Here is a 144,179-nt window from a genome sequence, read left to right on the forward strand (position 1 = left end):
AAGTAAAACGCAGAGCCACAGCCAGCCTTGGGTGTAAGAAAGGAGGGCCACAACCTGATAAAGAAGCTCAGAGAGGTAGCATTAATCAGGAACCATGCCTAGCTGCCCACTTGCCTTCAATAACAGCAGACTCGCCCCAGGGCCATTCTGCTTCACCACTTTGGGAGGTGTGCATAAATTAATGTCTCAGTATAACAAGAACCACCTCACTCACCGTGTGCCATCCACCATGCCAAGTGCTTTGCGTGTATTCTCTCATTTCATTATCCCAGGGGCCCAATAAGGCAGATCTCACCAATCCCACTTCACAGATGCAAAACCTGGAGATCAGGAGAGTTTAGTCACATGTTTAAGATCACATAGTTGGTAAAGCCAGGGTTTGAACTCAGATATTTCCAACTCCAAAGCTTATGCTTTTATCCCTAATACTGCTGTTCTCAGCTCTTGCAGCATCCCAAGGAACCTGGGTCCTTCTAGCCATCACTCTTCATGGTATCCAGGCAGGAACAGCACACAGGCTGCTGCTCCCCTCCTGTGCTCGTTAGTCAGGACTTCATGGCCATGCATCCTGCTGGGCTCAGCCTCCACTGCAGAACTCTGCTGAAAGCCATGCTTGTAAGCAGCTGCTGCCAGCCCATCTGAGGGCTGCATGAGCAAACATAACGGACACACTTGGTTAGTAGTGAGTGAAGTGGAAGTAGAGGCCAGCAAATGCGATTTTTCTCATAGTGGGGAAGAGAGTATCTCTGAGAAAAAGATACTCCTAACCCCTTTTGCCATGTGTGTCCCTCTCTCCATTCCCACAGCTGTCAGCCTGGCTCATGGGCTCTTTGTCTCCTTGGACCACACTGTGGCCATGTAAGTCCTAGCATAAATCCAAGCACACCTCTCTCCAGCTCATCCTTCAGGGGGTCTCCAGTGCTCCAGGGTGAAGGGAATCCTCCTTAGCTAGAAACCTCCTCCCAGGAAAGGCCCTTGGCTGCCTTGGCCACCTGGAGAAGGCCCTCTCCGCTTACAAGATTCAGCAAGATTCAGCTCAAGGATATGGACAGACATACACCAAGTTATTGATATTGATGACCTCCCAAATTGAGATTAGAAGAGGCTAGAGGGAAATTGTCAACACTGCAATTATTCAGCTCTGTATTGTTTAAATATTTATCATGGTTTAAAAAGTCATGACAGAATCAAAAAGTAAAAAACATATAAAGGTGGAAAAATGATATACATTCCCAGATGCCTCCCCGCTCCGCACCTGGGTGTATAAGACTCAGTATCCAGAATTTTTGACTGCACTTTGGCTGCCCCAGTTAGATTTCTCACTCCTTGAAAGCAAGAACTCTCTTTCACATCATCAAATCTGTAGCACAACTGTCACTTATTAAAACCATTTGTTTTCTTAGAATCACGTTAACCACGTGGCTGATGTCCTCTCTCATGATAGTCAGGAGCCTTTGCAAAGGACTACCCAAAGCCACCACAGAATCCTCCAAAATAGAGCTAGTAACCTAGACAAGAAAGATCAGACCAGTGTGATCCATGAAACTGTACAGGACACATGATCCATTTCTTCAATAAACAGCACAGGAGAGAAAAAGATTCTTGGCCGGGCGCAGTGGCTCACGCTTGTAATCCCAGCACTTTGGGAGGCCGAGGCAGGCGGATCACGAGGTCAGGAGATCGAGACCACGGTGAAACCCCATCTCTACTAAAAATACAAAAAATTAGCCGGGCGTGGGGGTGGGCGCCTGTAGTCCCAGCTACTCTGAGAGGCTGAGGCAGGAGAATGGCGTGAACCCGGGAGGCGGAGCTTGCAGTGAGCCGAGATTGCGCCACTGCACTACAGCCTGGGCGACAGAGCGAGACTCCGTCTCAAAAAAAAAAAAAAAAAAAAAAAAAAGAAAAAGATTCTTAAAAGAGACTTAAGAACTTTAACAACCAAATTCAGCATGTGCATATTTTTAGATCTTAACAAAACAACTCCAAAGAGACATTTGAGACAATTAGGGGAATTTGAACAATGATGGGGTAGTGGAGGGTGTGAAGAATCATTGTTAATTTTGTTAGGTGTGATAAATAGTGATTATGCTTTAAAAAAAAAAAAAAGTCCATACTGACATCTGTAATTCCAGCACTTTGGGAGGCCGAGGAAGGCAGATCACTTGAGGTCAGGAGTTCGTAACCAGCCTGGCCAACATGGTGAAGCCCCATCTCTACTAAAAACACAAAAATTAGCTGGGCATGGTGGCACGTGCCTGTAATTCCAGCTACTTGGGAGGCCAAGGCAGGAGAACCACTTGAACCTGAGGTGGAGGTTGCAGTGAGCCGAGGTCGCGCCACTGCACTCCAGCCTGGGCGACAGAGACAGAGTAAAAAAAAAAAAAAAACAGTCTATATTGGATATGGGTAAAATCATGTCTAAAAATTGCTTTAAAATACTCCAGTATTTAAAAAAAAAAAGAGTACCAGGATAAGCAGATGAAACAAGATTAGGAAAATGTGTTGCTAATTGCTGAAGCTGAATGAGCAGTTATGGGGTCTTGATTCTGCTCTCTTTTTATGTCTTTTGAAAGATTTTCATACTGAAAAGTTTTAAAAGTAAACTTAAATGAGCTTCTAATTTAACACTGTGTGTGCGTGTGTGTGTGTACACACACAGAGACACACAGTCCATGAACTGTCTGCCTCAGAATCACCTGGTATGCTTGTTAAAATGCAGATTCTCCAGGTCTCTCTGACACCCCCACCCACTCCCAGGCTCTAATACACCCATGTTTCTGGTAGGAGGATTCCGCTAAGAATATCCATAAAGCCTACTTGCCAGGAGCAGCCTCAGTATACACCCAGTGCCCTGTGTTATTACTGACACTGCCCTTTACCCTCAAGAGTGTCCCAGTCCAGACAACATTGTAGCTAGTCACCCAAGTCAGAGTGAGCCATGCTGTTTCATGTTCTCCTCTCTTGCTGCCCCCACCTGCATCTGCTGAACCCCACTTACCTACCAAAGCCCAGCTCAAGCACAGCCCCCAAGACCTTCTCTAATGGCTCCAAGTGAGATCATTCCTCCACCCTTTAACCACTGACCTGCAGCCTGAGGGCACATAGTGCTGTCCTCTAGCATACCCGCCTGGATGGCCATGCCATGCTTGCGTGTCACTAGCCAGGGAACTCTTTAAAGGCAAGGACCAGGCCAGGTGCGTTGGCTCACGCCTGCAATCCTAGCACTTTGGGAGGCCAAGGCGGGTGGATTACCTGGGGTCAGGAGTTCAAGACCACCCTGGACAACATGGCGAAGCCTTGTCTCTACTAAAAATACAAAAATTAGCCAGGCATGGTGGCAGGTGTCTATAATCCCAGCTACTTGGGAGGCTGAGGCAGGAGAATTGCTTTAACCGGGAGTGTGGGTGGGTGGGAGGCGGGTGGGGGTGTGGAGGTTGCAATGAGCCGAGATCACACCACTGCACTCCAGCCTGGGTAAAAAAGTGAAACTCCATCTCAAAAAAAAAAAAAAAAAAAGTACCATGCCTTATGTACCTCCTTCTCCCCAGTGCCTGGCACAGAATGGATGTTTAGGAAAATGTTTATCCAGTGAATTATTAAGCAAAGGAATTAATAAATAGAGTCATTGTGCTGGGCATCTCATAGAAACGTCTATGTTTATTTATTTTGAGAGTGATTTTGTCTTTGTCACCCAGGTGAGTCATGGCACAGTCGGCCCCTGCAACTCTGCCTCCAAGTTCAAAAATCTGCTGCCGATTACAGGTGCCCGCCACCACGCCTGACTAATTTTTGTATTTTTGGTAGAGACGGGGTGTTACCATGTTGGTCAGACTGGTCTCGAACTCCTGACCTCAGGCGATCTGCCTGCCTTGGCCTCCCAAAGTGCTGGAATTACAGGGCTGAGCCACTGTACCCAGCTAAATTCTTATGTATCATCATGATTAATGGCCCCAACCTTTTTGGCACCAGGGACTAGTTTCATGGAAGACAGTTTTTCCATGGTCTGGGGGTTGGGGGTGATGGTTTGGGATGATTCAAGCACATTGCATTTATTGTGCACTTTATTTCTATTATTATTACATTGTAATATATAATGAAATAATTATACAACTCACCATAATGTAGTCAGCGAGAGCCCTCAGCTTGTTTTCCTCCATCTAGATGGTCTCATCTAGGGGTGATGGGAGACAGTGACAGATCATCAGGCATTAGATTCTTATAAGGAGCATGCAACCTAGATCCTTCACATGCACAGTTCACAATAAGGTTTATGCTCCTATAACAATCTGATGCCATTGCTGATCTGAAAAGAAGTGGAGCTCAGGCGCTAAAGTGAGCAATGGGGAGTGGCTGTAAATACAGATGAAGTTTCTTTCACTCCTCTGCTGCTCACCTCCTGCTATATGGCCTAGTTCCTAACGGGCCACAGACCTGTACCCGTTCATGGCCCAGGGGCTGGGGACCTCCAGTCGTGATTAAATGTTAGGCTGTCTTAATTTAAAATTTCTAGTGTAAAATCTGGGCAAAGCATTGGGGAAATTTGATACATTATCAGGCAGAAAGAAATTAGAATTCCAAAAATCATGTGTACACTAATTGTAACTATAAAAACATATCTTATTATTATTTTCATAAGAACAAAACCCAAAAGGTAACATGCAAAAAAAAAAAAAAAAAAAGTAGTAGGGATCTAGGAGGCTGCAGTTCTGCTTTCCAAATATTCTTTGCTTGTTTGTGTTCCTTAATAAGGAAGAAGAAGAAAGAGGAGGACAAAATGGAGATTCCAGACTGTTTTGGTCTGGTCGTAGTTAACCTGCATGACTAATTCTAGCACCACAGATCCTTGCCAAGGCCTCCATCCACCAGCCCAATGGGGAAAGTCTCCATTTCCTGTCCCTGGGGTGAGGGGGCATGGCCGGGAATGGAAATGGGTTCGTTTTCCACATAGCACACAGGGCTTCCCCCAGCTTGATCAAGTCTGGCAAGACCTGCCACCTGGAAGACAGGGAAGTCTTAATAAATGTACATATTCTGCTCTCCCTATGCAGGCGAGTGCACACCAGGTATTTAAAAGAACAAAGAGCTTAAACAGTCACTTTGTTTCGACTGAACTGGAGAATTCGGGGCTTTCTATTCATCCTGCAAGGAGCCTGCTCAAGTATTAACAGATACCAATCTAGTAAACTGTGCAGCAAGCACCATTATTTTCTTCTCAATCTATTTTACCTGCCACATTTCCCAGGGGCAGATTGGAAAATATGTGGTAATTATATATTGATATAGTGTGGGAACAGGTTATATACGGACCTTTTGTACCTAGCTTCCTTATTAACCAGCTAAAATGTGCTCTGTGGGATCCTTCTTTGCTCTTTAAGAAATCTCCTGAGCTGAGCTCTTATTTTGCTGTTTACGATTTTCTCCTAAACTGTGAGCTTTATGAGGACCTCACATGAACCACACCGAGATGGGACTTTGAGGCACAGCCCTGGTGTCCTCCTTGCTGGGCAAGGATTCAATCCAAAGCCAGCCTCCACCTTCAGTGGACAGGTGACTTCCACACAAAGACACAAGAACAGCTTCACCAGGCTGGCTGCCTGCTTCCTGCACCACCTAATTAAGGAAGAGTTAGTCAGCATGAAAAGTACTTATTAGGAAACAGTACACTGGATCATACTTGTGGGCTTTCAGAAGAAATAAATTACCTTTTTTTTTTTTTTTAGAGGAACATAGCAACAAGTTTCACGGTAGGCTTTCCTCACCAACACTAATGATAATAGCACCCAGTGAAGAAGCTACCGGAGACAGTGAACAGCCACCTCTGGGAACTTCAATGGTCTTTACTCGGATGAGTCTCTAGAATGTTTAAGCAGAAGGAGGGAGAGGCAGCTAGCCTCATGTCAAAGACGTTCATGGTGAGGGGCAAGGAGGAGAGCAAGTGGTGAGCCATGAGCACTTTGGGCCTGCTCCCCGGGATCAAGTGATCTCTGTGAATCTCAGCGCTAAGAGAAAGTGAAGAAGTCATGTAACCCACGTACCAAGGGCCTGCTAGCCTGTTCCAAGGTTGTCCTGTCACTCAGCATTCCCTGTGGGCATGATGACGCCAAATTCCAGCCGGGCCAACTCTTCCCAGCTTCCCTGACCTCAGGGCCACCCATCAAAGGTGGCAAACGACAGGTCACTGAATGGGGCGTCATCTGACCTGTGCTCTCCCAAGAGCTCTGATGCTCCACTAGCAAGCTGGCCTCCTGCCGGGCTTCTGTCTTTGTGCCCTTTCTGATCGGAATATGAGAAAGGAGGGACACAGTGCGAGATCATTTAGGTCCCATCCAGCTGTAACCAGGGACCGCATACAGGAAAACCCACTGAAATCAGCTGCCTTTTGCTAGCCTAGTCTCGTCTGTCTATATGGCTCTCTTGTCAAAAGATATCCCGAGGAGGCTGAGCTGAATGACTGCGCAGGGAGTAGAGCTGACTTCTGTCAGGTAGATCTGAAAAGGGCACAAAGGAAAGGCAACTTGCCCGTGGACGTGGGACTCTGCCAACTAAAAATTCAAGTCCAGAATTCATCATCTAACTTACTAAATACAACCTTTTCCAACACCACCCCATGCCACCCTCAAAAAATAAAAACCAAGCAGTATAACTGTAGCAATAAAGTAATTAGGGAAGCACACTCTCTCTAAAATGAAACCACCAATACTGTAACTTCCAGCTAAATTTAATTACCATCTAATTTCCTTTACAATAGATGACCTAGTTTTTGGACAATATTCTCAGAAAAGAGATTATATGTGGGTGTAAAAATCTGTCCTATCTTGGGAAAGCAGAGAGACCATTTACTGGCCTCACCGAATCCATCCAGATATAAATATGTGCAAGGCGAATGGATAAGATGCAGCCCCGCTGAAGGAACACACTCTGTTCTTACACAAAGGCTAAAACAGCATGTGGTCCAACGATTATGCCTCTAACAAAAAGCAATTCCACAGAGACCCAAGAGCTATTTGTCAGACTTGCCGACTGACTTCCAGAGGCCAGCCCTGAACATCTTGTAGGAAGAGCCAGGCTGTGTCTCTGCCCGTCACCTCCTGCATGTGCAGACCCCACCCGTGCACCCCAATTCCCAGGTTCCAGGTCAAGGCACTGGCACAGAGTAGCCCCACATAATGGGATCTGCAGAGGCCTCTCACGCCTCAGAAAGTCCCCTACCTGAAAGGAAAGCAGGGATGCATGCCCAAGGATGCATCCGTCTCACCCTCCCTTCTCACCAAACTTGTCCCGAGCTCAGCACAGTGAATGGTGATACATGAATGACAATGAATGGTGAGATGCTCAGTGAATGAGTAACAAAGCGAAACTGGAGCATCCCAATCCCAGGCAGCCAGAACAACCCTGAGGACACTATCAGCTGCCCCTCCATTTATTATTTCCCATAATTAAAAGTTGGGGAGAAATGAACATCCTGCCCTCAAGGAGTTCAGAGCCTAGATGGGAAATAAATATGTAAACAAGTAATCGCAGAAGCATAATAAGTTCTGTGGCAGGAGAGTCCAGGGTGTTATAGGGGGACTAGGTAGGAGGGAGAGGAGTCAGAGAAGGGGAGTCAGGGTGGCTCCCCAGAGCCCAGCGCCTTGATGCCCAGATCTAGGTGCACAGGGATGGGGAGGGATGGGAGAGATAGAACACTCCAGGCAAAGATATCCGCAAGTGCAAAGGCTGCAGACAGAGAGGGGATGGCAGTGTGAGAAGCAAAGGGTTCCATGGCCTGGGTGTGGGAGAGATAAGAAGAGGTAGACCAGGCTGCTGTGAAGCCAATGTTGGGAGGTGCAGGCAATGGTATTGATATCTGATCTCGTGACTTTGGAGGGACATTGAGAGGTTTTAGGCAGGCCAGTGACAAGTTCAGTTTTGTGTTTAAGAACGATGGCACTGAAATGACATGATGTCTGGGTATTGCAAAATATAAAAACGTGTTACTCAAGCAAAATATAAAAACCAAAAGGGAGACTGATTTTTTAAAATGATGAACTGTTGATAATGAAGACAAGTGATGGGTATGTGAGGGTTCATGATATTATTCATTCTATTTTTGTGTAAGTTTAAACTTTTCATAGTAGATATATTTGTAATCACATGAATTATTAAAAAAATGAGATCTGAAGAAGTCCTATTAAATTCATACTTTTTTTTCAATGTTAAATATCCTAATTTAGTAGCCAAAAACTAATGGGAGAGTATTTGGGTATTTTTTTTCCACATTTAAAAAATATCACTGTGCTGCAGGATGGAGACTAAATTGGGAGAAAGAAGAGAGAAGACAGGAGCCATTAGGGGGCCTCGGTAGGGCCACAGGTGAGGAATGGCGGTGCTTATACCAACCCAGTGGCAGAGCAGATGAAGGAACGGAGCTAAAACGCTCAGAAGGTGAAATGGCCAGAACTCAGTGACTGACTTCGACATGAACGAATCGTGCATTCAATCACTCTCTCCGCAAAGATTTAGGGCCACCTGCTTTGCCAGGGACTGTGGAAGAATAAAAAGGCAGGACCAAGAGGCAAGACATCAGCATAGCTCTCTGTGACAGTAACAAGATGAAATAAGCTAAAAGGATAAAAACAGTTTTGCAAAGGAGTAAAAAGTAAAAAGCTGTAAGTAAACATTAGCTTAAAACACACTGGAATGAAAACCAATAACATCAAAAAATGCTGGAAAATAAATTTGATGAGTTGAACAGTGCACTTAAAATGTTAGAACTGTAAGAGAGCCAAGATAAAATAAACACTAAGATCACATCATAAAAGACAAATAATACAATAAAAACTACAGATAAAAAGGCAAAAGTAAATAATATTAGCTAATGGAACATATTAAAAAGATTAAATAGTGAAATAAAATCATTTAGGATGCATAAATTTTGCTAAAAGCACATTCTAACCAAAAGGTAATACTGGAAATACAGGCTGCAATACAGAAACCAGCACAGAGGTGAGCAGCCCGGGCCATCTGATCAACCTCACCACCCATCACCACTGTGGAGCTCTCTGAGCCCAGCCTGTACTTGCAAGTCCCCAAATCTACCACAATTTCCTTAAAGGACACTGCCTGGGGGAACTGGGGATTATACCACACAAGCCACAGAAAACCCTCATAAAAATCCTCTTTGGATATCTGTTCCTCTCCTCAAAGCTTCCCACCCACAGCACCTGCCAAAAATCTCTCCTTCTCTCATCCTCCCTCTCCGCTATACTATTCACTCCCATGCACACTAGCCTCTCTGCTCCAGCACCCTTGCTTCTGATGAGAGAACCTCCTGGCCTCACCTCTTAGGGAAGGACAGCTCAATGTGAGCCTCCGAATTCTCATCTTGCCAGAAAGTGCCCCCTGGAATGGAATGGATGAAATTCTCCACTTCATTACACACACATATGGCAAGATTCCCTCAACACTGGGTTCTTGGAGGAACAAGTACTACCACTCTTCCCAATGTGGCTCAGGGCCTATCCCTGAGCCCGGCACACAGTCCGTGCTCAGTTAACACCTGTGGTAGGTTAAAAAAAGAAAGAAAAAAGAATCTGTAAACTTCAAGCTGGGTAGGGCTCAAATATCTAACGAACTGAATCCCACAGCAGAGGGTCCCAGCTTCCAACTGATTTCTAATCAGAGCCCCCCAGGGCTCTTATCTATCACATGGGCACCTCCAGCTCCTCCCAGAAGGCACATAAGGTAACAGCAGAGATGCCCTTACTCAAGGGCCACAGCAACAACGAAAGAAGTAAATAACAATGCTGCTGTGTGACCTCAAGGGGAGAGGGCTTCCAGGTAGTGATCAAGGAGGGCTTAATGGAGGAGGAGGAATTGAGCCGAAGACTTGGAAAATGGTTAGGCTGTGTGGATAGAGGGAGAACATGTCAGGATTCCTGGGAATGAACAGGATATGAGCTCACACGCAGAGAGACCACTTCAGCCCTCTACCCCAAAGGCAGCCCCCCTTGCTCCAGGTTTCTGGCAGAAAGCCAGCCAGAGTCCTGCAGGCAGCATTCTGTCCAAGTTGGAGGAAGTTCCCCAAACTGAACAGTAGAAACTGCAGGAGCTGCTGAACTGCCATAAGGCAGGGCCACTGATCTTCTGGCCAAATCACACCTTCCTTTATGATGCAGAAATCCACTCCTGGGCTTTCAGCACACCCTCCAACACGAGGCTATGCAGGCAGCTGCTGCATTTGCATTTGGACAACCATAAGTGTAAGAAGCCATCACACTCTATTGCCTGAAGAAAGAACACAGTAATTCCAGTTGCCTCTTCCATAAGGCACTTCCTGTGACGTTTGAATAGACAACGACAGTTTGCAGCATTATCCTCCTTAGCAAGGATTTGCCTAACCTCTTGTATGAGCTGGATTTCAGTTCTCACTGCCATTTGGATTAAGTAAATCATTACACATACTTATTACCACCAGGACAATTGCTGGCTTTTTATTTTTTCAATTCCAGGGAGAGTGGGAACCTTCTTGGTCTGAGCTTTAGAGAAGACTTGAGGGGGGGTTATCTTATTTCATTCAGGCTGCTATAATAGAATACCAAAAGAATGGGTGTGCCAGGCACGGTGGCTTATGCCTGTAATCCCAGCACTTTGAGAGGCCGAGGCAGGTGGTTCACAAGGTCAGGAGATTGAGATCACCCTGGCTAACACGGTGAAACCCCGTCTCTGCTAAAAATACAAAAAATTAGCCGGGCATGGTGGTGGGTACCTGTACTCCCAGCTACTCGGGAGGCTGAGGCAGGAGAATGGCATGAACCCAGGAAAGGCAGAGCTTGCAGTGAGCCGAGATTGCGCCACTGCACTCCAGTCTGGGCAAAAGAGCAAGACTCCATCTCAAAAAAAAAAAAAGAATGGGTGCCTTATGAGTAACAAACATTTATTTCTTACAGTTCTAGAGGCTGAGAAGTCCAAGATCAAGGCACCACTAGATTCAGTGTCTGGTGAAAGACCATGTCCTGGTTTTTGGATGACTGTCTTCTCATTGTGTCCCCATGTGGTGGACAAGGGAACACTTTCGGGTCTCTTTTATAAGAGCAGTCATTTCATTCATGAGGGCTCTGCACTTATGACCTAAACACCTCCCAAAAGCCTCACCACTTAACACCATCCCCTTGAGGATTAGGTTTCAACACATGAGTTTGGGGGTACACAAGCATTCCATCCCTAGCAGGGGTTCCTCATGTCTATAGCCTTGCATTCCTCTAGAAGAAGATGCTACTCTGAAATTCTTCCTGTTTGCTCCAACCGAAATGCCAATATCACAGATATCTGATAGCAAAGTGAATATGGAACAGCCTCCAATACAGAATTTTCAGGAAATGGTTGAGAACCAGTTTTGTAACTCTCGAGGCCATTACTCAGTGGCCTTTATTTGCTTTGGGAATATAAAATTCTGAGAGTGGAGGAAGGGGAAATGTGTGAAGCAGTTGCTTTGAAGAGAACTATCATGATGCTGGGAGTCCCACCCTAACCCTTCCATGCAGAGGAAGCAGGACTTGCTTTCTGGAGAAGGTGCTTCTGTTGATCCATTCAAAGACCATGAAGAGCATCCCTGTGGTGAGGGAACACTGTGCCCTGGACAGAAAACTGAGCAGGCAGCCGCTGCATTTGGCTTGTGGCAGCTGGAAAGACCACACAGCTGGGCTTGGTCTGAACCTCTAGGGTTTACTGGGACAGGATGCAGACCCTGAGGGAAAGCTAGCCTGGAGCCATTTTAAATCCTGCCCAAAGGCTGCCCAGGAGCGTATGGAGAGTGTGAGATGCTGTGTGGAGGAATGTCAGAGAACAGGGATGAGGGCAGCATGGCAGGAAGGAATTGCACAGCCTGTATCAAGGTAGTGTCAGTGGGCTTCCCAGGCAGAGGGGTTTCCAGCAAACTCCAGGTCAGGAGTTCAAGACCAGCCTGGCCAACATAGTGAAACCCTGTCTCTACTAAAAACAAAAATTAGCTGGGCGAGGTGGTGCACGCCGGTAGTCTCAGCTACTCGGGAGGCTGAGGCAGGAGAATCGCTTGAACCAGGGAGGCAGAGGTTGCAGTGAGCCGAGATCAAGCTACTGCACTCAAGTCTGGCGACAGAGCGAGACTCTGTCTCAATCAGTCAATCAATCAATAAAATTACTTCTCGAAGTTGATGCAGCTACAATGGCTAGAACTGCAGCCCCCCATATTCACATCCGCGGGAGTGAGAGTCAGCTCAAAATATCTGCCAGGCCTGGGAGTGCGACACAGATGGCAGTTCAGCAAGGAGATTTGCTGTCCCTCCTTCCCCTCCTCCCTCCCCTTCTTCCTCCCCCAGTGATTGGGAACAGCAGTTATCCGGTACAGAGAGAAGAGCAGACGAAGCAAGAAGGACATGGCTCTGCTCTTACAAAGGGTCAGCCACAGTGGGGGTCCAGCCACAGGAGGCACAAAATCTCATGCTAATTATATTCAGAGATTTGATTATTGTTGAGGTCTGGAGATTCTATTTTCTGAACTGTGTTTGCAATTAGTATAACTATTGGTTTGCTACCTAAGAGTGAGCAGAAAAGCCACAGACCTGCCCAAATTTTTATCATAGGCAAGAGAAATTTACTCCCCACCCCAGCCTACCTGGTGAAATTTAAAAGGGCAATGAGATATATTTGGTTATATCCCCAAAGTCAAGTTTGTTTGACATGCAATAAAAACCATGATTCACTATTGCTATCAACACAGTCCAAAACTAATTCTTTAAAGCTTTTTTTAAATGTCATACATCTTTTGACCCACAAATTCATGTCTAGGGCCGGGTGCAGTGGCTCACGCCTATAATCTCAACACTTTGGAAGGCCGAGACGGGTGGATCACTTGAGGTCAGGAGTTCAGGACCAGCCTGGCCAACATGATGAAACCCCTCTCTACTAAAAATACAAAAATCAGCCAGGCGTGGTGGCGGGCGCCTGTAATTTCAGCTACTTGTGAGGCTGAGGTAGGAAAATCACTTGAACCCGTGAGGCGGAGGTTGCAGTGAGCCAAGATAGTGCCACTGCACTCCAGCCAGGGCAACAGTGAGACTCTGTCTCAAAAAAAAAAAAAAAAAAAGAATCATGTCTAGAATTTATCCTATGATAATTCTACAATCCAGACTATACAAAAATATTTAGCAAGAAGGGTATTAAATGCAGCATTGTCCATGTGGCAGATATTGTAGTTCAATACAGCCAGCACCAATTTCAGGCCTTTTGTCTGCTGTACAGTAAAGGTATAAAAGCTAAATGTTCATTTCACAGCCTCACTTGCAGCTAAGACTGGTCCTATGACAGACTTCTAACCAACGAAAGAGAGACAAGTCTGCAGATGCTGTCTTTCTGCCTTCTTCTCGAAGCTGATGCAGCTACAATGGCTAGAACTGCAGCCCCCATCTTCAGCTCTTGAGTAAATGGCAAGGGAACTGCAGAGAATTCAGCACTGACGTGATGAGCCACTAAACCTGCCAACTCTCACTCTCTTCAGATCTCTTGTTAGATGAGAATTAACTTCTATTTGCTTAAGACACTGTAGTTGGGTTTTCTGTCACTTGAAGCCAAATGCAACCCATGGTAGCACATGCACATTCGCAGGCACACACTCACACACATACATCACAAGACACGCACATACATGCTATGAAAGAAAGGGTGTAGGGGGATATACCAAAATGTATAGTGGTGAAATTGTATGTCATTTTTGTATTCTTCTTTTTTCCTATTGGTATTTTGTAAATTATCTAAAGTGAACATGTATTGTTTTCACGGAAATAAAGTTATAAAAACCATTTTTTGATAGTGAGGCCCTGCCTGTGCTCACTGAAATGTAGACCTGGTTCTTGGTCCTCAGAGAGCTTTGTTCTATGTTCTTTGCTCTAGACTGGTTCAGCATACGCCTACTCTAAACCATGGCTATGAAATGGAACCAGGTGAGACTACTTAAAACACTACTAAAAAAAGGCTGAGATGAACCAGGCGCCGTGGCTCATGCCTGTGATCTCGGCACTTTGGGAGGCCGAGGCAGGAGGATCACAAGGTCAAGAGATGGAGACCAGCCTGGCCAACATGGTGAAACCCCGTCTCTACTAAAAATACAAAAATTAGCTGGGCGTGGTGGCACACGCCAGTAGTTCCAGCTATTCGGGAGGCTGAGGCAGGAGAATTGCTTGAACCAGGGAGGCAGAGGTCGCAGTGAGCCGAAAACGAACCACTGCACTCCAGCCTGAGAGAGACTAGAGTACAGAGTGAGACTCCGTCTAAATAAATAAATAAACAAATAAATAAAAGCTGAGATGAAATGATAAGGGCAAGGTTCATCAGAGAGAAAGGGCCACATATTTATCATATCTTAGGTGAAATGTGCAAGGCCTTGGAATTAACAAGTGTTATGGCAGAAAGGAGAGACAAATTAAGGATGGTGGAGCCTCTGGGCTGCAGTGACTCAACAGCAGTTGACAGAACTAGGGAGCTGGGGACGGGAGCCAGTTTTGAGGTGGGCAGAACTCAGGAGCTCAACTGCGAACATGCTGTGCTTAAGGTAGATGGTGGGGCCTCCCAGGGGTGAAATGGAGCTGTCTAATGATAGTCCCTTCACCCAGTAAACCCTTCCTGAGCAACGAATACATGTGCTCATACATGTATTCATAGCATAATACAGAATTATGTATACATAATATGTTTACATAGCATAATACAGAATTATGCTAATCATGAGGCTACACACAAAGACAAATAAAAGATGGCAATTGATGTACTCAACAGCTTGCAGTCTAGAAAGAAAGAGAAAATGTGAACACCAATTGTACATCAGTATATAAAGAAGAGCTACAGTTTATAGTAAGGAAGCACAGTTTATACTGACTAGATACCAAGACTTCACAATGATGGTGGACCTTGAACTGAAGCCTGTTGGGTAACACAGTATTTCGAGAGGCAAGGAAGGCAGGGAAGAGATTGACAGGTTAAAGAAATCACATGATCCAAGGCACGAAGATGCAAAGAGCCGTGCATGCTCCAACTGACAACAGCATAGACTTTGTGAAGAGGTGTGGTGGAAGATGGAGATGGGGCCAGCTGGGGAATGATGCAACCTCCAAGCCAAAGAATCCAAACTGTAGCCAGCAGGAAGCCACTGATAAGACTCCAACAGGGTAGAGGCATGACTATAACTGTTGTTGAGAAAGATAACCCCAGTTGTGGAGGGTGAACCTAAGAGACAAGCTGTTAGGGGCAGAGAAACCAGTTATAAAGCCATTGTAATCATCCAGGCAAGAGATAAGAAAACCTTGAACTTGGAGTGTTCAAGGGAAGAGAAAGGAGAAATTGGGAAGACACAGAATGATAGGAGCTTGTGGCTCACTGAGGGGAGAGGAGGGATTTTTGAGTGAAAAAGAAAGATGAGTAGAAAATGCTTAGGGTGTCTAGCCTGAGAGCCTGAGAGGGTGAAGCAGTTTCACTAATAAAATCTTTGCACATTTAATCCTGTCTTGGTGTCTGCTTCCAGAAGTCCTGGACCAACACAGGCTTTTTGGAAGAAGGGCCTACATATTAGCTCAATTCCTGGTATCCAACAGATGTTCAATAAATGAATAAATACAGAAATGAGGGAATCAATGAATAGAAACAAAGTTCCAATAAAGACTTTCAAGACAATAAAAAGAACACAGAAATCACAAAAGAAAACTTCTCTTCCTAATCTGGCTTCTAGAATCAACCCACCTGCTTCCCCTGATTTATCTAAATCCTTCGTTTTTCAACCAGTTCCTCCGGCAAAAAACTGACACAGCCTTTGCAACCCCACGGAGTGCTTCACTGATACTCCCCTGTTCATTACTCAGTGCTCTGAAAAGCCCTTCACTATCAAATTAGTCTCCCCGTGCCCCTGAAAGGAGCCCCTGTTGTTAGATTGGCAGACGGATGGTTTTCCCTACTTGACAGACAGACCAAGTTCACACACCGCAAGTCAGTCCAGGCATCTGTTGGGTTAAAGCCTCTGGAGGACCATGAGACTTTCTCCTATGTACTTAACCAACTATTTCAGCACCTTTGTCTTATTTCAGAAGCCAAGCTGAATCTTCCTGAGCAAGGAGTTGCAGATTTGGTGGATTTATGCTCAGCATGTCAAGGCCCAGAAACTCATTATGTCACAGAAAATCATTTGTTCAGTAAAACCACAAAAGCATAAACAAAAAAAGAAACCAATGAGCCACATGGCAAGAAAAGTATATAAAACAGCAGGAATCACACACACTCCAATCCCATTAGGAAAATAGGAGGTGATTACAAGCAAAAAAAGAAACAAATGGCTTTAATGCTCTTCTGTGGAATGGTTGCAGTTCTTCCCTGAGCCATTGCTTATGAAAATAAATTTACTGATTTCTGGCAAGCTAGGCTACATATATATATATATACACATATTTTATATATATATACATATTATATATATATACATATATACACACATATTATATATATACATATTATATATACATATTATATATACATATTATATATATACATATTATATATACATATTATATATACATATTATATATATACATATTATATATACATATTATATATACATATTATATATATACATATTATATATACATATTATATATACATATTATATATACATATTATATATATACATATTATATATATACATATTATATATATGCATATTATATATATACATATTATATATATGCATATTATATATATATACATATTATATATATATATATATGACTTAATTTAGTCTAAACAGGCCCATCTAAACATCTAAAATATGATGCTTCGACTATGATATTAATCAAGTCCAGGCCATTGCTTCAATCACTATGTGGCCTGGGAAGTTTCATGAGAAAAAAGCTACTCCATACACAACCCTAAACCATTCTGCTGGCCAAGGCCAGTCTTCCTACCAAGCCCATGTGTGCCATACACAATTGTCAGTGGACAATTTTCCCAACTTGGAAAACCAATACAAAAACTTTTATGCTTTAAATATGGTTAATCATTATGCATCAAAACCATTTTTTAATTTATGCCATGTCATGACTGAGTTATGTCTCTCTCAAGATTCGTATGTTGAAGTCCTAACCCCCCAGTACCTCAGAATATGACTGTATTTAGAGATAGGGTCTTTAAAGAGGTAATTAAGTGAAAATGGTCATTAGGGTGAGCCCTAATTCAATATGACTGGTGTCCTTATAAGAGAAAACTTGGGCACAGACATGAACAAAGGAAGATCATGTGAAGACATAAGGAGAAGATGGCCTTCTACAAGCCAAGGAGAGAGGCCTCAAAACATACCAATCCTGCTGACACCTTGATCTTGGACTTCAAGCCTCCAGGACTGTGAGACAATACATGTCTGTTGCTTAAGCTACAGCCTGTAGTACTTTGTTATTTCAGCCATGGCAACCTAACACATGCCACATTTCCTTTTAGTAACTTTGCAACTCCAATAGAACATAAGCCCAGGAGCACGGGGATTTTTGTAGGATTGGATTACTGCAGTCTTCCCAGCATGTAAAATAATGCCTGGGACAGAATTGACACTTGAAATGGTTAATTTTAGGTGTCAGCTCAACTGGATTAAGATATATCTAGATAACTGGTAAAGTATTTCTGGGCATGACAATGAGGGTGTTTCCTGAGAAGACTGGCATATAAGTTGGTAGACTGAGTAGAGAAGATCCACCCTCAACATGGTGGGAACCATCCAATTGGCTGGGGGCCTGGATAGAACAAAAAGGCAGAGAAAAGGTGAATTTGTGCTCTCGCTCGCTGTCTCTCTCTCCCTGCCCTCCTGCCCACACCCACCCCACCCCTGCTCAGGGCTGGGACACCCTTCTTTCTCCTGTCCTTTGACATCAGAACTTTAGGTCGTCCAGCCTTTAGACTCCAGGACTTGCAACGGCAGCAATTTTCTCACCCCCCTGCCCCCACTCCAGGTTCACAAACCTTTGGCCTTTTACTGAGAGTTAAACTATTAGCTTCCAGGTTCTGAGGCTTTGGAACTTGGACTGAGTCATGTCACCAGCTTCCTCAAGTCTCCAGCTTGCAGAAAGCCTATCATGGAACTTCTGAGTCTCCATAATCACATGAGCTAATTCCCCTAATAAATTCCGTCTCATATATATGCATGGCATATATATATATATATATATATGTATATATATGTATATATATATACACACACACACACATATATAATATATATGGTCATTAGGATGAGCCCTAATTCATATATATATGCCATATGGCATATATATTCTATTGGTTCTGTCTCCCTGACACAACACTCAATAAATATCTGTTGAAAAAATGGATATAAGAAACTTGAAGCTTTGCTAATAAGATTGGGAACAAGGCAAAAATGTCCCCCCTCACCACTGCTTTTCAATATTATTCTGAAAGTCCTAGCTGAGGCAATAAGACAATAAACGGAAATGAAAGGCATATAGAATGAGAAAGAAGAAATAAAATGTTGTATGCAGATGACATAATTTTCTATGTAGAAAAATCTGAAAGAATTGACAAAAAACCTCCTGAAACTAATAAGCAATTATGGCAAGGTTGCACAATACAAGGTTAATATTCAAAGGTTAATCATTTTCCTATATCCCAGCAATGAACAAGTGGACTTAAAAACAATACATTTATATTAGCACACAAAAATATGAAATACTTAGGTACAAATCCAGCAAAATATATACAAGATCTACATGAGGAAAACTACAAAACTCTGATAAAGACATCAAAGAAAAACTAAGTAAATGGAGAGTTATTTCATGTTCATGGATAGAAAGACTCAATATTGTCAAAATATCAATTATTTTCAACTGATCTACAGATTCAAGGCAATCTCAATCAAAATCTCGGCAGACTATTTTGAAGATATTAACAATTCCACAATTCCACAATTGTGCTTGGTATTTACCCAAAGGAGTTGAAACTTATGCTCATATAAAAACCTGCACATAGATGTGTATAACAGTTTTATTCATAATTGCCAAAACCCAGAAGCAACCAAGATGTCCTTCAGCAGGGGAATGGATACACAGTGGTATACCTAGACAATGAAATATTATTTGGTACTAATTCTAAAGTTTATACAAAAAGACAAAAGATCCAAAATAGTCAAAATCATACTGAAGAAGATCAAAGTTGGAGGAATGACACTGCTCGGCTTCAAGAATTACAGTACTAAAAGTAAACTAAAACAAGTCAACTTGATGACAAAGCCTACACTAATCAAAACAGTGTGGTATGGGCCAAAAAAAAATAGACAAATAGATAAATGGAACAGAATAGAGAGCTCAGAAATAGACCTACATATATATAGTCACTGGTTTATGGCAAAATCAAAGGCAACACATGGAGAAAAGATAGTATTTTCAACAAATGTTTATAGAAAAACCAACACCCGCATGAAAAACAAAAAAGAATTTAGACACAGACGTTACAACCTTCACAAAAACTAACTTGAATAGATCAAAGACCTAAATATAAAATGCAAAACTGTAAAACTCTCAGAAGATGACATAGGAGAAAATCGAGATGACCTGGGTTTGGCAAAGACTTTTTAGATACAACATCAAAGGAACGATCCATGAAAGAAAAGGCTGATAAGCTGGATTTCAGTAAAATTCAAATTTTCTGCTCTGTGAAAGTCACCATCAAGAGAGCAAGAAGAGCCACAGACTGGGAGAAAATATTTGTCAAACACATGTCTCTTAAAGGACTAATATCCAAAATATACAAAGAACTCTTAAAACTCAACACTAAGAAAACAAAACAAGCTAATTTTTTAAATGGCCTGAAGACCTAACCAGATACCTCACCAAAGAAGATATACAGATTGCAGATAAGCATATGAAAAGATGTATCCATCATTTGTTATCAGGGAAATATAAGCTAAGACAATAATAAAATACCACAGCACACCTATTAGAAGGGCCTAAATCCAAAACACTGAGAACACCAAATGCTGGCGAGGATGTGAAGCAACAGAAACTCTCATTCATTCCTAGGTGGGAATGCAAAATAGTAGTCACTTTGGAAAACAGTTTAGCAGTTTCTTACAAAACTAAATATACCCTTAATATAAAATTATGCAATTGTGCTTAGTATTTACCCAAAGGAGTTGAAACTTATGCTTATACAAAAACCTGTACATAGATGTGTATAACACTTTTATTCATAATTGCCAAAACCTGGAAGCAACCAAGATGTCCTTCAGTGGGGGAATGGATACACAGTGGTATATCTAGACAATGAAATATTATTCGGTACTAAAATGAAATGGGTTATCAAGCCTTGAAAAGAATAGAGGGAACTTTTATGCATATTATCACTCAGTGAAAGACGCCAGTCTTAAAAGGCTACATACTGAATCATTCCAACTATATGACGTTCCGGGAAAGATAAAACTATGGACACAGTAAAAAACAAGACCAGTGGTTGTCAGGAATTAAAGGGAGAAGGAGGAATGAATAAGCAGAACACAGAGGATTTTTAGGGCAGAAAAATTTTATGTATGATTCCATAATGGTGGATACCTGTCATTATAAATTCGTCCAAACTCATAAAATGTGCAAAACCAGGAGTGAGTCTTAAGGTGAATTATTGACTTTGTGTGATAATGATTTGTCAATGTCAGTTCATCAGTTGTAACATATGTGCCACTCTGGTAGGGAATGTTGACAATGGGAGAGGCTATGCATGTATGGGGCAGGAGGTATATGGAAAATCTCTAATTTCTTCTCAATTTTGCTGTCAACCTAAAATAGCTCTACAAAATAGTATATTTAAAAAATAAAAGAATGGAGACTTACATACCATCCATCTAAAATATTAGTTCTGAACTCCTTTTCCTCTCCTATTCCACTCAAGTCAAATCCTGGTTATATTGTTGAAAAACTGGTTTAGAGAATCCAAACCACCAATCACTGCAATGGGCTGTATTCATTTCTGCCCGGCAAATATACAGTCCAGTCAGATGTGTTCTCTAAATCTGCTTCCTCTTGGATACAAGAGGCATGAACCATCAGTGCGGAAATCCCTAAGATTATTTATATACCCAAAGGACTATAAATCATGCTGCTATAAAGACACATGCACACGTACGTTTATTGTGGCACTATTCACAATAGCAAAGACTTGGAACCAACCCAAATGTCCAACAATGATAGACTGGATTAAGAAAATGTGGCACATGTACACCATGGAATACTATGCAGCCATAAAAAATGATGAGTTCATGTCCTTTGTAGGGACATGGATGAAACTGGAAAACATCATTCTCAGTAAACTATTGCAAGGACAAAAAACCAAACACTGCATGTTCTCACTCATAGGTGGGAATCGAACAATGAGAACTCATGGACACAGGAAGGGGAACATCACACTCCGGGGACTGTTGTGGGGTGGGGGGGTGGGGGGAGGGCGGAGGGACAGCATTAGGAGATATATCTAATGCTAAATGACGAGTTAATGGGTGCAGCAAAACAACATGGCACATGGATACATATGTAACAAACCTGCACATTGTGTACATGTACCCTAAAACCTAAAGTATAATAATAAAAAAAAAAAAAGATTATTTACGGAAGTGGGACCTACTGTTATTTCTGTTCCCATCTCCAGAAGGTTTAAGTCAGATACCTTCCAGAACAGTCTAAATGTGGAGGCAGGAAGAGGGGTGGGGAAGATAAAAGACTTTTGGATTAAAAGTGAGGAGTTGGCCAGGCGCAGTAGCTGACGCCTGTAATCCCAGCACTTTGGGAGGCCAAGGCGGGTGGATCACCCTCATAAGGTCAGGAGTTCAAGACCAGCCTGGCCAACATGGTGAAACCCTGTCTCTACTAAAAATACAAAAAAATTAGCCAGGCATGGTGGTGCACACCTATAGTCCCAGCTACTCAGGAGGCTGAGGCAGAAAAAATCACTTGAACCCAGGAGGCCGAGGTTGCGGTGAGCTGAGATGGCACCACTGCACTCCAGCCTGGGCAACAGAGTGAGACTCCGTCTCAAAAAACAAACAAAAAAAAAAAGTGAGGAGTTCTGGGCCACTGATGAAAAACTATTTAACCTTTCCGGACCTTGATTTATCATTTGTAAAATTAGAATAATATTTTCCTTACATCCTTTACAAGATTATAATGAGAAAAAAAGGAGAAAACAGAACAAAAATTGCTAATGAAAGCACAAAGTTCTAAGAATATTTAAATAACACTAACTCTAATTAAATCAGAGTACACAGTCCATATTTAGGCATAGGAGAAAAGAAAGACTAGAAGGAAATACACCCAGTCAGTTATCTCTGGCAGATAATTGTCGTTATCTCTGAATGGTAACATAAGGGTGATTTTCATTTCCTCATTTCTTCTTTCCATATTTTTCTAATTTTTAAATAATAAACATAGTAGTGTGTTAAGCAGAAAAAATAGTCTAAAAGGAAAATGTGTGGGTCAGTGAGATCCCACTTTCTCCCTTGGTTACATTGGTTGCCTTCTGGACATTTTATTGCTCTGTTTCTAAGTGTTACACTTAGAAGCTGGGTAAAAGAAATAAAAGAAGGTCAGCTTCAAACCAATCAATTTCTGTTGCATGTTAGCACTCCTTTGAAAGGATTTGATAGAAAGAGGCGGCTGAAACCTCGTGGCTGGAATAAGGCTTAGACAGCATGTTTGCATTTCAACCATTCAGGCTGCCCTCACTCCCTGCTACTATAATTTAACTCTACCATGCTGTTTCATCTCATTTGGGAACCACATATGAAGTTGTTATGGAAATTACTTAATGGAAAAAAATGTTCATAGATTCTCAGGTAAAGAGGTACAATGTAGAAGTTCCAGAGGTAAAGAGGTACGATGTAGAAGTTTTGTGCATATGTGATTTATAAAGTGGTACTGCATACTCAGACTCAATACATCAGCAATGGATTGGCTGCTGACCATAATGGTAACAAAAACATATACTTTTATGGGAACAAAACATATACTTTTATCACTGAACTAAATACTTCTTGAGCCCCCACAATATGCTAAACAGAATGATGACAAAGACAGACTCAATCCCCTGGCACCTAACACAGTGTCTGAATATATAGAGGCTCCCAATCAACGATTGCTGAATGACTGTACAAACCTCTTGTGCCTGACTGTCCTCACAAATGTGGGCAGGACTGTCCCTGAAGGGACTGGAACCCCCAGTCACCCTAAGGAAAAGAGGCAGGTTATCATGGGTGAGCCAGTTGTATGTCCCTTTCACCAACACCACTACCTCCGAAATAAGGGGGAAACTTTATCCCTTCAGAATGAAATTAAAATCAAAGATAAAGGAGAGGAATAAATGTCTCAAAAGCTAAACTGAGCATCACAGGCAAAATATTAGATGATCCTAAGGAATACTGTTAATTTTGTGGAGGGGGGAGTGATAATGTTGGTTTACACTTTTTAAAAAGTGTTTTTGTATTGAAGCATGTAAGAATGAAGTAACATGAAGCCTGGTATTGTTTCTGAAGAATCTGGGAAGGAGGGTGGGCAGTGGGAAAATTAGGGACCTAGGACACAAAAGCTGTGGGATCAGCGAGACTGGCCACATGTTGGTTATGAGGGAAGCTGGGTGATAGGAACAGGCAGGAACGCCAGTGGTTCCTACACTTGTCTGTGCATCAAAACCAGCCAGGGAGTGTCAAATACGCTGATACCTGCGTTCCACCCACAGAGACAGTGATTTACATGGTCTGGGAAAGTGACTCGGCTTTGGAATTTTTAAAAGATCCCCCAAGTGATTCTAATATGCAGGAAACACTATTCTCTATACTTCTGAGATTCAGTAAATTGCAGAACAAAAGTGTCTTTTAATGTAACAGGCACAAAAGGGTAGTTAAGCATAAGAAGAGGGGCAAGGGGCAGCCCCTGCCTCCCACATTGTCTGAGGATGAAGGGCTCGCTTGTCTCCCCTCTAAGTCCTTTGGTCCCAGCCTCCTCTGCCAGCAGCTGTCTCCCCATCTCTTTGTTTCTGACTCGGGGTACAGTCCACATTCAATGGCACAACCACAACAACCCACTGTCCCCTACAAATGGCACCACCCTCAAGCCCACAGAAGGACCCCTTGATTGTAGCTATTCCCCCTGACACTTCCAGTGAGCCTGGACTCCACAATGAAGCCATCTTTCCTCCCTCCCTCTTCCACTTTACCACCCTCACCCCATTCTCACTCCTCTCTTTCTTTTGTGACAGTGAATTATCCACTTTTGCCTCCCACTAGGAAGGTGAGACCAGGGCTTCCTAACAGCCTCATGATTGAGTTTAATCATCCTTGGATGGAAGGATGTTTTTTTACCAACTCATTTCCAGCAGGACCTGCAAACCCCTCTCACCTGGTTTTCCAAAGACTCCCACAGGCAGACCCATCTTATGGGATAATGCTTTATTTTAAGCAGAATGTCTCAATAATAGGTTCCATGTTCTCAGCTGTGCTCATGGTGGGGCTGTGATTTTCCTTCATGAAAATGCTATTATTACAGAACTACAGGGTCTCCATCCTCCCAACAAGTCTTCTATTATTTGTGGGGAAATGCTGCTTTAGAGAGGGATTTGCATGTGGTTCTCTCAAGTGAGCCAAGCATGGCTGATAAAAAATGCCCTACAAACCATAACTTCAGCAAGCCTCCCTGACATTCACCAAACACCTAGCTGTGTGGCCAGAAGTTCACCGCAAAGGTGAAAAGACCCCCCAAGTGAAAGAGAAGACCCAGAGAATGGAATTCTGACTACACCTGTGGCTCCTTTATTCTTCTAAGCCACCTGTGAGGCCATCTGGGCCCTCAAGAAGGGCAGGGAAACAACAGGTATTAAGGACCTACTGTGTGCAGCTGCTCTGCACAGAAGCAAGGACTAAAAGTCAGCAAGGGAAGCAGGTAGAGTTGGGTGTGCAATACGGTGTGGTGGGGACTGCAGCCTACACGCTGTAGAAAGAAGGCAACCACTACATAGTTTCAGACCACTGTTTGATGTGGAAATATTGATTCAGTGTAGCCATGTCTATTTTTTTCCAGAGAAGTTGGAGGCCTGGAATTTCAAGGGAAATCTCTCCATTTTTTAAAATCATGGTAAATAATTCTATTTCTGATGGCAAACAGTGTACGCTCCAAACCCCCTGGTCTCCAATCTGCTACCTTGGCTTGATCTATGTTTCTCTCCGCTCCTTCCCTGAACATCCACACCCTCTAATCCTCCCTGCCTTTGTCCTGCTGCCTCCCCTGCCAGTCCCCAGCCCGGGGCACCCCATGCAGACTCCTGTCTCTCTTGCTGAACTGAAAACACCCCTCAGCATATCTGCCTGAGAGGCATCCCATGCCTGATCGCCTTAGCATCCTCAGAACCTTCTTGTGCCTGGCACACAGGCGGTGAAGTTGTGTGTGCTAAATGAGGGAACAGACGAACTGCATTTCCTTTACTCCTCACCCCACCCCAGGATTCTCATCCCCATCTCACAGAAGAGGAAACTCAGGCTCAGCCAGGATGAGGTACCAGTCTCAAACCCCACAGCTGGTGGAAGGCTGAGCTGGAGGTGCAGCCCGCGCCCGTCTAACCCCAAGCCTCTGCTCTTTGGGCTGCCTCCTCGTGTGTCATTTTTCTCCTCCCAGTCTTCAGGAGCCCTGAACCACGTGCAAGCATTTTGTACCTACGGGAAACCACTGTCCTAGCTTGAGGCAGGAACAAACAGCATATTAAAAGCATATAAAAATTCCCCCTCCACTTTTCATCCTAACGTGTCACCAGGCCACTCGCTGACTTATTTACTGTTATAGACTGCGTCCCCTTGCTGGGTCAAGGCCTGAAGTGGGTGAGCAAGTCCATATATTTTAAATGCCCATAAAATATCCAACAGCAAGTGCATGTTAACTGGAGTCCTCTGCCCTCCAGTTAGGAGTTTTCAAACCACACAAAACATCTATTCTGCCTTTGACCTTTTAGTATTTAAAACTATCACCAAAACATTGCCCTCCAAAAACAACAACAACAAAACAACAACAACAACAACAAAAAACAGAACAGCTTGTTCACATTATCCCTGAACACTTGTGCACACGCTGGAGGTCCTGCGTCCCTCTGGGATGCTCTTACGGCCTCCAGGGCGTACGTGGGAGTCGGCTCAAACCCTTCTCTGAGAACAGATGCACCCCTGCTCCCAGGAAACTGACCTGCCGGCTTCAGCTCTAAGCCCCCAAATCACACAAAAGCAAAAGCGCGGGGTCCCTCAACACCCCGTCTGCGATCTGCCGGGGCGCTTCCGGCTGCGGGCTGCGAACGCCCTCGGCTGCTCAAATCCAAGTGCCTGGCCTGCCACCTTGTGGACACCAGCAGTAAAACCTCCGGCGGGCTGGCTCCAGTGCCCTCTGCCCACCTTATCTCTGTGCACCTGAAAGAAGGGCGGCGACAGACGCGAATGCAGGCGAGAAGCGGATTCGTTCGGCAAAATTAGCCCGTGAGGAGGATTTGGGGAGCATTTTTTTCTCCGTATAATTAAGACTTTTTATGTCAGGGGTGATGCAAGTTTTAAATGCCCCAAATCCAAACCACAGACTCACCTTTAACTTTGGGGTTAAGGCTAGTGTTAACTAAGAGTTTTTTTCCTTTTTCTTTGAGAGGGAGTTTTCGCTCTTGTCGCCCAGGCTGGAGTGCAATGGCGCGATCTTGGCTCACTTCAACCTCCGCTTCCCGGGTTCAAGCAATTTTCCTGCCTCAGCCTCTCGACTAGCTGGGATTACAGGCACATGCCACCATGCCTGGGTAATTTTTGTATTTGTAGTAGAGATGGGGTTTCAACATGTTGGCAAGGCTGAACTCCTGACCTGAAGTGATCTCCTGACCTCAAGTGATCCGCCCACCTCGGCCTCCCAAAGTGCTGGGATTACAGGCGTGAGCCACCGCACCCGGCCAAGAGTTTCTTAAACTTTAAGCAGTGTCAAAATCTCCCAGGGAGGTTTTGAAAATGTCAATGCCCCACTCACTCCAATCTATTTACTCAGAATCTAGGTGCCGCATCTTTATTTTTTTAACTTAATCTACCTTTATTGTAATTTTTAAAAATAACATGAAATTTACCATCTTAACTAGTTTCAAGCATACAGTTCAGTAGCGTTAAGTATTTTCACATTATCAAGAAAATACTTTTTCTTCCTGCAAAACTGAAACTCTTTTAAACAACTCCTCCCCTTCCACCTTCCCCAGGCCCCTAATTACCACCATTCCACTTTCTGTTTCTGTGAATTTGACTGTTCTAGGTACCTCATATAATCATACAATAGTCTTTGTGTGACTGGCTTATTTCACTTAGCATAATGTCCTCAAATCTCATCCATGTTGTAGCATGAGACAGTATTTCCTTCCTTTTTATGGTTGAACAATAGTTATCTGTGTTACATACCACATTTTTTTTATTCATCTGTCAATGGACACTTGGGTTATTTCTGCCTCTCAGCTTTTTTTTCCTATGAACATGGATTTACTGTAAATATCTCCTTGAGGTCCTGCTTCAATTCTTTTGAATATATACCTAGAAGCGGGATTGCTGGATCGTCTGGTAATTCTATTTGGTACCTTTAGTTTTAACAGGCCCCAGGGTGATTCTGTTACACAGAACCACCGGTGTGGCCCATTCCTTCACCACTCAGGTGGGGAATCCAGGGTCCAGGATGACATATGAGGATGCATTTGTGAGGTTTTGCTCCATCACTGCCTGCCTAATGAATAAACTTTGGGTTCTATGTAGTTCAAATTACTCAACCTGCTAATAGCCTAGAGGAGACAGACAACAAATCAGCAAACAAAATAATTTCAAAGAGTGATTAGTGCTATAACAAAAGCAAGCCAGAACACAGTAACCATATGATAACAAGGCTAACGTGATTCTCATTTACAGCTCAGCAAAATGAGGCACAGAGCAGTTAAGGGCTAGCTGAATACGGCACAGCCAGCCTATGGTAGAGCCAAGAATGGAAGCCAGGCAGTTGAGCCCGCTTAAGGCAGGCAACATCTCAACTGAGACCAGAATGGCAAGGAGGACTCAGCCAAACAACGGTTCTGGGGCAGACCATTCCCTGGCACCAAATGCAAAGAGGTTGCAGAAACTGAAAGAAGACCAAAGTGGCTGCAGCAGCAGGGAAGTCAGAGGGAAAGAGGGGAGCACATGGAAAGGCAACAGGTCGTGAAAGATCTCACTGGGGCAGGCACCGTGGCTCATGCCTGTAATCCCAGCACTTTGGGAGGCCAAGGCCTCCCAAATCACAAGGTCAGGTGATGGAGACCATCCTGGCTAACACGGTGAAACCCCGTCTCTACTAAAAATTCAAAAACTTAGCAGGGCATGGTGGCACGTGCCTATAATCCCAGATACTCAGGAGGCTGAGGCAGGAGAATCTCTTGAACCTGAGAGGCAGAGGTTGCAGTAAACCAAGATCATGCCACTGCACTCCAGCCTGGGTAACAGAGCGAGACTCCGTCTCAAAAAAATAAAAAAGATATTGGCCAGAATGAGGAGACTGGGTTTTATTCTGCTGTCTCTGGGAAGCCAGTGGAGCATATCAGCAGGGTAGAGACTTCGGCCTTTGCTTTCCTGTCAATACCCATCCCCAGTGCTGCATTTGAGACATGGCTGCAACAAGAAACTGAGGTCTGGTGGGGACCCTAAGAGTCTAAGTTTCCAAGTTTTTGCATTCCTTATTTCACTAATATTTCACGACAACCTAGACTTTCTGAGGCTAGACAGTCACATTCATTTCTCTACTCATGAGCCTCTTCACGCCGAGGTCTGCTCTCTTCAGCAGCCGCACTTAACTGACAACCTACAGCCACCTTAGCCACAGACTCGGTAATTCGCTTTCACCTCCCCACCCCACCCTCATACCTGTGGCACTAGGGACAGCACTTGATCTTTCTGGAGCCCTGGTTTCCCAACACAGAAGAACAAGACTACTTGCCCCCACTTAGGGAGATCCATGAAGACCTATAATTGTTGCAGGCAGGTTCATGAGTGTGAATTAGAAACTGCCACCAGTTAAAGGAAGAAAAAGAGGCAACCAAGGAAATAGATGTGTTAGTATTTTTACCATGAAATATTGATTACATCTACATCAGCCGGAGAAGATTAAAAGAATTATTTTGCATGAAGCATTTGCCCTCCTCAAAGGCACTGCTATTATCAGGTCTGTAAGAAACTGCTCATCCCTGAAGCCTTCACGGTGTAACAATCTTTGCCTTTTATCTTGACCAATTCACCTCATCAAAAGTGCCAAATCTGCTATAATGAATCTTGTTTAATGGTGGGAGGCACTTCCCAACCATGCTCTGATTTCCTTGTAGGGAATCACCTTGGCCCTCACTGTGTGCAGTCTTTGTGGGACAATAAAACCATGTGCCTGCCCTCCCAGAGTGGAAGCTGGAGGGGCCCCACGAGGCTCCTTCTGCTCTGTCCTTCCTCTTGCCAGCTTGATACAGGGCAGTCCTATGACCTTGGCTCAGCCAATAGAATACTTGCTTCCCTGAGATGTTGAATCTTGACAGTGGCACAAAGATGGACAAGAAATTAGGATCCATTGATTCCTATGGAGCCCTGGAGAGAACAATGAGCAGAGCCCACTATAAGATGTTCTGGAACAATCTGGTGCCCACCTGCTCCAAGTTCTTCAGCCATCACTTCCATTATTTGACCCTGTAAACCTTCTTAAAAGTTCATTAGTCCTTTTTTTACTAAAGGCTGCCAAACTTTGTATTACTTGCAACTAAGAAACTCGACTGGATACAATGAACATTCAGGGATCACAGTTAGGTATCAGTAAGCATCCACTATCTGTTAAAAATGAACATTCACCTGCTACCCAAAAATACAGTGGCAAAAAAAAAAAAAATGGAGGCATCATTTTTCACTCACAGAAGAAATCCAAAAGTGGGTTTTCTCCAGGGCTGGCGTGGTGCCCTACGGTGTTAGCGATGACCCAGGCTTCTTCTCACTTTCTGCTCCACCGTCTTCCACTCAGATTCCATTCACGAGGCCTCCTCACCATCCCAGGACTGTCACTGGGACTCGTTATCCTAGCCATGTTCCAGGCAGGGAGGAGGGAGAGGGGAAAAGGAATGGGTCTCCTGCCAGCCAGGTGAATCCCCTTGAAGGAACTTTGCTGGAAGTGACTTCCACTCACACTTCATTGACCACCCCAACCTCAAGGAAAGCTAACAAATGTGTTTCTTTTTTTAAGCAGGGCATCTTGAAAAATGCAAAAAGAGATTTTAAATGTTCTCACCACAAAAAGATAAGTACGTGAGACAATACATATGTTAATTAGCTTCATTTAGCCATTCCATGATGGACATGTATTTCAAAACCCACTCTACATGATAAACATATACAATTTTTATTTTTCAATTAAAAACAAATTAAAATGTTTAAAATTAGAAATTTTAAAATTAAAAATTAAATAAGTTGGACGAATTGCCATACTCAAATATACAGGGAACTTATCCTAAAAAAACAAGAGAGCATGGATACTGGGTAGGCAACTGGCAATCTCTTTCACACACTGCTTTCTGGACAACTGCTAAGGAAAGATATTCTGAGGACCATCACCCATCTTTCATCTTATTTTCCCCTCAAACTTTCTTGGTCGATCCTGTCTAAAAAGATTCCCTAGTCAAAATTCTGGTTTTGAGGAAAATGACAGGAAATTTTCCATTTCCGTGGACCTCACTTGGAATCATGGTTCCACTAGTTCTTTATTAAATGACTTTGAAGAAGATACTTAATTCTTCCGAACCTTAGTTGCCCAAAATGTAAAGTCTGCCTCAGTCAAGGACTGACCCAGGCAACAACCTGCAGTCCCTTCGAGGTTAAAGATGATGTGAAATTAGCATTTCTTTTTTTTTTTATTATTGTACTTTAAGTTTTAGGGTACATATGCACAATGTGCAGGTTTGTTACATATATATCCATGTGACATGTTGGTGTGCTGCACCCATTAACTTGTCATTTAGCATTAGGTGTATCTCCCAATGCTATCCCTTCCCCCTCCCCCCACCCCACAACAGTCCCCAGAGTGTGATGTTCCCCTTCCTGTGTCCATGTGTTCTCATTGTTCAATTCCCACCTATGAGTGAGAACATGTGGCGTTTGGTTTTTTGTCCTTGCGATAGTTTACTGAGAATGACTTCCAGTTTCTTCCGTGTCCCTACGAAGGACAGGAACTCATCATTTTTTATGGCTGCATAGTATTCCATGGTATATATGTGCCACATTTTCTTAATCCAGTCTATCGTTGTTGGACATTTGGGTTGGTTCCAACTCTTTACTATTGTGAATAGTGCCGCAATAAACATACGTGTGCATGTGTCTTTGTAGCAGCATGATTTATAGTCCTTTGGGTATATACCCAGTAATGGGATGGCTGGGTCAAATGGTATTTCTAGTTCTAGATCCCTGAGGAATTGCCACACTGGAATCGCCACACTGACTTTGGCAACAAAAGCCAAAATTGATGAATGGGATCTAATTAAACTAAAGAGCTTCTGCACAGCAAAAGAAACTACCATCAGAGTGAACAGGCAACCTACAAAATGGGAGAAAATTTTCGCAACCTACTCATCTGACAAAAGGCTAATATCCAGAGTCTACAATGAACTCAAACAAATTTACAAGAAAAAAACAAACAACCCCATCAAAAAGTGGGCAGAGGACATGAACAGACACTTCTCAAATGAAGACATTTATGCAGCCAAAAAACACATGCAAAAATGCTCATCATCACTGGCCATCAGAGAAATGCAAATCAAAACCACAATGAGATACCATCTCACACCAGTTAGAATGGACATCATTAAAAAGTCAGGAAACAACAGGTGCTGGAGAGGAGGTAGAGAAATAGGAACACTTTTACACTGTTGGTGGGACTGTAAGCTAGTTCAACCACTGTGGAAATTAGCATTTCTAATAGTCAGAATGTTCAACTATCTTGCAATGAGCAGCAGAGTAAAAGAGATATACAGGTCGTGAAGTGGACAGAGCTTTCACAGGGTTTGAATTGTGCCTTGAATTCAGATAGAAATGTATCTCCTTGGATTTCCTTGGAAGTTAAAGAGAAAAAGCTACTATGACTCAAGGGGTAAACTCACCTAAGGGAGCTGGCAAGGAGGGAGTTAACTGCATCTTTACGGCCAAAATATTTCTAAGTCCCTCTTGGAAGACAATTCTCCATGTGTCTGACTGCCTTTGCTGGAGACTATCTTTCCCAGGATGTTTGTATAGAGAGCAGCCTTGGAAGACAGAAATTGTGCCTCCCTCCAGAGCAAAGAGCAAGGTTGTTTATTGTCCACATCATAAAGATGACATCTGCCTCTGGAGTTAAGCCCAGCCATACTTATTGCCTGTTAGAAAAGATTTGGATTCCGTGAGCTCAGGGTACCTCTGTAACACAACTCACTGCATGCACAGGCATTACCTGGCCTTCTCCACATTGCCCTGATACAAATGTTGATATTCTGGTTACTGCTAATGTGAAATATAGTAAAGTTCTTTGTCTCTGACCCAGGAGTCCACCAGCATCCATGAAACTGTGGCAGGTTAACTTGTCAGCTGGCAAGTGGGGTAAAATCCCAGACCATTCACAGTCTTAATGTCCCTTTCTTGCTTGTCACCACCCCCTGTCCCTGACCTACCTCCCAGATGTAAACACTGGGTCCTTAGCACCCAATCAATCCTCAGAAATATATTTTTAACACTTGCAGTTAAATTATAGAAATCTCAAAGTAATTATCTGTGTATTTTAAAGAACTCCCCAGATGCTGAAATAATTCTTCCAGCACTTAGTCCCTTGCTATGTCCAAATCCTTGGCATGACATTGTTAAAGAATACTTGCCATATCCATGGACCTTTCTCATGGGACTCACCCACATAAGGGACAAATAGGAGACTGTGTGTCAACCCAAGACTCCAGAAGAGATCTAAGAGTAATGGAAGATGTGTATTTATCTCCCGCTTTCATCTTCCCACATTATCTGTCCAAACAGTCGATAGTTGATTTTTTTTTCCAAGAACTGGAAAGCTAAAGGAATGCGACTGTAAATAATAGGCTAAGCTGATGGTGGGTGAAATGGTCCAGGCTGTTTGACTTTTCAATATTAAAAACCTTCGGTCACCCCAAATACACACAAAGAATGATCAGATAGAAAATAATCTTCTCTTGTTCATGCCCAGCAATCTGTTGTCATCTGCCAGGGCTACAGCAGAAATCAAACACTGAACAGTAATAAAAAATGATAGCAATCGCCTCTGCTGATTCCATTCATTTCTGACCCATCTGTGCCCCAGGTAGATCGGAAATTCAGCCCTCAGAGAGCACGAGCGTGTGCGTTTCAGCTGCCAAACTCTAGCCTGGCCCTTCTCTCCCTTATTAGAGGAGTCCAAAGACAAAGCCAACTTTTTCAGATTCTATCTAAGAGAAATAATAAAAGACTAATTCCATAAGCACATTCCCACTGGCAAACAGCTTCCCGCTTTCCCTAAGAGAAGGGCTTTGCCCTACCATCACCAAATGTCAGAGCTGAATAGAAACTTGGAAATCTCCTTGTTCAAGCCCACATTTTCATATGAAGAAGGTGAGGCTCAGAGTGGGCTACTGGCTCATCTAGAGCACACAGCAGCATCTGTCACCCCAGCCATCACTCTTTCTACAGCTGCCCTACTGCCCTAACTTCCCACTGCCTCAGGGCCTTAGCACTTGCTGTTCCCTCTGGAATGCTCTTCCCATATCTGCATGACAGTTCCTTCACCTCTTCCAAATCTTGATTTAAATTTTATGGTGAGCCTTTTCCCTGCCCTTCCTATTTCATTTTTGAGACAGAGTCTCGCTCTGTCACCCAGGCTGGAGTACAGTGGCGCAATCTCAGCTCACTGCAACCTCTGCCTCCTGGGTTCAAGGGATTCTCGTGCCTCAGCCTCCCAAGGTTCCCAAGGAACCACGCCCAGCTAATTTTTGTATTTTTAGTAGAGACGGGGTTTCACCATGTTGGCCAGGCTGGTCTCAAACTCCTGACCTCAAGTGATCCACCCACCTCGGCCTCCCAAAGTGCTGGGATTACAAGCATGAGCCACTGTGCCCGGCCTGCCTTTCCTATTTTAAAATTGCCCCCCTATGCACACTTGCTATCTTCTTCTCTGCTTTATTTTCTCAATAGATCAACTTCTAACATATTCTATAATTTGCTTGTTTATTGTCTGACTTTCCACATTAGAATTAAGCTCTATGTGGACAGGGATTTTTGCACGGATGGCTAGCCATCTTAGGTGTTCAATTAATGTTTACTGGGGAAATTAATAAACTGCCTCCATAAGCCTTCATCTAGAGGTCACAAAACCAAATTCCTACAGGGAATGCGCAGGAAAACGCAAGGGTGATGTGAGTTTTATGACAAACTAGAGAGCTCATGCCACCATCTAAAGAGGACAGCCACTACTTAGCCCAGCCAATCATTGCCATGAGACATGTTGCTTTAATTTCTATTAAAAATAAACCTGAAGCCAGGCGCAGTGGCTCACGCCTGTAATCCCAGCACTTTGGGGGGCCCAGGCGGGCGGATCACAAGGTCAGGAGATTGAGACCATCCTGGCTAACATGGTGAAACCCCGTCTCTACTGAAAATACAAAAAAATAGCCGGGTGTGGCGGTGGGCACCTGTAGTCCCAGCTACTCAGGAGGCTGAGGCAGGAGAATGGAGTGAACCTGGGAGGAGGAGCTTGCAGTGAGCCGAGATTACGCCACTGCACTCCAGCCTGGGCGACAGAGAGACTCTGTCTCAAAAAAAATAAATAAATAAACAAACAAACAAACCTGAAATTGGCATTTTGGGAAGAGCAGTGAAATCCACTCATTTTTATATATGAGAAAAAGTGTTTGAATTGGATAATGAGCACTTCATGCCATTCAAACCAGCAAAGTGTTTAAACAATACAGCTTTATGAGCTCTCTGTGACCCAAACTACCCAAAAATGGCTAGAATGGAGAAGACGGGGAGAAGGAGACATATCAAAAGAGTTTCCCCTCTTCCCCTGTGTGACTCTGCAAAGCTGAGATTTAGGAACAGATTGCTCGGGTTTTACCTAGCCTAGAAAGCTAAGCAATTAATTGAGGAGCTGATTCAGGAAGGTTCAGAACAGATTATTGCACACCAGCAGTTTCCCAAATATGATAGAAAGTCTCGCTCTCAGAGGGAAGAAACGCAAGCGGTTCCTCAGTATGTATTTGGTGAGATCCACTCTACCCTCGTATGACATTGACCAAGTTTCAATCAAATAGTTTGGGGTTTTTTTGGTTTTTGATTTTCTAATTGCTGAACAATCTCCCTTCTTTCACTTACTTCAACTTATTTCCATATTCTTCAACTCAGAACTGAAATGCAATAGACTTTTCTGATACCAAATATGAATATACATGATTAAAATCTTTTTAATTGATAAATATAAATTGTATATATTTATCATGTATGGCATGATGGTTGATCAAATGTTAATGGTTTGCTAGACCATTTTCCCAAGAAAATAGAAGAGTCAGAAGCTTTGCCTGAATAAACAAAGTGTAATTTTTGTCACCAGGGAAGAATCCGCCAGATCAGCCTGGAACTCCCCCACCATCCTCCAGGCTATGTGGAAGCTTCTCAAGTGGAGGAAGGGATCCAAGGGCTTCCCGGGCCGGCCACAGCCAAGTCAGCAGGCCACAGCCCAGGGCACCCAGGACCAGCAGGGACATTGACTGGTGCCCATTCCCCAACTTCATCCTCAATCCAGACTCCAGCACAGTAGTTCGCTAGTCCAGCAGGCTTCATCTGGGACAACTGCATCCCAGGGGAACTAGACACCTCATCAAGGATCTGCAGCCATGGATAATGTTAGGGAAATCAAATTCCAGATTTCCCACGAAAACATCCCCACTCTCCCTAACACAGACCCTCCTGTGGCCTCCTCGATGGTAGAGGCTTCTTGCTGGTCTGCGGGTACCCCCTCCCATTCCCTACTTTTACCAACCCCTGGGCTCGCTTTACAGTAAACGCCTACCCTCCCACCCTGCCTGTCTCTTCCCATGGGGCTTTATCCAAGCGTCATGGGTCCAGGTATTTCCAGACCAGGGGAAAGTGGGAATGTCAATGTCTAGGCCAGGCACTCATTGAGGCTGCTTGTCTTTCTTGGTGTTAAACATATTCTGTTAAAGACAAACTGTGGGGTTAAAGACAAGGTATTTCAGTCATGTTTGAAAGTTCTGAATTCAAATACTCAGAACTTTGACTTTGTGTCCTCTCATCTAGCCCCAACTTGCATCAGATAAATTAGGGCTGCAGAGACCTGAGCAAAGCCAAAAAAGTGACCCAGGCCTTACTTCACCAGGGCTACAAGCACCAAGTGAGACTCCACATCCCACTTAGCTCTTTGTTTGTGAGAGTCAGAACCAGAAGCAAGAGGGTCATCACAGAGATATATACTTAAATTGGATCCAGAGGTCAGAAGCTTTCCGGCACTAAACAGCTAACTTTAGCTGATGGGTTTGACATGGTAAATATTTTCCATAAACTAAAAGCTTCAATTCCACAGTTTATAAATACATTTAAAGTTTTTGCATTTGAGAAAAAGATTGTATTGGCAAAGATATTTTGCAATGACTGATATTTTTATTTTCTCAATCACTTACCACTATATCAGGTTAAAGATGCCTTTAAATGAAAAATTAAGTATAATAATAATTTAATGTGGATTGATACTTTCCAGCATAATTTTTAAAAATTAAGAGAGTGAATAAGTATGACAACTAGATAACAAATCTTTTGCAATGTGGGTTATTTTCAATTCGTTGCTTTTAATAAAATTGAAGAATTTGAGTTGTCAAATGATAGATTATTAAAATTATTAAAATAATTTTTGAGATATAGCACTATGTGATTGTTGTTATATAACCATGAAGGAATTTAAAATGCATATACACAAATAATAAACCCCTTCTATTACTATTTATTTTGTAATGGATACCATGATTTTATTACAAAATAGTATGTATGAATTTTTATTTCTATAAAAACAATACAATTGATGCTGCACCCTATCTCTTTCAAGCAATAAGTAATATTCATCCATAAATACAGTATTTGTTAAATCATGTCATTTAGGAGATACATTTCCAAAACATTTTTTACATTTTATGACTAATATCAAAATTGCAATGTTACTGTGATAATAGTACACTCATAGTGGATTTGCGTACTAATTATAAAAATAACCCATTCAAAAATAATTTTTAATAGAGTTTAGTGATCACAGCACATAAAAAAGAATTCAATTTTAATCAATGCTTTTTTTATTTAGAAGAACATGCTAGGATGATCAATAAAAAACTTTCAAGCATAAAGAATTATATAGTAGGATAAGATTTTGTGGAGTCAGCGGGATATGTAAATTCAATGAAAGAAAGTACAGGTGTAAAATGTTCAAATGCTAAAGAAGAACTTACTTATGTATTTATAAATGGATAGTGATGGGCATCAAAGCCTTATGGTATTTAGATTTCATTGGCTAAATTTGAAAGCATAATGTAAGAAATTTATTTTTAAAGGTCAATATTTAAAGTTATGTCAGAGGTTACATGCTTTGCATTATGTTCATTTTTTAGACGTGATAAAGATATTTATTATCTTAGGATAGGAGAATGTCCTTATTCATAGGAAATGCATGCTAAAGTATTAGGAATCAATGTCAGAATGTCTGCAACTGACTTTCAAATGTTCTATCACATGGAAAAAAAACAACAGAGAGATAGGGCAATGATGCAAAATGTTAACAATTGTTGGCTATAGATGAAGGGTATATGAGTAGCCATTGCACTATTCTTTCAACTTTTCTGTAGACTTGATATTTGTATTATGAAAGTTGAAGGGAGAGATATATCTTTTGAAAACTTAGAAACTTACTATAAAAACTTTGTGTCAACTTTGAGATAGGCAAGAGATTTGTAGTTTTTTAAAATATTTTCGGAGTATTCAAGCAAATCATTTGAAGACCACTGAGTTAACCAGGCTAGACCCTGCTTTCTAAACTTTTCTCCCTTATGTACCAGCCACCCATGATTTTCCTCCATAGTCATATATTGACTGGACTATGATGAACGTAATGTTTTTATTCAATTGACACCTTTTTTAACTTAAAAGTTAATTTTGAGAAAAAATATATCATTAGCACCAGTAGAAAGTTGTTATGACAATTACTTGTCATAAAGAGAAGATAAGCATCAATCAATAAATTGAAAACAAGATGATGTTTTCAATTGCTGGCTAGATTCTGTCATTTACACAACAAATCTAAGCCTGAAACCTTCTCTCTCCGATTTAAGAAAGGATGGGATTCTGCATGGGCCCACAGAGGCAACCTCTGGGGTCCTGAACTGGGTGCCACATATGGCACCACACTACCTCCGTGCCACCTGGCCAGCCGGGCAAACCATTACCATCTAGACATGGGGCACCCATCAGTCCCCAGGAATCTCCTTCAAACAAGAGTGAACTGTATCTCCTGCATCTTCATAATCTTAACAGTAATATCCACTATTATTATTGCAACTATACTTTAAGGAACACATAGTATACACTTTGACAATATAATTATTCCTTATAGAGCAACCCTGTAATATAATTATTCACATTTTATATTTGAGGAAAGTAAAGATCAGAGAAGTTAAGTTACTTACCCCATGTCACACAGCTAGTGGATGGCAGACCCAGAATTCAATCTCACATTTGCCTGAGCTGCTAGAACATCTCTGCTCACCAGAAGACTTGCTAAAGAGGAGCACCTTGCTCAAAGTCACTCAAGGTCCCAGGATGTTAAAATGGGACACAGTGTGCATCTCACTACATCTTTGAGGGAGAGAGTGGCATAGAGGCTTGAACAGGGCCTGGAGTCAGACGGACCAAGTTCAAGTTCTAACTTTGGTAATGGATTCTGACTCACATAACCACCCTAGACCTGTTTCCTTATGCATAAAAGGAGGTGAATATTGACTAGATTAGGGGTCTCTAACTTTGATCATAAACTCCATTTTTTTAAAAGAGCACATATTGCCAGTATCTATGCATTTATTTATCCACATAAGCCATAAATATGCACTTTAAGAAACATTGCATATATTATTAAAAAGCAGAAAAATAAAATATTTAAAAGGATGAGATAAAGGTGAAATAGCAATATGAAATGTTCTGTTGATTGTGATGGCTGGATACTATCATCAGCTAATACCTCAAGGCACAATATGAACTGGGGCAAGATTGACTTATCCTGATAACATTAGATGACAATCTATAGATCAAATATCTTGATAGTTTCATTTTTGGCTGACTTCTGGGTTTAATAGAACTGTATTCATTTCTCCCTCATGATGAGGGCTGGTGGAGGGGGCAAGGCTGCCACATCCTTCATATTCACTTGAACTCATATTAGAGTCATTAGCTTCAGATTGTGGTGTCTTTGCAGAATGTCCATTTTGTGAGGGACAGTTTTACCCAAACAGGGAAATAGAATTCATAAACCTACTTAAGTAGGCACATATTTTTGTTTCCTGAGGTGGCCATCACTGAGTACAAACTGGATGGCTTAAAACAAGAGAAATTCATTTTCTCACAGTCTGGAGGCTGGCAGTCTGAAATCAAGGTGCCAGCAGGGTCATGCTCGCCAACAAACCTGCAGGGGAGAATCTTTCATTGCCTCTTCTAACTTCTTTTGGTTGCCAGCAATCCTCGATGCCAACATTTGTTGAGCCAACCTCAGCTTGAGCGATCCTTGGCTTGTCAGTGTATCACTCCAATCTCTGCCTCCATCACCTCATTGCTGTCTTCTGTGTGTCTCTGTGTTTGTGTCTCTTCTCTTTTTATGATGATACTAGTCCTATTGTATTAAGAGCCTACCCTACTCTATTATGGCCTCGTCTTAACAATTGCATCTGTAATGACCTTATTTCCAAATAAGATCTGAGGTACTGGGTGTTAGGACTTCACCATCTCCTTCTGTGGGACACAATTCAGCCCAATCAGCATATATAAATATGCTGAAGGAAAACAGAACAAGGAGGCAGCTTTGTCCATATTCTAGAACCTCCATCCTTGCCTCAGTGACCTTCTGATGCATACAGCACATGAAGGTACCATGCCCATGCATTTATTAATCTTTTTAAATTTTTTTAATGTAGTGCAGAATAGGAAACCTGCAAAGGAATGGCCAGAGATAGAGGGGGGAAAGGCCATGAGTGTGTGACTTCACTCAGTCAAGGGAGGTGAATGCTTCAAGAAGGGAGGGTCAGCTGAGATAGCTGGAGCCAAGGGGTCACTATGATAATGGCTTGGAGGTATCCACAGGATTAATAACAGGAAGGTCACAGTGACCCTTCGTTTCATTTACTTTATACTAACATTTTCTTCCCCGACTTTTATCTGTAACCTTGTACATCCTGTAGAGACCTTTGTCCTAGAGAATCCCAAAGGTTTCTTCCATCTTAAAAATATGTAATGACCCTATGAACATCCCTTCTCCAGAAGTCACTTCCAAAATGACTAAGAAATCAGATGCTGTGAATTAGTATTAAATGGAACCATATAAGAATTTTGAGAGGGCAGAAAGGGGAGACATCAAAAGGACACTCGAATCTATTATCATATTTATTTGTATCTTAATAGCACGTCTACAAGGAAAATATATAGAACAATATCATCCATACTGTGTTGAAAGAAACTGACAGCCTTATCAGTAATCATTATAATTATTAAAATTTACCATTTACCATGTGGAAAGCAGGAGAGTATACTGGTTAATGGTACTGAGTTTGGAGCCAGACTTCCCAGTACAAATCCCAGCTTTGCCACTTACTAGGCTTTATAACTTTGAATTACTTAATCTTTTTGTGCCTCAGCTTCCTCATCTATGAAATCTATAATAAGAGTACTACCTCATAGGGTTATTTTGCAAATAAATATATGTGAAGTTCTTAAAACAGTGCCTAGCACATAATAAGAACTATGTAAGGGTTAGCTACTGTTGCTATGATGATGATGATGACGACGATGATGATTATTGCAATCCTCTGAGCTTCTGTAATGAACTAACATTATGCTGAACATTTTGCTTACCTTACCTTTTCTCATCATCTCTAAATAACAGTGGTTAAGCGAATGGCCTGAGGGATCAAACAGAGTGACTTTGAATATACGCCTTGCCACTTGCTAGCTAGGTCACCCTGGACGAGTCATTTAACATTTCCAAGCTGGAGTTTCCTCAGAGCCCTGTCAAACAATCCATGTAATCCATTTAGTGTAGCACCTGGTGTATAGTCAATGCTCAATTAATGCAAGCTCTTATAATTCATGACCCAATGAAATAAGTACACTTACATCCATTTTTCCAACTGTTAAGTCACTTACTGATCTAGAGTCTCATAGCTGATGTGTATTTGAACCTGGCCTAAACATCAAGTCAGTTATCTGTAACTAGTGCTCTGGTCAGCCCAGTTTATGCTGAAAATTTCCAGCCTCTTAGATAATTTTGTCATTCAGTCAACTCTTCAGATCTCTCTCATTTTCATGAACACCATATGCCAGTCATTGATTGACAGGGGTTTCTCAGAGTAGCAGAAGTTATAAGCATCGAGTTTCATCAGAGCAATGGAAGTCACAATGTCTTTCTTAAAAGTAAAATGCTAGCCTGCCTTGGCACTGTGGGAAAACAAAATCTTAAATTTCAATTGAATGGAGGGAATCTTGAACTGCTTCTCGACCCAGCCCTGAAGTTAACTAATGTGTGGCTTTGGCCAAACAGATTATCTGGTCTCTAAGGCCCCTTTAAATTCCAAAAATTCTACAGTTTTATGAATTTACCATCTAGGTGGGGATATAAGACCAAGATACATAATAAGGTAATTATAGAACAGCTTAAAGCAGTTTGCAATCCAGGGATATAGGCTTTATGGAGGTTAGGATGGCCTTTAATTGATGGTTTCAATAGTAATTTCTAAAATGCTATTTTAGAGTCATGAGAATATCCTAAGGCTGTTCTAAAAGCACAGATTTCTGGGCCCCATCCCTGATAAATCACAATCTCCAGAGAATCTGTATTCTTTAAAATCTCCTATGATTCTTGAGCTGCAGCGTGTTTGGAAGGCAGTGTATTAATCAATGGACTCTACCTCTAGTCACTTAGATATAATTAGGATGGTGGTTCAGCGAACAATATTTTTTAAAAGCTCTTCAGGTGGTTCTGTTGTATCCAGAGTTGAAAACCACTGGGTTAGATCACTGAATGGTTGGAAATTTTTCTTTAAAAAAAGAATCAGAGCCGGGGGCACAATGGCTCACATCCATAATCCCAGCACTTCGGGAAGCGGCCGAGGTGGGCAGATCGCTTGAGCCTAGGAGTGCAAGACCAGCCTGGGCAAGATGGCCAACCCGTTTCCATTAAAAAAAAAAAAAAAAATTGGCCACACGTGGTGGCGCAGGCCTGTAGTCCCAGCTACTTAGGGGACTGAGGTGGAAGGTTAGCTTGAGCCCAGGAGACAGAGGCTGCAGTGAGCCTTGATTGCACCAGTGAACTCCAGCCTGGGTGACAGAGTGAGACTGTCTCAAAAAACAAAAAGGGTCAGATATTTGTACACCCATGTTCACAGCAGAATTCACAATACTCGAAATGTGAAAGCAACCCAAGCGTTCATCAATGGGTGAAAGGAAAAACGAAATGTAGTATACACAGACAAAAGAATATTATCCAGCCTTAAAAGAACAGAAATTCTGACACATGCCACAACGTGAGTGAACCTTGAAGACATTATGCTAAGTGAAATAAGCCAGTCACAAAAAGACAAATACTGTATGATTCTACTTATATGAAATACCTAGAATGGTCAATCTCAGAAACAAAGTAGAATGGTGGTTATCAGGACCTGGAGAGACAGAGACATGGCGAGGTGTTGTTGACTGGGTATGGAGTCTCAGTTCTGCAAGATGAGAAGAGTTCTGGAGACTGATTGCATAACAATGCGAATATACTTAACACTACTAAAGTGCACACATGGTTATGATGGTAGATTAATGTTCTATGTGTTTTATCATAGTTTAAGTATTTTTTTTTTAAGACGGGGGTGGTAGACATCTCATAGCACACCTCACCCCCACCAAACATTGCTCATTGATAACTGCACGCTTCCACGCAGAGCGCAGATCCTCACGCTCCCTGACCCTGGAGAGAACAGTGTGAGAAAAGATGGGGAGAAAGTGAGGTAATGAAAGTTATGAGAATTTGTGTTTGGGAGAGGGCATGAGGGAGTGAGAGTAAGGAAAAATGAAGGCGATTGTCCTCCAAAGATGCTAGGGAGGAAAAAAGGCCCAACAGACAAAGTCCCCTCAAACACAGTGTGCACAATTGAGTCTTCAAAATACTCCTCATTGAGCAGAAGGCCAGTGCTCCTATGCTGGAACCGCATTCCCCTATTGTTTACTAGGGCACCAATTGGCCACAAAGGCAGCAAGGTCTATGGGAAAGAGCTAGAGCAAATACCCAGAGACCCAAGTTCAAAACTTCTGCCTCTGTCCCTGGGCCACTTGGGCCACTGGTCCCTCCACCCCTCCATCCTCAGATCCCCCTCCAGGCTGCTGCAGGCACGATTCCAGTCACACAGAAGCTCATCAGTCCCTGCTGTGTGACAGACCAGTAGAGGCCCAGGCAGGGGGAGATGCACCACAAGGCTGAGTGCTGTCTAAGCCGTGAACCACTTCATAAAGGGCGAGGTGTCCGCCGGACACTTGGCTAAGCGAGAACCACTTCATAAAGGGCGAGGTGTCCACCGGACACTTGGCTAAGAGAGGCTTCCACCTTCAAGGGGCTTTTTGAAAAGAAGATGAATCAACACCTTTAAATGAGTCACACCCTCTCCAGGTGTTCTCTCCCCTTCTTGGCTCACAATCCCTTTTGTCTTTTAAAACCAGACGAGACAAATGTGGTATTATTCTCTTCAATAATTGGGTTCCCCTTCCCTAACTAGCAAAGCCAAAAATCTATGAGGAAGAAAGCATGTGGTTCAAATTGAGAGCGTGGGGGGAGTGTATCTGCTTAGAGGCGGTTGGGTTGCTCCCAAAATAATCATTACTACAAAGGCGAATCAGTGCTTGAAGATTTACTCCCCGCTTTTGCACTAATTAGTGTGCAAGGGGGAGCGGGGGGGATGAGACACAAACAGCAGCCACCAGCTGCGAAGATTTGTTATGTTAATTAATAACGTGATTAGACAGGAAAACCGCAGGCAGGTCTGATCTGTCCCCGGGTGCCCAGACTGGTCCTGAAAGACCCAGGGAATGGGAGAGGAAGAGTCACTGTCTCCCCTTGGGCTGTCCTCCTGCCCCCACACCAGGGCTCAGCACTGGAGCCCAAAGAGAGACCAGGAGCCCTTACATCTTTTCAAGTGGGCACCAAGAAGCAACACCCATTCCCAATCCCAACACCTGCTTGAGGTCCCTGGAAACAAAATTGCCTGGAGAGGATTCTCTGTCACTGCCACAATCATTTTGCTAGCTCAAGCCACCACCAGAAAGCTTTCCCTTGGTGTCATGCTGTATTTTATGTTGCCTTTAAGTGTAGGTTTCTAAGAGAGGATAAACGGGTTAGTGAGCACACCACCAAGGGGAAATATGGAGCAGAGTTGAGAGTCAGCAATAAAGAATGACGGAGCTCTATTATTAGTGAAGTCACTCTGCTTTTAGAAGGGCCTGCACGTCTGGGCAGCCATTAAGTGCACTCAGAAACAGCTTGATGTGCTTGCTTTAAACTTGTTCATTTTTTTCTTCAACCACAGAAGCTGTCGTGCCAATATACCCGCTTCTTGAGGTTGTGAAGGCAATTTATCTGCTTGCTGCCTTCCCTCGTGTCTGGGGGTAGCTGCAGCAGGCTGGCAAATGCTATGACACCAAGTCCCCATGCAGTGCCGGGGGCTAGAGCCCCTGTAATTGCCTCCCTTGTTCCCTGGAAACTGTCCTTTCAAATGCAGGCAGCTCCACTAGACGCTGGGGGACGCGCCATTGGAATCATGAGATTTTCTAGTGGGAAAGCAACTATGAAGCAGCAGATGATCTGGCAGACCCCCTTCAGAGGCGATGGAATGACAGACAGGAGCAGTGATGGTACAGAGGCACAGATGAACAGAAGCAGAGCCGGACAGGAGCTCAGGGCTCCCACGCCTGCCCCCGCACACTCCCTCAGCCATGTGCTGAGGGAGTCTGATTCTGCTCCTGTCCTTGTGATTTGCTTGGGAATCTCCATGTGTGCCTCTGGTTGGCTTCAGCAAACTTGGAAAGGAGGATCCAGGGCTGGAAATCATTTCTTCATTGGGTTCACATTGCTTGAGGCCTTGCCCTCCACCAGAGATGAAGCTAAGTTCTGGGGACACAGAAGAGGGAACTCGTAGTCTAGTGGGAACAGCAATCCACAAACCCAGAATCCCCCTATAATTGCCATGGCAGAAGAGGTGGACACTGGGCCCCTGGAAAGGAAGCAGTAGGCTGCTTTCTGAGCTGGAAAAGCCTCTCTGGAGGAGCTGATGTTTGTGCTAAGCCACAAACCCCTTCTCTGAGCAATAACCTATTCCCTGGTCTTCCTGGGCTGAGGGCACTAATCCCTCTTGGGATTTCAGCACCTTCATACTCGCCCTTTGGCTGCTTGGGACCCAAAGCTCTGCTCTCCTGGGAAAGCCTTCTCATCCTTTCTCATCTTCTTCAAAACGTGCTTCCTGTTTTATTGGAAAACATGCTAAGACTAGATGAAGATGGTTGTACATCTCAATAAATGTACTCAAAATCATTGAATTGTACACTTGAGTGAACTGCACAGTGTGTAAATGATAGCTCAACAAAGCTGTTTTTAAAAACTTCCGAACATTTTTTATGTTGTGGCATACAAAAAACAATGATAGCATTGGTATCATACCCTGGGTAAGCTAAAAGAAATTTAGAGTTTGGTGAAAAAAAAATCATTATTCTTTATATCATTATAAGAAAAGTAAAATATAAAAGTTTCAGACAGGTATTAAATTTTGAATTTATATAATATTTCCAAATAAAATATTTTCAAATATTGAAGTAGATAAACTTGAATTTGTGTCCATGAACATACTTTGTACAACCTCTCTGCAAGGGATAAGGTGCTCATTCTCTTGGGGGACACAGGTTGGAAGTGGTTCCACATAATCTTTGAACAACACTTCTTCATGGCTATCCCTTTAATTCCTTGGTGATCTCCCTTAACAAGAAACTTTACTCACACAAGGAGGTAATACAAATTTTAAAATCATTTTTATAACCTTCAAAAATCTACACTGAAATTACAATGAAATGATCCAATAACTCTTTTCTTTCATTGACAAACAAGGAATATTGACATTTTTGTGATCATGTAAATAGATTTCAAATTCAATCAAATTTTTCATGCCAAGTACTTCAACATAATAACATGTACATTTGCAAAACGTACATGAATTATTAGGATAGTCAGCCTACACAGAGCTGGCTTGGATGCCACTGAAAGGTATAGAAGCTACAAAAAAATAGTTATCCAGGGCATGTGAAGACCCTTGGAGTTAATGCCCACCAGGACACAGTGAGCAGCCCATGCCTTGTACAACCTACCCTGCTCTCTGGACACCTGCAACGCTGGCTCCTCCAGCCACTTTCTAGGCCCTCATCCTCAGTGGGCAGTGGTGGTCCTACAGCCGCCTTCCTATGTGGATGTCCAGGAAATAGGGCAAGTGGTGGATGGGCTCTGAGCAGGACTGTGGGGCATGTCCGTGGACCCCACTCCATTCAGACGCCCTGAGAGACACCTGAGACCCCATCTATCACCCCAAGGGATGAGGAGATCCTGATCTTGGGGCTTAGGCTGAGCTGATGCCTGAGAACACCTCCTATGTTTGAACTCCAGAAAACCTACCAGCATTTGCTAAGTCTTCAGCCACCCTGAGACAATAGCCACTTTGAGGGCTTGCAGGGGACTCCCTGGAGAGGGAATGTGCTACTAGTGAGAGGAACAGGGGGTTAAAAACACAAACTTGGAAAAATCTGTATTTAAGATGTGGGTGGACAAGTACCAGCTTGGGGAGAAAATAGAAGGGGAGGAAAACCAAATGCTGAGCGATCACAGAAATCAAAGGCAGGAAGCAGTTAATCGAAAGAGGGAGTAAAGTCTTAGGAGAAGGAGAAGAAGTGAGGCTGTGGGAAGTTGGTGGAGCAGCGGGCATCTCAGAAGACAGAGGCTCAGGAAAGAGGTGTAAAGTGGGGAGTTGGGGGTGCAGCCTGGTAACCTCGAAAGTCACATGGCAAATGGAAGCATGGCTTTCTCATTTATTGGCTCAAGGGAAGGAGCTTATGAAGGGCACAGCTGCTGGTGTGGGGGAAAAGGGAGACTCAAGGACCTGGGAGGCACGAGTCAGGGATCCATAAAGAAAGGTCTTCCTGGGAAGGAAAGCGTTGCTGTGCCTCTGACTTGGGAGCAAATGTTTTCCTGTTGGGATGACAAAGAAGAGACTCAAGGAGCCAACAGCCACCATCTAATCAGTTGGTGCAACAGATGGAGACAGCTGGTCCATGGCAATGTTCCTTCATTATTCATGTGCCAGCATTTTCTGGACAGCTGCTATGTGCCAGGCCCAGAGACAACTGAGACATAGGTCTTTTCCATTAGGAGATCAGAGTAAAGGGGAGGAAGCGAAGTATCAGATCATCACAGACCCAGCAGGAATGATGGGGAGATTACAGAAAGCAGCCGGAAGTCATGGAAGGAGCATCCACTTAGAGGGCTAAGGCAGGCTGCCCCAAGGAGGCAGAATCCTAGCCAAGACTTAAGGAGTTAAACAGGAGGGGAAATGTTCCAGGAAACTGCCCAGGGGCAAAATAGAGCATGGTCATTTGGGAAGTGAAACGTTCAGTTTGGATGGAGGGTGGATGGCAAAATGTAGACAGGTGAAAGGCAGTGGCCCAAAAGATGAGGCAGGAACCCTGTCACGAGGAAACTTGTTGCCTGAGGGGTTGTGTTCTGCCCATGGCTCTTCCCAGACTTTGTAATAAAGAGGGTAAGCTAAAGGATAAAGTATTTCCCTGTCCTCCTTGACTCTTAGGACATAGAGATCCACAATCTACAGAGAAAAATAATGAGGTATTGGGACTTTCAGATGAAAAGGTGTTTAAAACAGCTGGACAAATTGCTCCCAGAGATGAAAGCCTTTACAGATAGTGTTAATTGTATTTAGTAGTTAGTTGTCCTGGTTCTTATCTTTCTTTGGAAAGGATTATACAGAAAGCATATAAGCCATAACTACTTTTCTTTAAACACCATTTTGGTGTCTTATTTCTCAGCTTAAGAATCTTCTGTAGCTCCCCAGTGCCTTCACCATCAAGTCAGAACTTCCCTGTTAGTTAGGATTCTCCATTTTTTTTCCTAATGCATACCTCCCCATCAGCTATCTCAATATCAGCACATGTATTAATTGACTTAAAAGACGAAGACCCTGCACTATGAATTTACATGTTGTTGTTTGAGGGAGTTTCATAGCCTAAGAAAGCAAAAGTGTTGGAAGAGTGGGACTGCCTCAGGAGTTCAGAGAGTACCATGAGGTGCCCTACACCCCGTCCATCTCCGACTCTCTGCCTTTAGACAAGGTTTGAGGACTGTGGCTGATAAAGGAAGTGACATCAATGAAATAAGGAGGAATACCTAATCATGAAAATGGAGAGTCTGTAAAGCATCATTGTAAAGAGCATGAGCCCAGGAGCCACACATCAAGTGACCTTTAGCAATTTGGGTAACCCCTGAGCCTCAGTTTCCCACCTGAAACTGATGATCATATCTACCTTGTAGGGTTATTATGGAAAGTAAGTTAAGTAAGACACTATATGCAAAGCACTCAACACAATGCCTAGCAGATAGCTGTCAATCAACAGTAGCTATTAATGTTAATTATGTTCATAAAGACCATTGTGAAAAAGGGTAGAGGCATGGTAGTTAGATATCTGTCTTGGGGATGTACTGCCTGGGCTTATAGCCCCCGCTCTTCTACCTAGCAGCTATGTGGCCTTAAGCAAGTCGCATAAACCTCTCTGTTCCTCATTTTCTTTATCCATAAAATGGGAATCATAGTATCTACCCCATATGTCACTGTAAGAATATTAGTGTGGTACCAGCACTGAGTCTAAAAGGTGAAGGAAACTGAAATCTAGAACAAGGCGAGAGAGAGAAAAGCTGTGCACCTCTCTCTAGGCTTAAATAGCTGCTGCCCGCCCTCAGTTCTCAGTGATGTCGGCATGTAAATAGACAGACAGTGGAAGAGAATATAAATCCCAGAAGTAGATCCAAATACATATGGAACATTATGACATCCTCTCAAATCAGCAGAGAAAAATGGACTGTTCAATAAATGAGGTTGGGACCATCAGGTGGCCGTCTGGAAGAGCTGGCTCTGCCTTCATCCTCTGCAATGGGAAGGAGCGAACTTAGCAGAGAGGAACAGGAATGCACCAGAGACGTTTGCTCTCCATGCTTTGTTATCTTTGAAGTAGCACCTATTCAAAAGTATTACCCACTCTAAAAAGTCAAAGAAAAAAAGATAGATAAATAAATAGTTCTCCAGAAGTGATGAAAGATGGATTGTCTGGGAGAAGGGCCAGGAATCCCAGGAGGTTGGCTTCTCTAGCAAGTACATGCACCCTTCTTCCAAGAGGCTACAAAACACATGCACAGCCAGGGACAACATTGCAGAAGCTGGAAAAGGGCTCTAGGGGACTGTGCAGTCCCTCTTGCCTATCACTGTACTTTGGGCCAAAACTTCAATGCAAATTCAAGCATTATTTGGGAAAGGAATACAGTGTATGTGCCTACTTTTCTAGATCGGCAGAGATGGGAGCTACTGAAAGAGAAGGACCCTGGTCATGGAGGTTTGAGGAGGTACAGGACACAGGATCTGGGGATGCCACTAAAGCTGCCAGATCCATATGAAGCCAGAACAGTGGCAGGACAGAGGGAGCTGATGGGATCTCAAAAAGAAGCCCTAAGCATTCCTTGAGAGAGGGCAGGGAAAGGAGATGTGTTTCCCCAAGTTCATTCTTTTGCTAGGACTCATATTTGAGGAGCCTGGTCTTCCAAAGATGCTGGAGGCTGCATGTCATGGCCTCAGAAAAAGCTCTCAGCTCCCTTGTCCTCAGCAGTGATTTAAGTTAAATTGTACAACTGGCAACGGTTGACAACACTCTCCAGATCTGAAAGACAAGCCTGGTCCTTCACTCCCACTGAGTCTACCCAGGGGAATTATCCATCCTAAGGCCCCCTTCCTAAGTGTGCTTCTGACAAGCCTTCTCCCAATTGTCCCAGCCTTTGATTTGTATTTGTACCTCCCACTCACACATCCTAAGAGGATTCAACTCAAGTGTAACCCTGAATGGGTTACAGGTTACAAGCAAAAAAAAAAAAAAAAAAAAAGTGCAAAATCAATGCAGCCCATAAACTCTCATTCCCTTGCCTCTTCGCACAGCTCTGGAGAAAAGAGTCTAACTCAATTGATGCAGGATTCACAGCTGAGGAATTTTTTTTATTAACTTTTCTCCTGGTTATAAAAGGAGAACTCTATTTGTTGCCCTTCTGGGTCTTACCCTGTAGATTAGACACAATGACAGCATCCTCACAGAAAAACCAGGAAATACAGAATAAAATATACGAAAAAGAATTCAGACACCAATTATCCTACCACCCAAGATAACAATATTATTGTATTAGTGTGAATTTCTAGGCCTTTCAGTGAAGCATGGTTGATACAATTTAAATGATATTATATATTGAGCATACTGTTAATATAATATCAATATCAAATTATATTTTGTATCTTTGCCAATGGACTTAAATTCTTTATAATTTTTGGTGGTTACATATTATTCCATCCTAAGGATATGCTGATATGCTGAAATTTATTTGGCCAATCCTATAATAGATACTTTTAAAGGTCAATTTTTTTCTAATATAAATAATGGTATAATAATAACATTTTGCCTGAATCCTGACTCACCTATTAGATCACTACCCTAGGATTAATTCCCAAAATTTAAGAATGCAAGGCCAAAGAGTAGGAGCATTTTCAAGGCAATATGTAATACCACACTGACTTCAAGAAAAGTTTTACCCCTTAAATTCCCCCAACCAACTATAGAACTTTTGCTCTCTATATCAAACTTTGAACTACTTCCCAGATGAGCCATAGCATTCAAGGCTGGAAGAAAGGTGGTATCCCATAAGAGTGTCCCCACAAGATTAATCCATTTGTCTGGAGAAGCAAATCTGAAATCCAGCCAGGGCCAAGGAATATTGTAGGCATGTGCTTTTTGACCAACACTTCCATTAACCCTGTTTCTGGTACCACCTGTCTAGGAATACACTTTAGGGGCTTCCCCCACCCGCCCCGGACACTAAATACTTGGTATATTTTCCAACATCAATTCTCTGTTTCTCTGACACCAACTGGGTATCCAACGATCCAATTCAATTATAACACTATCGGAATTAGCATAGACCCCACAGGTTAAGGGCTCAGTCCCACAAGACTGCCCCACTTCAAATGCCACTCACAAGTCCAAGGTTGCCAGTTGCACTTCTGATGGAACAACTTAGGAGATCCCACAACATCCACCTTATGTTCAATAATTCACTAGGACAACTCCCAGAACTCAGGAAATCTCCTTACTATTACTCATTTATTACATAACTCAGGATTCACAGGGAGGGTATGGAGAGTAGGGACACAGAGCTTCCCTACCCTCTCTGGGTGCACCACCCTCCCAGCACTTCAGTGCATTCGCCAACCCCACAGCTCCTTAAACCCCCATCATTTATGGGTTTTTATGAAGGTTTCATTACGTAGGATGATTAATGAAATCACTGACCATTGGTGATTAAGCTCAATCTCCAGCCCTCCTCTGGAGATCAGGGCAGGGCTGAAAGTTCCACCCCGTAATCATGGTTTTGTCCCTCTAGTGATCAACCCCTGTCCTGAAGTTATCTAGAATAGGGATTGATCACCGGAGGTTGACTCAGCCACCAGTCATTCATAAGCATACAAAAGAACCAATTCTGGCCGGGCACGGTGGCTCATGCCTGTAATCCCAGCACTTTGGGAGGCCAAGGTGGGCAGATCACTTGAGGTCAGGAGTTCAAGACCAGCCTGGCCAATAGACCAAAAAGGTAGCTAGGCACGGTGGCAAGCGCCTGTAATCTCAGCTACTAGGGAGGCTGAGGCCGGTGGCATGACTGCACTCCAACCTGGATGACAGAGAGAGACCCTGTTGCAAAAAAGGAAAAAAGTCAATTCCAAGAGTCGTGGGAGCTCTGTGCCAGAAACTAGAGAAAAGATCAAATGTTTATGTTTTATACCATGTTGCCCCTTCTCCATTTTCTGTTTTGTGGCGGATATGGAGCACTATCCACTCCCAACTCCAAGGGTCGAGCTTAAGAGCCAAATCCAGGCCTGGCACAGTGGGGGGGCTCACGCCTATAATCCCAGCACTTTGGGAGGCCAAGGCAGGCAGATCACTGGAGGTCAGGAGTCCAAGACCAGCCTGGGCAACATGGCAAAACCCCGTCTCTACTAAAAATATAAAAGTTAGCCAGGTATGGTGATGCCCACCTGTAATCCCAGCTACTTGGGAGGCTGAGGCAGGAGAATTGCTTGAACCCAGGAGGCGCAGGTTGCAGTGACCCGAGATCACACCACTGCACTCCAGCCTGGGCAACAGAACAAGATCCCATCTCAAAAAAAAACAAAAAGAAAACAACAACAACAAAAAAAAAAACAGATCCAGGCCAATCAGTGCATCAAATCTCCAGTCTAGGAGATTTGGCTACAGAGATTGGTCCAGGGTTGATATGATTGGATATGACATGATCAGACCCAACGAGTCACAACGAGACTTTAAGGAACTTTCATGCTTTCCCATGAGAGATGAAGCTGAAAACATGCAAGATCTACACCTGCTATAGGCATCTCTTACTACCACAGGGAACAGCCTAAGAATGAATCAGATGAAAGAGAAGAACCTAGTAATGGTGAATCAAAAAGCACACATAAGTCTCTGATCAAGCATCTAAATCAAACCTTCCTAGGCTTTTCAGTCACATGAGAACCCCCACGTTGATTTGGCCAGTTTTGGTAACATTTTCGGTTGTGGAAATCTAAAGAGCTTTAACAGCAGAACATATATGTAAATGCTGATAATCTTGGAAGGAAGGGGATCTGGTTCAGAAGCAGGATACATGAGTAAGGTCAGAGCCAGGGCTCACACCAGAGGTGGGGCCAATGGGATGGGAGCCAGGCAAGCACACCTGGGGGCACCTGACATGCTAGAGGTGTGCCAGGCCCTTCTCATCACAGACACCAGGGGCAGGCTGAGCAAAGGCAGGGAGATCTGTCGGCATGTTTGCAAGCCCTTGAAACCACTGAGTCTGGGCTTCAAGACAATTAGGGAATCTGGGCAGAAAGGCAGGAGTAAGGTTCCAAGCAAGAGTATGGATGGGTGCTAAATGTGTGGCACAAGGTTAGGATTTGGGCAAGGAGAATCCAACAGGAGCCCAAATCAGTGTGGCGCTGACAGTAATTTCTGTTTTCCTTACCTTCATCGTCTCTGAAATCCCAGAGTCTACGGGAAGACCGAACCTCCTATGGTATGAATTAAATACGTTCATCCATGATGAGTGGGGCAAGTTGGGTGGGTGAGAAAATCAACAAACACTAGTCACAGGAGTCCCCTAAGGCTAGGCTGAGAGCTCCTTGAGGACAAAAGCCACCTTTTGCTCAGGGCAGTCACTAGCCCCACAAGGAAAGGCAGGAGTAGCAGGACATGTGCCCATTCTGCAGACAGGGCTTTCAGCCTAGGAAGAGAAAGGATCACAAGCACAGCATGGGTAGCAGGAGACACTGGACCTCAAAGGACCCAAGACAGGGGCCGTTGGTTCTTCTGCACGCTGGGCTGTCTATAAGTACAGGAGCATAAAGCTCACAGGTGAGTCTGATGCCAGAGAGCATCTTGTTATCACTTAAAGCAAAACACTGGTCAGGGCCAATGGTTCTCAAACTTTAGTGTAAACCAGAATCACCTGAAGGACTTACTAAAACAGATGGCTCAGCACTACCCCCTAGCATTTCTGATTCCAGCAAGTATGAGGAGGGTCCTAAGAACCTGCATTTCTAACAAGTTCCCAGGGGTAGCCAATGCTGCTAATCTGGAAACCACATTTGAGAGCCATCTCCTAGGCACGTGTTTCTCAACCCTGACTGTACGTTAGAGTCACTGGGGATTCTGATTTAATTAACTGAGGAGGGGCCCAGGCATGGATATATTTTTATCATCCCACAGGTGAGTCTAATATAGAGCTAGGCTTTTAAAAATAACTTGTTTAGGGCCAGGTGTGGCAGCTCATGCCTGTAATCTCAGCACTTTGAAAGGCTGAGGCAGGTGAATCATTTGCGATCAGAAGTTTGAGACCAGCCTGGCCAACATGGCAAAACCCTATCTCTACTAAAAATACAAAAATTAGCCAGGCATGGTGGCATGTGCCTGTAATCCCAGCTATTTGGGGTGCTGAGGCAGGAGAATTGCTTGAAACCAGGAGGCAGATGTTCCAGTGAGCCAAGATCATGCCACTACACTCTAGCCTGGGCAACAAGAATGAGACACTGTCTCAACAAAATAAATAAAAAATAACTTGTCGAGGTGCCAAACCAATTAGATGGGTAAAGAATCGCCTTCAACAAGTATTGCTGGGACAACTGGATATCCACATGTGAAAGAATGAAGTTAGACCCCTTCCCTCACATCATATACAAAATCAGCTCAAAATGGATCATAGACCTAAATGTAAAAACTACACATATAAGCTACACCAAATGTAAAAACTATACCATATAGCTATCATTTACAAAATGAAGTACTGATACATGCTACAACATGAATGAACTTTGAAAATAGTATGTTAACTGAAAGAAGTCAGTCACAAAAGGCCACATTGTATGATTCCATTTATATGAAATATCCAGAAGAGGCAAATCTATGAAGACAGAAAGTAGACCAGTGACTGCCCAGGGCTGGTTGGAGGAGAGCGACGGGGAGTGATTGCTGGTGGGTAGGGGTTTTTTGGTGGCGAGGAGTGGGGGGGGTGATAAAAATGTTCCAAGCTTAGATTGTGGTGATGGTTGCACAACTCTGTGAAGATACTAAATACAATTGAACTCTACACTTTGAACAGGTGAATTGTGTGGTATTTGAATTTATCTCAATAAAACCATTTTTAAATATTCTAGGTCTTTTGGAAAAATACTATTAGTGATGTTTTATAGGACAAAGACCCTGCCATATTTTTTTATTTCATTCACCCCCAATACCCTGAGAAATATGAGACAGGGAATTCTGATTAGGCTGTACATAATGGAGGAATACAGTCATTATTCATATGGACTAGCTGCCTGCAGACTGACCCAGAATTACAGAGCCATTTGACAAGGAAACTGAAACATGGAAAAATTGAGACTTCCCCTATCACAGGACCAACCAATGGCAGAAGCAGCCTGGAATGGAGTGCTTCCTCCTCTTCCTGTTCCCCCACTTTAGCCATGATCTCTTATTCCCAGAAATGACAAGGTTTATCTGCCACATAGAAGCTAAGAACAATTGCATATTGATCTTCAAAAATACACTGTCAAAATAGACAGATGTCATACACATTGAAACACCCTACCTTCCTGTGTGCTTTGTTTCCAGGAATGGATGCTCTATGAAGGCTTGAGCCATTGCCCACCCAGGGTCACACCCAGGCTAACATCTAGGCTGAGCTAGTGTGCAATGATTCTGGATTATAATAATCATATATTTCACCTCCCCAACCCAAACCCAAAAGACACCCACTCTAGAAACACATCTGAGAAACCCCTGGAGCAATGCTTCTCAACCTGTCACAGAAATCTTGTTAAAATGAATGTTCTGGTACAGTAGGTGTGGAGTGGGGCCTGAGATTCTGCATTTCTAACACATGCAGGTGACGTCCATGCTGCTGGTCTGGGAACATTTTGAGTAGCAAGGCCCTGTGACTGATGAAGGCGGTTTGCAAATCACACTTGAGAAACACCATTCTAAAGTCTCACTGGCATAGAATTTTCTATTGTAGTCAATCCATACCCAGGGTTTTTGTCATGGCTTATTAATATTCCATGGAAAATGTTAGTTGATACAATATTTCACTCATTAAGATCGTACTCCCTTCAAGCCGCTCCCCTTAGCACAGCTAGTCACAAAGCAGAATCAGCATCAGCTGGCAGCTTGCTGGAAAGGCACATTCTCAGGCTATGCCCAGACCTATTGCATCAGAAACAATTAGTTCATGTTTGAGCAAGCCCTGCAGGTGATTCTGGTGCTGAATAACATTTGAAAACCACTATCTTAGGGTCACAGATGGTGTCTGAATGTGGCCTCCCAGCCTCTCCACCCTCAACCCCCCTGTACTTTCTGTTCCTCCAGTGTGCTTTGAAGACTTCCTAACTGCTGTTCTTTTTACCTGGTAAGGCAAAGCAGAATTTTTTTTTTTTTTTCAGTAAGAAAAGCTGCTTTTCTGAGCAGGCACAGCACATTATTTTAGTTCCATAACTTGAGGAGGCCCACATTGCCTGGGCCCTTTGAGGCACTGGCTTCCACTTCCTCCCCATGTGAACCCTGGGGACCCAACACTGTCCCAGGCAGAAGAGGAGTGTCAAGGCCTCTCAGGGAGGATGGAGAGCTAAGCTCTGCTTGCTTCCTCACCTTCAAGAGCCAATGCTTTTAGAAGTTCTCCTACAATCTGCATTGGGGTAAAGTCAGTTAGTGGGAGAGAGAGCCCAGGCAAAGCGAAACTCATGCAGTGTGGAGGCGAAGGTTGACCTGGTGACCTAGACCCCAAGCTCATCACCATGGCACACCGTTCTTGGGGACTGAGGGCCGAGCACACATGAGTTTTGCATTGGTACCTTGGGGCAGCGATTCTCCTTCATTGTTATGTCATTTGCACCCAGCACAGTGCTGGTACAAAGAAAAATACAGTCATTATCCTTGTGGACTAGCTGCCTGCAGACTGACCCAGAATTACAGAGCCAGCATCTTCATTTGACTGACAAGGAAACTGAAACACGGAAAAATTGAGTGACTTCCCCTGTCACAGGGCCAACCAATAGCAGAAGCAGCCTACAACCTGGACCTTCACATTCCAGGGCCTTCATCCCCTCACTCCATACCCAGACAAACTCCTCAAGGCTAGCCTTCAGTGCTTTTCTGTCAGAGTCAAGATACACCTGGGATAATGGTGCAGGGTCTGAACTTTTTAAAATTAATATTAAATTTTGGTGTGGAGAAAGAGGGTCACTGAAACAAGTTAGTTATTTCAACCCAAACTTATTTTTAATCACCCTGGGTCTTTACAAACTCCCACTCCCAGTACTGAAAATGTTGCTAATAGAATTGCGCTGGCATTGGACTAGAGAAGGCAGACTAGTCCATAGCCCAATTTCCTGAACTAGAGTCAAGTGTGCAGAGCTAGTCAAAATGAAACATGGGATCAGGGCTTATTTCCCTCAGCAGTTCCTCATTAGTAAGAAGGCGTGTGGCTGACAATCTTCATGGCTGGGCATTGTTTTGGAGGTTTTACACTGGAGAAAAGATGTTATTTGACACAAGGTCAAACATGCATAAGAAGAAAAAAAAACTTAATAATAAAAAAAACCTTGAATAAGTATAAATATTGATTGACTCCAAACAAGTGCCTGGAAATAAAATGATTTTCTAAAATTACCAGAATGCATTATTTATTGCACATGTCACTGAGGTAGGAGAATAGTATATTAGGAAATCCAGAGAGTTATCGAATTTTTAAAAAGGGACAGGTTGAGACTCAGTTGCAGTATTGCTGACAAAGCCTTCTGAATTCCTCTCTGAAGGTTATGAGGGCAGCCTCTCTATGGAGAGACACCACACCCAGTTGTAATGACAACATGCAGAAGGACTCAGAGGTCACTGACACTCAGGAAATCTACTCCAAAGCAGAAAGAGCATGCCTTCCAAAAAAAAAAAAAAAAAAAAGCATGATAATGTCATTAGCAATTATTGTAAACCAAAAATAAAATTCTAAGCAACTCCCCGCTGCCCCACTGCCCCAACCCCACAGTCATCTGAATAGACTCCTTCCTCTTGGCCTGGGCACTCAAGATAACCTGAAAGACTGGTTCACTGGTTCAGGCCATGATGGGAAGGGAGAGTCAGACATGCCTAATTATGCCCTCCTCCCTTTTGGAATTCAGGAAAAGCTGACCAACATTAAACATCAACACAGACCTTAAGTCTTATAAGAAACATTTATAATCTTTTCTCTCTGAAGCCTGCTACCTGGAGGCTTCATTTGCATGATACCACTTTGGTCTCCACAATCCCTTATAATCCAGACATTCCTTTCTACTGATAAGAACTTTTTCCACTAATTGCCAAAAGCAAATTTTTAAATCTACCTATAACCTGGAAGCATACCCCCGACCTTGTCCTGCCTTTCTGGACTGAACCAATGCATATCTTAAATGTATTTGATTGATGTATCATGTCTCCCTAAAATGTATAAAAAACCAAGCTGCCCCCGACCACCTTGGGCACACGTTCTTGGAGTCCCCTGAGGGCTGGGTCACGGGCCATGGTAACTCACATTTGGCTCAGAATAAATATCTTCAAATATTTTACAGGGTTTGACTCTTTTTGTCAACATTATTGTTCTATTAAACAATCTTACAGTATTTTTCCAAACTTTTTAAACTTTAAAACTTTTATATTCATTATCGATTTGCCCTCACAACAAACCTACAAAGCATACAGACCACATATGTGCCAGTTTTCTTTATGGAGTACCTACCATGTGCTGGGCAAACAGGGACATGACAATATAGAACAAGACAGACGTGTTCCCTGCCTGTATGGAGCCAAAAGTCTTGTAGGAAGTCAGATATTTAATGGGAGTTCCATATGAAGACAACTTTTGTTCTTTGTATCCATCATTCAACAATCACTTATTAAAAGCCTGCTTCATCCAATATGCTTGCCAGGCACTGACACCCAAAGATAACACAGACACAGCCCTACCTATAGAAACTTCCTGTCCTTGCCTGTAGGAACTTCCTGTCTAGTCAGGAAGAGACTCCAAACAAGAAAACAGTGCTGGGGCCGGGGAAGCAGGGAGGAGGGGATAGGGCAGGAGCACAGATTATTTCATTGAAAAGGAGATATTTGAGCTGAATACGAAAATAATTTGTGGGACTTTTGCTTTTAGGAGAAAAAATGTCTTCTGGGCAGAAGAGAGAAATGCATGTCATGCTCGGGTGTGAGGGAGATTTGGGGGTTTGGGCAGCCCTGGGAAGGCTGTGAAAAGAAGGGGTGCTGGAGGTGCGGCCACAGGGGCCAGCTGGTGCAAGGGTAGAATTCCCGTGCTACAGAAGTGAAACATCATCTGGGCAGGTATCTCACCAAGGCATTCATATAATCAACTTTCATTTTAGAAAAAAGAATCCTATTTCCAAAGTGAAGTATGGATTTAAGAGGGTGGTCACAGAAGTAAGGCCAGTTAGGACTACAATAGGATGATTCAACTAAGTATTTTTTAAAAAATAACTACACAGGGAAATGAAAGGATTGTTTAATAAATCCAGGGTGATAAAACTGTACACTAAGCATACTATTTGTTATTTCATGTAATTTGCCCAGCATCTTTACTAGGAAGGTCTTAGTATTCCTATGTTATTAATTAGAAGACTGGGGCACAAAGAACTCAGGAAAATTTCCCAAAGCCGCATGTCTAGTAAGGAACAGCAATCCGAACTCAGAGTCACCCCGCCCATCACCATACATTGCACGGAGTAGACACTCAGTAAAGGTCTGTCATGGCTAGGTGGGCAGGTGTTGGTTGCCAAGTGAGGAGTGAATATTGGGGGTTCTAAGAAGAAAGCTGTTGGAGTGGTTCTCAACCAGTGGGCATTTCACCTTTCAATCCCTGGAAGTGTCATCCAGCCTCCCTGTCTCTTGATGGAGAAACCTGAGAAACAAACAAACAGCAGTCTCTGGGAAGATGCACCAAAACCTCGTTTACTGAACAAAGGGTGATGGAAATGGTTGAGAATCAGGCCACAGGGACAGAGCCTCTGGATTCTGGCTGGGTCTTCTCTTTCCACCCACTCTGTCTGCTCAGCAGGATCATACATCACTTTTCCCTCAGACTGTTAATTAGAGAGACACCCGCCACCCCGACACAACATGGTAATTATGAAAACAGAGTGCTGTGCACAACATAACATGGAAATGAAGTGACATGCATCCAATTAATTAAACTTTCACAGCTCCAATCAGTTTTAATTAGAGAAGCTATCCTTTTCACTCTTCTCTTGATCAATACATGAGCTTTGCAATACATACATATTTTTTAATCAATTAGCAAACAAAAAAAGAATGGGAGTCTATTGCTGAGGGTTCCATTAACTCTTCCACAAGCCATACCTGTGTGCACCATCCATTTTTATTTTCAGAATTTACGAGGAACGCTGGATTTGAGACCCTGCGGCTTGTTTCCAAGTTTAAAAGAAAAAAAAAGATGAGAGCTGGGAAATGTCAGCCCCATTGTTTCCTTTTATTATTCTTGTTTATAGACCTAGATAATGCATTGCGCACTCCAGAAATTAAGAAAAGCTCATAGAACAACGTCAGCCTAAAAGCCCCAAAGCTGTGTTTCTTCACATCATCAGTATAGCACCAATATAACTTTGACCAAAGAACAGCTCTTCCTGTCTGGGAAGGGCATCCTTCTTGACAGAGCATTCAGCTTTTGGAGGGCTGTCCACAGCTCAATGAAGACCAGATGAAGGACATGCTAACCCTTTGGATCGGCCAGCTCAGCCCTAGCAATTGATGGAGTCACACATACAGCAGGCCAGATCAGCCTCATATAAGATATCGTCAGCACCACCCATCTGATGCTTCAAATAGGCTGCAGAGTGCTGTGTTCTTGGTCTATCTCCAGGTGAATTTTTAAATCTTAGCATCAGGCAAGTGAAAAAGTCATAAGAATGGAATAAACAACACTTTAGTAACCAGGGGAGTCAAAAAGAACAGGAGAAATGAGGTGCAGAATGGGTAGGGCAGCTCAGGAAGCTGAAGCACAGACTAAGACATACAAATAAGGGTATTTTATAACCACTGTCTGCACATTAAAAGTACTAATCTGGGTAGTAATGAAAGCAAAACAAACCCCGTAGAGAACCCCTGCACAAGATGCAAATAAGGAGCAAAAGAGCACAGACTGGCAAAGGTTGAAACCCCGCCCACCTTTGACAGACATGGCTAATGGATCACAGCACCCTTTCACACCAATTCCAGACATGACTTGGGACATTATATCAGTTAGTTTGACTTCAGCTGCACACAACAGAAACCTCGACTCAAATTGGGTTAAACAATATGGAAATGCATTGTCTCACTTAACAGGAATTTAGGAAGGTCAGAAGAAGAGCGAACTTTAGGGTTGGTTGATTTGGGGGCTAAATTAATTCATCAAGGACCTGGTTTCTCTCCATCTGTCTCTTGTTTCATCCTCAAAATTGGCTTCATCTTTAACCTGACTGAAAAATGGCTACAGCAGAAATCATATCCAGGATGACAAGGTCCAGAGAGATCATCTTTCCCTACCTAAAGGAGAAAACTGACCTTTCCCAGAAACCACCAGCAGGCTTCTCCTCACATCTCAGTGTTCCGAGTCAGGTTGGTTGCCCTTTCCTCAGTTAGTCACTGGCCCAGGGAAGGAGATGATAGACTCATCCATCTGGGCTGGAATGGATGTGGGGAATAACCATAGTGTGTCCCCTATAAAAACCTAATTCTTTATAACATTATGGCACCCACTACCAACTACTGATCAAATTGGAACCAGAGAGAAAATGTTCTGGGCCTTCCTTGGACTGGAGAAAGAATCAACAGTGGGGACACTAGTAAGCATGGCTTAGTAAGGGTGAGGGAGTGACAGAGGAAAAGGGGATATCATTTTGATTGGAGAAGAATTTGAGAATGAGTTATTGGGGTTGAGGAAAAGCCTGGTGCCCCTCATCCCCAGAGATCTGGCATAGCCTACCTAAACTTATAAAGCAAAAGTCTTCAGTGGATGTGATACACGTATAGGGAGCTATGGTTCCATATCATGGAAGAGAAATTAGGTTACTGTGTACACTTCAGGCAAGGAGTCCAAATCAGTTGTCATCTTACAAAAGAAAAGTGAAATAAGAATCATAGATTCAGAATCCAAGACCTCAGAGAAAACCACAAGCATCATTCATGAAAAAGACATCCCAGGGTTGTGGTACCTAAAGGAGAAACATGTGCCAATCTCTTTCTGGCAAAGACCATCATTTTTCTGAGAGGCAATCTTAAAGACCCTTCTCTCTTGGTTTAAGGTACAAAGGAAGAACCCAATAACCCCCACTCCAAAAGAAATTCTTACTGTCCCATCTCTCTCCGACTCTTCCCTTCTCTCACCTATCATCTGGAGGTGGTGATAGGCTAGATTCCATGGGGATGTTCTTTTAGTAGGTCCTGCATGTAGAGAGTCTGGTGCCTCTGTTTAGAATGTGGGGATATCTGTCACTGCCACCTACTGTTTTCAACTTTGCAGCTTCCAGTGATGGCAGTTGGCGGGGGGGGGGGCGACATATTCAACATTCTAATTCAATCATCATCATCAAAGACTGAAGGAAAGGAGAGAGAACAGAGGTGAGGTTAGGTGAACATAGTATAAATGAGTTAAATCCTCATTTTTCATAGTGAGAGTTAAAAACATTATCTAACCTTCATAAACCAAGAAATAGAACAGAACATATTATAAAGAGATAAACACCAGAAGAATTAAATCATAAACAGATTGAAGCAGGGGCTAGGGAGGGGTACTGATAAGGCAAGAGACTGCAGCTTCCCCTCACAAGTTCGTGTGGACTACCTCCATTACTTTAATAAACACTTAAAATATCTGAGAAGATAAATATCTGTTCACTCTTGTATTCCCACTGTCTTACATGTAGTAGGTTCTAAATATTTATTTATTTATTTATTCATTCATTCTGAGAATGAGTCTCGCTCTATCACCAGGCTGGACTGAAGTGGCGCAATCTCAGCTCACTGCAACCTCCGCCTCCCAGGTTTAAGCGATTTTCCTGCCTCAGCCTCCCAAGTAGCTGGGATTACAGGCGCCTGCCACCATCAATACTTATTTTTGTTTTTGTTTTGTTTTGAGACAGAGTTTTGCTCTTGTTGCCCAGGCTGGAGTGCAATGGCGTGATCTTGGCTCACCAAAACCTCCACCTACCGGGTTCAAGCGATTCTCCTGCCTCAGCCTTCCCAAGTAGCTGGGATTATAGGCATGTGCCACCAAGCAGGGCTAATTTTGTATTTTTAGTAGAGATGGGGTTTCTCCATGTGGGTCAGGCTGGTCTCGAACTCCCAGCCTCAGGTCATCTGCCCACCTCGGCCTCCCCAAGTGCTGGGATTATAGGCATGAGCCACTGCGCCCAGCATCAATACTTATTTGTTAAATGAACCAATGATATGTTCCAAATAAGAGCAATGGTTTGGCGAGTGCCCAGCTATGTAGGTGACAAATCTGTTCTTCACCCCCTCAGAGCTGAAACCCTGGGCTTTCTTAGATGAGTTGGTGTCAGATCACCTGTACATTCAGCCCTGGACTCTCATTCTGGACCTAGTCTCTTACAAACCTAGAGGAGCAATTTCGAATGCTCTGTCGACTTGAAATTTTGACATCAGAAAAACAACTTTGCTTGCTGATCAAGTCACACAATTTTACAGTTCTCCATCAAATAAGTCCCATGACTTACTCTGGGTGTAGACCAGGTACCCAGCTGAATGGCAGCATTCAGAACTCTCAACATGAGTAATCTACACGTGGGGAGATCTTTATGGGAGAGTCAAAAGTAGCTGTGTCATTTGGAGCAGTCTAGCAACTTTACCTAGTGGCCTAATGCCTACACATAATCAAGTATCTAGGACAGGTTGTGCATATGCCAACTTGGTCAATGTAACCTGCCCAAGTCCCCCACCCATTCACGGACATTGACCAAGAAATGGGCATTGACCAAGGAACATTTTCAATAAGTGATTTTCCTGAGGATTTATGGGGAAAATTCTCGATGGTGATAGAATGTTCCTCAAAAGAGCAACTGAGGCCGGGTGTAGTGGCTCACACCTGTAATCCCAGCACTTTGGGAGGCCAAGGCAGCAGAATCACTTGAGCAATGGGAAAATTCCCTTGAGGATCAATATGCTCCTGACAGGTCACGTTCTTAAGTTTGCCGTTGATGGTTTCAGGAGATCTTTAAGTTATAAACAAGTATGCTAACATGTTGATTTGCAGTATCTATTGGGCAGGAGCTATCTGAGCATTAAAATATAAAAAATCAGGCTGGGCCGGATGCAGTAGCTCACACCTGTAATCCCAGCACTTTGGGAGGCCAAGGAGGTCAGATCACTTGAGGCCAGGAGTTCCAGACCAGCTTGGCCAACATGGCAAAACCCCATCTCTACCAAAAATACAAAAATTAGCCAGATGTAGTGCCACACGCCTGTAGTCACAGCTACTCGGGAGGCTGAGGCATGAGAATGGCTTGAACCCGGGAGGTGGAGGTTGCAGTGAGCCGAGATTGCGCCACTGCACTCCAGCCTGGACAACATAGTGAGACTCTGTCAGAAAGAAAGAAAGAGAGAAGGATTGAATTGGTTACAAAAATTGTTTGCGATGATGTGATAACTACTGACATTGGGTTTGCATGTTTTAGTTAAAAGTGTGTACTACGCAATTTACTTAAATGTTCAAACTACGTGGATTCGATTAGTTGCAAAAAAAAAAAAAAAAAGTGAAAAATGCTGGTCTGATTGATTCCCTCTAGGGTGTCCTCCAAACACAAGGTCACCATCTGTCCATGAGATTCACTCCTGCTTCACTGCCCCAAATGAGTCACTAGCCCTGAGCAAAATAGGGCTAGTGGCAGAGCTTTACAGGCTATCTGTGAAGAAAAATACACTGTACGCTCTGCTTCAGGTAAGGTGGTGCCAGATTCTGCATCCTCTGGGGCCCAGGAACTGCAACCTCTCAGGCCCAGGAACTGCCTGACCATGTTTTTGCTGCAGAGAGACTCCACCATCAGAAATAGTTCTATTCCTTCTTCCCTGTCCTTCTCCCCAGCTCACCCAAAGTTGCACAAAGGATATAGGGGTGGTGGTAACAGACCTTATGTGAGGCTATTGCACTATTGGCCACTATACATTCTTTGCCATAACCAAAGAATGATTTTGAGGGAATCACTAGGTGAAAAAGAATCTAGTAGCTAAAGCACATGCATGCAAAACCCTCCCACCACAAGCTCAACCTATGATCCATCTAGTACTCATTGCTTTAAACTTCTGCTGCAGTAATCACAGGCCTGCTCCCGTTATTTGCAAAATGGGGGGGTGCCAGAGACTCCATTTTCTAACCTGGTATTTTGCATCGTGGCATAGACAAATGATCAGCCCAAAAGGATCCTATAGGTAAGCAAGGATGTCCAGGCAAAGGCTAGGAAAGTCCATCCTGCTGAATTTCCAATGGAGTCATCTCCAGCTGGCTTTGGGTATCTCAAATCAGCTTTAGTCAAAGATAAATAAATCTAGACAGCACTGAGGTGTTGTTCTTTGTATGGACCTCCCTTCATTTTTACTATGGTTAAGGTATCATGCAGTACTGCCATAAAATTGAGCAGAGGACAGCTCCAGTCATGGCCTCAGAGATCACAACCCTTTGTCACACAGAGACTTATGCTAACAGCCACTGCAACATCTGTGTATTGGTCAGCAGCAAAGGCATCCCTCCTGGGGTGAGAAGACAACAGGTTATTTGAGTTACTTCCTTTCTAGCCTTCCTCTTTCCATCTATACTTCCTGAAGGCTCACAGAACCACAAAGAGGAGACCCCACTAATGGTTTGGGGGTACCACAATTACTGCTGTTTCCACAGTATAACACAGATTCAACTTCAGAGAAAGAATACCCCTTGCCGGTTAATGTTAGCTAAGCGGAGGAAACAAACAAAGAGAGACAGTTGTATAAGACAGAGAGCCCTCGTGCTGGTTTAGTTATTCGTTTGTCATAGTGATTTACACTGGGGCTATTCTTGCTTCATTTTCACTCCAATAATGGGCCATTTATGGAAGACTACACGGTACTTACCTGTTTTATTGCCACAGAGCCCAGCAAGATCCTCAGAATGTTTTGTCAACAAGCAGAAGATGTCCCTCCACATCTTGGGACATGAAAAACAGTTCTTGTAGATGTTCCTGAGATTTACAGGTTTCGCTCAGAGGCAGACTCCGGCAATGAGCTGTAGTGGGTCGGCCTCACCAGCAGAGAGTGCCCTGTTGTCACTTTTCTTTCCTACTCTCAGGGCTAGGTTGGATGTCGGTCTGGAGCTTGGGCAGAACCAAGAGTCAAGGACAGTACACAAATGGGTTTTTGTTTTTGGTTTTTGAAGAATGCCTCCTCAGATGATGTCAGACTTGCACCATACATAATTATTTTGCTTTGGGCAATGTCCTTTGACCCAAACTATTGTCAATCCTAACCGAAGAGTAATTTTCTGAGTGTTGTGCTTTCGTTATTATGACAGCTGCTCATGTTTGCAAACCACTTATTTCAAAACAACACACCATTCAGATCTGCATGATTACAGACGCAGGGGACAAGGAGAGAGAAGTGACTCTCTCACCAGCCCATCAGGGCTCCTAGTTCTGACAAGATGGTCATAGCTATGGGCTTCCCATTCCAAAGGCCCACTCCCACCAGCATTCCATCTGCTCATCTGACTCCAGTCTTCCCAGTCATCTTCTTCCAATGGGAGGATAATGGTGACAAATACTCCAGGTCACAGAGCTTTCACCTATGTTAATGGAATGAAGAGGTTGGGTCATTCCTGTGGCCAAAATCTTAATTTAAAGCTGGGGTGGCTGTAGCTCAGATGGTCTATAGCCATACATCTGAATTTTATCTGTGTGTAAAACTTACTGATTCATCAGAACAGATGCTGTCCAAACCTCTTGTCACAGCCACTACTTTCTTCTTTCACCTCTCTCCAAAGTCTCTCATATCACAGTGCCATCCATTTGGTTAGTAGTTTTCATGCACAATCCTTTCCATTTTTCATCACACTTTCACTGCATGATCTCATTAGAATCTCATAATGCAAACTCAAGGTAAGTAGAGAAGGTATTAATGAGCTTTTCCACTTTCCCCAGGCAATAGTTACTCTGTTCTGTGTTCCCATATGTTGCACATTCTTTTATTATAGACATTTTTTCTATAGTGTAATTATTCCTTTACCAAGTTCTACCACTGTGTGTTTCCTTAAGGCAAGAGCACAGATCTGTCTTAACAGGCTTATTGCAGCACCCACCCCCACCGCCAAAGCTTTGCAAAGTCCTTGAGATATAGTAAGTATTGAATAAATGTTTGTTAATTTGAATTACTATACCCATTTGACAGATAAGATAATCAAGTCATACAGAGGAGCTAAATAATACCAGATGCTACAGCTACTGCTTGAAATGAGTAATGGAAGAACATGGGATAGTACATGTATGGGCCAACTCGAGGAATAAACAATCAAAGAGAAAACATCTATTGCATTCTGACTCTGGAACAAATGCCCTGAAGAGATATAAATATAAAATAACGAGACACGATCATAGTCTGAGACTCTCATCCAGTGACTGGTGGGCCCCTTTAACTACTCTGTGTCTCAGTTTTAACTCATTCATGTGAGCAGGCTGAGGATAAGATCTATTATGGCTCATTCGCATAGGCTCCTCAGTATTCTGGTTGAGGAAATGCTACGTATCATCTATTCACACAGATAGACTATAGACATGCCAGCATACGTATGGCCATGGGATTAACAAAACATGCCACATGGGCAAATAGAATCAGGTTGAAAGAGCAGTCCAGACCACGCTGAAAAAAAAAAAAAAAGCCTAAAGGAAGAGAGAAGTTGGAGAACTGAAGAGTGAAGCAGGCTTTATAAGAAGTGAGGCCAGGGCTGTGCCTAAAGTTGAAATTTATACAGGCAAGAATGACTGACAGGGGGTGGAAATGGAGGGGGTACACAAAGGGTATGTATTTAGAAGACAGTAATATCAGGAAGCAGGGCAACTACTTTTCCAGTGGTCTATGCCTGGATGTGAACGGAGGTGTTTGAGGAAAAAAGAAAGCCTGTCTCCACTTCAGTCCAGCGTTATTTCGTCTCTCATCTGAACTCCATTCCTGTTTCATTTATCTTGCTGGTCTCCCAATCTAAATTAGGTTTTGCCCCATTGTACAGTCTCATAGCATTCTGAACTTTAACATCACAGCAAAAATCTTAATTATACATGCATGTAGGCTGTTATTTCTCTATTGCCTCTATCTCCTGCAAGACTGAAAGGTCTTTGAGAGCAAGACCTGCAACTGTTTTATTCACTGCTGAATCCCTCGCACCTAGCATAGAGTAGGTGTGCAGTAAATGTCCAGCGAACTACTACATGAAAATCAGGAATATATGAAAAACATGTCTGTCTGATGGCAGGGCCGCCTTCCAGGGCACAGTTGCTGTGGCTGCCTGGGCAGCTTAACTCAAAGTCAAGTGAGGTCGTCAGTGACAGGTGCAACCACCACCCAGGCCAAAAGTTTGGAGTTTGAGTGTCACGGAGGATGAGAATGTCCTATTTCTGTTTGAGAAACACCACCCCCAAGTTTCATCAGCAGACCCTGCCTTTGACGCTGCACCACATCCCCTCGCCATTTCCTCTCAGTCAAAACGGAAGATGCATTTCTTTCCAAACAAACTTCTCTTGAGCTTCAGTGCCCTCCCAGACCTCCCTAAACCCACCAATCCCAGCACCCTGCCTCCTACTCAGTCCTGCAATGAATGACTTTGTCTGTACTCATTCAGATCCATACACACCCTGTGGTCGGCTGTGTTTGTTTCTGTTTTTAAAGGGCTGAAGCAACTGAGTCTCAGAAAGAGCAGGTGACTTCTTGAAGGTCACACAGCTAAAAGCCCAGTCAAGGGCATCCAGAGCGTAAAGCTTTGTCACGACACTAGTTGCTATTTAAGTGCTTGCTAGACTCTGCTAAGTGCTTCCTCACATGACCCCTGCCGATCCTCACACCAGCCCTGTGAGATGAGTTTATTATGAAGCCCAGTTTACCAGAAGGCCTAAGTCACGAATTAGTTGCATAACCAGCTCAAAGTCACTCTGCTTGAAGTCACAGATCTGATTCTAACTCGGGACTGAAGCTGACCACATAGCCTCAACTCTCCCCTACATACTCATCACATGGCTGCTGGATGATTTTTTTTCTGTTTCCGATTCTCACTTATTCCACTGGACGCTCCTCGAGCAATGGAGCCACATGGTGGGACAGGTGGCCCCTGGTCACTGAAAGGCATTCCACCCAGAGGGACCCAACTTCAGGAAGTAACGACCTCTAGCACCCCCACAGCTGCCTCCCTACTTTTCTCCAAGCCCCTTCTTTTTTGCTCTCCCATCCACTGCAGGCCCCCACCAGGCCTTTCCTCCCTGAGCCCAAACTCTCCTCCTCCCAATTATCTTCACACCAAACTCAGCTGGTTTTCTAGGGGGAGGCTTCTGACAAGCACATTGACTGTGACTAGCACGGCACCTACCCCAAATATGGGGCATCCCTTTACAATTCAAGCACATCTTATTTCAGCCAAATCTACAGGGACCAGTTCTGTCAATCCTGTAGTAAAAATTTTATAGCCCGGGGAGTTACTCCACCTGGGGCACATGTACTTGCATTTTGACACAGAACAACTTTAGGAGGGAGAAGGCAGACCCAAACATGAAGGCTGTAAATATGGATGTTCACCTCTTAATATCTCCTGGCTCCAGCCCTCCGAAGCTGGAGGCTTAAGAATAGCTGCTATAGGGGGCCAGACACAATAGCTCACACCTGTAATCCCAGCACTTTGGGAGGCCGAGGTGGGAGGGTATTACTTGATGTCAGGAGTTCGAGACCAGCCTGACCAACATGGAGAAACCCTGTCACTACTAAATATGCAAAAATTAGCTGGGCGTGGTGGCACATGCCTGTAATCCCAGCTACTCAGGAGGCTGAGGCAGGACAATCACTTGAACCTGGGAAGCAGAGGTTGTGGTGAGCCAAGATCATGCCATTGCACTCCAACCTGGGCAAAAAGAACGAAACTCCATCTCAAAAAAAAAACAAAACAAAACAAACAAAAAAAAAACAAGAAAGAAAAGCTGCCATAAGAGCATCTACTCTGTGCCTTGCCTGCCATTTTTACTTGACCCCTAAAACCACTCCATGCAGTAGGTTGCATTGTCCCAGATTTACAGGTTTTAAAAAATGAGATCCAGGCTGGGCACAGTGGCTCACGCCTGTAATCCCAGCATTTTGGGGGGCCGAGGCAGGTGGATCACTTGAGGCCAGGAGTTCGAGACCAGCTTGGGGAAACATGGCAAAACCTCATCTTTACCAAAAAAATATGAAAATTAGCCAGGCGTGGTGGTGTGCATCTGTAGTCCCAGCTACTTGGGAGGCTGAGTTGGGAGGATTACTGGAGCCCGGAAAGTCAAGGCTGCAGTGAGCTGTGATCACACCACTCACTCTAGCCTGGGTGACAAAGCGAAACCCTGTCTCAGAAAAATACATACATAATAAAAACGAGAACCAGAGAATAAATAACTTCCTGACTCCAAAGCTTTGAGTATTTGCCACTACAATTTGCTGCCTCCCTGATTCTCTCGGTGAGACTTAAGATTTTGCAAAGCAAAACCCAGCTCTTACCTTCCCACCTGATGCAGGCTGGAAGTTCGATCAGGGAGCCATTTATATTTAGCAGATAGTAAAGCCTGCATATGATGTACAAGCAAACATTTGTATTCTAATCTGTGATTAGAGTTCTGCTTCCAGCTCTGGAGTTCTTACTGTATAATTGTGCCCACAAATCCAGTTCGATTTGCTGTTCTGCTTATTTATTCTTTGCATTGGAATTGTTTAGAGTCATTGGACTAACCAAACTTTTAAATGGCAAATTAAACAAGAGGTGAATGTGCTAGCATTGAGGCCATATTGATCCAACAGAACATGAAACGGGTCTTTTAATGTATGGATGAAATCTCCAAAGCTATTGACAATTTTCTGCCATACCTTTTAATCATCACATGCCTGCTCTGGCTTTTCAACTGCCTAACCTTTGGGTGGTAAAATCACAGCATGTTATTTTAATCTCTTTATAATGGACTAGAGTTCACTTCAAATAAACATGTCTCCCTGTGCCCTTGGTAGGAGGCAGGCAGGGTTGAGAAGCAGGCAAGGTTGAGAAGCAGGCAGGGTTGAGAAGCAGGCAGGGTTGAGAAGCAGGCAGGGTTGAGAAGCAGGCTCGTAGCCACATGGATTCCCCAAAAAGCCTGAACTGCGCTCTCCATCTGAAAACCACATGGGCTTCTGGGCCTGCTGCTCTTATCTCTTAACACTGGGTTCCCAAAACAGTCCCTGGAGCAGCAGCAGCAGCATCACCTGAGAAGCTGTTAGAAATGCAAATTCCTAGACCCTTACTCAGACCAACCCCCATGTCACCCCATACAGTGGCTTACCAATAGTATTCACACAATAAATATGTATTGTTTACTGAGTTCCTAACACAGGAAAAGGGAACAGAACAGCAATGAGTATAATGGAGCACAGAATGGACCTTGGACATGTTCGCTTCACATTTGCCTGGGGTTGGCTTCTATTCCCCAAGACAAGGGTTCTCTAACTTGAAAGTGCATCTGAATCATCTTAAAACACATATTTCTGGGCTCCACCTCCAGAGTTTCTGACTCAGCAGGTCTGGCTGGGGGCCAAGAATGTGCATTTTAACAAGTTTCCAGGTGATGCTGATGCTGCTGGCACACCTCACTTAGAAAGCCACTGCCCCAGGGGCAGGAGTCACCTGTCTGCAATTTCTGCCTCTTTTTCTGGCCTTGGATACTATACATATTTTTAAGGCCTTTCCTCTCCAAACTTCTCAAAACTTGGCTCAAAAGATTATCTAAAGTCTCAAGATTATCTTGGCTCAAAAATTACTGAAACCATTCTTATGGATGTATTTCTCTTTAAGAAACAGAGAGGACTCTGTCTTAATAAGAGAGCAGTTGTTTATTCAAGAGCTAGGAAAGGAGGGATGGCACTGTTGTTAGGGATTCATGGTCAATTTTTTTCTTGCATGCAGGTAGAGAACATGGGTTCTCGATGTCTGGTTTCTTTTTGTAAGGTTGCTCCAAGGTCCCTGGTAGGCTTTAGGGTTTGCCCAGCCACGAGATGGCAGCACTCAGCCAGCATTCACATGAAATGCAATACTGGCCCCCAGACTCCTCTTGCTCCTCAGATGATACCCAGAGCAGTGAACTGGTGCATTTGATGGAACCAAAATAGGCTCATTTTCCTCCTGGGAAACCTGGCATTGAAGAAATTCTCCATCTAGTACACTCAGACCCGGGAACAATGACCCTAAACAAGATTACATGCATTCCATTTAGTCTCTAAAGACAGCCGTTTCCCACACTCAAGTGAGGAAACACGAGGCTAACTGGTCATATGGTACCGACAAGACAATGAGGCAGAATAATAAATCTGTGGGCCTCCCCAAATATCTGTGAATATGTGGCCATCTCAGTTACAAGACAACTAATGGTGACCTAAAAATAGATATCCATTGAAAGATGCATTAAAAATGTTATATCCTAAGCAAAGTGGAAAGTTTGATGGTTAGTCAAAACACGTTGTATTATAAATAAATAGCAAGCATTATTTTCCCATGTCAAACGTGGCGACTCATGGTTTGTGAGCTACAAGAGTACTTACTAGCAATAAGCATCTGTGAAATGAAGGGGCTCCCAACACATCCAGAATGTATGGTGGTACAATGAGAATTCACAAGTGCCATTCTCCCCGCTCTGCTCAATCTCCCACCACTGTCATCTTTACTACAGGCTTGATCTGAATTTAAATATGTAAGATTTAGGCTCCACCCACACACTTTCCACCCAAATATCTCAGAAACAGATACTCATGATTCCCACAATTCCAGTGAAACTGTCATTTTGTGCTGAGATTATCTGAATAATTGCTTCTGTTTTCCTTGGCCTTATAGACAGAACCCTAAACTTTGTAAGACCCTTTTCTTCATCTCCTGTTCACTAGACCAGTTGTTTCCACACTCAGCTGATCAACAGAATCACCTACAGTCTTATTTTGGTTTTTAAAGTACAGATGCCATATCACCTTCCACCTAGTGATTTTAACATTTTGGAAAGGAGGTGGCAGAGCTAGAAAGTGGTGTTGGTTTGTAGCATATGTGTAGGAATAGTAACCCAACTGAGGGGTTCCAGTGAGGTTTAGAAACAGCTGCACTAGGGAACACTGCTTTTCAGACCTCAGAGCACTTTCTCATCATATTCAGAATGTCCCATGGGAGCAGTAGGAAGGAAATCTTAAAACTCTCCAGGCTCTTCTTTACAGAGAAGGGACAGCAAGAGACTTGCCCACAGTCTGAAAGACTCATACAGGCAGATTCACACTTAAGTCCTCTATTACTAGTTCATCCTGTTCTAGCCTTTAGAATTTTCTCACTTTCAGCTGGGCTCAGTGGCTCTCATGCCTGTAATCCCAATGTTCTGGGAGGCTCAGCCAGGAAGATGGCTTGAGGCCAAGAGTTCAAGACCAGCACCAGATTATGCAACATAGCAAGACCCTGTCATTTAAAAAAAATGTTTTGCCAGATGTAGTAGTGTACACCTGTAGTCCTAGCTACTCAGAAGGCTGAGGCAGGAGGATTCTTTGAGCTCAGGAGGTTGAGGCTGTAGTGAGCTATGATCACGCCACTGCACTTCAGCCTGGGTGGCAGAGCAAAGATCTCGTATCTAAAACAATAATAAAAAGCATTTTCTCATTTTCTGTAGGCCTTGTAAATCACATTTACCAGATATGGGATTGCATGGCAGACAAAGGCCACAATATTCCTGTCTGTCGCTGTGCACTACTCCAGTCAGATAGATCCTCACCGAGGCCTTGTAATCCATCCCAGAGTCCTGGCAAAGCAGCAGGGAAAGGAAATGAGTGAAAACAAAGACATATGAGCAAAGGGTCAAGTTGCCAGAACTCTTTGAACGGAAGAATCAAAGACTCAGGGAGGAGTTAATCACGTCTCGGAGGGCACTGGGGGCTGTTGGGGCAGCAGGGCCCTGAGGCAGCTGGTGGGGACCAGCACTCACGCCCACACAGAACATCTGTTCACACCCGTGGAAGTGCAGCGAGCTTTTGTTTTTATTAACTGAAAGAGGAGGAAGGTTGGGGTGGGTTTGGGAAAAGTGAGTAAATTGCAAGGTTTGTATTGGCACCTCCCCACAACCAGCCCTGGGGTTTGAGTCTCTGTGTGGAAGGGTGGTTGTCAGACTTCGGAGATTTGGCTTTCATGAGAAGCTTTTACAAATGTTTTAGGGAAGCAGAGCTGCTCCTAGGTCCAGGTGGCACAAAGGTGAGCAGGAAACCTGAATTAGTCAGGATTCAGGGAAGAGGAACCACTGTGAGTGATATAAAATAAGGGATTTATTATATTGGGGGAGGTGAGAGACCCTTCCGTGCAGCCTGGTCCCTCTGTGTCTAGTGTTGACTTGCTGTAGGTCAGCTGGATTGGCAGTCACAAAGCAAAGCTGGTTGTCGACAAGAGCAAGGACAAACTGAAGCCCACAAGGATGAAGTGGGACTTGCATCTGTCTATCACCTCCAGCCTCAATGCGATGCCCTGGCTGAGCTGCAGGATGCCAGCCCCTTCACCACAAAGCTGCACACACACCTGGCCAAGGACTCAAAAAAGCAGGAGGTTGGTGAGAGTCACCCCAGCGAGACAGCTGATCAGTGACAAACGTGGGCAGGCTGCCATGGCACCTACACTGATCAGCAGAGTGAAAAAACACTATTGCGCTTTACTCCCGAATTACAGATCTCACGCAAAATCTCTCTTGTGAGCAACGCTATCCTGGACCTCTAGAGAAAAGGGAATTCTCCAAAGGGTAGTCCTCGCTTAGCTAGCCTAACACAATGCAGATCTGTGACAAGATTGTCTCCATGCTCCAGTACCTGAAACTGGAAGCTTTGGGCCCACCCAGCATTTCATGCATCTTGGCATGAACTCTGGAGTACTCCCAGTGGGTACTTTGAACAGGAAAATCATAGCAGCTCTGTCAGTCAGCTTCCTGAGGAGTAGATAGCAAAAAGTATGAGCTGAGAAGGAAGAACAGAACATGGCAAACTGTTTCCTGAACATATGAGGCCCCATTCGGGGATTTTGCCAAATAACTAGGGGATACTTTGGGCAGGAAGGGAGTTAGAGAGTGGTACCATTGTGATTTGTACATAAATGGAGTTCTGATCTCATATGCAGGGCTGGGCATGCCTGGACAAGTTGATGACACAAGTAAGTGACATATAGTGAGAATTTCATAAACCCAGAGATGGAAAGAGATCTGAGAGAGTCATTTCCTGCCTATCCCCTCTTCTCTCTTCTCCTTTCCTCTTCTCTCCTGCTCGTAGGCATCCTATGTTTCCGTCATGCCAAGCCACTGGCAGGTCTCTGAACACACCACACTCTGACACGCTTGGACCTTGGCATTTGTTACAGCCCCAACATGGAGAGGCCTCCACCCTTCCTGCCCTTCCTCACTCCTTTTTCCTTGAATAACCTGCATTCAAATTTCAAATCTCAGATCCGTCCTCCCCTCTCCCTGACCCCTGGTTAGTTTGAGTCAAGAGATACTCCCATGTACTGTCAGTCTGAACATGCCTTTTCTAACGTGCTATCACCCTATTTTTAAGTAGCCTTCTTGAAGTATCATTGGCCTGCAGTAAACTGCATATACTTTAACTGAACAATTTGGTAAGTTTTCACATAGGTATACACCCATGAAACCATCACCACAATCAAGATAGTAAAAAACCCATCCCCCCTGAAAGTTTCTGTATGACTCTTTGTAATGCTTCCCCTCACCTCCCTCAATGACATCCCCATATATCTCATCGGCTTTCCCTCATTCTAGATTAGGTTGCAATTTCTAGATTTGTATTTAATGAAATCATGTAGCATGTACTTTTTTTTTTGGTCTGTCTTCTTTCATATTCAGCATAATTATTTTGACATTCATCCATCTGTCTGTGTGTCAATAGTTCAATTCTTTTTTACTGTCGAGTGGGGTATTCTGGCATATGGATGGGCCCCGTTTGGTTTATTCATTCACCTGTTGGTGGACATTTGGGCTGTTTCCAGTTTGCAGCTATTACAAATAAAGCATCTATGAATATTCATGTACAAGTCTCTTTGTGGTTATATATCTCCTTTTCTCTTGGGCACATATTTAGGAGTCAAGTGGGTGGATATATGCTAGGAGTGTGCTTAGTTTTTTAAGAAACTGCCAAACTGTTTTTACCAAGTGATTGTTCCATTTTACATTGCCACCAACAATGCATGAGGGCTGCAGTTTCTCCACATCCTAGCCAACCCTTGATATGATCAATCTTTTTAATTTTAGCTATTCAAATAGATCAGTGGTGATATTTTATTGTGGTTTTAAGTTACATTTTCCTAATGATGAATGTTGAACATCTTTTTAATGTGCCTATTAACCATCTATATATCTTCTTTGGTGAAATGACTCTTCAAATCTTTTGCCTATTTTTTAATTGGGTATTTGTTTTTTAAGTTTTGAGAGTTCTTTATATATTTTTGACACAAGTCCTTTATGAGCTATGTAGTTTACAAATATTTTCTCCCAGTCCGTGGGTTGTCTTTTTATTCTCTTAGCAGTGTATTTTAAAGAATAAAAGTTTTTAATTGTGATGAAGTTCAATTCCTCAACATTCTCTTTGACAGATTGTTATCACTCTTAATTCTCTAGTGGCTTCTAACACACCACTTGTCTGTGAGCTCCTCCAGGGTAAAGACCACAAGATTCCTCTATCTCTGTATTCCCAACACCATGGCTTAGCACTTAGAAGATGCTGAAATTATAGTTCTTCTGGCTGTATTATTGCTTCTGGCTACTATGGGAAGGCCACAAAGAAACCTCCACATGGGGGCCTGAACCTCCTGGCATTGCTGTGTAATAATTGTTCCTTTATATGGGAATAGAGGGTTGTAATCATTGTGACCATTTTTCTTAAGCAAGGAACACCTGCTAAGGCCTCTGTATATTTCCCCATAATATATCTCTGTATTTGCACAGAGGGAAAATGAATAACATAGAAAAATCCTCTCCTGGAGGCACTCCATTTGGAAATTCTGCTTGTTTTTTCTTTTGATCAGGGAGAGCCCTTTGTTTCCGGAATAAGCAAAGAAAAATCTTATAACAGGGTCTCCCCATAAGCAGAAATCAAAGAGGAATTCTCCAGGAAACAAATCCAAGTAAATTTCACCATAGGCCTGCTATTTTTGCCCCGGGAAAGGGGTTTTAAAAAGGTGATAGGCCGGGCGCAGTGGCTCATGCCTGTAATCCCAGCACTTTGGGAGGCCGAGGCAGGTGAATCACCTGAGGTCAGGAGTTCAAGACCAGCCTGGCCAACATGGTGAAGCTGCATCTCTACTAAAATTACAAAAATAGCCAGGCATGGTGGCAAGGCGCCTGTAACCCCAGCTACTCAGGAGGCTGAGGCAGGAGAGTCTCTTGAACCCGGAAGGCAGAGGTTGCACTGAACCTAGACCATGCCATGGCACTCCAGCCTGGGTGACAAGAGCGAAACTCCGTCTCCAAAAAAAAAAAAAAAGAAGAAGGTAAGATGTCTTTTCCATATATGAGAACCACAGCTCAGTTTCCCTCCAGTGGCCCCCCTATAGGCTGCTAATCCCCACCAGGGTCTTCTACCAAGCACCAACCCAGGAACGATTCTGGCTCATTCTGGCTGACAGCAATGAAGCACCTATTTAAATACTGTTGAGATGTTGTATTCAGTAGAAAATGAACAGTCAAAACGTTTTGACAGGTGTTTGCCTTGTGATGTCCTGAAACATTCATCTTTCACAATTAAAAGACTCTAAGGATGAATTCCAGTTCCTGAAATATGGAACACTGAGATGAAGACCAATGACAACTGTGAAAGTTCTTACTTCTAAAACCAAGAATTCTTCACAAAATATAACTTTAAAAATATTTTAAATATACGATTAGGCTCACAAGAAAAAGAAAGTAGAAATTTCCAGGTGCCAAAGAGAAGCATAAAACCAGAATGGCAACTTAGGAGCTGATAATATAGTTACCAGAAGGGAAATAATACGACGACTTGGTTTTTAAAAGTATAAGAGACAAGATATTGGGCCAATGCAAGGAGGAGAGTTGGAATTGAGAACACTCAAGCTGGAACTCTCAAAAATTGATACCCTCTCAGAAAAGACAGACTAGAACAAAATCTGTCAGCACAGATAAACAAGGAGACTTATCTGTCTCTGCCTGTGATCTAGATGAGCAAAAATGTCTCCCTTGGGAATTAGAAACCCCCCAAATGACCTGGGGTTCAAATTTACTCACCTTTTCTAGAAACTCCTCATTGAGAGATTAGCATAAAAATTTGTCCTAAGCCAGTGATAATTCTGATCAGCTGGAAAAAGCAAAACCACTAATGCCAAAAGAAATTCATGGAAGAAAAATGTTAACCTCACAATTAAAAATTTCAAAATCCACGAGGAGAAATCTACCATAGACAAAAGATAGAATACACTATAAATTCAAGATTAGACTCTCAACAACTTGAGGTAATAGAATTACAAACTGAAACTTGGTAATGGTTAAAATAATTAAATAGCTAATAAAAAGAAAGCTGTAAGAAAATACAATAACAGACAGCCTGTAGAAATTTTGAGGACAATGATTAACACAGTTGATCTAATAGATATATCAAAATCCCTGTATCTAAGAATTAGAGAATACACAGTATTACAATTCAGTCAACTTAACAAATGTCAAACAACAAATATCACATAGCCATGCCTTCTGATCATAACACAATAAAAATTAAAATATACTACAAAAAAGGTAACCCTCCAAACTCCCATGTGTTTGGAAATAATTTATGAGTCAATAAATTTTAATGATTAGAAAATAATTTGCATTGAAAGGAAATAAAAATAGCATATGTCAAACTTCAGGTAATAGAGCATAGGCATCACTTAGAGGAAATTGTATAGAATACATCTATAACTGAAGAAAGTCCGAGAATTAGTGAGCTAAGTATCCAACTCAAAAAGTTGAGAAAAGAACAAAGTAAAACCCCCACCCATCAAAAAATGAATAGACGAAATTATAAAGATGAATAGAGAAATTAATAATAAAAGAGAAAAGAGAAACAGAAAAAGTCAATAAAACCAAAAGCATTTATTTGGAAAAAAGCTAAGTAAATTTCACAAACTTCTGACAAAGATTAAGATCAATTTAAAAATTATACACACACACCACCACCAATGAAGAAATATAAGAACCTAATTTCAAATGCAGTAAAGATCTTCAGAAATTATAAGAAAATACTATAACAATATTATGAACATTTGAACATTTAGATTGAAGGTACAATATTCCAGAAAAGATACAGTACTCTAGAAAAATGTGCTATCAAAACTGTCCAAGAATATGTATGAAATTTAGATAGACCTGTCATTAAAGGAAGTGAAACAGTACTTTAAACTATATTCACATACAAGCAGAGAGGCTCACATGCACACAAACGCACAAATATACTCATCAAAAAACCCAAACAAATGATTCCATGGGTACATTCTAACAAACTTAAAAAATACATATCTTCAGTCTCATTCAAATTGCTTCAAAGAACAGAAAAAGAGAATGCTCCCCACTCATTTTTTGAGAGCAAGATATCCTTGATGCCAAAACCAGACAGGATGGTATAAAAATCGAAAACCATAGGCCAATCTCACAAACACAGGAACACACAAAAACTTCATAAACGATCCATAAAATAAGTTAAGCAATGTACCAAAAAATCCCGACTGTAGGTTTTATCCTAGAAAGGTTTATTGCTAGGAAATCTATTCATATAATCTGTACAATAAATTTTTTAAAAAAATATATAGAAGCAAAGAAAAGCATTTGATGAAATTAAACTCTCATTCTTGAGGTTTTTCTTTCCGGTTTTACTGAGGTATAATTCACAAATAAAATTGTATATCTTTAAGTAGTATATTATGATGTTTTGATATTAAGCATACATTGTGAAATGATCACCACAATCAAGTTAACATATCCATCACTTCACATAGTTACCATATTTTTTATAAATAGTGAAAACACTTAAGATCTCTCAGCAAATTTTAAGCATACAATATAGTATTAACCCTAGTCATCATGCTACACCTTAGATCCCCAGAATTTTGTCATGCAACTGAAAGTTTGTATCTTTTGACAGACATCTCCCCATTTCCTTCTCCCCTCTCCCTACCCCATGACAACTATCAGTCTGTTTCTATGAGTTCAACTTTTTTAGATTCCATATATAAGTGTAATCATGCAGTATCCGCCTTTGTCTGACTTATTTCACTTAGAACAAAGCCGTCAAGCTCATGCATGTTGTCACAAATGGAAGAATTTCCCTCTTTAAGGCTGAATAATACTGCATTGTAATATACCATATTCTCTTTATCTATTTAGATTGTTTCTGTGTCTTGATTACTGTAACTAATGAACATAGGAGTACAGGTATCTCTTCAAGAGGTCTTATTTTGTTTCCTTTGGATATATACCCAAAAGCGGAATTGCTAGATTATATGGTAGTTCTATTTTTAATTTTTTGAGGAACCTCCATACCGTTTTCCATAATGGCTGAATCAATTTGGATGCCCACCAACAGTGCACAAGGGGTTCCCTTTCTCCCCATCCTCACCAACACTTCTCTCTTTTTTGATAATAGCCATCTTAGAAGGTGTGAAGTGATATCTCTTTATGGTTTTGATTTGCATTTCCCTGATGGTTAGTGATGGTGAGCACCTTTCCAGATACCTGCTGGTCATTTGTATGTCTTCTTTGGAAATATGTTTATTTAGGTCTTTTGTTGAGTTTTTAATTGGATTTTTTGGTTTCCTTGCTATTGAGTTGTATGGGCTTCTTACATATTTAGTATGTTCATCTCTTTCCAGATATATAATAGAAAATATATGCAAGCCATATAAGTTACCTTTCATTTTGTTGGGGTTTTTTTTTGTGTGTGTGTTGTTCATTGGTTTGTTGCTATCCAGACACCTTAGTTTGCTGTAGTTCTACTTGTTTTTCATTTTTGTTGCCTGTGCTTTTAGTGTTATATTCAAAAAATCTTTGCCAAGCCCAAGCCCAGTGTCAAGGAGCTTTTTTCCTGTTTTCTTCTAGGAGTTTTACTAAGTATTACATTTAATGTGTAAATCATTCTGAGTTAACTTATGTAAGTGGTATAAGATAGAGGTCCAATTTCATTCTTTTGCATGTGATTATCCAGCTTTCCCAATGCCACTTATTGAAGAGACTGCCCTTTCTCATATTATTAGCACCCTCATCAAATGTTAGACTATATACGTTTATTTCTGGCCTCTCTATTCTGTTCCATTGGCCTCTGTCTGTTTTTATGCCACTGCCATACTGTTTTGATTACTATTGTTTTATAATTTAGCTTGAGATCAGGAAGTGTAATGCCTCCAGCTTTGTTCTTCTCTGTTGTTCTTAAATAGCTTTGGCTATTTAAGGTCTTTTGTAGTTCTTTACAAATTTTAGGATTTTTTTTTCTGTTTCTGTGGAAGACATTATTGGAGTTTTTATAGGGATTGTATTGAATCTATAAATCACTTTAGATAGTCTAGTATGGACATTTTAACAATATTAATTCTTCTAGTTGATGAACATAGGATATCTTTCCATTTATTTGTGGTTTTTTTCCTATTTCTTTCATCAATGTCATATAGTTTCTAATGTACAGATCTTTCACTGACTTGGTTAAATTTAATCCTAAGTATTTTATTAGTTTTTATGCTATTATAAATGGGATTGTTTTCTTAATTTCTTACTCAGATCATTGTTAGTGTATAGAAATGCTACTGGTTTTTTATATGTTGATTTTGTAACCTACAAATTTACTGATTTCACTTATTAGTTCTTTTAGGGTTAATAAGATTATATCAGCAAACAGGCACTTTTACTTTTTTTCTGATTTGAATTTCTTTTATATCTTTTTCTTGCCCAGTTGCTCTGACTAGGGCTTGCACTACTATGTTGAATATAATGATGAGAGGAAGAATCTTTTGGTTCCTGATCTTCGAAGACTTTCCAGCTTTTCACCTTTTAATATATTAGCTGTAAGCTTGTCACATATGGCCTTTGTTATGTCGAAGTACATTCTTTCTATACCCAATTTACAGAGCGTTTATATCATGAAAGGGTGTTGAATGCTTTTTCTGCATCTATTGAGAGGATATGATTTTTATCATTCATTCTATTAATGTGATATATCACATTTATTGATTTATATGTGTTGCAACATCCTTGCATCTCAGGAATAAATTCTACTTGTATGGTATTATCCCTTTGATATACAGTTGAATTTGATTTGCTAATATTTTGAAGATTTTTACATCCTTTTCTCTATTAAGGATGTTGGCCTGTAATTTTCTTGTGTCCTTGTTTGGCTTTTGTATCAAGGTAATACTGGTCTCATAGAATGAGTTTAGAGGTGTGCCCTCCACTTCAATTTTTTGGAAGAGTTTAATAATGGTTGGCATTAATTCTTAAGTGTTTGATAGAATTTGTCCATGAAGCCATCTGGTCCTAGACTTTTTTGTTGATATTTTTTATTACTGATTCAATATCCTTGTTATTGGTGTCTATATTTTTTATTTTTCATGATTTAGTCTTGGTAGATTCTATGTTTCTAGGAATTTATTTTTCTAGATTATCCAATTTGTTGGTATTGTTAATAGACCCTTTGTATTATTGTGATATCAGTTATACTATCTTTTGCATTTACAATTTGGTTTGAGACTTCTTTTTCATAGTTAGTCTAGCTAAACGTTTGTCAATTTGTTTATCTGAAAAAAAACACCAATTCTTGGTTTCATTTTTTTAATTGTTTTCTAGTTCCTGTTACACTTATTTCTGTTCTGATCTTTATTATTTCGTCTTTCTGCCAACTTTGGGCTTAGTTTGTTCTTTTTCTAGTTCCTGAGATAAAGTTAGGTTGTTTATTTTAGATCTTTTCTTCATGTAGACATTTATTGCTATAAACGGTCCCCTTAGAACTGCTTTAGCTGCATCTGATGATATATAGTATGTTGTGTTTTCATTTTACTTTATCTCAAAATTTTTTAAAAATTTCCCGATTATTTGACCCATTGTTTGTTCAGGAGTGTGTTGTTCAATTTCTATGTATTTGAATTTTCCAGATTTCCTTCTGTTGTCAATTTATATTTTCATACCATTATGGTTGAAAAATATACATACCTCTTGAAATTTTTTTTTTTTTTTTTTTTGAGACGGAGTCTTGCTCTTTCACCCAGGCTGGAGTGCAGTGGCGCGATCTCGGCTCACTGCAGGCTCCGCCCCCCGGGGTTCATGCCATTCTCCTGCCTCAGCCTCCCGCGTAGCTGGGACTACAGGCGCTGCCACCTTGCCCGGCTAATTTTTTGTATTTTTAGTAGAGACGGGGTTTCACTGTGTTAGCCAGGATGGTCTCGATCTCCTGACCTCATGATCCGCCCACCTCGGCCTCCCAAAGTGCTGGGATTACAGGCATGAGCCACCGCGCCCGGCCCCTCTTGAATTTTTAAGTCTTGTTCAGTAACCTAACATTCTGCAGAATGTTCCATATGTGCTTGAGAACATGGTCTATTCTGCTGCTGTTGCTGACATGACATGTAGGTATATGTCTGGTGTGTCATTTTAGTCTACAGTGTTGTTCAAGTCTGCTGTTTGCTTATTGATTTTCTGTCTGGATGATTTATCTATTGATGAGTAGAGTATTAAAGTCTTCTGCTATTACTGTATTGCTGCTTGTTTTTCCTTTCAGTTCTGTTAATACTTCCTTTAGATATTTAGTTGCTAATGGCCATTCCTGTTAGGGGAACTATAGCCAGGGACCTCCTATTTCACCATCTTACTAATGTCACTTCCAGAAAAAAAACTGTTAATAGAAAGAAGAGATGACGCCTGTAATCCCAGCACTTTGGGAGGCCAAGGCGGGTGGATCTCAAGGTCAGGAGATCGAGACCATCCTGGCTAACACGGTGAAACCCCATCTCTACTAAAAATACAAAAAATTAGCCGGGTGTGGTGGCAGGGGACTGTAGTGCCAGTTACTCAGGAGGCTGAGACAGGAGAATGGTGTGAACCTGGGAGGCGGAACTTGCAGTGAGCCAAGATCATGCCACTGCACTCCAGCCTGGGCAACAGAGCAACACTCCGTCTCAAAAAAAAAAAGAGGGATTTATTTTTAACCAGATGAAGAATATCAAAAACAAACAAGGCCAGGTATGGTGGCTCACACCTGTAATTCTAGCACTTTGGGAGGCTGAGGCAGGTGGATCTCAAGGTCGGGAGTTTGAGGCCAGCCTGGCCAATATAGTGAAACCCCATCTCTACTAAAAATACAAAAATTAGAAAGGTATGGTGTTGCATGCCTATAGTCCCAGCTACTTGGGAGGCTGAGGCAGGAGAATTGCTTGAACCCAGGAGGCGGAGGTTACAGTGAGCTGAGATTGCACCACCACACTCCAAGTGGGAGACAGAGTGAGACTCCATCTCAAACAAACAAACAAAACAACAAACTTAACCATTAATGGTGAGAACATAGTTTTGTTCTTTAAAATAGGAAAAAATACATAGATGCCAGCTATCATTACTTCTATAGAAGCTTGTACTGTCAATGTTAGTCAATGCAGAAAGACAAGAAGACATTTTAAGATATAAGAATTGAAAAAGGTCAGAATCCCCTTATATGCTAATCAACACAAAAAAAGTCAAAAACATCTATAGACAAACTGATAGAAGTCCTAAGAAAATTTAGTAGAGTTGCTGGTATACAAAGTTAATAATGTCCTTATATATTAACGATAACAGAGAACATGTGGTTTTGAAAAAGATACACGTAACAATCACAACAAAAAATATAAAGAACATAGAAATACATCTAACAAGTGATATGAAAGTCTTTATGGACAAAATTTTTAACTAATTGAGTGTATTTAATGAATCTGAATAGATGTATCATTTATTATTTGGGATATGAATTTCACTAAGTATAATAGAGACCTATATTATAGTGGTTTGTTTAAACTATTAGTCTCTTTCTCTCTCATGTAACAATTTGGTGGTAGGTCTTCCAGAGATGGTACTAAAACGGGAAACAAACGATATTTACCACGTTTATAGACATTTGCAGAAATCAACTTTCTCAAATTACACACTTAGGTTCCATTATAAATCCCAATGAATTTTTGTGTGAGATAAGTCCATTCATAAATTTCATATGAAAGAGTGAAGGATCAGGAGTAGCCAAGACCATTTTGAAGAAGTAAAAGGAAGGAACCATCTACTATATGTCAAAACAGACAATGAGACAAAGGATTTAAATAACCATTTCTCCAAAGAAGGTATGCAAATGAACAATAAGTGCATGAAAAGACACCCAACATCATTAGTCAGGAGGGAATACAAGTCAAAACTGCAATGCAATATGACTTTACATCCACTAGAATGACTATAATAAAAAACACAGACAAGCATTGGTAAGGACGTAGAGAAAGTGGAACCCTCATACATTACTGGTAGGCCACCTTGAAAAATAGTTTGATGTTTTCTCAAAATGCTGAACATAGGGTCGCCATTTGATCCAGTAATTGTACTCCTAGGTATATATCCTAAAGTAATAAAAACATATGTTTACACTAATACTGGTACAGGAATGTACATACTGGCTTATTCGTAATAGCCAAAAAGTGGAGACAATCCAAATGCCCATCAATGATGGATAAAATTTGGCAACTATCTATACAACGGAATATGATTTAGTCATAAAATAGAATGTAGTATTGACACAATCTACAACATGGATGAAACTTGAAAAATGCTAAGTAAAAGAGGCCAAACACAAAAGAGCATATATTGTATGATTCCATTTATATGAAATGACTAGAACTGGCAAATATATAGAGACAGAAAGTAGATTGGTGGTTGCCTGAAGCTGGGGGGAGGCGGAAGGAGGAGAGACTGGTATGGGTACAGGGTTTCTTTTGGGAGTGTTAAAAATGTGCTGCAATTAAATAGTGATGATGGTTGCACAGCTTTGCAAATATACCAAATTTTATACTCTAATGGGGTGAATTTTATGGTATGAAAATTATATCTCAATTTAAAATTAACTGAGAAACTTATGAGGTTACAGTAATTAAATCCATGTGGCATTGTTGTAGGAATAGACACCTAGACCAACAGAACTGAATTTAGAGCATAAAAAAAGATCTACGTATACAAAGACCTGACATGGAATAGAGGTGACGTCATAAATCAGTAGAGAAAGAATGAACTATTGAAATCATAGGGAAAAAATTGTTCCTCCAATACAACTTTACAAATATGGATTCGATTTTATTTATTAGAGACAGGGTCTCACTCTGTTGCCCAAGCAGGAGTGCAGTGGTACAATCATAGATCACTTCAGCCTTCAATTCCTGGCATCGAGCAATCTTCTACAAGTATTTATTCTGAATGGGTTAAAGACCTCAATTTGAGAAGCAAAACACCATGAAACCTCTTTAAAATACGACATGGGAAAATATTTTTGAATTAGGGACAGAAAAGCATTTTCAAATCACAAACAGAAGAAAATATATGATTAATTTGAAAATACAAAATTAAACACACATACGCAAGCAGAAAAAAAACAGAAAAGCTTGCATGACAATAACATACCAAGGTCAAGTAAATGGTCATATTGGAGGAAGGAGGGGAAAAAAGAAAAAGAAAGGGACAGTAGGTTGGTAAGCATCAATGTATTTTTCTCTTTTTAAAAGAAATCTAAAATGAATTTGGCAAAATAATAACCATTATCTAAATTTTGAAATGGATATATAGGCATTATATTATTTCCTCTAATCTATATTCTTGAAGTGTTTCATGAATAAGAACTTTTAACATGTTAAAACACACGTGGCCTAGAAAGGTGAGGAATCCCCTAACATACCCCACCACACTCCCGGGGTCTGTTTTTTTGTGTAAGGCATAGAGGTTTTAATTACCTTTCTGATGCCATACAGCAAACTTGTCACAAAAACATGGCTAAACGTCCGTTTCCCTCTACCCCAGTTGACTGCTCTTTCTGGCAACAGCACATGTCTGCCATTCTGGGCAAGCATTCAAGTTATTTCCACTCTAAAGTGTTATGTGGATTTACTAAACCAACAAGAAGTCTGGAGAGACACTTAAATCACTGTCTTTGCAAATTAGTATTTTCTGCTGGTACTGAGAACTTATTCCAACATAAAATCAATGAGGGGAAGGGGAGGAAGAGAATGAAAATGAAGTACTTTTATCCTCTGAAGTGCAACGTGTATATTCCTGCACTCTATGGAGCTGTTTCTCTGCTTCCCTGTTCACTTAGGGAGACCGAGACACCCAGGCAAAGCCACCACCTGTAGTGGCTAAGTCAAGAAAGTGGTGAAGGGCAGTTGGAGAGGCTCCCATGTAACTTCAGCAAGAAGTCTGCCAACAAGTGCAGAGGGGACCACGCAGTCCCAAAAGAGAGAGAAAGCAGCTTGCTGCACTTTTCTTCCCTAGTCACAGAACACAATGGGGGCAGTTCTGGGTACTCTGAGGTTAAGAGCACAAAGTGCTCTTACAAAGCTTGTTCTGAAGGGAACACACAGCACTTCCTAAGGCAGCGCCTCTTAACCTCAACCACAGTTTACAATTAGGGAAACTAACAAAAAAATGCAGACAACCAAGCCCCACCCCCAGAGAGCCAGTTACAATTGATTTGCAGCAGGTCATTGGTATTATTTAAAAGCATACCAGGTAATTCAAGTGCACAGCCTCTCCCCTAAGACAGAGTCTCACTCTGTCACACAGCCTAGAGTACAATGGCACAATATCAGCTCACTGCAACCTCCACCTCCTGGGTTCAAGCGATTCTCCTGCCTCAGTCTCCCAAGTAGCTGGGATTACAGGCATGTGCCACCATACCAGGCTAATTTTTGTATTTTTAGTAGAGACAGGGTTTCACCATGTTGGCCGGGCTGATCTTGAACTCCTGACATCCGGTGATCCGCACGCCTCAGCCTCCCAAAGTGCTGGGATTACAGGCATGAGCCATCGCACCCGGCCTCAGGAGGACTTTTAAGAGAAATGGATTCCTGGAGCTGACCATAAATTGAGTGAAATCAGATAAGCCCCAGCTCTAAACTCAGCTCTGCCACTTATTGCATGACCTTAATTTTGTTCAACTTCAGTTTCCTTACCTGAACCACGGGGACAATAATACCTACCCTGCAGTGATAGTGGTAATTGAGATGATATATGCAAAAGAGCTCCTGGCACAAGGTTATTAACAGTCATCTCGACCTAAGATTGGTTCATCTGTGGTCAAGTACATCTTTGTGGTCATGATTCAGAACCAAAGAGAAGCCAGCACCTTACATGACTCATTTACTTTCACCCCCATTTGTAGAGGAAAGTGTTCACCCACAGCACCAACCTGGTTCTTTCTGGATCAAACACTGGTCTTTGGCTTGAATGGCAAGTCTTACAGCAGTTAACTCTCAGTTATTCACAGGAATGGAAGAGAATTATGGGAAGGTAACCAAGAGATTCCCTATCTGGGATGTGAAATGTATCACAGACAGCGGTAAGCAGAATAATGGACTCCTCCAAAGATGCCCATGACCTACTCCACAGAATCTGTGAACATGTCAGGTTACATGGCAAAGAAGAATTAAAGTTGCAGATGGAGTCGAGGTTGCTAATTAGATGATCTTGACATAGGAGATTATCCTGGATTTGGAGTAGTCCCAGTGGAATCACAGGGTCTTTATAAGTGGAAGAGGGACGCAGAAGAGAAAACTGGAGAGATGATGATATAAGAAGGACTCAAGCTGCTGTTGCTGGTAGAAGCAACAGGAAGAAATGGCTGGGAGCAAGGAATGTGGGTGGCCCTAAGAAACTAGAAAAGGCATAGAAATAGGTTCTCCCCTAGAGCCTGAAGAAAGAATGCATCCCTGCGAGCTCAAGCCCTGTGTCCTCCATCTGACCTCCAGCATTGTAAGATAATACATTTGTGCTGCTTTAAGCCACTAAGTTTGTGATAACTTGGTACAGCAGGCATAGAGAACTAACAGGCCAGACACTTGTGTAACCAGGTTTCCAGGCCCTCTCCATAGTGCCCCTGACTAAATTAGGTGGCTGTGTGGTAACTCAGGAGCCTGCAGGCAGGGAAGAAAATGACCTCAACAAGTAGTGCTTGATAAACAAAATACAAGTCCTGAGATTCATTCATTCATTCACTCAAGCACCATTGCTGAGCATCTTCTTTGTCCTGAGCAGTGGATACCAGCTGAGTAAACCACGGTCTCAAGCTTCAAGGACCTCTCCACCTGGAAGCAGGAGGCAGAGACAAACAGGGCATTAGGAGTGCTGCAATCTGTGTCCAGTGTCAGGAAGTGATGTTCCAGCTGAATTTGGCCATGCGAGCAGGTATTTGTGGAGCCAACTAAATCACAGGAAAGCAGAGCAGTGTGAGCCACTGCAGGGCTCTTGTGAAGACATCACCCATAAACCACCCACACTGCCTGAAATCAATGGGTAAGACTCATCCTCTGCATACTCTCCCCCGAGACCACATGTCACATCCCCCACTGGATCCACCACAGGCTCTGGGAGCACGGGAACCCTGGCTCATGCCCCTCTCACACACCAATAGCATAGACTCTCTGACATGTAGTAGGTGCTCATTTAAAAAGTTGAGGGAAGGAATGGATGGAGAGAGAGAAGGAAGAAGGGAAGGTGAGACATCAAATTCCAAAACTCCCTCACTTCTCACCCTCACTCCAGGAGTCCCCCAAAAATGCAGCCCTGGAAATTCTCCTTCCTGACCTATCATATCCCTCAGGCTTCTCTCAGCCCTCCCTCCAGGGTTTGCCAGATGCTGCCCAGGACCCAGCACCAATAAGAGAAAGGAAGATTCCTATGCCCTTTCTAGAACCCTTCCACAAACTATGGAAGAAAAAAGAGGAAGACAGGGTTCATACTATATGTCTATATTCTAACGGGCTGGAGAGTAGGCCTTACTTCCAAGCCAGAAGAAAGTCACATTCATTCTCTAAAGGAGAAAGAATGTTTCCTCTCCCACAACTGTGGTGCTATGGATGGTTTAGAGCAGAGGTTTTCAAACTCCAGGCCACAGACCAGTACCGGTTCGTAACCTGTTAAGAACCGGGCCACACAGGAGGAGGTGAGTGGCCAGTGAGTGAGCATTACTGCCTGAGCCCTGCCTCCTGCCAGATCACAGGCAGCATTAGATTCCCATAGGAGTGCAAAGCTGCACACACGAGGGATCTAGGTTGTACTTTCCTCATGAGAATCTAAGGCCTGATAATCTGTCGTTGTCTCCCATCACCCCTAGATACGACCGTCTAGTTGCAGGAAAACAAGCTTAGGGCTCCCACTGATTCTACATGATGGTGAGTTGTATAATTATTTCATTTACACAGGCCAGGCGCAGTGGCTCACGCCTGTAATCCCAGCACCTTGGGAGGCCATGGCAGACAGATCACTTGAGGACAGGAGTTTCAGACCAGCCTGGCCAACGGGGTGAAACCCCGTCTCTACTAAAAGCACAAAAATTCACTGAGCATAGTGGTGCATGCCTGTGGTCCCAGCTATGTGGGAGGCTGAGGTGGAAGAATTGCTTGAACCTGGGAAGCAGAGGTTGCAGTGAGTGGAGGTTGGTTCAATCTCGAGATTGGCTGCACTCCAGCCTGGGTGACAGAGTGAGACCCTGTCTCAAAAAAAAAAAAAAAAAAAAAAGGAAGAAAAGAAAAGAAAAGCAAGCGCAATAAATGTAATGCACTTGAATCATCCTGAAACCATCCCGCCTCCCTGAGTATGTAGAAAAACATTCTTCCATGAAACTGGTCCCTGGTGCCAAAAAGGTTAGGGACCACTAGTTTAGAGAGATGGGGCACCCACCTAGCAATCCCAATTTTTAAAAATAACATCCTGTGATATGAACAATTACCATCTCCTCACTTATTTAAAATGTAACTAAATGTCTTCAGAAATATTTCTTTATCAACTGGTAATATATAATCTAACCAATTTATTTTAAAAGCTTTCGACAGGTTCCTACTCTCTCACCCTCTTATGACTCAAAAACTACCATTCCTACATGTTCCTAGGTATAAATTCTAGAGCCTGCCAGAATTCTTACACTAGAAATGATAACTTTGAATACCAGCTGAAATTTGCTGCAAACATTCATGTTTGCATGCCACGGTCACTAGTCAACAGATCTTAGACTTTCATATAAAAGACCCTCAAAGCGAACTCAGCAGATATCTCTACCAGCACAAAGCACAAAGCACTGGAAACACAACTTGCAAGAGTAAAGAGTTTAAAACCAAGGTTTAAAATAAAAACTGTATTCAACTTTACAGTAACAGCACCTAGGGCACATTACACCTGTATACATCACTCTCCACAGTATATCAGGAGGAGGTGGAGTTATAGTAGCCTTACATGGTCTGAGGAAGAAACCTCAGCTATTTCACACTTTTGCTGAGGCCCACCTGGGCAGAAACCACACTGATGTTAAAAAAAAAAAAAAAAAAATGGTGCATTATGCAAACCAAGATGGAAAAGATGAATCAAAGTAGGCTTTATTTGTAGAGCTGTTTGGGATATAATATTTCCTTCATAACTGAAAAACAGTCATGCTGCATGTCGGGGAGGAGTTACCAGCAAAGCCAGCCTGATACCTCATACTTTCCATAAGGTACACATTCAAGCACAGAGCTTGATTCGTGGCTGTGAGGGTTATTTTCTCAGCTAGTCCATGCTCGCCTTTCTCACTCCACCTCTTAGCACCTCTGTCTGCAGAGCAGGCCTGGCTAGCTTCGCACTATCACTCTAAGGCCTTCAACCTTCAGCTCCTGCTCCCCTTTTCCAGAATGGGTTGGAGCCCCTTATCTGTGCTCCCTTTGTGCCCTACTTCTACCTTCTGTTGTCGACACTTGACAGAATCATATGGAGACTGTATCTCTGTATGTGGAATTTCAGCCCCATCTTATTTACTTCCTATCTTATCTTGCCTCCAACATGTAAAACTATGACTAGCTTTGAATAGGTTCTCAATCATGTGTAGGTGAAACCAATTTATGTCATCGCTGAAGCTCTCTCCCATCAAAGAAAAGTTTAGAAAGTAAAGTGAGGCCTGCAAGGACCTGGGCAAACCCCAGCCAGACTGCCCCCTGGGTGGGAACCCCCTCTCCCAAGGCCCACTGCTGCCATCCTCCACTCATGGTGAGCCATTGAGTTCTATCATAATAGCTGGTGGGGGAAGCCTGGCTTCAATGCAGCCTCACTTCCTGCTCTGCCTTTGCTCCTCTCTCAGTGTTGAGAAAGGATGCCTGTTCTGATGGGAGCATGCATCAAATGGGACTTACAGAGATTTGCTGTCCAGAGTCTGACTCTGACAATGATGCTGAACAGGTCACAGCTCCTCTCTGCCCTCAGCTTATTCATTCTCAAAATGAGAGGACTGCCACTTCACACCCACTAAGATGGCTACAATAAAAAGACAGACAATAATAAGCGTTGACAGGATGTGGACGTCGAACCCTCATATACTGCTGGTGAGAATGGAAAATGGTGCAGCCCCTTTGGAAAATAGTGGCAGTTTCTCAAAAAGTTAAACTTAAGAGTCACCACAGGACCCAGAAATTCCACCCTTAGGTATATATCCAAGAAAAATGAAAAATGTCCAGATAGAAACTTCTACACAAATGTTCACAGCAGCATTCCTTCTACTAGTCAAAAAGTGGAAACAATCCAATGTCCATCACTAGATGAATGGATAAACAAAATGTGGTAGGTCCTTACCATGGAATATTGTTTAGCTCAAAAAGGAATAAAGTTCTGAAACATGGATGAACCTTGACAACCTTATGCTCAGTGAAAGGAATGGGGAGTGGCTATTTCATGGGGACAAGATCTTTTTTGGAAGTGAGGAAAATGTTTTGGAACTAGACAGATGATGGCTGAGCAACATTCTGAATGTACTAAATGCCATTAAATTGCATGTTTAAAATGGTTAGTTTTGGCTGGGCCCCATGGCTCACGCCTGTAATCCCAGCACTTTGGGAGACCCAAGAAGGTGGATCATTTGAGACAAGGAGTTCGAGACCAGCCTGGCCAACATGATGAAACCCCATCTTTAGTAAAAATACAAAAATTAGCCAAGTGTGATGTCACATACCTGTAATCCCAGCTACTTAGGAGGCTGAGGCATGAGAATCACTTGAACCCGGGAGGCTAAGTTTGCAGTTAGCCAAAATAGCGCCACTGCACTTCAGCTTGGGAGACAGAGCAAGACTGTCTCAAAAAAAAAAAAAAAAAGTTCAAGTGATTCTCCTGCCTCAGTCTCCTGAGAAGCAGAGACTACAGGCACGTGCCACCACGCCCAGCTAATTTTTGTATTTTTAGTAGAAATGGGGTTTCACCATGTTGGCCAGGCTAGTCTCAAACTTCTGACCTCAGGTGATCCGCCTGCCTCAGCCTCCCAAAGTGCTGGAATTACAGGTGTGAGCCACTGCACCTGGCCAGGAGTATTTAGTTTCTAAATGAATCACAGCTGCAACAAACTCTGAATGTTGTGCCTTCATCCCTGAGCTCAGTTTTTGATAATAGTTGTTCTGGGCTTTCTAAAGTGGACATGTGGACAGCACCTGCCATGAGGCTCTGCAGATAATCTTGTAGAGGCAATAGCCCCTAAAATAAATTTCATAGATGATAAAGAGGAGCACAAACAGGATCAGAGAAATCTGCAGGCTGTCATGGGAAGCATTTTCTTTCCTTAGCCTGAGACAATTGCTGATCAATTTCACTTGGGAACTGACAGCTGATCACTTTCTGATCTCATTAGCAGTTCGAGGGTTTAAGTATGTTAGTGAGCCCAGGAGAGAAAGCAGATTGAGCTTCAAACAGCAAAGGGATGGGGGAAATGATTCTCACACATTGGGCTCTTTCTGGAAAGGTTCATGCAGATAAGTGAGCTCAAGATTTGCTTGAATAAAGGTTGGTAGGGGGTTTGTAAAAGGGTGACCCTTTGGGAAGCAGGTGAAAGGAGGGAGGAACACCTTTAGACCTGATTACTTAACCAGAGAGGCTCCTTCTAGAACAACACCTGGGGCAACTTGGCTGCAGGAGGTTGACCTTTCCAAGTCTATGCCCAATTACCCAGTTAAACAGAGCCCCAGGCATCTCTCTGATTACCACATTTTATCATCTATTTGGTCATGTACAGTGTTTCCGGGAAAGCTGTCCCGTTGAAAAATTGCTGAGCCATGAGAGAAACCAGTGAAAGGTGCATATTTGTAAACAGAACCTCTAATATTCATTATTTTTCCCAGAAAGGATAAGGCCAGCTCCACTGCCACCAATAAAAATGGCTTTGGCAGTTGTGGCTGTCATTCCAATGACAAATGTATTTTTCTTTGCTGCCCAGAGCAAGTCTCTTTACCCACTGAGAAGTGACAGAGGATCTTAATTGCTAAGCCCCACTGGAAAAAGAAGTGTGCTATTGATGCACGTATTTTAATAAGTGTCTGTGCCAGGAGGGGTTGTTCTAAATCGCTGGCTCTGCTGCCTCTTCTCCAAGGAGAGTTCTCTGTCTCAAGTGCTGGATGTAAAAAGGCCTCTGCCTTATTCCATCCTCCCTCCTCTTACAACCCCACTCCCTGCAGCCCACATCTCCCCACCCACTTCATGTTGGAGTGACTCAGGTGAGGGAGCTTGATTTTGGGGAGGGAACACAGAGATCATCCAGTCAAGGATGGCAAATACTTGTCACCTGTACCTCCTCCTTCCTCTCCTGTACCCAGGGCAGGTATCACTAATTGATCACACAGCTTGTTCTTTTTGAGTCTAAAAGACTCATGCAGCCTTAAATTATCTTTAGCTCAGCATTCCAGAAAGCCACCAACAGTTTCTACACCAGATGAGCACTTTTTCCCAGTTTTAATTTTGTCTAACCATCTCATCTTTGTGTTCGTTTAAATACATTTCTTGTTCATTGGGTTAAAGATTGCATATTATACAGTTGCTCTTTATTTTCTTCTATTTCCCTCTGTCCACAAATCTCGTCTTTCAAAAGTAAAGAAACAGCTTTATTGAGAAAAGCCAAACCACACAAAATTGACCCTTTTGAAGCGTACAATTCTGGGGTTTTAGTGTATTCACAAGGTTGTGCAACCTTCACCACTAATTCCAGACATTTTCATCCCTCCAGAAAGACACCCCGAGCCTCTTGGGAGTCACTCCTCACACCTGTCTTCTCCCAGCACCTGGCAGACACTAAGCTACTTTGTCTCTTTGCATTTGCCTAATTTGGATATTTCGTATAAGTAGAATATGAGACATTGTGTGTCTTAAAAGTTCAGGTTGTTTTCCTTCCCGATTTTAAAAGAAAGTAAGGCATTATTATCGGCCCAAGTGTCATGGGCTCCAGACACTGCACCTGCTAGAGAAGTCAGTCTGGGCTCCTGGGCAAGCTCCCGCCTTCCCTGGAGCACATCCGACTCTGCCAGCCAACACATCCTGCCACTGCAGATTTTTTGACACCTCTCAGCACTGCAGGAGCCCCCAGAGTGCCCACGGGCCAGATTCTGAAAGTAGGGGATGCTGCCCTCTCCCTGTGTCGTGCTAAGCCTGGCCTGGTCCCTGCAGCCCTGCTCATGGCATTGACCCAGTAGATAGATGCAGCCTGTCTTCAAGCTGAGCCCACCCTCTAAGGCCCATAGCTTTGATCCTAGGCCAGGTTTGTTTGCCTGGCTTCTGTCTCACTTAGAACTGTTTCCTCCAGAGGGTTTCCTATTCAAAGAGGCTGTCTAGCATCAGGGCTGAATCCCAGGGTGGGCCAAACACTACACCATGAGCAATCTCTTTGCTTTCACTGTTGCCCGTGGACCACTTCGGGGGCAGCTCAGATCCCTGCTTGGACAGCAAGCAGAGAGCACAGAAAGCCCCAACTTGTGCCTTTGTCAATGTTCCTGGCTCCTCCTCCCCGGTCTGTTCCCAGAAAACTCCTTCTGTTCCCTGAGCCTGTCCAGCTGGAGGGGTGGGAAAGGAAGACCGTCTGTCAGACCCTCCAAAGGGACTTCCAGAAACTGGGGTGGGGAGACAGCTTTTGAGGAGAGGACCACACAACAGGGCCTCAGGGAATTTACATCTTCTGCATGTGATTAAGTGGCTGGTGGAGGCGGAAGGCAGGGCTGGGAGCCGGGGCCTAAGCTGGCAGGCTGTGAAGCACAGGACTGCTCCAAGGCATGCGAGTCAGCAGGAGGGGGTGCAGGGGGTGGGGGGCTGGACCATCATCCCTGCGTCCTGCCCATCTGCCTGACCTCTCTCCATGTCTGGAGTCCCTGAGCCCTTCCCTGAAGGTCTGCCACATACATGAGTCCATCTACCCACAAGCAGCTGTTGGATCCCTTGTAGGAGCCCAGGATACCAGGCAAGAGCTTAAAGCAGTCTGTTGCTCATTCATTCATTCCCTCATTCAAATATGTTTTCCCAAGTATGGCATGTACTCAGCGCTGTGATAGATGCTGAGAATGCAGAAACGAGCCAGGCCTGGCCCTCAAAGAGCTTATTGCAAAGAGGGGATCACAAATGGGAGAACTGTTAAATAAAGGGGACATAGTGAGTGCACCAAGGAAAGGGTATCACCTCTGCCTAGGAGCAGGGCCTGGTGTTAGAAGGATTCAGAGGGTGTATTAGTTTGCCCAGGCTGCCATAACAGAATACCACAGTCTCGGTGGCTTAAACAACATAAATTTATTTTCTCAGACTTCTGGAGATTTAGAAGTCCAAGGTCAAGGTGTCAGTAGGTTTGGTTTCTTCTGAGACCGCTCTCCTTGGTTTGCGAAAGGCACCCTCTTGCTGTGTCCTCACATAGCCTATCATCTGTGCAGGCACATCCCTGATATCTCTGTGTGTCCAAATTTCCTCTTCTTAAAAGGACACCAGTCAGGTTGTATTAGAGCCCAACCTAAGGGCATTATTTTAACTCTTTAAAGGTCTTATCTTAGTTCAATTATGCTATGACAAAATAAGAAATTTATAAAGAACAGAAATTTATTTTCTTACAGTTATGAAGGCTGGGAAGTCCAAGATCAAGGCCCTGGCACGTTGCTTGCCTGGTAAGGATCCAATCTCTGCTTCCAAGGTGGCAGCTTGAATGCTGCATCCTCCAGAGGAATGCTACTTCCTTACATATCAGAAGAAGGACGGACAAAAGGAACCGCTTGCTCCACCATGCCCTTTTATAATGGCACCTAATCCCAGTCACGAGGTGAGAAGTCATCATGACCTAATACCTCTTAAACACCCCCACCTGGTCTAATTACAGCTTAAAGACCCCCACCTGGCCTAATTACCTCTTAAAGACCCCATCTCTCAATATCATCACATTGACCATTAAGTTCCAACACCTAAATTTTGGAGGAGACATGACTCAGCCCATAACAGAGAGGTTATCTTTGGGCTGTGCCTTGATAGCAGAGCTGATGGACAGAACCGGGAATTATTCTTCATGCCAAGCCTAGCAGAGCAAAGACCCAGAAATATCCAATTCTTCCCCCCTTCAGGGAACAAGAGGTTTGCACAGGTGGAAAACAGGAAAGAGGTCCAGAAGAAAGTACCCCACGCCTTAGCAGAGGCCGTGTGCTTTCCTGGTGGCTATGGAAGGGAAGGTGGAGGGCGGTAAGAACTCAGGCTCTGAAGCTCCTCATGTGAAGAGCTGTTATATAGATAACAGAAGACAAGTTTAGTAGATACATAGTGTTTGTAATAAATACTTATAATCACATGTGGTTTTTTCCTATTTCTCATTTTACGTACTTTTGTATGTCCTTTGGTGACTATACATATTTTTTAATGAAAAAATAGGCTTTAAAAGGTGGTCACGAGAAGGCAGATGCGGGAGAAGTCAGAGGGTGAGAAGATTCCCACTGTGTCTAATCATGAAGTATTGACCATGCTTAGTGCTCAGTCTGGTGTTGCATGGAAGGAAGAGAACTCTAAGGCAGGCTCTGTTTGCAGCAGAGTTCACAGCTCCTTCGGGAATGGTCCTTCAGAAGATGAGCCCAGCCAGTACGATGTTGGCAGGGACAATGTCATTACATGTGCTGCCGCACTCCCTTAATTCCCGGAAGGCAGGACACTCGTGACACTGGTGGCTAAATCAAAGCATGAGGGACAGAAATGACTTAGGAGACCTCCCAGAAAGTGGCTGAAGGCCCTGAAGAGTAAGAATTCTCACATAAGCTCTCTCGTGAGGGGTATAGGGGCTCATGTTTAGGTTTCCTTGAACCTGTAATGGAAAGAAAGTTTGGAAAATCTGGATGCTCCCCCAGTCTCTGAGAGGGAAGAGAATGGAAATATGAGCCTCAGGCTGGAACAACCGTTCTCACACTGCCTTTTCTAGGCTCTGCAGTCAATGAATCTTTTCAGAGCAGTCAGTTTCTGCCTCTGTAAAATCAGGAGCAGGAGATCACTACATGCCCTAGGATAAAACAAGGTCATTGATGTGCACATGCTTTGAAACCACAGCATCCTTAGCCATTTCCCAGAAGGACAAGGCCACTGGACTTCCCGACTGGGTTGAAAAGCATCTTTCTGCAGTTCCCATCCTGGGAGCACATTGAAAACATCTGGTTGCTGGTGGGAAATGGTCACACGGGGGCTCTTCATGATGGGTCCCAGGTACCAGTATGTTGTCAATGCCCCCCAGGTGATTCTAATGTGCAGCCAGTGTTGTGAGCCACAGCTTATAGACCAATCTGTCTGATTAGGTTGTTTTACTCCTTCAAGCAAAACACAGGCCCTCTGTAGCTACAGTGGTAGAGAAAAAATCTCACCTTCAAACATGCTTTCTAAGCAGGTAGTCAAATTCTCCCACCTACTCAGTAATGGCTCTGGGTCTCAAAACTAGTGTGCACAAGGTTCGCCTGGTTTCCTTGTTAAACAGGGGGAGTCCCGGGACCCTCTTCCAAAGAGATTCTGATTCAGTCTGCCTGAGAAGGGGCACAGACAATCTACTTCTTAGTAAAATGTCATGTGAAGAGAATGTACTGACCTCAAAAGAAAAAAAAAGAAAAACACTTCATTTCTCTTCTTACTCTCATACTAACCCAATGGGTAACCTTGGGCTTAACTTCTGATAGAAATAATGACCACAATAGCTGTTGTTTGTTGAGGTACCTTAGGTACAGTATCTGGATCTTCCTAAGAGCTGTGAGGTGGTATTCTGGGTTTCGTATGTGCCTTCCTCTGGTAATAGTCTCCTTGGTGTTAAGGAAGTGTTCTTTCTGTATTTCCTGTGACTCTGGTGGAATTGCCAATCAAACTGCCCAGTAATACCCCTCTAGGGAGAGGAGAGGCCGAGGAGGATGTGTTGACTCAATGCCAGCCAATGAGGTACCTCCTCTGGAGGCTGGAGACAGGTCAGGGCTTAGGGCATTTGTAGTCTGCTCTGTCTAGGTAGAATCCCTGACCCAGTCCTTACAAAGATTTTGTTCTTCAGCTCTTTCTTCCATTTCATGAGCTTCCCAATATCATTCCTGTAAATCTTTTTCTTGCTTAAGCTAACCAGAGTCCATTTCACATATTAAAGAAACTAATGAAATACTTATTTTAAGATAAAGAAGCTGAAGATTAGAGGAATTAAATGACTAACCCAAGACGCTGTAGCCAGAAGACAGCAAAGTGGGACCCACAGCAGGCCAGTTTGGTTTGGGAGTTTACAAGCCTGTCATTACCTCACATCACCTTAAATCCTCCTGAGAGCTCAAAAAAAAGGAGAAGGAGGGGTGGAGGGAGTGCACTTTTCAAATACATACATATGATTTGAAAAAGTATAAAGAGAAATTTAAAAGTTACTATTAACTCCCACACCCATACTTGTAGTCAGAGAACTGGGCTAATTATTAATTTAATTTTATCAATTTCTATCAAATGCTCCAAGTGTTTATCCAGCAAAATTATACATTATATTAGAACACATGACATAGAAAAAGGGCCCAAAAAGCAAACAGTGGTTAAAGTTGGGAAGATACCAAAGATAAACATTCCAGCAAAGTAATAATTAGGACCAGAATTCACCACCATCTTGGCTGAGTTTCTATTTTATCAGTTACTCACTTCTTAAATTCATGGATCCTAGATTACAGTCCTGAAATCACAAAACAGAGGCTAGACTTGTAAGCAAAAATATGACCCAGTGTATTAGTCTGTTTTTGCGCCGCTGATAAAGACATACCCGAGACTGGGCAATTTACAAAAGAAAGAGGTTTAATTGGACTCACAGTTCCACATGGCTGGGGAGGCCTCACAATCATGGTGGAAGATAAAAGGCACGTCTCACATGGTGGCAGACAAGAGAAGAGAATGAAAACCAAGCAAAATGTGTTTCCCCATATCAAACCATCAGATCTCGTGAGACGTATTCACTACCATGAGAACAGTATGGGAGAAACCGCCCCCATGATTCAATTATCTCCCACCGGGTTCTTCCCACAACACGTGGGAATTATGGGAGTACAATTCAAGATGAGATTTGGGTGGGGACACAGGGCCAAACCATATCACCCAGTCATCTTTACAGCAGTAAATCTTCCAGCTCTTGCTCCTGTCACAATTTCTTCTTTCTCAGACTTCAACCATGCATTTGAGACTATTGGGGGTGGGGAGGGGAATTTATACTTGACCCCATATAACTTTGTTCTGCTGGTCACTGCAGTCCAAAGCCAAGGCCAAGTGGGTCTGTGTCACTGAACAGAAATTAATTTAGCAGAATTTGCTTTAGAGACATACATAACCCCTATCTGTCAAGTGTTGAGTTTCTCAAACTGACCTCATTGGAAGAGTCCATGCAGTCTCCCTGTGTCCAGCATCTCCATTGCATACCCTACAACAAATGCCCCGAAACCACTGACACCTGGCCACACCCCACACATGCCACCCCATAGCACTTCTGGGTCAGTACCAGGAGGCAGTTTATTAGCAAACAATTGACTCCACTGTAAAGAATGTACTCTAAAATATGATTATGTGAATATTTAGCCCCATGGCTATTTATATCATAGCATTGCTTATAATAGAAAAAATGAAAACAATGTAAATATCTAAAAATGAAAGATTAACTAAATACATGATGGCATAATAATTTTAAAAATCTTGTTAGAGAATAGTTAAACATTCATGAGAAAAAATGCTCATGGGAAATGTTCATGAGATATTGTTAAATGAAAAATGAAATGAAAAAATCATTATAGAACAGAATGTTCAATGTGATTCCATTTTGTAAATACTCTATATATAAGAAATTCCCATATATATCTTTTAGAGGGGAAATTATACATATATAATATTTATGCATATATATATAGTATACACATATACTATTTCCCCAAAAAGATTAGGATATTCAACAAAATGGAAAGGAGAGTTATCTCTGATAACAATTATTTATATTTTACTTTCTTACTAGTCCATATCTCTTAAATTTTAAGAAGAAATAATTTTTTTAAAGCAAACTATTGAATTGGCCACTGCATGGTCAAAGTAGTTAAGGTTGCAGCTCCCAGTCGGACTTCAGTGAGCTGCTAATGTCCCACAGGACTGGACATTTGGATCCTTAGCTACATGCTATCTAGGGAAACCATTAGAACAATTCCAGATAGTGAGTGTCACATACAAAGCAGTCAAGAAGAGTCCAAAAAGTCAAGTAAAAGAAGATTAGTGCCTGTAATCCCAGCTACTCAGGAGGCTGAGGCACGAGAATCGCTTGATCCTGGGAGGCAGAGGTTCCAGTGAGCCAAGATCGCACCACTGCACTCCAGCTTGGGCTACAGAGTGAGACTCCATCCCCGCACCTCCCCACCCCCCCAAAAAAGGAGAAGGAAAGAAAAAAGTCAACAAATTACCATAGGTAAAAAACAAAAAACAAACAAAAAAACTCTAATAGGTGATTTGTGAAGCTTTGCCAACTTGCTTTTTTAAAGAACAGAGAAATAGTTTGAAGCAAATTAGAAGAGTTGGTTTGAAAAGGTCCAGTCTCAAGCCAGCCTGAGAAACCACTACACCTTGGTAGCCTAAATCGGGTCTGATAGAAATGAGGAATGCAACAATTACCTGCCTCCCTCAGGCTCCAAATCTGCTGTCAACTCCACTAACAGGTAACATGAAGCAGGCATTATTTTGAAAGATGCAGAGAATTATGTTCCTCTCTAACAGTTTAAGGTGTAGAGATTACTTTGGGCACCAATTAGTTTTGACCCAACCTCCCAAAGCATCCACAGAGAAAGCTCCTTCGTCTCTGACTTCCTGCCACCAAGACACAATGGATTAAGGGGAATTTTCCACTCAGACCATCACAACCACCTTCCATTCTGCTAATGTAGTCAGCCAGTTCTGCAAACTCCCAATGTCTATTCACTGTAACAGCAAAAAGTTTCTGTGTTATGGTTAGAGTAATTTCAAAATACGCACTTCATACAAAAGGCAAATAGCTATGAAATATCTGTCTCGATGTCTTGTCAGAACATTGAAACATTTCTCCTTTTTAAGTCACTTTTCACAGATCTAAGATCTTGGATAATTTGGGGACATATTTATGTGTTCTGTATATCATGTTTGTTATGCAACCCAAATAGACCCCTTGCTTGACCACACAACCTTGGAATCCTAAGGCACCCATTCCTCTCTGCACTTGTCCTCTGGAAGAGGGCAAAGGCCAGCTCAGCCTCTGTGTGTTGCTTTTTAACAGCCATCTTTACCCTTTTTTTCCTTAAGGCAGAGCCCACCTTCCACAACAGGGACTGGAAACAACACATGGCTACTTTCCCAGCCTCCTTTGCAGTAAGGTGGCCAAGTAATCTCACTTTGGTCAATGAAGCATAAGAAAAAGTCTACTAAGAAACTCCTAGGAAAAATTTTCTTCTCTTATAAATAGAGCCACATGAAAGTAGAACCTTCTTTCCCACCACCTTCCCCTTTGGGGAATCCAAATATTGAAATATATATGTATATATATACATATATATTTCAATATGTATTGAAATCCTGACTCCCAAATTGATGGTAATAGTAAATGGGAACTTCAGGAGGTGATTAGGCCATGAAGAGTCTTCATGAATGGGATTAGTGCCCTTGTAAGAGGCCTTAGCGAGGTCCCTTGCTCCTTCTGCCATGTGAGGACGCAGTGAGAAGACACCATCTATGAACCATAAAGTTGACCCTCACCAGATACAGAATCCACTGGTGTCTTGATCTTGGACATTGCAGCCTCCAGAACTATCAGAAATAAATTTTTGTTGTTTATAAGCCACTCAGCTGATGGTATTTTGTTATAGTCATCCAAATGGACTAAAGGGCACTATCTAATTCTTCTTTAAAAAAAAAAAAAAAGACAGTGTATCTCTGTATCACCAAGACTGGAATGCAGTGGTGTGATCATGGCTCACTGCAGCTTTGAACTCCTGGGCTCAAGCAATCTTCCCACCTCAGCCTCCCAAGTCACTGGAACTATAGGCGTGTGCCACCACGCCCAGCAATTTTTATTTTAATTTTTATAGAGACAGAGTCTCACTATGTTGCCCAGGCTGGTCTTAAACTCCTGGCCTCAAAGGACCCTCCCACCTCGGCCTCCCAAGGTGCTGGGATTACAGGCATGAGCCACCACACCCAGCCAGCACTATCCAATTCTATCCAGAGATTCGTAAATCCTCCCTAGACCTCAGCAGCTCCCTTCCCTCCTTCAGATGCCTATCCATTATTCAAAACATAAATAGATCCAAACAGTAAGTATTCCTTTTGAAATACTGCGCTAATTTCTGGGCCTCCCAGATATTAATGAATGATATTTGCTCAACTTTCTGAATGTTTCCCCATGATTAAAGAAATGCCTAAAAGATAGGCAAGGTGTATCAGTGATCTTTTGCTGTGTAATAAATCACCCTTGAAATGGAGTGGTTTAAAATGACCATTATTTATTTGCTCACAATTTTGGGGGTCAATAATTTGATTTGAACTGAGCTCAGCTGAGACAGCCCATCTCTTCTCCATATGGTGTCAGTCAGGCCAACTTTGCATTTGCAATCTGTTGGCGGATCTCAGTTGGCAAGTCAGCTGGTGGCTGGCTGGTCCCAGACAGCCTTGCTCATGAGTCTGACAGCTGGGCTGTCCATGAGAGCAACTTGCTTCTCCTCTCTGGCCACTCCAGCAGGACAGCACGGCTTCCACCCATGGCAGATGGGTTCCAAGAACGTGAGAATGGAGGCTGCAAAGTCCCTCGAAGCCTGAGCTCTGAAGTCACACATCATTTTCATCACACTCTATTGGTCAAAGCAAGTCACAAGCCTAGCCCAACTTCCAGGAGTGTGGAAACAGCCTCCAGCCCTTCAGGAAAGGAGCTTCAAATAACGTATGGCCAGGTTTAATTTACCACTGAATGTACTTGCAACTCTCCACAGTTAAAAATTGATAGCCAACGTAAATGCAATTCTCTAGCAGCAACAGCAACAAAACTTTCTATTGTACATACTGATCTCATAGGTACACGTATGTTAATTTATTTATGTAGGTGAAGATGTTGATGGGTTAGGCAGAGAGGGCAGATATTTTTATTATTCTGCAATTTGAGGAATGAGACTACAAAACAAAAGAAAAAGTTCTTGGAAAACAAATTTCCTTGTTTATTTCACAGAATATGTATTTCAAGATAAATTAGAATTATTATTCCATGTAAGTTCAGATTACCTTTTCAAAATGTTATAGCGGTTGTCACTATCATGGCTGCATAATTCAGTCTCCCAAGGAACTTTTGGGGAGCCTTTTATTTTTGAGATGGAGTCTCACTCTGTCACCCAGGCTGGAGTGCGATGGCACAATCTCGGCTCACTGCAACTTCCGCCTCCTGGGTTCAAGCGATTCTCCTGCCTCAGCCTCCTGAGTAGCTGGGATTACAGGTGCCCACCACCACACCCAACTAATATTTTTTTTTGTAGGTTTTTAGTAGAGACGGGGTTTTACCATGTTGGCCAGGCTGGTCTCGAACTCCTGACCTCAAGTAATCCACCCGCCTCGGCCTCCCAAAGTGCTAGGATTACAGGCATGAGCCACCACGCCCGGCCTGGGGAGCCTTTAAAAATACCAATACCCCAGCATCACCGCAAGAGATTCTGATGCAATTGGTTGGGGGTAGAAAAACCACTTATTTGATGTATGTCTGGCTTTTTTGTTTCTCCCCATATTCTACAAAGAACGGACCCTCTGAATCCCAGATTTGGGTCACCAAAGTTTTCTGACTTTTCTGTTGAGTTCCAAGCACAGCTTGGTTTCTGAGTCAAAATTACATTCCCTATGGTCATCTGAACCCAGTTATTTACCCAGGCCCTGGCAAACAATCCTTCTACAATCCTTCTAAATCCTCTGTTTAGAGGCTGCAAAATGGTGGTGCATGGGCTGGAATGATCTGAGTTTTGTTTGGCCTGTTACACACTGGTGGCCCAGGCAATGCATTTTTAACAGGGAGTGGGGAGTTAGGTGCCCACATTTATAAGTCAGGAGGTCTCACCTTGAGATCAGGGTTGAGGCTTCTCTTGAAAGTGCTGAAGAACTCAGAGCATGCAGCAGGGCTAACAGGCTCCATTCAGCCTGAAGCGGTCATCAGCGTGCAGCAGTTTTCTCTCTGGCTCCTTAAAGTTGTCTGTCTCAAGCCTGTCAGCATTTGAGTTTACACCCTTGGTCTGGCTCAATCTCAGTTACCATTTTATACCTGAAGATTGTGAGGCCCACGATCTGGGGTGGAGGGCGAGCTGTTGAGATCTCTAGGCTGCACCTCGCATCACACATGCATTGGTTCATTTGCTTTTCATGTCAACCCTGGGAGGAAAGGCTCTACTAGTTCCATGTTATAGATGATGGAACTGAATTTCAGATTTAGGAACTTGCCTAGTCACACATAGCTGATAAAAAAAAAAATGGAGCTGATATTTCAACTGAGGTCTTGTGAGTCTCCAGCCAGAGTTCTTTGTGCTCCTCCATAGCGATTCTTGCCACCGGCCATGACTGCTCTTTCTTGCCTCTTTGCTCTCTTTTCCCCAGCACTCTTTTTGCCTCTGCATTGGTGCATACCAGCATTTCCTGGCTCCTCTCTCTCTCTCATCTCTTATTGTCTGACCCTGTCCAGGAACTTACAGTTCCCGATGCGTCCCAAGGCCCATATTTCCATATCATACACCATATTACAGTCATAAAATAACATGTTCTGCAGCAGGAAGGGGTCCAATTACAGCCCATGTAATTGGCAAAAGAGTGTCATTCATCACGGTGGCCCTGGGATTGGAGGTCATCAGAGCAATTCCATTTGTTGGACTTTTTCCTGTTTGTTTCAGCCATGGTTTCATCACAGTCCTTTACAGATCCCAGTGGACCTGCTGGGACATTTCACAAGTTATAAAATACATGCATTAAGGATTGTTAATAGCAGCCAAGCAGCAGAAACCATGATGTGAGAATAAAATGCATTGCACAAAATGAAATTTGGAGTGACCGAGTGGAAAAGAAGGGATTATTTTTCTGCAAGCCACCCAATAAGCACAGAGCTAGGGCCCAGTGGGGTTGCTATCTTGTATGGAGGAAATCTTCCACATTCTATAAACCTGATAAATAATGTGACAGGAGTCCCGTCACCTCGCTCCTTGAACCAATCTGTCCACATTGCACGTCGGTGTTCTCTGTGCTGTTAAAGAGGCAGCTGGGTTTCCTAGGGAGCAAACTTACCCCTGTCAGTTCGGGGAGACAAGTAAGTTGGCCCCATCTTTACCATTTAAGGCATAATTTGATTTATGTTTGATTAGTCAATATGCTTCCCACTACAGTGGGACATACGGAAACAATTTAATGGAAGTATAGAATTTTAGAATAGGCTATAATAGGACAGAAGAGAATTTTCAAGGTGGAATATCTACTGCAGAGGTCTCATCCTGGGTACCCACCTGTCATCTGACTCACAGATGTTTTTGTCTGACCTACACAAGGTCTTGGTGAAAATATGACTTGGTTACTAATATTTAAAAATCAGGTGATTTGGCCAGGCGCTGTGGCTAATGCCTGTAATTCCAGCACTTTGGGAGGCCAAGGCGGGTGGATCACCTAAGGTCAGAAGGAGTTCAAGACCAGCCTGGCCAACATGGTAAAACCACATCTCTACTAAAAATACAAAAAATTAGCCGGGCATGGTGGCGAGCACCTGTAATCCCAGCTACTTGGGAGGCTGAGACAGGAGAATCTCTTGAACCGGAGAGGCAGAGTTGCAGTAAGCCGAGATTGTGCCACTGCACTCCAGCCTGGGCAACAAGTGAAACTCCATTTCCAAAAAAAAAACAAAACGACACAAAACAAAACAAAATCAGGTGATTTTACTTTATTTAAATTTTATTTTCTAGCTTTTCTTTAAAAAAATACTTTACAATCTGACAATACAGCCCAGATTCCCTGTGACAAGAGTTGGCCAGGGCTGAGGAGTGTCTGCCCCATCAGACAAAGGAAAGCTGCTCTCTGCAGGTCGTCCCAGCTCCACCAACACCTACCATCCCCCCAACACTCAGGCCAGGGGGCAGTTGCCCATTTCACTCATTTATATTTTATGCACACATAAAAAAATTCACATACCAACGTCATACATTTAATTCACTCAGCGGATATTTAGTGGGGCATAGACTCTGTGCCAGACATTATTGAAGACACCAGGGATATAGCAGTGACCAAAATAAACCAAAATCCTGGCCCCATGGAGTCTTCAGTCCAGGGAGAGACATAGACAGTAAGAAAAAGCAGGAAAACATACACAGGCCTACCTCACAGATACTGTAGGTTCAGTTCTAGACTACTGCAATAAAGCAAATATCATAATAAAGCAAGTCTCATGAATTTTTTGGTTTCCCAGTGCATATAAAAGTTATGTTTACACTATCCTGTAGTCTATTAAGTATGCAGTAGTATTATGTATAAAAATACAATATGCATACCTTAATTTAAAATTTATTTATTTTATTTATTTATTTATTTTGAGATAGAGTCTTGCTCTGTCGTCCAGGCTGGGGTGCAGTGGCACGATCTTGGCTCACTGTAACCTCCACCTACCAGGTTCAAGCCATTCTTTTGCCTCAGCCTCCCAAAGTGCTGGGATTACCACCATGCCTGACCAAAAAATACTTTATTGCTAAAAATGTTAACAATCACCTGAGCCTCTAGTGAGCTGCAATCCTTTCGCTGGTGGAGGACCTTGACTGATCAGTGTGGTGGTTGCTGAAGGCAGGGGTGACTGTGGCAATTTCTGAAAATAATACAATAAAGTTTGCCACATCGATTGACTCTGCCTTTCACAAAAGATTTCCCTGTAGCATGCAACGCTGTTTGATACATTTTACTCATAGTAGAACTTCTTTCAAAATTGGAGTCAGTCCTCTCAAATCCTGTTACTGCTTTATCAACTAAGTATATCAACTAGAATATTTAACATTCTAAATCCTTTGTATTCATTTCAACAATATTCACAGAATCATCACCAGAAGTGGTGATCTTGATCATCAAGAAATCGCCTTCTTTGCTTTTGCAACTCCTCATCTGTTAGAGTTTTATCATGAGAATGCAACCAGTTAGTCACATCTTTAGATTCCACTTCTAATGCTGAATCTGTTGCTGTTTCCACTACAACTTCAGCTACTTCTTGCACTGAAGTCATGAGCCCCTTAAAGTCATCCATAAAGGCTGGAATGAACTTCTTCCAAATTCCTGTTAATGTTGATATTTTGACCTCTTCCCATGAATCATGAATATTCCTAATGGCATCTAGAATGGTGAATCCTTTCCAGAAGGTTTTTAATATACTTCACCCAGATCCATCAGAAGAATCATTATCTATGGCCGCTATACCCTTATGAATTGTATTTCTTAAATAATAAGACTTGAAAGTCAAAATTATTCCTTGACCCATGGGCTGCAGAATGGATATTGTGTTAATAGGCATGAAAATGACATTAATCTCCATGTACATCTTCATCAGAGCTCTTGGATGACTAGATGTGTTGTCAATGAGCAGTAATATTTTAAAAGGACTCTTTTTCTGAACAGTAGGTCTCAACAGTGGGCTTAAAATATTTACTAAACCATGCTGTAAACAGATGTGCTGTCATTCAGGTTTTGTTTCTCCCTTTATAGAGCATAGGCAGAGTAGATTTAACATAATTCTTTTTTTGTGTGTGTGTGACAAAATCCCACATCCCTTTATGATTAAAACCCTCAGCAAAATCAGCATAGAAGGGACATATCTCAAGGTGATGAAAAGCCATCTATGAAAAACCCATGGCCAACATTACACTGAAGAGAAAAAAGTTCAAAGCATTCCCCTTGAAAACTGGAACAAGACAAGGATGTCCACTTTCACCACTTCTATTCAACATAGTACTGGAAGAGCAATCAGACAAGAGAAATAAACCAAGGGCATCCACGTCGGTAAAGAGGAAGTCTTTACCATTGCTGTTTGCTGGTGATATATGATCATGTACCTAGAAAACCCTAAAGACTCATCCAGAAAGCTCCCAGAACTGGTAAATGAATTTAGCAAAGTTTCAGGATACAAGACTAATGTACACAAATCAGTAGCCCTGCTATACACCAACAGCAACCAAGCTGAGAATCAAATCAAGAACTCAACCCCTCTTATAATAGCTGAAAAAAAAAAAGCCTTAGGAATATACCTAACAAAGGAGGTGAAAGACCTCTACAGAGAAAACTACAAAACACTGCTGAAAGAAATCATACAGGCCCGGCGCGGTGGCTCACGCCTGTAATCCCAGCACTTTGGGAGGCCGAGGTGGGCAGATCATGAGGTCAGGAGATCGAGACCATCCTGGCTAACACAGTGAAACCCCTTCTCTACTAAAAATACAACAAAAAATTAGCCAGGCAAGGTGGCGGGCGCCTGTAGTCCCAGCTACGCGGGAGGCTGAGGCAGGAGAATGGCGTGAACCCCAGGGGGAGGAGCCTGCAGTGAGCCGAGATCGCGCCACTGCACTCCAGCCTGGGTGAAAGAGCGAGACTCCTTCTCAAAAAAAAAGAAAAAAGAAATCACACAGATGACACAAACAAATGGAAACATCCCACGCTCATGGATGAGTGGAATCAATATTGTAAAAATGACCATACTGCCAAAAGCAATCTACAAATTCAATGCAAACTCTATCAAAATACCACCATCATTCTTCACAGAACTAGAAAAAACAATCTTGAAATTTATATAGAACCAAAAAACAGCCCACATAGCCAAAGCAAGGCTAAGGAAAAAGAACAAGTCTGGAAGCATTACATTACCCAACTTCAAACTATACTATAAGCCAGTAGTCACCAAAACAGCATGGTACTGGTATAAAAATAGGCCTATAGACCAATGGAACAGAATAGAGAACACAGAAATAAAGCCAAATACTTACAGTCAACTGATCTTCAACAAAGGAAAGAAAAACTTAAAAGTGGGGAAAGAACACCCTATTCAACAAATGGTGCTAGGACAATTGGCAAGCCACAAGCAGAAGAATGAAACTGGATCCTCGTCTCTCACCTTACACAAAAATCAAGTCAAGATGGGTCAAAGATTTAGCATAATTCTTAAAAGCCCTAGGATTTTTGGAATGGTAAATCAGCACTAGATTCAACTTTAAGTCACCAGGTGCATTAACCCCTAACAAGAGAGTGGGCCTGTCCTTTGAAGCTTTGAAGCCAGACATTGACTTCTCCTTTCTAGTTATGTAAGTCCTAGATGGCATCTTCTCCCAACACAAGGCTATTTTGACTACATTGAAAATCTTTTGTTTAGTGTAGCCACCTTCATTATTTGTCTCAGGTCTTCTAGATAACTTGCTGCAGCTTCTCCATCAGCACTTGCTGCTTCACCTTGCACTTTTATGTTATGGAGATGGTTTCTTTCCTTAAACTTCATGAACCAGCTTCTGTTATCTTCAAACTTTTCTTATGCAACTTCCTCACCTCTCTCAGCCTTGATAGAATTGGAGAGAGTTATGGTCTTGCTCTGGATTAGGCTTTGGCTTAAGGGAATGTCGTGGCTGGTTTGATCTTCTAACCAGACCACTCAAACTTTCTCCATATCACAAATAGAGCTGTTTTGCTTTCTTATCATTCATGCGTTCATTGAAGTGGCACTTTTAATTTCCTTCAAGAACTTTTCCTTTGCATTCACAACTTGGCTAAGGGGCACAAAATGCCTAGCTTTCAGCCAGTCTTAGCTTTCTACCTGCCCTCTTCTCTAAGACTAATCATTTCTAGCTTTTGATTGATAGTGAAAGTTGTGTGACTCTGCCTGTCACCTGGATACTTAGAGAATATTGTAGAATTATTGATTGGTCAATTTTAATATTGTTGTTTCTGAGGAAATAGGAAGGCCCAAGGAGAGAGAGAGATGGGAGAATGGCCAATCGGTGGAGCAGTTAGAACACACATGACATTTATTGGTTAAGTTCATCATCTTGTATGAGCACGGTTCATGGTGTCCCAAAACAATTACAACCATAACATCAAAGGTCACTGATCACAGATCACCACAACAGATATAATAATAATGATAAAGTTTGAAATGTGAGAATTACCAAAATATGATACAGAGCCACGTGAGCACATGCTGTTGGAAAAATGATGCTGATAGACTTGCTCCACTCAGAGTTGCCGCGAACCTTCAGTTTGTAATAAACACAGTATCTGTGAAGTGCAATAAAATGAATCGCAATAAAACCAGGTGTGCCTACAGTACAATGAGTAGTAATAAGTACCATGGGGAAAACTAAGCAGGCAAAATGGCAATAGGGTACTGGAGAATTACAATTTTAAATAGGATGGTGTGCAAGGTTTCACTAAGAAGATGAGTGGCATTTGAGCACAAGCCTTAAGGATGAGAGGGTGGGAGCCATAGGCATATCTAGGTGGACAGCATTCCAGGCAGGACATGCAAAGGACATAGTATGTTTGGTCCAGGACTGGGACTTAAACAGGAGCCACAATCCAATTAGAGATGATGCCACTGGCCATAAACCCTAAGCAGAAGTTCCAGGATATGCTTTTCCAGAACTTCTATCATCTACCTTTTCATGGAAACCCAAAAAACTCTAAGTGAAAATCCAGATTTATGCCAAAGACAAAATGGAAAGGGATTATTCACTTAACTCAAGGCTTCACAGTAGGATCCTTTTATTCAGGAAACTCCCTAGGCACATGTAAAATGGTTTTAGATTTAGAATTCTAATTCACATGATTTTTCAGAAATCCATTTACCACACAAGGCAAGGAACCCCTACAGTGCTGATGCATTTAGTCTGATTTGGTCCTACTCCCTCACTGAGACCTCAGGTATCCCCCATACCTTCTTTGCAAGCTGCCCAGCTAAGGTTAGAAGCCCCGACCCTCAGGGGAGGCCAGCACCAAGTGATGAGGTGAACTCCACAGTGGTGGGCTGCTGCTGCAAGAGGCGCTGGGTGCTGACTCCCCTGGCTATGGTTTCATCTACTGTCACAGCCACCCTGCCTGCCTCCCAACTCGTCCCAGCCCTTGGGGCTTCACTCAAAGCAGTGGGGCTGTTTCATTGGTTTTATTAACATTTATTGTTTCTCAGATTCAAGAAAAATATCCAATTTGGAGGACTGAGAAAATCCACAGAACAAAGAACTGTTTTTAAAACCTCCATAATCCTACCACTCAGAGAAAACCACTGGTGGCCACCCTGTCTGGCTGCTAATTACCGAAGTCACAGGAATTTAGATTGGCTGTCCCCTTTTGTGTCTCCAAAAAGCTTCTCTGCCATAATGCCGTTCCCCTCAATATTCCTAGAAGCAAAGGCCTGGGTGTGGGCAGTTAGAGAGGTAGAAAGGATGGAAGTCAATTTAAATTGACTGGTTCAATTCAAGTTGCAAATATCCATGTCTATAACCAGCTAGGGAGATGCCACACCTACAGATGATGCGAGGGGGTGGCTATATCTGCAGGCTCATCTTCAGAAAACTGGCTATATGCAGATGCTAGGTCTCTCCTGGGAAGATTGCAAGAGGGGGCAGTTGCAGCATGGTGCAAGATAGGAAGAGGACCCATCTCCCTCTCTCCCAAGGCCTGGGCATGCCCCTCAGGAACCCAGCCCTATGGCAAGGAATGGCCTTAGCACCTAGGGCTGTAAGTCCTGCTAGTGCTGCTGGTACCCCTGAATAGTAATGTAGCAGTAACTGTGGGGATGTGGATGGGGGGAGGTGGCTATGACAAGTACAGAGGCAGAATGTATCAGTCAGCCATCGCTGCAATATGCCATTCCAAAATAGAGTGGCATGGCCTAAAACAACAACCAATGAGTCCTACTTAGGTACCAGTAGGTTAGCCATCGATTGGCTGATCTAGGTTAGGCTTAGCAAGGCTGGATTTCAAACTGCAGGCTGAACCCATGCCATCTCCATGCCTCTCTAAACCACTTTGGAGCTGTGGACTAGCTGGATTGTGTTCTTTTCATGGCAATAGCTGAAGCACGAGAGCACAGGCTCAATTCTGAAGCACATGTTAAGCTTTTGCTCACATCATATCTAATAACATCCAATTGGTCAAAGCAAGTTATGTGGCCAAGTCTAATCTCAGTGGGATGAGGCAATATTCTGCCTCTAGGAGGAGGAACTGCAAACCCACATGGCAATGGGAAACGGGGGGGTGAAGAATTGAGGACAAGGCACTCTACCACACTGATATGTCAAATTGTAATCCCCAGTGCTGAAGGCGGAGCCTGATGGGAGGTGGCCAGATCATGAGGGTGGTCCTTCATCAATGGGTTAGCAACATCCCTTTGGTGCCGTTCTCATGGCAGTGAGTGAGTTATCACAAGATCTGGTTTTTTAAAAGTGTACAGCGCTTTCCCCGCCTCTCTCTTGCTCCTGCTCCCACCATGTGAGATGCCTTGCTCCCCCTTCGCCTTTGCCATGATTGTAAGTTTCCTGAGGCCTCCCCAGAAGCCAAGCAGATGCCACCATGTTTCCTGTACAGCCCGCAGAACTGCGCGCCAATCAAACCTCTCTTTGTTATAAGTTACCCAGTCTCAGGTATTTCTTTATAGCAGTGCAAGGGCATACTCATACACACACAGATGCTATGTAAACAGGTGTGGGCAACACTCATATTCACAGTGATAAATAAGATTCCAGGGATTAGGATGTTGATACATCATTTTAGGGGGTCTTATTTATCAGTGTGAATATGAATGTTGCCTTATTTGGAAAAAGACTCTTTGCAGATGTAATGAAGGATCTTCAGATAAAGAGATTATCCTAGATTAGCCAGGTAGACCCTAAGTCTAATGATAAATGTCCTTATGAAAAAAGAGGCAGTGGCAGATTACACCTACCAAAGAGGAAGAGGCAATGTCAAGACAGGCAGTGGTTAGAGCAATGCAGCTGCAAGGCAAGGAAGGCCTGAAGCCACCAGAAGCTAGAAGAGTCAGGGAACGAATTCTTCCCTAGAGCCTCTGGAAGGAACACAGCTCTGTTGATACTTTAATCTTGGACTTGTGGCCTCCAGAGCTGAAAGAGGATACATGTCTGTTGTTTTAAGCCACCAAGTTTATGGAAATTTCTTATGTCAGTCACAGGAAACTAATACAACTGATAATAGTAATGGTGTGTTAGTCCACCTGAAGATGCTAGAAATGGGCCCTCACTGGTCAACTATGAAGACTAATTGAAACAACTGAGAGATACTCATCATCTTTGCATACACTGAGTATAAGAATCTAGCAAAGACCTTCAGCTTGCACATGTAGGTACGGCACAGAGACTTAATCTATGAACACTCCCTTGCTGAGGTATTGGTCTGGAAAATTCCAGTTGCTTGAGCTATCGGTCTGGAAAAATCCAGTTGCTTTTGTCCCTATAAATGGACAAAAATCCTACCTATGGTATAATATTAAATCTGTATTGAGTGAATCTTGCATAGCAGGTAGTGGTCCAAGCACCTAGGAGGACAGACAGCTGGAACTCTTTGAGTATATAAGAGCCAGGAGCAGGAAGAGTGTGTTTTCTGCTTGCTAAAACATGCTAGTTCAGTGCTGTGGGACAGCATTTGATGGGAGTGAGCTAATGTTGGCTACTGTTATGTTGCAAAGAGAACTTAAGACTCGTGTGTGCTATGGTTTGAATGTGTCCCCTCCAAAATTCAGGTGACCCCAGGGCAACAATATTGGGAGACACAGCCTTTGGAAAGTAACTGAGTCTTAAGAGCTCTGCCCTCGTGAATGGAATTAGGTGCCCTTATAAAAGCAGAGTTTGCTCCTCTTTGCCCTTCTTCCTCTGCCATGTGAAGACACAGCACATCCCTCTGGAGGATGTGGCATTCAAGGTGTCAGCGTGGAGCAGAGGCCAGACCCTCACCAGACAATGAACCTGCCAGTGCCTTGGTCTTGGACTTCCCAGCCTCCAGAACTGTGAGAAATTTCTGTTCTTTATAAATTACCTAGTCTCAGGTATTCTGTTATAGCAACACAAAATGGATTAAGTGTGTGACCCAAGCAGCTTAGATGAGTTCTACAAAGGCCCAAGGTTCTCAAGAATCCTGGAACACTGGGACACCCTGTCATCACTCACCCTGGTGAGCAAGCAGATGCCCACTGTCAAGGTCTCCATGGTCCCTTGAGTCAGGTGGCTGGGTTACTCTCTTCCCGAGGGGGAGTCTGATGGCCTTTGCTATTGCTGGGAACACAGGTGCCTGGAGTCTTCCTCCCTGGTTTGCTACCAGCCTTTCCCCTCTAAGTCTCCCCAAGGAGAAACTCACAGGTCCATACTGCTTTCAGCCAGCCCCCTCTGTTGCCTTTCAGGTCTTTAGAAGCTGTTGTCTCTCAGATTCCACCTTCCTCCCTCATCCTACGCTTCTCTCTCCCCTCTTCCTCCCTCATGCTACGCTTCTCTCTTCCCTCTTCCTCCTGGACCCCAGCCACAATCTTGCCCAAGACATTATGCCAAGAGACTTCCACAAAAGCTGAGGGCAGAGCTGTCCTCTGGCAACCTCACCCATAGGAGAAAGCACAATCGTTTGGGCTAGCTCCCTTGGAGTGAGGAGAAGGGAAAAATTCTGGAAGGATATTTATACAATGAAGAAATTAAATTTTCCTGACACAGATGCAAAGTGCTCACATAGTGCTAGCTACACACTCCATGAGTCCTATTAACACCTGTCAACATCCATCAGGTCACACCGCCTATGAATGGTGTGTATGCATGGGCAACCACACATCTGTTTGGCTCAGTCAAACATCCTCAAAGCCTAGCAGAGTTCCTGGCACATGGTGGGCATTTAATAAACATTGTTCAAAAATAATTAGTTATTTCACAAATGAACATTGCAGAGTTTTCCAGCAACTTGTGCAAAGTTAAAGACATGATTAGATACAAGATCTACAATGTGGATAAAAAACAAACAGTTGCTAAAGAAAAATACACCTATTTCTTTTGCTGACACCAGAGTGAAATTTCCCACATTTATCTTCACAGACAAATTTTTACTCTTTCTACTTTTCTGCATTTTCCAAAATGTCTATAATGAGCAGACCATAATTGTATTTGGGGAAAAATAACTGGACCTTCTGAAAACATAATTCCTTCCACATGCACCTTTCCCACTACCTATTTTTCCTGTTAATTTTGGAGACAGAGTGATGCCTAAGTTTCCCCACATTGTATGCTCTTCCTTGGCCCAACTTGTTGGAACCTCATTTGTAGAAAGTGGGAGAAAGTAGATCTAAGAGGCTTCTAAGAGTAGTTAATTATTCTTTCTAATCCCTCCCAGAGCTCACGGGTGGTATGCCAGGGAAGCCTAAGTACTTCGATTCCTTTATTCATTCCCCCTAAGCTTCTGGGTAAGGGTAATTTTCCTGCCATATATTTATATATCTCTCATAAATGAGAGATAAATGGAGTAAATGCCTGCAGTGGGGAGCAGTGAACGCTGCGAGTCTGCAGAGGAAGCAGTGAATCTGCACAGAAGGAGGGCGTTTGGGGCAGCATCTCATAAGCCTGCCCAGAGGATTCTGTCCACTGGGCAATCCTACCCAGAGTTTGGACACACGCCCTTGAAACTGTATCTCTAGAGGGAGTTCTCTCAGGGATGGGGGTTCTGGGGGTTGTCACCATTTCAATGACATGAGGGAGTTGGCAGTGAAAACCAGACCTAAGGCAACTGTGCCAGCACCTTCTACACCATGGAGGTCCTCAGAGGGCATCTGGAGGGCTACACTAGGGTGGGAGCTGTTCCTTTTCAGGAAGAAGAATGCAGAGTTGCCAAGCAGCAGAGAGGGACCTGCCCACCTCAGCACCAACACGCCAATGCCCAGTATATCCCTCTGCAGCGTTCTACATTCTCCATTGCCCTTGTGAAGAAACAGGAGGAAGTAACTGACTCATCCATTGGCAGAAACATTTAGGTCGCTACAAGAAAAATCTTCCTGACCCTGGCACAGTTGAGACACTGGAAGAGACTCAGAGGATAGGTGGCACATGAATCCCAGGAGGAGGTGGAGATGAGACTTGTTGCTTATTCTGACTGAGGGAACTGAGCTGCAGATGAGCCACAGGTGGGGTTATCCAAGGTGAGGGGCTGCACTGGAGACTGGTTGACTGTAAAGACATTAGAAACCCTGAGTTCAGAGGAGAAGGCAAAGCCAAAGAATGTATCAAAAACTGCAAGAGCTTGGGAGGCCAAGGCGGGTGGATCACGAGGTCAGGTGTTCGAGACCAGCCTGGCCAACATGGTGAAACCGCATCTCTACTAAAAATACAAAAATTAGCCAGGCATAATGGAAAGCACCTATAATCCCAGCTACTCGGGAGGCTGAGGCAGGAGAATTGCTTGAACCCAGGAGGCGGAGGTTGCAATGAGCTGAGATCAAGCCATTGCACTCCAGCCTGTGTGACAAGAGCAAGACTCCATCTCAAATTCCCAGCTACTCAGGAGGCTGAGGCAGGAGAATGGCGTGAACCTGGGAGGTGGAGCTTGCAGTGAGCCAAAATCACGCCACTGCACTCCAGCCTGGGTGACAGAGGGAGACTCCGTCTCAAAAAAAAAAAAGCAAGAGTACTGATTGTCAAAACACGAGAAAACAAATCAGGACATTTTCAACTTTGAAGATATGGGAGTCAGGCATAAGCATGTAAGTCTGAGGACAGAGTAAGAAGTGCTTGGAGGCCAGGTGCGATGACTCAAGCCTGTAATCCCAGCACTTTGGGAGGCCAAGGCGGGTGGATCACCCGAGGTTAGGAGTTCAAGGCCAGCCTGGCTAACATGGCTCCGTCTCTACTAAAAATACAAAAATTAGCCGGGTGTGGTGGCCCACTCCCAGCTATTCGGGAAGCTGAGACAGGAGAATTGCTTGAACCCAGGAGGCGGAGGTTGCAGTGAACTGAGATCACGCCACTGCACTCCAGCCTGGGTGACAGCGAGACTTTGTCTCAAAAAAAAAAAGAAAGAAAGAAGTGCTTGGAGCCAGAACCAGCAGCACAGCAGCAAACGAGGACGCAGTTTGAATGTAAATGCGTCAAGGAATGAATGAACGAGGGTTGGTGTCATGGGTTTGGTGCTGGAATGTGCCCTGCCACGTAGCTTTTGTGCTCCTACCAAAGGCTGATGGGGGATAAATGGGGGAAATTTCACTCTGGTGTCAGCAAAAAAAAAAAATAGTTGTAGTTTTCTTAAGCAACTGTCTGGTTTTTATCCACAAATATTGTAGATCTTGTATCTAATCATGTCTCTAACTTTGCATGAAGACAGGGATTTATCCCAGCTTAAGGGCCAAGGGAAGAACCCGCATAGAAATAGCTTAGTGGTAGGGATGACTGGCTTTGTTGGGTGAGTATGTGGTGGTGTCCCTGTGGCTGGACATGATTGATGTTTCGGAGCATCGTCATATCTGCTAACAGGTCAAAATGCAGATCTTCGTGAAGACCCTTACCGGCCAGACCATTGCCTTTGAGGTGGAGCCCAGGGACACCATCAAAAATGTGAAGGCCAAGATCCAGGATAAGGAAGGCACTCCCCCGGACCAGCAGAGGCTCATCTTTGCAGTCAAGCAGGTGGATGATGACTGCACTCATTCTGACTATAACATCCAGAAAGAGTCGACCCTGCACCTAGTCCTGTGTCTGAGAGGTGGTATGCAGATCTTCATGAAAACCCTGACTGGCAAGACCATCACCCTGGAAGTGGAGCCCAGTGACACCATCGAAAATGTGAAGGCCAAGATCCAGGATAACGAAGGCATCCCCCACCCCCAGCCCCGACCAGCAGAGGCTCATCTTTGCAGGCAAGCAGCTGGAAGATGGCCGCACTCTTTCTGACTACCACATCCAGAAAGAGTCGACCCTGCACCTGATCCTGCACCTGAGGGGTGGCTGTTAATTCTCCAGTCTTGCATTCGCAGTACCCAGTGATGGCATTACTCTGCAGTATAGCCATTTGCCCCAACTTAAGTTTAGAAATTACAAGTTTCAGTAATAGCTGAACCTGTTCAAAATGTTAATAAAGGTTTTGTTGCATGGTTAAAAAAGAAAAGGAAAGAGATAGCTCAGTGTTGCAGGAAAGGCCTGGATCATTATTTCAAAAACTCCATTTCTCAGACTGCTTGTCCTTGAATAAACAATATCTCAATAAAATAATGTAAGGAGAAATTGTATACTATGGCCCCATCTTGGAGCTCCGTAATGCACTCCAGTTTACGAAAGGCTCTGAGACAAGCTACACCAGAGAAACCTGTTGAACCAAACACTTCCCAAATGGATGGGACCAGTGGATTTCCCTGCCCCACTTTTTTTAAAATTTCCCCCATAAAACACCAATTAATACCTTATAGGACACAAGCCCTCCTCTGAATACACGTTGAAGAAAGCTGACCTTGGTCAATCGCCCTGATCAAAGGTAACACCTAAAAGTATTATATATATTCTCTCTCTCTCTTTCCTTCTTCATCTTCTCCCTCTTTCTTTTATTCAACCTCCCTCCCTCCTTTCTTCCTCCATCTTTCCTGTCTTTTCTTCATCTGGAAATTTTCTTTCATTTCTCTCTTCTTCTCCCTCACCTTCTCAAGCAATGTGCTAAGACTGCAATGCACTGGGACTTCCAGGGGTCCCCTGGAAACTCCTTGGGCCTAAGAGCCAAGGTTCCACCATAGCTGCAGCTGAACTGGTTTGCCCTCATGCCAGGAGCCATCCAGAGATTCCTATCTCAGCAATTTGCAAATGGTACTAAGGCCTCTGCCCTGTTCTCAACAATGGCCCAATTAACTGCCAGTTGCATTTCACCAGCCGGAAGGTTAATTGGCTCACATGGCAAGGATGGAGAGTAACCTGCACCCCATTAAATCGGTCTGCTCTCAGTACCATCCCACTGCGCTTTCTGCCCGTTTTCACATGTTCACGAAGCGTCCAAGAGACAAGTAAAAGACCCAGGCTTAAAGAAGAGGAATGGCTTCTCATTAGCGGTCCCATCTAGAAGCCTGCAATTTCTCCCTGTTCTCTGCCTCCCTCCCAGAGGCAAAAGCAGGCAGTCATCACACCATTTCTGTGGTTTTAGATCCATACAGAAAGTAATCAAATGCTCTGCACTTTTGTCATTTAATGGATTCACATTGTTCTAATTTTTTGGTTTCTGGTCATCTGTGGAAATACTTGCTTTTTATTTCTGAAAAGCTTTGGCTGAGAGGTTTTTTTGGTTTGTTCTTTTAAAACACACACACACACATTTATAGTCTCTAAGACTTCTCAAATAATTACCAGACCGCTGACTCCAACACGCTGTTTCATCATATTCAAACTGACTGCTCGGATAGAAATCCATATTCTCTCTCTTATTAAGAACCGATTTCCCTTGAGTAATATCTGCCCTGCTATTTTACTCTAGGTAATATTGATCTTCCCACTCTCCTCCAAAGCGCCTTGCAGAGTGTCAATAATGCTGTAAAAGAAACCTTTTATTAATGAACTCCCCACAGCTTAATTTTGTTTAGATAAGTTAAAAAAAAAAAAAAAGACAGGAGAAAGGGAGCAACAGTTGACAAACTTTTATTTGCACCAAAAGTCTGGCCACCTGTGGAGTAGTTTATAGGGAGTCGGGGGTGTGGAGTGAGTGGGTGGCACTGCTATAAACAAAGCTTCAACCAGCTGCCTGAGAGCTCTGAGTCACACAGAGCAAGCAGGATGTCCCACTAAGATACAGATTGTTTGATTACACCCAGAGACAATGGCACCAAGCCCAGCAGGGACTGACGCATCAGGGCCACTCTCTTCACTCACTGTCCCAGCGATGCAGAGGGGCCCCCACCAAGAAAACCCAGGAAGCATTGAGAGTAGCTGTGGGCTGACGCGTCCTGTATGTTTGACGTAAACAGGAGTGTATTTTTTCCCAAGATCAGCCTCTATACAAAGAGATTAAATCAGTCCTATACAGAGGAACCGGTTTTCTCATGCTGACCCATGTTTGCGAATGCTGTCGAAATTTCTTCAGAATGAAGCTAATCAAAGTGAAAGTGATGACAGGACAGATCGTATTCGAAATCCCAGTGATGTGACCACAGGAGGAGCCCCACCACCGAAACCCTGCAAGGAGGTCAGCAGCAAGACCAGGGCAGGTGCCTGGCAGAGGCCTCCAATCTGCTGCAACCTGGGCCCTCCCAGCCTCAGCAAAAGGGACTTTGTGGCCACAGCTGCAGTTTATTTCACATTCTATAATGATAGCAACTAGGCAGAAGTGACTGTGGACTGAGCAGAACCATCTTCAAATTTGCTTTTATCCTGGCATAACAGATTTAAGTTAACCAGCTATTGATTAAGTAGAGAACATAAGATAGTTAAACCAACTCTGTGTTCTCCCTCAATATCTACCCCTTTATTCTGTTATTGTGCCAGAAATTCTCTCAACTGGGAACAATGTAATGTTATGATTTTTAAAGCCAATAACACTGTGGTTTACATTAGTTTACCTGAATGTTTGGTTGGATGGATGGATGGATAGATGGATGGGAGGATGGATGGATGTGTCAACCTATAATAAAATATGATAAAATAATCTAAAGAGTCAGAACCACCCATTTGTGAAAAACAACATTTAAAAGCGTTGGAATCCAAACTTTCTCTTTTTTTTTTTTTTTTTTTTTTGAGACGGAGGTTCGCTCTTGTCACCCAGGATGGAGTGCATTGGCATGATCTTGGCTTACTGCAACCTCCACCTCCCAGGTTCAAGCGATTCTCCTGCCTCAGCCTCCCGAGTAGCTGGGATTACAGGCACCTGCCACCATGCCTGGCTAATTTTTGTATTTTTAGTAGAAATGGGGCTTCACTATGTTGGTCAGGTTGATCTCGAACTCCTGACCTCAGGTGATCCACCCACCTCAGCCTCCCAAAGTGCTGGGATTATAGGCTTGAGCCACCATGCCCAGCCGGAACCCCAACTTTCAAGAGAGTTTATTCAAGTATAGTTTGAGGATGGCCTACCCGGAAACACCAATTCCAAAGGAATGGAGTCAGAGTTTAAAATACAGAAGTTAAGGTTTCATTTATATAGGCAGAGACAGAGGAGTTTTTAGCAGGATTACAGCATTTTTCATAAAGTTGGCACATAGTTACAGCAACTTGATTGGTTATAGGCAGAGTTTCTTTTTGTAAAGGGTGCATTTGTCACCTTTTACAGAGGGTATAATAGTCATGGGCTGTCTGTCATCTGGTCTAAGCAAAGCAACACAACACAGGGGAAGTTAGTCTGTAACAGTGGTCATTAATTTAGAAGGCAGGAGGTTTTTGTCCTTGAGGTCATTTAATTGCCTCTAGCCATGATAGAGAACAAGAAAAATACGAAAAATAGTTAATCTATAATCTGAGAAACAAAAATAGCAACTGTATGTGACTCAAATCACACTCACATCTCTCAAAGTGTTTTGGGGGGTTCCAACAGCTTTTAAATTTTATTTCTCACAAATGGATGGTTGGATGGGTAGATGACAAGATAGATGGGCGGATAGAGGAATGAAGAATGAGAGAAGAGAAGGTAGGCTTAGACTCCAGAAAATGTAGAACAAGATAGAGCATGAGATCCTGTCAAACAGGACACATTTTGGAGGAATGTGGAGAATGGCTAAGAGATGAAAATCCGGGGAGTGGGGGACAAAAATGAGTATCTTCTTCTCAGTTTTAATGAAGTATCTTTTATAGTTAAGGCTTTTGCTGCTTGTAGAATCTTACACCATCAATTGTATCATTTCATTCAGCCATTCATTCAACTACTACACTAATTCCTTCCCTTCTCCAACTCATGGAATGTAAAGGAAAAGGACCCAGAGGGAATATTTTCTGGTTAAAGGTGTTTAGTAATTGGGCCTGTTAATAGAACTTTAGAGACCCCACTTTGTTCAGGGGTTGCTATGAGGCATGGTGGAAGCATACACCATCAGCAGCTGGAAGACCTGCATTCTCTGAACCTATCGAGAGCCTTCAGCTCCTCTAACATACATGAATCCTGTTTTCCTGCTGTTCTTCTGGGTGCTTTACTCCACTCATTTATACGTCCGTAAAGATGAAGTGAAAAGAAAGAGGAAGTATGTTTCAAAACCCTACCATTTTGCAATGTTGACAGTGGAAAGATACAGTGAAAAGGTTAACAAGTTGGTTAGAATGGCATTAGGGGTCAAGTGAGGACTTCCTTTAGTGACCCCTGACCCTATGAGCAGATACAGGAGTTGGTGAGAAACACCATCCTGCAGATTCCACCCGGAGTCACCTCCTCCGGGGAAATACCCGCATACTCCAGATTTTGTTGATCCTTTCCAAAATATGTGGGGTATGAACTATGAAAGTCAGCATTTAAGTTAGTCCCTGTCTATAGTTGTTCCTTGTGTGCTAACCATTGCCTGCATATTCCATATCAACATTCCCATGGTGTCTGCAGGTTTTACACAATAAAAGATCGCTAATAAACACTTGCTAAACTGGCATGACCATGCAATTTTAGTGGCACTGAACTTTGACACAAGTCATTTTGGAAAATAATGAGCCTACTGGCAGAGACTAGCATGGTCCACCAATAGTCATTCTCCCCATCTCTAAAACAAAGCCCTGAATCTTAATTAGGCACATAGCCAAGATACAGACAACACTTTGTAGCCTTTCTGCAGCTTCATATGTGGCCATGTGACTAAATCTTGTAATGAAACATGAGTAGAATATGTGCCACTTCCAGGTCATATCCTATTAAGGAAGGTGTGAGTGTCCTCTTGCCATTTTGTTACCAGTTGAAGGTGTCCAGGTTCTTGGCATCTTGAACAAAGAAGTGGACAAAATGCACAAAGCAAGAAAGAATGAAGCAACAAAAGCAGAGATTTATTGAAAACGAAAGTACACTCCACAGGGTGGGAGTGGTCTGATCATTAGGGGCTGAATTCCCTGGAATTCTCTGGAATTACAGAATTCTCTAGGGTTTAAATACCCTCTAGAGGTTTTCATTGGTGACTTGATGTACGCCCTATGTAAATGAAGAGGATGAAGTAAAGTTACAAACTCCTTTACTCAGTGTACACCCTATGTAAATGCAGAGGATATTTCCTGTCATAGCTGAAGTGTTTCCGTTTGATTTATTTCTAGAACTTCAACGTGAATCAGCCTTATGCTCCCTGCCTCCAGACCCTATTCTCCTGCTGCCGTTTTCCTTCCTTGTTGCCTGGGTCTTGAGGAGACCTAGAGCAGCCATCCTAGACCAGAGGTGGAAGCTGGGTGTGGACAATGGCAGAGTCACCCCTCAGGCCCTGGACTTACCTTTGGTCTGTTGTGTGAAATAAAAGTGAACTTCCTTCTTTGTTAAGTCATTATACTATTTGCCAAGGGTGGGGGTGCAGGAGTGAGGGAGCACAACTAACTAACAACTAACCGTAACTAACAACGAAAACAACAAAGAACAAAAATTAACTTTTTGGGCCGGGTGCAGTGGCTCACGCCTGTAATCCCAGCACTTTGGGAGTCTGAGGTGGGTGGATCACGAGGTCAGGAGATGGAGACCATCCTGGCTAACATGGTGAAACCTCGTCTCTACTAAAAATACAAAAAATTAGCCAGGCATGGTGGCAGGCGTTTGTAGTCCCAGCTACTCGGGAGGCTGAGGCAGGAAAATCACTTGAACCTGGGAGGCGGAGGTTGCGGTGAGCGGTGAGCCAAGATTGCACCACTGCACTCCAGCCTGGGTGATAAAGTGACACTCCATCTCAAAAAACAAAAAACAACAATAACCACAAAAATTAACGTTTTGTTCCATTTTACTGTGATTTTTAATGTGAAAATTGATAGCATCCTAAATGCAGAACACTAAGGAAATTCATGCCATGTGTGTAAGCCATGCCCTCAGGCCTTACACTTCCTGACTTATCTGCATTTCTCTGCCTGAGGTCTTCCTCTATCCAAGTAATCAGCAGGCTGGAAAGGGGTGGGGACGAAAGCCTCCCCCAGGTCATCCTTCAAACAATGACACACAGAAGTGGTATATACAGAACACACCTGGGCAAACGTCTCCCCTCCCTGTTTCATTTTAGAGATCACAATACTGAGATGGTAATGACTTGCCCATGACAAGAACTGTATCTAAAATTCGAGTTTCCTGCTTCTTGTTTTCCCTTTTTTCTACCACTTCAGTATGAGGTTGGGGATAAATAAAGCAATGCTGGAAGCTTATAGGCTGTCCCAGAAAAAGGCTAAAACCCCAACAGGAGCTCAAAGCTAAGAGTGACAGGAATACTAGAATAAACCCAGAGTTATATTCAGAATGGAGAAATCCATCCACCAATTCTGCCATAGCCCCATAAAGCTGTTGTTTCCACCAATCGCATTTAATTAACAGGTTCAGACCCCAGCTTCACTGTAAGTACTCTAATTCAGGTAAATGGACTCTGGGGAAAATTCTAGAAAAATCTGCTAGTGAAATTCAGCCTGGATATCTGGGAGTCCATCCTCTGGGAATAAACTCAAAGGGGCTCTTGCCCTGGCTGGTCCCTCAGCATTAGCAGGTTCACACTGTGAGTCCCCCACAAGGAAAGAGGGCTTTCTCTGCTCCCAGCCAGGTCTAACTGTACATCAATTTGCCCTTCTCACGCCACTTTCTTGTCACTGGGCAGCAAACACACTGTTAGGTTCCTCTTCTTTATCTCATCTCCTCTGTTGTAATTTGTGGCTAGGTAAGGAAAGAGATCAGAGAAAAAGGAGCTCTGTTGTCTTGATTGGACCCCAGCTCTGTGAGCACAAATGGTGGGCCGGTGATAAGGTGGAGGCTGAACCCCAAGGGTGGAGACAAGCCAAACCCAAACACCAGGCCCCACGGGCAGGTGTCTGTCTCTCATCTTATTGTTCGAGCCCTGCTGTATTTATACTTCAAGATTTGGAGAACTGAACTCACCCATTGTATTTTTATCCTGCCCAAAAAGTCCACTTTAGAGCATTAAGAAAACTGTCTAATCAGAGAAGAGAGACCCACTTAGGGAATTCAAGCTCAGTGCTTTATTTTAAGCAAGAAAATAAATAAATACATCAAAGATTTCTCTTGTCTCCTTCACAGCAGAGTCAGAAGGAGACTTTCCTAACCAGCTAAATGTGTGTTTAACCTAAAGGTGCCAAATTTAGGGAGTTGCACTTTGGGTTGTCCTCACTTCCTTTACAAGTTGCTTTCTTTTTGAAGAACACAGAAGGGACTCTGTGACCCAGTTTCATCTTCAGATGCTTCAACATCCAAGATATTAAGAGGTGGCAAAAAATAAAAGTGATGGATGAATAGAGCACCACTGCACTCCAGCCTGGGCAACAGAGCAAAACTCCGTCGCAAAAAAAAAAAAAAAAAAAAGGAATAAAGTTCTGATCCATGCTTCAGTATGGATGAACCATGAGAATATTACACTAAGTGAAAGAAACTAGACACATAAGGCCACTTGTTGTATGATGTGTTTACATGACATATCCAGAATCGTTAAATCTGTAGAGATGGAAAGCAGATTGGCGATTCCAGCGGCTGTAGGAGGGAGAAACGGGAGGGACTGCTTGATGGATATGGGATAACTTTTTGGGGTGACAAAAATGTTTTGGACCTAGATACAGATCGCCCAACACTATGAATGTACTAAATGTCACTGCCTTGTACACTTAAGGATGCTCCATCTCAAAAAAAAAAAAAAAAAAAAAAGAGAGAGAATGCTTAGTTTTGGGCCAGGTGCAGTGGCTCATGCCTGGAATCCCAGCGCTTTGGGAGGCCAAGGTGGGCAGATCACGAGGTCAAAAGATCGAGACTATCCTGGCCAACATGGTGAAACCCCATCTCTACTAAAAATACAAAAATTAGCTGGGCATGTTGGCACGTGCCTGTATTCTCAGCTACTTGGGAGGCTGAGGCAGGAGAATCGCTTGAACTCAGGAAGCGGAGGTTGCAGTGAGCCGAGATCACACCACTGCACTCCAGCAAGACAACAGAGTGAGACTCATCTCAAAAAAAAAAAATGCTTAGTTCTGTGTCATGTAAATTGACCTCAGTTAAAAAAATTCAAGTGATGGCCAGACGCAGTGGCTCATGTCTGTAACTCCAGCGCTTTGAGAGGCCAAGGCAAGTGGATCACTTGAGCCCAGGAGTTCGAGACCACCTGGGTAACATGGTAAAGTTTAACCTTTACCACGAAAATGGGTTTTCGTTTTTTTTCTTCCGCTGGGTGCAGTGGCTCACGCCTGTAATCCCACCATTTTGGGAGGCCAAGCCAGGCGGATCACGAGGTCAGGAGATCGAGACCATGCTGGCTAACACAGTGAAACCCCCTCTCTACTAAAAATACAAAAAAAATTAGCTGGCCGTGGTGGCGGGCGCTTGTAGTCCCAGCTACTTGGGAGGCTGAGGCAGGAGAATGGCACGAACCCGGGAGGCGAAGCTTGCAGTGAGCCGAGATCACGCCACTGCACTCCAGCCTGGGCAACAGAGCGAGACTCCATCTCAAAAAAAAAAAAAGAAAAAGAAAATGGGGTTTTTGCCTATTAAACTTCCGCTCTGAATCTCACTCTTTGTATGTCTGCGTCCTAGTTTTCCATGGCCGTGAGACAACGAATCTCGGGCATTTACCCCAGACAGTGACTCGGCTTCAGAGCTAGACACTGTCTCAAAAAATAACAATAATAATGAAAAAATAAAAGTGACAAATCAGGCATCCACTTCTTTCCCCCCAGTCACGGATGCTTTCAAAATAATTCATGAAAATTTCCAAATTAACAGAACATGCCACCAATGGAAAAGTGAGGCCTAGTCAAGCTTCTGCACAGGCCTGACCAGAAACCTCAGACAGGTTCAGAGCGGCCTCACTTTGAGGGAGCTGAGGATGGTTTGTCTGGGCTGTTTCAACTCTTGACCTAGACCTGAAACTGCCCTGAGACCTGAGATTGAGAGTGGAAGCCGTGATGTCTCTGAATCATTCTTTCCTGGCAAGGCGTTTTTTTCCAAAGCACTCACAGGGCCGGTTTGTGGGCAGCCCCAGCCCGTTACATCCACATGCTGACTTTTATTCTAGGGGTGAGTTTGATCCAAGATGGACAACAAGTGGGGAGGGAGTAAAGGCTGCGTGGAAACATGGGTTGGGCCAGGTAATGCAGACTTTGCTTAAATTGCCTCTGGTCCTCAGAACTATTGTCCTAATAGGGCCCCCAGCAAGTTCGTCCTTTCTGGATGCAACTGGATTTAGCAATCTGACAGCCCATCCCCCGATCCCACTCTTCCCCGCCCAGGCTGGCCTTGGTTCATCACAGCTGCTCTGTTTCCTCTGCGCACCCGCCTGTGTGAGGTGGGAAGTGTATGCTCAGGTCCCTAGCTGAGGGTCACCCACCTCCTCCACCGGCTACCCTGTGTCTTCACCTCTGATGGAATCATTATCTCCCCAGCTCACCCCATGGGTTTTGCCAGCTCAAGACCATTCATCTAACACCTGAAATTAGGATTTCCGGCTTTATAATGGAGCTGGGACTTTTAATCAGCTACCTCTCTGACCTGCCCAGTGGATTTCTTTGCCTCCTGCTGAGGCAAGGACCTGGGTCTTATAAAATGGTGTCACTCTCTTGCTGTGCCCAGCACACAGCAGACCCGGAAAGGTCATTTGCTAAATAACTAAATGAGTGAAACTTAGAAATTGAGCTCATACAAAGGACTGGAAAAGGCACCCATGGTTAAAAAAAAAAAAAAAGGGAGGCCCTGATATTAGGAAGGTTAAACAGAGAGCTGCTGTGCTGACAGATGCTAGAACAGAGGTTTGTGTCAAAGGCTTTAGGGGCACAGATGACAGAGCCAGTAACTCTGTGGGAGGGCCAGCCCCGCAGAATGGAGGAAGGGGGAAGCAGCTGGAAACCACAGAGAAATCAACTGGGACTTGAAGGCTGAGGAGGTGCTGGGGCTGAGGAGGCGTTGGCATGGAGCAGAGGGATGGGGTATCTTCTTCAAGACAAACCAGGCATCATTTGTGGTTAGATTTTCTTCCATTGAGCCCTTTGGGAAGATGGCTTTTCACTTTTTCTTCATTTTTTACTCTATTATTTTTTTTTTTCCTTTGGAATACACAAGCGACTTTCTCATAGGGGTATTTTATTTTCTCCACGGTTTAAACATTTAGAGAAAAATAAAAGGAGAGAAAATGAAATGAGACTTTTTCCACGCATACTTTTTTTTTTAATTGAGAGTAACATACAACCCATAAGATGCACATTAGTGGGGTGTGTGCGTGTGTTTTGTTTTTAATTTTCTATCCTGGTTTCAACTTCACAAATGAGTTCTTGGCTGGGTCCCGACAGGATACCTCCCGTGCCCTGCCTCAGGCGATCGTGGCCCACCTTTTCACCCCGGCCGATGTCAAGGAACAGTCGAGTGCAGGAATAACCTGAAAACGTCTTGCTGCAGCTACACCAGGCGTCTCTCTGTCCCACCATACGGGACACCATGCATTTTTAAACCATGCACAAGCTTGGAAGCATGAGGAATTAGCACACCATGGAGCAACCCTTGACTAATAGAGAAAGGGAGAAAGTGGATACTTGGGTAAACACCCCTTTCTTTTATCTCCCAAGCAGACCGTCCTGAGGCACAGGCTGCACAGCTTTTCAGACGGACCCCATTGGGATCAAGCTCCAGTCTCCCAAAGGGATGATGGGCTCATGAACTTAATGACTGCCCTCTTAGATTGACTCCCACTCCTTGCCTATTATCCTCTCTCCCCTCAGTCCTTGGCACCTGTTCTTTGGAGTCACTTACTAAAATTAACTACCTGAATGCAGGCCCTTCTCTCAGGCTCACACTTTTGGGGAAAACCCAGGTTAAGACAAAAAATACCAGAAGCGGGCCTCAAAAGCAGACCCTTGAGATGGGATTTTAGAATTGGATCAGAGGGCAGTAAAGACTCCACTGCTGATAGTAAGGTGGTAATTAACTCTGGCATGCAATTGCATCGTGATTACTAAAACTCTCACAGGTGGAACTTGGATGAAGCATGGGTGGTATGGGAAGCATTGGCTTATGTGGCAGTGGGAGCTCTTCAATGGTAAGGGCAATGGTAATTTTTTTTTTTGAGACAGAGTTTCACAATTGTTGCTCAGGCTGGAGTGCAATGGCACGATCTCGGCTCACTGCAACCTCCACCTCCCAGGTTCAAGCGATTCTCCTGCGTCAGCCTCCCAAAGTAGCTGGGATTACAGGCGCCTGCCACCACACACAGCTAATCTTTTGTATTTTTGTAGAGACAGGGTTTCACCCTGTTGGCCAAGCTGGTCTTGAACTCCTGACCTCAGGTGGTCCACCCACCTCAGCCTTCCAAAGTGCTGGGATTACAGGTGTGAGCCACCAAGCCCAGCCAGGCAATGGTAATTTTAAGAATTATGGAGTTATCCAGCTTTTGTTAAGGACTTTAGACACTTTGAAAAAAAGAGAAAAAAGAGGCTCAAGTTATCCAACTAACAACTTCGGGACATCCTATGAAAGTAAAAATGGCTCCTTGGCAGTGTTGAAGCTGGGAGATAATACTTGTCTCCTATAGCCAGAGAGCAGGCTGTGCTGAAATCCAGACCCTGAATTTGAAAAGAAGGGTAGCAGAGTCACACAGACTGAATGCACAGCTTCAATGTTTTCCTGTGCCGCAGTTAGAGTCCTAATACAGAAAGAATGGGATCTAGAGACCCAGGATGAGGATGTTTGGGTAGATGAGCCTGAGAACTTGGAAAACTCCGAATCCTCTTAACCTTTACACTAATAAGACATTCCCTTTCCCTGGCTGGAAAAAACCAGCCTCCTCTCACCTGGAAACAAGGATAAGACCTCACCTGAGTCAGGTACTTTGTACCATGATGCTTATCTTCCTCCAGAACACCTTGCCTCTCCCTTCACTCCAAACCAAAAACTAGAGTCAGTTTAAGCACAACCCAAGTGAGGTCCCTGCCATGGGAGGAAACAACATACACAACCTCATACTACAAGAGCTCCCCATGTGTGCTGGCGGGGACTGAGGGAGCACATGGGAGTGGACCTTGGAAGTTGAATGTAAGACTGAATAAGGAGGGATTCTACTGACATCAGAGCAATGTCCCATGGATCCGATTTGACATCCTGATGCAGTCACCTGGAACCAGTCCTAATACACTGCTGGGATGGCTCCTTGAAGTTTGGGCACAATGATGAGACTAAAATGCAATAGAGATGCACCAAACTGTCTTGCAGAATATGGAGGAGGGCAATGGAAGGCTCAGAAAAGTGGAAATGTTCAAAGTGGATTTGTTATGTAAAATGGGAGAAGCCACCACAGGACTGTGCTCCCCAAAGGGCCTAGAGGGCATACCTTTCACAAAGGCACTAAGTGAGGGGGCACCAGCCTGCACCATTTTCACAGACCTTGTAAAGCCTGAGGGCCCTTGGCACTGTGCCCATAGCCTAGTGGGAAGATGGCCTTGTCTATAAAATGCTCTGAAGGCCTCTTTAAGTCAGGATCAAGGGAGACCATCTCTTGCGATTCTTAAGCTAATATCTTTAAAGAAAAGAATTTTCAAATGTCATAGAATTTACACATTAAAAACTTATATTCTCAGAACTTTCAACAAGTGAAAATGTAGCATGATTGTTGTTTTCTCCATGTGTTGTAAACTTGCCTTTAGAACTAAATAGAGGGCTCTCAGATGCAGAAGAGAGCATAGTCATCTACAGAGAAAAGAGAAGAAGCTTTTGAAGCAATGAATGCCATGACAATTTCAAAACTGGAGCAAGCCAGCAACTTCAAAAAGTATTTATATCAAGCCAAACCAAAATATCAGCCATCCCATGTAACACCAGGAAATGTTTGAGGCATCTGACAGAGCACATAGCCTTTTGAAAATCTCGTGTGCACCTGCCTTTCCTCTGACTCTCTCTGCCTAAAGAAAGTTTAGGGTCTCACACATCGTCCTCCTGTTTGACAATACCTGTGAGTTCATGAGTTCTTAATCCTCTGTCACTGGAACAGACTTAGAGCATCCCAATCAGTGGTTCTGGAACACAACTGGTATAGAATGAATCATAGAATTTTAAGAAAATGTAAGGTTCTGGACCAAAACCCTGGAGATTCTGCCGTGGTAGGTTTGAGGGCATCTCTAAGCAATTTCAATGATCACACAGATTTGAGAACAAAGCCTCTCAATCCTTGACTGTAAAGTTGATTAATTTTATAAATCTATTAATTATTGTTATAAATTTATGTTATATGCACACATAATTTGCAGGAGGGAAAAGCCAATATATTCAGGATAGGGAATTAGAACAGTTTTTATCTCTCTTTGTCTGAGTTTTACCAAATTCAGAGACCGAGACAGGGACTTGCACACAGGTAGTTTATGTTAGGAAGTGATCCCAGGAAACAGGCATGATTGACTAGGAAGAATAGAGCAGAGGGAAAGGGAAAGCCTATACTGGCATTCATTTTCAAGCTGATGATCTCCATGAATTCTTGAGGACCAGTCCCACTGGGGATTCTCTACGGATCTGTATAAAATCCAGATATGTCCATCTGAAGAAAAGAATATAGGGGCATTTATCCATAGGGTTCTGTCATCCCTGGTCTAGGGTTTCCCCGAAGGGTAATAATACCTTCAAATGTCCAGATGTTTTTGTTTTGAGATGAATTTTTGCTCTTGTTGCCCAGGCTGGAGTGCAATGGCATGATCTCGGCTCACCGCAACCTCCGCCTCCCAGGTTCAAGTGATTCTCCTGCCTCAGCCTCCTGAGTAGCTGGGATTAAAAGTATGTGCCACCACACCCAGCTAATTTTGTATTTTTAGTAGAGACGGGGTTCCTCCATGTTGGTCAGGCTGGTCTTGAACTCCTGATCTCAGGTGATCCACCCGCCTCGGCCTCCCAAAGTGCTGCGATTACAGGCGTGAGCCACCTCTGTCCAGGTTTTTAAATGTATCAGAATGGCTGGACATCTCCCATCACAGTAGCCGAGAAGTCCCAGGGCAGAAAGCAAGAGAAGTGAGGAATGGTTGAAGAAAGGTGTTCTCAGAATATACCTGCATGAGCTGGTTGCTATAGCAATGTTGAAATTAAAAAGGTGGGCCAAGGCTGGGTGCGGTAGCTCACGCCTATAGTCCCGGCACTTTGGGAGGCCGAGGCAGATGTATCGCTTGAGCCCAGGAGTTTGAGAACAGCCTGGACAACGTGGCACAGTCCTGTCTCTATGAAAAAAAAAAAAAAAATTTAGCCCAGCATTGTGGTACACACCTGTGGTTCCAGCTACTCCAGAGGCTGAGGTGGGAGGATTGCTTGAGTCTAGGAGGTGGAGGTTGCAGTGAACCATTATTGTGCCACTGCACTCCAGCCTGGGCAACAGAGTGAGATGCCTTCTGGAAAGGAAAGGAGAGGAAAGAGGAGAGAGGAGAGGAGAGGAGGGGAGCGGACGGGAGGGGAGGGGAGGGGAGGGAAGGGGAGAGGAGGGGAGGGGAGGGGAGGGGGAAGAAAAAAACCAAAAGAAAAGAAAAGAGAAAGAAGGGAAGGAAGGGGAAGGGAAAGGGGAAGGGAAAGGGAAAGGGAAAGGAAAAGGGAAATGGAAGGAAGGGGAAGGGAAAGGAGAGAAAAGGTGGCCCAACATGATATGAAGCAGGGCACATAAGCTGCCCAGTGCAGTCCACCCCTCACACTGCCCAGCTTTGCTCAAACCCTATGTTAAGTCCAAACTATCACAGAACCTTCAAAGTGGTGGCCAGCTGAAATCTCTACCAAAACCTTAAAACCCAAGCTTCTGTGGTAGAGATCCTAGTCCCTGCTGATGTAGCTGATCCTAAAGCCATATCTGATATTTTTCATCTTCTTTCTGCATCACATGTTTTAGCTTTCCCTCCCCCTCAGCCAACACTATAGTGAACCCAGGCCATCAAGCTCAAAGAATCTGAACCTTCAGTTTCTTTACTGATTTGGGGCTGTGCTTCTTGACCTTGTCCATTAACAGTTAATACTGGGCTTTGGAAGCTCCTAGAGACACCCAAGGAATTCCTTTAGTTCAAGACATATTCCTTCCTATCCTTGCTATGTGGCAGCAATTCTAGTTCTTCATGATCATCACCCTTGCCAATGTGGTCCATCAGCATAAGATGCCTAAACTGATTGGGTAGCGGTCACAGCTTCAGATTTATAGAAATATAGATTACTAGTACCTTTACTGCATCCCCTGCAGGAAGTTCTTCAGTCCCTCTCACAAGAACCAGGGCTTCCAATCCAGCAGAGCTTAAGTGTTAAAGGACAAGTAGTAAGAATTTTACAAGTAGGTCACCAGGAGTGTACATAGGAGAACCAATACAACTTCTAACTCTTGCTTCCCAGACCTGCGTAGCCTAGCTTATAGGAACAAGAGACAGAACACAACAATAATACATTACCACTTGTTCAATGTCCTATGCATTTAAATCATATTTTATGACCTTAGAGGATTTTATAAACAGGGCCATTATAAACATCAGGCACTATGAACAGTGTTTCTCGAGACTCTACAGAAATTCTAGAGACCACTGGAAAAAATCGCATTGATTCCATAACACAAAAATAAAATCACAAAATTAAAACAAATGTTTAATTCAGTGTCTACAAATATAAAAAGTGACATGACACTAATTGTTAAATTAAATATTTATAAAAATGTAACCGCATTTGAAAACAATTTGTAGGTTAGATTTTTCTCTCCAAAAGAATTTCTAAATTATACATGAATTATGGCCATGCACTTACAGCCAATTACAAATAAATAAGTTACAGGTAACAAAATAAGTTATAATTTAAAAATCCAATTACAAAAATTCATAAAGTTGTGTGTGTGTGTGTTTAACATGAAATGCGGGTAACTTGTAATATGTACAATTCAGACTGGTAGTATTTCTGGGGGCAGCAGTTTGATTGATAAAATTCTTTTTTTTTTTTTTTTTGCTTTTTTTTTTCATTTGAGACAGAGTTTAGCTCTTGTTGCCCAGGCTGGAGTACAATGGCGCAATCTAGGCTCACTGCAACCTCTGCCTCCCATGTTCAATCGATTCTCCTGCCTCAGCCTCCTGAGTAGCTGGGATTACAGGCGTGTGCCACCAAACCCAGCTAATTTTTGTATTTTTAGTAGAGACAGGGTTTCACCATGTTGGCCAGGCTGGTGTCAAACTCCTGACCTCAGGTGATCCACTCACCTCGGCCTCCCAAAGTGCTGGGCCACCGTGCCCAGCCCACAAAATTCTTAAATAAGTCTTGTTTATATAAACCTTGACCTTACCATTTTTGTAATGATGTCATTAATTCTAATTTATACATATGTTGACTTAATATAAAAATATCTTTGAAAGTGTGTTAGACCCCTCAATATAAAATCAGAACGTACCTGTTAATACATAATATTAGAATTTAAGTTTTTGATAGAAAGCAGATGTCATTAGTTCTAATTTATACATATGTTGACTTAATATAAAAATCTTTCAAAGCGTCTTACACTCATCAATATAAAATGAGAACATAGCTGTTAATATGTATTATTAGAATTTAAGTTTTAGATAGAAGGAAGAAGGTGTTTAGTAGTACCATAGAGTGACTATAGTTAGCAATAATTTGTTGCATGTTTCAAAATAGCCAAAAGAGGGGAGTTAGAATGTTCCTAACACAAAGAAATAATAAATGCTTGAAGTGATGGATATCCCAATTACCCTGATTTGGTCATTACAGATCACATGCTTTGGTTCAAGACATTCTCCTTCCTATCCTTGCTGTGTGGCAGCAGTTCTAGTTCTTCATGAAAATCACTCCTGCCAATATGGTCCATCAGCATAAGAAGCCTTATGCAGATCAAAATATCACACGACTCCATACATAAGTATAATTATTGTGTATCCATGATAATTAAAAACCAAAAAAAAACTGAAATAAGAATTTAAGTTTGTTATATTCTTATGTAAAATGGCTGAATAATATATTTCAGTTAATCTTTCTTAGGAAATGCAGTCTAATATTTATTAAATGAAAGTTCTATCAATGGCAAAATTGGCCCAGGAAGTTTTAACATTGCAGGGGGATAATACTGATTAGAAATTCAAGTCCCTGGACTTCAGTTCAACTGTGAACTGTTAATCCAAAGAGGAACAATTGGTCTTGCCTTATATTATCATAAATTATCATCTTTTTCAGATCACTTCCTAGTTTTCCCAGGAGTAACAGCCAGTTGGGAGTATATTCATTTATAAAAATATTATGAAAATCTAATAGTTTAAAATGTAACAAGCCAACCTGGCTGACTTGTCAGAAATGAATGATGCTTTAAGGGCATAAATTGTAAAAGGCACATTGTGAAGAGGTTGTCCCAAAGATCTGTTTACTAAAGTGTGTGGAAGGATAGCAGTGTTTTCTTTTGGACAGCTTTGACACCACTCCTAATGAGAGAAGAAACTAGTACTTTATTTTGTTTAACTGTGGAGGTCACAGTACAGACTCGTCCATCAGACCAGCAGCTTCCTCCTCCTCCTTCCTAACCGAGAATAGACTCCAGGCTACACAGCAAAATTTCCCCTTTTCTTTCATTCCATGGAATTTCACAGCAGAGTCTCCCTGGCAATGCAGAGGTGCTGTAGTCATTTTTACAAGCAAATCATCCAGAAAGACACCCACAGATGACACAGCACATCTTGGTGTGAAGATTGTGGAAAGGATGGTATTGTTTCAATACCCTCTTGATGGCTTTTACGCCAGTGAATTTCCTGTCTCTGAATCTTCTATGCAAAATCTGACCTTAAATTGAGCTAACTAGTGCCAGCTCAAAGTGTTGTGGTTTTTCTTGAGTAATATGCGCCATTTTTGAAAGTTGGGAAGAAAGACATGAAGATTTGTCATCTGGGGTTTATGGAGACTTTAAACACGCATCTCTTGAGGTCTTCTCTAGGGACTAATAGTCTGATACCAGTAGCATCATTGCTTAACATCTCTTAAACACCAAGTCAGATGTGTTGCTTACCTGTTACCCACTGCTGTCTCCAAGAGATGTTCCGGCTTCGTGCTTACACTCCCCATCTTCATTGTCTGTCCTCACCTCTGCCCTCGCCACTCAGGGAATCTGTTTATGAAGCCATCTGGCTAGTCTCTGAAAGTCACCATGCTGGCGACCCCGATCTCAGCTACCAGCAGCTCACTCTGTGGACAAAAGAAGAGCAGCTTTTTTTTTTTTTTTTTAAGTTAGTGAAACCAGCAAGATTCAATAACTTCCTGGGAAAGCTGGGAATTGATGATAAATGAGAAATCAAGCAAGTAAAGATTTTTTGTCCAAGCTTCTCCTGCCTTAATTTTCAAAACTAGGATCGGTCTTCCTTCATTTTAGTACTAATTGCAGAAATCATTCCAAAATGTGACTGAACCCATTGGCAATGCCCAGTGAGCACGGCATCTCTTCGTGTGTGTTTTAAGAACTGAAAGATCCCACAGTGGATTTCCCCTCACATATAACTCCGCTGGATTTTAGAACCTAGAGCTTAACACACATTTAGAGAAAATATCTCATAAATCCTGGCAAAGCTTGCAAATAAAGGAGCATGTGTAATATGTAAGTATTTTGTCAGAGTTTACATTTCAGAAAGGGGGAATGGCAAAGAAAGGAGGAGAGAGGGCAAAGACCTGAGGATCTCCTGGGTCCAGATTCCGACCTTCCAGGTTGCTGCTTTCAGCACTCTCTTGATGAAACTCAGCCACCCACACGTCAGAACAGATTTGACAAAGGTTAACCAAGTGTCTTAGGGAACTTCTGTGGCCTGCTAACGGTTGTCTGAAAAAGTGTGCCTGAAGTTTTTCATACCCTGCCGGGAGAGCTGCAGTCAGAACTTCTTGGGGAATGCACAGCGGTCCCCTGGGCTGCAGAGCCTTGGGGATTTCCAGGGTGGGGTGATGAATCAGTGATGCTCCTGGTGACATTCCTCCCCACCAAGGTTGTCGGGGACTCCTAAGCATTCTCCTTCTGTCGCATAAGCAGAGCCCCAAAGCAGCAGCTGTGCGCACACCTGTCCTTAGTTCTAGCACTCATTTCATTTTTATTCCCTGCAGTAAGTTGAAACAAGAGGGGAAGAAGAAAAGGGAAGGCAGCTCTCAATGGAAGGTTTACCATTTAACTGACTCTGACTCTGAACCTCAATGGTCTCATCTTTAAAATGGGGATAGCAACCTATATCACTGGTTGCAAGAAGTACAAATATTAGTAAAAAGACTCTAAAAATGTAAAAAGCATAAAGCAAGTGGAAGACGTCATCACAAGGTTCAGTTCTGACACCAACTAGTTGTGTGCTCGAACAGACTGTGAATATAATTGTCAAAGTCCCTTCCAAAAATTCCACGATCCTGTGAAAAGTCAAACAAAATGCACGGTGGCTCACGTCTGTAATCCCAGCACTTTGGGAGGCTGAGGCGGGTGGATCACTTGAGGTCGGGAGTTCGAGACCAGCCTGGCCAACATGGTGAAACCCCATCTCTACTAAAAATACAAAAATTAGCCAAGCGCAGTGGTGCATGTCTGTAATCCCAGCTACTCGGGAGGCTGAGGCAGGAGAATCTCTTGAACCCGGGAGGTAGAGGTTGCAGTGAGCCGAGATCGTGCCACTGCACTCCAGCCTGGCGACAGAGCGAGACTCTGTCTCAAGAAAAAAAAAAAATGTCAAACAAAAATTAAAAATCGCCAAGTACTTTCTGTATGGCTAAGGTGGTGCTCAACTCAACAGTATCCTCTGTACCTAATCGTCTGGAGTTAGTTCTTTTAGCTTCAATTTAAATAGTGTTGCCGTCCCACATTTCTTCCCCCTTTCCCACTCTGGTAGTCTCAGAGCTACTTTAGAATTTTCCCTGCAAAGCATCCTGGCTCTGGAGAGGAAATGTGACTCTTTGGCAGAGGTTCAGGCAGCTCTGCTCCTTGCTCTTGAGTTTTCATTCCATGAACAGGTGAGGAGTGAGTGGCCTACAATATGAACACTGCTGGGGGCTTAACAAACACGACGTGTATGACTTCAGACAGCCAGAATCTCCTTCCTTCTTGGCAGAGATAGACATAGCCAACCTCTCTTTTGGAGCATTTCTGTTAGACTAGACCCTCCCCATTAAAACTGTGCCCCAGATATCATCACCTCGACTCCAGAGAGCTGATGTAACTAGCTCTGTGGGAAAGAGATTTTCCAGCTTGAGTGTTAAGTAAATTTAAGTGAACCAAACTCAGATGTTTATCCAGTCAACCCCAAAAGCAGGGAAGCGGGTGGAGGTGGTCAAGTAGAGAAGGGACAAAGGCCCTGATGCTCCCAAGCTGCCGAGTTGGGCACTGTCCTAACACAAACTTTCCCTCCTACAAGTTGACCTTGTTTCCCTGGACACACTGGTGTGCCTGTCCCCATGCCTTTGCTCTTGCTGTGCCTTCCCTTCCAGAACTGCCTTCTCTCCTCCTTCCAGCCCTTTGATTGGCATACAACAAAGATTTCTTGAACACATTTTGGGGTTCAGCACTGGGCTAGGCATTACGGATCTAGAAAGATAAACATGACATGATCAATACTCCCAAGGCACTTGGTCCCCAGTAAGGCAGATGGAATTCCAGCAGTAAATATCTAGTGATTATAGTGGGATGAGTGCCTGATGGAGTGGCTGAGAGAGTGTGAAGAAAGAAGAGATTCCTGTGGCTGGAGGGGGGGAGAAGCTTCCTGGAGGAGGCAGCAATGGTGTCTTGAAGGAGGGTTTCAAGAGACTAGGATGGGCATGAGATGAGGATGAGAGAACAACTGGCTTGACTGCGCCTGCAGGCCTGATTAGTCTGATAAAGGATCTGAAAGGGCAGTGACAAGGAAGGAAACCAACTTTTGTTGAGCACCTACTATGTGTAAGCACATATATTTTCAGATATCTTTACCATCACCCTCAATAGGTTGAATTATTCCTATTTGTAGGCAGAGCTTTAAAGAGATTGAGCGACTTGTTTTAGGTCCCAAAGGCTAGGATGTGGCAGGTCCAGGACTTTTCGCTAAGTCTTCCCAACTCCAGTCTGTTCACTTTCTCTACACTAAGCTGCCTTCCTGGATCTGAGGCTGGAAAAGGCCGATTATGGCCTCATGCTAGAAAGCTAAAGAACTTGGATTCTTCCTTCCTCCTTGCCTAGTTAAATTCTTCCAGGACTGGTTCAAACCCTATCCTTCTCACTAGGTCTTTTCTGAATGTTCCAGGCCCTCTGATATTCCCAAATACTGTTGACAGAGTCCCCCTGCCCTACAAAATCCTTACTTGATCATGTGAATCCATAATGAATCCCCAACAAAAATGCAAGTTCTTAAAGAAGACGAACAGATCATGCCCCAGAATAAGCAATTATGGAATCAATTCTCTCTTTTTGGAGAGGATATGGAGATCAGCAATGGCTGCATTCTCCCCAGCATGGTGTGCCTGCACTCATGTTAGAAGGAGTGGGCACTCCCCAGTTCCCCAAGGCCTATCAGCAGACACTGGCCTTCTCTGAAGTTTCTCTCTCTGCAAGGAGATCACAAGGAAACATGCACCACAAGAGCAGCCAATGCAACCTGCCACTGGAACACAACTGGACACGCCTAGTCACTCACTCTGGAAATGCATTATGGAATTTCACGGAATGGAACCTAGAGAGCTGCACCTCCCTCCCAGCCTGGAAGAAGACACTGCCACAGGCAGCTCCAGCTCCCACGTGAGAAGACCTGCAGATGGTGCCAAGTCACAGCCTGGGAATTTATTCAGCTATCCCTGAATTTAGTGCCTAGATGGATGTGTCAAAGGGAGGAAGCAGCCTTACCTGCCCAGTGGTGTGGATTTGATGTCTCTGATCATTTCCAGGCCGTTTAACACTTCCACTCTTGTAATGGTTGACTTTCCAGGTCACAAATTTCATGGGTATACTTATTACTTACAGGATAACTATTGATCATTTAATTGCAAGGTAAATACTATAGAAAAGCATGGGAAAATCACATGGTAAACAATTATAGCCTAAGTACTGGTTATTTTGTAGTCTGCCTGCCTACCAGTCATTTATTTTCTAAGTAAAAATTTAGTCCTAGAAAATCTCTCATTGGTATATATAGGAATGCTCAAGAAATGTCTCCTTTTTAATTCATAATTACTTCAGCAGTATGTTACATATATCCTTATATTGTTCTCCCTGAACTCTCACATGACTATTTTCTTTCCATGGTGCATTTCTTAAAGATGTAGTGAGTGGAAGAAGGCCAGCTTTGGCACATGCAAACCTAGTAAAGAATAACCATCATGTTACTTAAAAGTGATGCTACCTTGGGCAAGATGCTTACACTGTCTAAGCCTTAGTTTTTCACCTGTCAGATGGTATGAAAATACCTACTTCATATGAACATTGTTAGCAATAAGACCATTTATATAATGCCTCTGGTACATAGTAATAATGACTGTAAGTACCTATATGGTGCTTAATCCATGCCAGTCATTGTTTTAAGCACTCTGTGGTGTGTATTACGTCGATCTTCACAACAGCCTCCATCAAAGGGCAACAATTATCATCCCCATTTCGTGGGTAGGAAACTGAGGCACAGAGAGGTTAAATAACTTGCCTGAGGCCAACAGCTAACCGGTGGTAGAACAGGGATTCAAACCTAGGAAGACAGGCTTCAGAGTCCATGCCCTTAACCGCTACACTAGCTTGTGCCTGTAGAGAGAGGGCACAAGCTATTTACAGTTGGAAGGCACAGTGAGATGATGGGGATTCACTGGAGGAGTGAGAGGGTCAGATGTTGGATTTAGAGGCTGTGGTAGGCAGCCATTAAGATGGTCCCCAAGGATCCCCACCTGCTGGTATTTATGCCCTTGTGTAGTCTCCTCCCCTTTAGTGTGCACTGAACCTGGTGAATTTAAAATTTGAATACAGCAAAAGTGATAGGCTACGTCTACCAAAGTTAGGTTGCAAGAAGATTGTGGTTTTCACCTTGTGAAGCCTGTCTCACACGCACTTGCTCGCTCTGAGGAGAGCCACCTGCCATGTTGTGAGCGGCCCTGTGCAGAGGCCCACGTGGCAGGGAACTGAGATCTCTGGTGAACAGCCAGCAAAAGCCTGAGATTTGCCAACAGTCACTCCAGGGGGCTTAGAAGCAGATGCTCCCCAAGTCAAGCCTTGAGAGGATTGCAGCCAGCATTATTGACAGCACCAACCTAAGCCCAAAGTTTTAAATGCCAAGAACCTGAGTGAATAAAGGGTTTTTCCAGCACTTTCAAAACTTTCATCAGCAAAATCACCAAAGATAAATTTAATAAAGGAAAACAGAAAAGGAAGGAGATAGGTTTGTCTGTTTGTTGCTTTTGTTTTCTTAATAGCGACCACTCATGTCTCTGACAGCCTGGGTTAGTGAGCGAAGATCTGTCTGCATCAGAAGGAATAAGACCTGGGTCCTGTCTCACTCCCACTCTGCTCCCCAACTCCACCCTCAATAGCTATATAGCATCTGTAAAGTCTGTGAACCCTAGGAGCCTCAGTTGTTCCATCTGTAAAAAGGAATAACACTTAGTCTATCTTGGTAAACAAGGCCAGGTAATCTTTCAAGGATTCTTCTTGTTCTGAAAGGCACAGCTCTCTGTGACCTTATTCAGGCTGAGTACTGACAGCTCTATCACTGTGGTTTTCCAGCTTTTTGGTCTCAGGACCTCTTTACTCTTCTAGAAATTCTGAAGATCCGAAAGAGCTTTCATTTATAAAGTGAGTTTTATATCCATATATACACATCTATATCAGTATTTTCTGTATTAAAAACTAAAACAGAAATTGGCCAGGTACAGTGGCTCACGCCTGTAATCCCTGCACTTTGGGAGGCCAAGGTGAGTGGATCACCTGAGATCAGGAGTTCGAGACCAGCCTGACCAACACGGAGAAACCCTGTCTCTACTAAAAACACAAAATTAGCTGG

The 144,179-nt window shown here is 43.1% G+C and overlaps 1 protein-coding gene and 1 long non-coding RNA gene across 2 annotated transcripts; one reads left to right on the forward strand and one right to left on the reverse strand.

Moving 5' to 3' along the window:
- Positions 1 to 209: 209 nt before the first annotated feature.
- LOC131382427 (uncharacterized) lies at positions 210 to 62,802 on the reverse strand. The gene is made up of 3 exons (XR_009211910.1): positions 62,747 to 62,802; positions 4,116 to 4,171; positions 210 to 320 (listed from the first exon to the last, which is right to left on the reverse strand). It is a non-coding gene; the product is annotated as an uncharacterized LOC131382427 (long non-coding RNA).
- Positions 62,803 to 119,633: 56,831 nt separating this feature from the next.
- LOC116463041 (polyubiquitin-like) lies at positions 119,634 to 120,252 on the forward strand. Its single transcript, XM_058434378.1, is given in 2 exon segments — positions 119,634 to 119,984; positions 119,986 to 120,252. Coding segments are annotated over 2 exon segments (471 nt in total). The 5' UTR covers positions 119,634 to 119,645; the 3' UTR covers positions 120,118 to 120,252.
- The last annotated feature ends 23,927 nt before the right edge of the window (positions 120,253 to 144,179 follow it).

This window comes from Hylobates moloch, unplaced genomic scaffold, assembly GCF_009828535.3.
Source record: "Hylobates moloch isolate HMO894 unplaced genomic scaffold, HMol_V3 SCAFFOLD_24, whole genome shotgun sequence".
NCBI lineage: Eukaryota > Metazoa > Chordata > Mammalia > Primates > Hylobatidae > Hylobates > Hylobates moloch.